Below are 144179 nucleotides of genomic sequence, written 5' to 3' on the forward strand. Positions count from 1 at the left end.
CTTGCACACAGGCTTCTTAGTGCTGCAGCAGCAGCCTTAATGTTTCATGACCCTTTCTGGGGTCTGCGCTGATAGCCACTGCTCATGCCCAATTCTGGAGTTTGTTTAGGCGGTGATCTGAATCCCCTCTCCTCCCATACCCCGAAACAGTTGTCTCTTGCCTCTTAGACAGTTCCAGACATTTTCCTGGACTCCCTCCTGGCTAGCTATGGCACACTAACCCCTTTCAGGCTGTGTTCAGGCAGCCAACCCCAGTCCTCTCCTTAGGATCTGAACTCCGAAGCCCAAGTCTCAGCTCCCAGCCCCCACCCGCCCCAGCAGGTGAGTAGACAAGTCTCTCAGGGTGGTGAGTGCTGATCGTCAGTGATCCTCTCTGTGGGAATCTCTCCGCTTTGTCTCTGCACCCCTTTTGCTGTGCTCTCTTCCTTGGCTCCAAAACTTCCCCTCCCCCCCACCATCTCCGCCAGTGAAGGGGTTTCTTAGTGTGTGGGAACTTTTCCTCCTTCACAGCTCCCTCCCAGAGGTGCAAGTCCCATCCTTATTCTTTTGTCTCTGTTTTTTCTTTTTTCTTTTCCCCTACCCATGTATGTGGGGCGTTTCTTTCCTTTTGGGAAGTCTGAGGTCTTTCAGTAGGTGTTCTGTAGGAGCTGTTCCTCATGTAGATGTATTTTTTATATATTTCTGGGGAAGAAGGTGATCTCCACGTCTTTCTCCTCCACCATCTTGAAGCTATTGCCCCCCAATCAGTCTTCTGATTGCAAAACCATCAATGGCTGAAGGGCCCCCAGCACTCACTGGAATCTGGGGCATTCCCTTTTCCAATATCCTTGCTGTTTGCAAAGGGCACACTGATCACAATCTTTCCTCCAACATCCCTTCTGTCCACACAAGGCATACTGCTATTATCTGGGTACACATGGGCCTTGTGGTCTACCATGGCCAAAATTTGCCCTGAAATTCCAGCATCCCCTTCAGTGGTCTCCGAGTGGTCAAAGCCACTGCCATCATTTGGGCCCTTTGTTTGTCTCTCTGGGTGTGCTCTGCCTTTTCAACCATATACATATTTTTGAAAAGTGAATAAGCCAATTGGAGTAAATCATTCATAGTGGCCTGAGGACCAGCAGTTGCTTTTTGAATTTTGCACCTGATATCTGGTACAAACTGGGCTATGAAATGCATAGCCAAAAGGGCCTGTCCCTCGGGGGAGGAGGAATCCACATTCATATACTTTATAAAAGCTTCCACTAATCTCCCTGGAAAAACTGCAGGATTTTCATCTGGTCCTTGTTGGACTTTTTTCATAATTGACAGGTTTCACTGTAAGCTTTTTCATACCCTCTATTAAAGAATTAATCATATGGTCCCACCTCTCCCTATCATAAAATTTATCACCCGATTCCATTGTGGATCTGCCTTGGGGACAGCATTGTTCCCCACTCAGTGTACTGCATGGTCCTCTTGGGCTTGGGCTGCCACTTGGTCAGCATGGGCTTTGACTGCCAGTATTATATGCTATTCTTTCTCAGGGGTGCAGCAGTGGGATAAGGTCTATAATTCTCCCAGGTGAGATCAAAATATCTCATCAACCAAGTAAACTCCTTATGAAAAGTTCAGGATTCTCAGAAAAACTTTCCAACTTATCCTCTACAAGACTTAGATCAGATATTGAAAAACCACATGAGCTCTTATTGTTCCTTGATTTCTATCAGAAATTTCTCTCAGAGGCAGAACCTTGGGGGCAGTTTTTTGGTAACTTACACTGTTGCAGGTACTAGCTAGGCCGAAAATGGGTCCCTTGGGAAACAGGGTACAAAGGAGCTCCTGAATATATTGGAGGTCCATTCTTACTCTTGGGTGCATTTTCCCCTGAGATAGTGGCCTCAACTGGAGCAAGCACTCCCGCCTCTGAGGTAGGCCTTGTTGGAGCAGCCATTTCCATGGATATAGCAGCTTGCACCAGAGCAACAGTTAGCTATCCAAAGGTTTTTTTGTTTTGTTTTGTTTTGTTTTTCCCCTGTGTGAAAATCCACTGTGCAATTTAATCAAGATTTGTACTTACAACTTCAGATGCTATTCTTCTCAAAGTAGTCTCTCAATGAGGTGTTAATGCCTGAGAAATTGCTGCAAAGGAATAGTACAAAAGGTGTCCCAAGTGGTGTTGACAATAAGTGGGAACTGGTCTGCCTGCAAATTGGAAACAGAGGGTCAGCACTTGTAAGGGTCAGAGAGAGGAGAAGACAGACATCAGGGCTCAGGAATTCCTCCATTGGGCACGTCTAGTAATTGCTGGAAAAGTACCTTAAGTCTTGGAATTTGATTCCCTTCAGTTTCCTTATGCATGATGTACTTCAAAATACCTGAAAAAAGGCCTTTTATCTAGGTTGGACACAATCATTTAAATTATTTTTTCCAGTATATATAATCCCCTAATTATGGATTATGGACATCTAGTTTTATCCAAAGATAGATTACAGTGTTTTTAGCTTCAGAAACTAGCTTAGAATACCTTCTTAATAACTCAATTAAGCTTTACAATAATATAACACAGCAACAAAGAGCTATTTGAAAAGTGAGTTTTAGACAGTAGATACAGACTTCAAGTAGCAAAACCAAAATTTAATCTCTAATAAAGCATATTTTTTCTCTAAAATAACCCTCAATTTTACCAAATATAGCCAAATTAAGATTGATTTGTCTGTAAAATAAGTCTGCTTAATTGATCACATAGGCTTGTAAAATTGGTCCAATAAAGCGGGTGTCTTGATTGCTAAAAATTGTAAAAAAAAATCTACCCCAAGTGAAAAACACATTTTTAACCATTTCCTTTCTTACTGTGAGAGCATCAGCCTTGCAGTCAAGGAAGTCTTTAAGCCATTAAATAAAAAATTGGGTTTTCCAGGGAGCCAGGAAAAGACAAGTATCTGTCTTGGGTTTCCCATAGCCCTGAATGATTAATTTACAGCTTTTGTTTATCTATGTTAATTTTTCTCATTTAGGAGCAGACTGTTGCCATGCCACAATAACATCAGGATGGCAAAATCTGAAAATTAGGGGTTAATTTTTCTTGTTGACAAATTTTACAACAAATATAATATAAACTTATTGACTTTTAGTCAACCCAGGTAGAATAAAGTATTATACTTAATGTTGATGACTCTACAGACATGTTTGTATTAATTAACAGATTTAAACAACAAACTTTAATTTTAATACCAGATATTAATTTAATATTAAATATTTCTCAGATCACATGAGCCTGAAGTCCATTTAGCTTAGTTTCTCTTATATTTAGAAATGTATTATTCTGTAAGCAGTTACTTTTTTAAAAAGCCAATTAAATTGAGCTCATTCACAAATTAGCCTCAGCAATACTACCCAAAACACAAAAGACATACATATATAAACAGAGATCTTGTTTCATTTTAAACCTTATTCATAAAACAGGTATTGCAATGCAAAACTTAACAGTTTATAAGTAACAGTTGGGATAGTTAACTTCACAGACTTGAGTTTTAACAAGATAGACATAGAATGTAGAAGAAAAGTCTCAGAATTAAGAAGAAAACCATAGATTACCAAATCCTGTCTGAAGCAACCCAAACAGTAAAATTTCTTCCTTTTTACATACCATTTCCCTTGTCACCCGCACCAGCAATAACATCTCTTCCATATCTCTAAACATCCATACCACCTTTCTATGGCAACCCATGTTGATTGCCACCATTCCTCCAGTTCCCTGTCTTTATACATCCATATTATCATTCCCCTGGACTGTATCTAGGTGTCTGATCAGAGTCTCAAAGTATTCGGGGTTTGTCAGCATGTCTAAGATGGTCAGTCAATGGCAGAGTGTCCTCCCTGACATTACTAGTCAACTGCTGGTTGACCATTTTTGTGCTACAAGTATGCTGGGAGATGTAGAAGAATATAAGGTAGAAAGCATTGAATGAGGTTATGGAGACACATTTAACAACATCAAACATCACAGGATTTTGAAATAGAAAAGAGTATATATAAAGGAGACTTGGAACACCTGGATTCTACTTTTCATTTTAACATGTTAGAATCTCATTTTACTCATTAGCAAAATAAGATTGGACCATATGATCTATTAGATTCCTTCTAGACTTATTGTTCAATGATTCTAGCTACAAAATAAAATAGCATTTTAAAAAATAAGACAATATAATTTTGATGTCTAGCCCGCCAAAAAAGAGCATAAAATGTGCCTGGGGAAGGCTATAAGATCTCTCTTCTACAGGCGAGACTCTCACTTTGATTTTAGTTTTTTTGTGTGTGTGTATGCATAAAAATAGGATCTATGGGGCTTCCCTGGTGGCGCAGTGGTTAAGAGTCTGCCTGCCGATGCAGAGGACACAACTTCGTGCCCCAGTCCGGGAAGATCTCACATGCTGCGGAGCGGCTGTGCCCGTGAGCCATGGCCGCTGAGCCTGCGCGTCCGGAGCCTGTGCTCTGCAACGGGAGAGGCCACAGCAGTGAGAGGCCTGTGTACCGCAAAAAAAAAAAAAAAAAAGAAAGAAAGAAAAAGAAAAAAGAAAAGATTGGAAAGGAAAGATCAGAAATAACTATATCAGCCATTTTCATTCAAAAACCAGAAACCAGTTTAAGTATATAAAGCAGAAAGAGATTTAATATCAGAAATTAGGTGATTATAAAACTTCTGAAATGACTAGAGGGGTGAAAGTTAAGGGAGACTGTCAGTGGCTTTTGGAGTCACCAACTTAGGTGTGATCTAGAAAATCCAGAAGTTGCTACTGCTATCTAGAAATCAGGAAGTGGAATTGCTGTCAATTGCCACAGGTGCCTTGCAGCAGCAAGGCAAGGAATTGGCAGGAGAAAAACACACATTTATTGAAGTTCACACATCCAATGTCACTGACAAAGAAAAGCATAATACCTCCTGCCTCCTTTCTGTATTCCAAAAATGCAAGAACATGGTTAGGGGATGCTGAGAATGCCAAAATAATAATAAGTTGGAGGAAGCAAAGGAGAAGGAGGAAAAGAGCATGAAAAAGGGAAGAAGAAGGAGTAGATAGGGAAAGAAGAAAACCTAGAAGTCCTAAACAAAGTAAGACAGAATCAAGAATCAATATCTAGAACATATATTCTGTCCTCAGAGGAAAATAAACTCTAATTTGTTTTTAATTTTTTCATTTTCTCTTAAATAAAGAGAGGAATTAAATTCAAATCTACTTCATTGGGCTGTTTTGAAGATGCAGAACAGATGAGTGTAATGCTGGTGTCAGGTGATGTAGCCTGTCTTCTCAAATTTAAAATAACTGTTTGTAAACACCATCCCATGGACACAGGGAGCCTTGGAATCTCTCAGTCCTGGTAATTCAGAAAGAAAAGGACTTTTAAATTTTCTTTTTAGTTTTTAACTCTTGTGTCTTAATAAGCTTTCACCCTAACAATCTGATTCATAGTCCATGTCATCTACAACTTATTGTCACATTTCTCCCATACTGTATCATGCCTGAGATAGAACCCATTTCCTTTGCCTTCATTTATTCCAATATCTATTTTGAATGAATATCTGTGAGATGGATGTGTTTTATATTTCCATCTGGCTCAGACCCTTTTTCATGTAACAGGTATAATCAGCCTATTTTCCCCTCCATTTTCTCAGACCCCTACACTCCTAGTCCCCTTCATGCTCTATGCAAAGGAATTTAGATCTCCTCTGCAAATTGGCATATCCAAATATTTATGATTTTTTTTTTCTGAAATAAGAACGCCAACTCCTCTGAGTCTCAACTTTTAGATCTAAGGAACTGGCAGAAGCTTTAAATTTTTGTATTTCCTTCCCTCCAGACTCTAAGTCCAAGCATGCAATAATGATATATATTCTTACTAGTATGAATTATGGCAACCTCAACTTATCTTATATGTCAAATACTGCTTCATTTTGTTTTGCATAATTTTATCCCTTTTTCTAATTTATAATTTTATCCCCTTTTTTAAAAAAAGTAAAGGATTTTTCATATAATAAATATATTACCACTATTATTAGTATTGTTGAAATAGCCCCAAGATATATCTCACCTGGGGTGATGCTTTAGAATTTTTAGGATATCTGGAAACATGAGTTATCTCTTCTGTTTACATTAGGAATTTTTCCTTCAGAGTTTTTTTCTAATATCCCATTTAAAGTTATAGCCAATCTTTGGGAGACCTACAAGATGGTAGAGCAGTAAGATGTAGAAATCACCATCCTCCCCACAAATAAATAAAAAATACATCTACATGTGGAACAATGCCTACAAAACACCTACTGAACACTGGCAGAAGACCTCAGACTTCCCAAAGGCAAGAAACTCCTCACATACCTGGTCATGTGGATAACAGGGTCTTGGTGCTCTGGCTGGGTGTCATGCCTGAGCCTCTGAGGTGGGAGAGCTGAGTTCAGGACATTGGACCACCAGATGCTTCATGGCCCCATGTAATATCAATTGGTGAGAGCTGTCCCAGACATCTCTGTCTCAACGCTAAGGCTCAGCTCCACTCAACGACCAGCAAGCACCAGTGCTGAACATCCCATGCCAAACTAGCAAGACAGGAACACAACCCTACTCATTCGCAGAGGGGCTGCCTAAAATCATACTAAGTTCACAGATACCCTGAAACACACAACTGGACAAGGTCCTGCCAACCAGAAAGAAAGATCCAGCCTCATCCACCAGAACACAGGCACCAGTCCCCTCCACCAGGAAGCTTACACAACACACTGAACCAACCTTACCCACTGGGAGCAGACACCAAAAAAATGTGAACTATGAACCTGCATCCTGTGAAAAGGAGACCCCAAACACAGTAAGTTAAGCAAAATGATAAAACAGACAAATACGGAGCAGATGAAAGAGCAAGGTAAAAACCCACCAGACCAAAAACATGAAGAGGAAATATGTAGTCTACCTGAAAAATAATTCAGAGTAATGACAGTAAAGATTAACCAAAGTCTTGGAAATAGAATGGAGAAAATACAATAAATGTTCAACAAAGACCCAGAAAAACCAAAGACCAAACACACAATGATGAACAAAACAATAAATGAAATTAAAAATTCTCTAGAAGGAATCAATACCAGAATAACTGAGGAAGAAGAACAAATAAATGACCTGGAAGATAAAATAATGGAAATAACTACTGCAGAGCAGAATAAAGAAAAGAATGAAAAGAATTGAGGACAGTTTCAGAGAACACTGGGACAACATGAAATGCAACAACATTCAAATTATATGGGTCCCAGAAGAAGAAGAGAAAAAGAAAGTTACTGAGAAAATATTTAAAGAGATTATAGATGAAAACGTCCCTAACATGGGAAAGGAAATAGTCAATCAAGTCCAGGTGGTGTAGAGAGTCCCATACAGGATAAGTCCAAGAAGAAACATGCCAAGACACATATTAATCAAACTATCAAAAATTAAAAACAAAGAAAAAATATTAAAAGCAGTAAGGGAAAAATAACATACAAGGGAATCCCTTAAGGTTAACAGAGATCTTTCAGCAGAAACACTGCAAGTCAGAAGGGAGTGGCAGGACATATTTAAAGTGATGAAAAGGAAAAGCCTACAAACAAGATTACTCCACCCAGCAAGGATCTCATTCAGATTTGATGGAGAAATTAAAATCTTAACAGAAAAGCAAAAGCAAAGAGAATTTACACCATAAAACCAGCTTTACAACAAATGGTAAAAGAAATTCTCTAGGCAGGAAATGAAAAAAAAGGAAAAGACCTACAAAAACAAATCTAAAACAATTAAGAAAATAGTAATAGGAACATACATACCTATAATAACCTTAAATATAAATGGATTAAATGCTCCAATAAAATACCATAGACTGGTTAAATGGATACAAAAGCCAGACCTGTATGTATGATGTCTGCGAGAGATACACATCAGACCTAGGAACACATACAGACTGAAAGTGATGGTATAGAAAAAGATATTCTGTACAAATGGATATCAAAAGAAAGCTGGAGTAGCATTCTCATATCATACAAAATAGACTTTAAAATAAAGAGTATTAGAAGAGAGAAAGAAGGACACTCTAATGATCAAGGAATCAATCAAAGAAGAAGATATAACAATTGTAAATATTTATGCACCCAACATAGGAGCACTACAATACATAAGGTAAGTGCTAACAGCCATACAAGGGGAAATGGACAGTAGTACAATAATACTAGGGGACTTTAACTCCCCACTTTCACCAATGGATGGATCAACCAAAATGAAAACAAATAAGGAAACACAACCTTTAAATGATACATTAAACAAGTTGGGCTTAATTGATATTTATAGGACAGTCCATCCCAAAATAACAGGATACACTTTCTTCTCAAGTGCTCATGGAACATTCTCCAGGATAGATAATATCTTGGTCCCAAATCAAGCCTTGGTAAATTTAAGAAAACTGAAATCATATCAAGTAACTTTTCTGACCACAATGCTATGAGACTAGATATCAATTACAGGGGAAAACAACTTTAAATATAGAAACCCATGGAGGCTAAACAATACAGTACTAATTAACCAAGAGATCACTAAACAAATCAAAGAGGAAATCAAAATATACCTAGTAACAAATTACAATGAAAACGTGATGACCCCAAACCTATGGGACAGAGCAAAAGCAGTTCTAAGAGTGTAGCTTATAGCAATACAATCCTACCTCAAGAAACAAGAAAAATCTCAAATAAACAAGCCAACCTTGCACCTAAAGCAATTTGAGAAAGAAGAACAAAAAGACCCCAAAGTTAGCAGAAGGAAAGAAATCATAAAGATCAGATCAGAAATAAATGAAAAATAAATGAAGGACACTATAGCAAAGATCAATAAAACTAAACGCTGGTTCTTTGAGAAGATAAACAAACTTGATAAAACACTAGCCAGACACATCAAGAAAAAAAGGGAGAAGACTCAAATCAACAGAATTAGAAATGAAAAAAGAGAAGTAACAGCTGACACTGCAGAAATACAAAGGATCATAAGAGATTACTACAAGCAAATATCTTTCAGTAAAATGGACAACCTGGAAGACATGGACAAATTTGTAGAAAAGCATAACCTTCTAAGACTGAAGCAGGAAGAAATAGAAAATATGAACAGAAAAATCACAAGCACTGAAATTGAAATTGTGATTAAAAATATTCCAACAAACAAAACCTCAGGACGAGATGCCTTCACAGGAAAATTCTATCAAACATTTAAAGAAGAGCTAACACCTATCCTACTCAAACTCTTCCAAATTGTAGCAGAGTGAGGAACACTCTCAAATACATTCTATGAGGGCACCATCCCCCTGTTACCAAAACGAGACAAAGAAGTCACAAAAAAAGAACACTACAGGCCAATGTCACTGATGAACATGGATGCAAAAACACTCAAAATAATACTACCAAACAGAATCCAGCAGCACATTAAAAGGATCATATAATATGATCAAGTGGGGTTTATCACAGGAATTCAAGGATTCTTCAATACACACAAATCAATCAATGTGATACACCATATTAAAAAACTGAAAGATAAAAACCATATTATAATCTCAATAGATGCAGAAAAAGCTTTTGAAAAACTTCAACACCCATTTATGATAAAAACTCTGCAGAAAGTAGGCATAGAGGGAACTTACCTCAACATAATAAAGGCCATATATGACAAACCCACAGCAAACATCATTCTCAAAGGTGGAAAACTGAAACCATTTCCACTAAGATCAGGAAAAAGACAAAGTTGCCCACTCTCACGAATATTATTCAACATAGCTCTGGAAGTTTTAGCCACAGCATCAGAGATGAGTAAGAAATATAAAAGAATACAAATTGGAAAAGAAGAAGTAAGGCTGTCACTGTTTGCAGATTACATGATACTATAGAAAGAGAATCCTAAAGATGCTACCAGAAAGCTACTAAGGGTAATCAATGGATCTGGTAAAGTAGCAGGATACAAAATTAATGCACTGAAATCTCCTGTACTCCTATACACTAATGATGAAAAATCTGAAAGAGAAATTAAGGAAACACTCCCATTTACCATTGCAACAAAAGGAATAAAATACCTCAGAATAAACGTACCAAAGGAGACAAAAGACCTGTATGCAGACAACTATGAAACTGATGAAATAAATTAAAGACGATAAAAACAGATTGAGTGATAAACCATGTTCTTGGATTGCAAGAATCAATATTGTGAAAATGTCTATACTACCCAAAGCGATCTACAGATTCAATGCAATCCCTATCAAATTACCACTGGCATTTTTCACAGAACTACAACAAAAATTTCACAAATTGTATGGAAACACAAAAGCTCCTGAATAGACAATGCAATCTTGGGAAAGAAAAATGGAGCTGGAGGAATCAAGCTCCATGACTTCAGACTATGCAACAAAGCTACAGTAATCAAGACAGTATGGTACTTTCACAAAAACAGAAATATAGATCAAGGTAACAGGATAGAAATCCCAGAGACAAACCCACACACATACGGTCACCTTATCTTTGATAAAGGAGGCAAGAATATACAACGGAGAAAAGAGAGACCCTTCAATAAGTGATGCTGGGAAAAGTGGATAGCTACATGTAAAATAATGTAATTAGAACACTTCTTAACACCATATACAAAAATAAAATCAAAATGAATTAAAGACCTAAATGTAAGGCCAGACACCATAAAACACTTAGAGGAAAACATAGGCCAAACACTCTATGACATAAATCACAGCAAGATCCTTTTTGACCCACCTCCTGAAGAAATGAAAATAAAACCAAAAATAAACAAATGGGACATAATGAAACTTCAAAGCTTTTACACAGCAATTAAACCATAAACAAAATGAAAAGACAAGCCTCAGAATGGGAGAAAATATTTGACAATGAAACAACTGACAAAGGATTAATCTCCAAAATTTACAAGCAGCTCATGCAGCTCAATATCAAAAAAACAGTGCGGTCCAAAAATGGGCAGAAGACCCAAATAGACATTTCTCCATGGAAGATAACCATTTGCCAACAAACACATGAAAGGATGCTGAACATCATTAATCATTAGAGAAATGCAAATCAAAACTACACTGAGGTATCATCTCACACCAGTCAGAATGGCCATCATCAAAAAGTCTACAAACAGTAAATGCTGGAGAGGGTGTGGAGAAAAGAGAACCCTCTTGCACTGTTGGTGAGAATGTAAACTGATACAGCCACTATAGAGAACAGTATGGAGGTTTCTTAAAAAACTAAAAATAAAACTATCATATGAGCCTGCAATCCCACTACTGGGCATATATCATGAGAAAACGATAATTCAAACAGAGTTATGTACCACAATGTTCATTGCTGCACTATTTACAATAGCCAGGACATGGGAGCAACCTAATTGTCCATAGACAGATGAATGGATAAAGAAGATGTGGCACATATATACAATGGAATGTTACTCAGCCATAAAAATAAACTAAATTGAGTTATTTGTAGTGAGGTGGATGGACCTAGAGTCTTTCATACAGAGTGAAGTAAGTCAGAAAGAGAAAAACAAATACTGTATTGTAACACATATACACGGAATCTAAAAAAAAAAATTCGTTCTGACGAACCTAGGGGCAAGACACGAATAAAGACGCAGACATAGAGATTGGAGTTGAAGACATAAGGAGTGGAAGGGTAAGCTGGGATGAAGTAAAAGAGTGGCATGGACATATATACCCTACCAAATGTAAAATAGATAGCTAGTGGGAAGCAGCTGCATAGCACAGGGAGATCAGCTCGGTGCTTTGTGACCACCTAGAGGGATGGGATAGGGAGCGTAGGAGGGAGACGCAAGAGGCAGGTGATATGAGGATATATGTATATGTATAGCTGAGTCACTTTGTTATACAGCAACAAACACAACAATATAAAAAAATTATACTCCACTAAAGATGTTTAAGAAAATAAAGTTATAGCCAATCTTTATCCCTCACTTTAACCATTACATTATTCTCTCTGTGTAATATGAATACATTTCCTATACTGTTTTTCTACATATCTATTGTTTTGTTTATTGACTGCTTCCAATAATAAATAAAAAGTCTTCTCAAAGATGGGAATTTGTCTAACTTCTTAACAGATGTAACCTCAGCAGCAAAGTAGTGCCTGACACTTAGTAAAAGCTTCCCAGATTATTGTGGGATGAATGAATTAATGAATGAATGAGGAAGCAAAAGTTGTGGGCATGGGAGTGAATCGTTAGGAACAAGCATCTCTTCCCTAGATGTTTAACAATTTTCCTCATTGCTAATGACAGCTTTTGTATAACCCCACCCTCACTGATGCATGACTTGAGTGCCTATGGACAGTTAGGACCCTGAAGAATATATTGGGAAAAGAGGTCCCACCCCAGAGATAAAAAACATTTTTATAAATGGTTTTCTTGATTGCTACTGCTGGGAGGGGAAAATTTTCTCCTCTACCGTTCTTGAGTTCTTGTGACTGGACCAATAATAAAATTGACATGAGACAGATTAACAGGGGAAAAAAAAAAATAAATTTTAATTCGTGCACATAGAGGTCTCATAGAAATGGGACCTAAGAAGTAGCCAAAGCAGGCAGGTTTTATACATTTTATACAAAAAGTAATAAATTTGTGAGGAAATGACAGGACAAAGAAAGTTAGGTTTGGGGTACCAAGTTAGTGAAGAATCTAAACAGAGCTTAGGCTTAAGGTAGTAAATTTAAAAGCTAACAGGGTTTATCTATACAGGCCTCTTGCCCCAAATCCCCTATCTTTGCAGATAAAGGTGTCTTTCTACCTTCAGATGCAGGGAATGCACCTTTCACAGGAGAGATTTATCTCCTGCTTTCAGAAAGACAAAAAGGAGTGTCAGAGTGTTCCTCTTGTGTTGGCCATTTCTTGAGTAACTCTGATTCAAAATAATTAATATGCCATTGAGGTATACTTTAGGGTGGCCTACCCTGGGCCTCAACACTCTGCTGTAATCTTATGAGTATGAAACAAGTTTGATCCTACCACTGACAGGTCTAAAAGTCATGAAAGTCATAACCCATATGGCACAAGACATCAACCTTCTAGTCTTTGGTAAGTAAAGATGCATAAACAAGACTTCTCCTCCCCTCACCAAACACACAAAAGCTGTAGATACAACTACTTCCTATGGTCCAAGGAAAAAGTAGGTGAGTTCCTGTTCTTGTGTATAATGTTATACAAGAGAGCCAAAGAGTCTCATGTTTGAGAGTGCTTCAAGGTCTATTTTTACAAATTAGGTCACCTTTCTAACTCTAGAATACTGTTAGTCAAATTCCCACATATGTGGAGTGTGGCTGACCAAATAAATGGACCCTCAAAATATCTACATTCTATTCTCTGGAACCTGCAATATGTTACCTTATATGGCAAAAGGCACTTTGCAGATATAATTAAGGTTATAGACCTTCAGATAAAGAGATGATCTTGGGTCATTCTGGTGGGTGCAACGTGATCATAGGGGTCCTTTACCAAAGTTGGAGTGAGAGAGAATGAACATGGCCAAAAAGGAAACTGAAAAGATACGGCAGAAAGGGGAGTCAGAGAGATTCAATGCATGTGGAGGACTTGGCCCACCACCATTGCTCAATTTCAGGGTGGAGGAGGTCAAGAGCCAGGGAATATGGCTGGTATCTAGAAGCTAAGAATGACTACTGGCCGACAGATAGCAAGGAATAGGGAACCCCAGTCCTTCATCAGTAGGGAACTGAATTCTGCCAACAACCTGAATGACCCTGGAAGTGAATTTCCTGCCAGAATCTTCAGATAAAACCCCAGCTGACTAAAACCTAGACCTCTGCTTTGTGATTAATCAGAGAAAAGAAACTAGCTGAGCCTACTAACACTTCTGACATATGGAACTATGACACAATAAATTTTTGTTACAGACTGCTAAGTTTGTGGTAACTTGTTATGGCATCAGTAGAAGACTAATACTTGGAACAAACACTCATATAACCCTGTTTTTTAAAATGTGATAGAAGATACTCTGATCCAAATGACCCTCATTAATGTTCAAGCTGGTGCTGAAATGCTACCATTAGTCATTAAAAGTCATGCTTGAAATAGGATGTTATCAGGGTGGAGTAACAGACAAATCCATTAATGTCTAGGAAGGCCAACTAAAGATTTAAGTTAACTCAGATTAACTTCAGTAATTTAGCAGGAGCCTGAAGAAAGGGAATGCAGGACAGGTAAGTTTTTTTTTGTTTTTTTGTTTTTTTTCTCAAATTTTATCATCTTTTTAAAATTTAAATCTCTGAATAATTATCTGTCTCCCACAGACTTGGGATGGTCCTGGAATGCAGGCAGGGAGCTCCTTGCAGGACAGGCAGTCTGGTCAGCCTCTCCCTGGGGCTGGGGGTGGAGACAGGGTATGTACAGTGCAGCTGTCCAGCAGAGAGCCCCCCAATTTTCCCAGGAGGTCGACATTTTTAAAGAAAATACAGCATAGGGCTTCTCCAATGATTGCAGAACTAATGAAGGCAGAATGGAATAGCATGAAGCAGTGGGAAGAAAAGGCAAAAAGGGAATGGAGGCATAGTGAAGGAAAAGGCATACAAGTAAAGAGGAAACATTATCTCTGCATCAAAATCCTGTAAAGAGTTGGTTGTGTTAATATGTATTGCAGATTCAAAAGTAAAAGACAATAAACTTAGCCAAAGCTAAATTAAGTAGCCTGTATACACAAAAGAGGAATTTGTTTACACTCCCAGCATTATGCATAATTTAATATTAAAATTATAAAGGTTCAGTCATGTGACTTTTTACAGCACATACCATAGCTTTGCACATTGGCATCATGGCAGTCAGTGAGGTATATCTGAGGTGGGATTATTCCTAATAGAATGCAGACCAATTTATTAAAAATTAAACATGCACACCATTGTAAAGCAATTATACTCTAATAAAGATGTTAAAAAAAGTTAAACATGATTTGGTTATATTAATAGTCTAACTATGGCAAAACCAACTGGAAAAACTCAGTGGATTAGTATTCATTGAACACACTTGGGTTATACTTACAGTAGTTTCCTCTAAACAGATTCCCTGTCTGTTCAAAACATGCTGCAAAACTCAAAAATATGAAAACAACTAAAACAAAACTGATGAAAAATAGAGGAACTTGTTATTCATACATTTTAAAGAATGATACTAAAAAACAAAGAGGAAGAAGACACACTGAAGCCTAATTTGAAGGTCCTTAGATTATAAACAAACCTACAGTGATAATAAAAATAATAGTAATGATACTAACAATATATTGAACAATTATTGTTTACTTCATATTCATGTTACCAGGTGATTCAAGATTTTTTAATATCCCAAATTCTGTGAGTTAGGCATTATTATCCAAATTGTACAGTTAAGAAGAGTGATAAAAATAAAAATTAATTGTTTGCTCATAATTACAATTCAGTAGCTGGCAGGGCAGTCATTTAAAAACAAAATTTTCAGTGATAAAAGACATCCATGCTTAGTCAAAGCCTTGATAATATCTATTTTCAAAAACAACCTCAAAAGTTTATCATATCTTCACCTACACTATTATTAAAATAATTTGGCAATTAATGAGCAAAACTGGAAACCCTGCACTGTTTCATGTGGGTTTCTTATATTACTACTAACACTTCAGTGGATTTACTGAATATATATATATATATATAATATATATATTATATAATATATATGATAGGGACTGCTATTTACCCAATAGACTGGATTTACTGAATATATATATATTATATAATATAATATATATAACATATTATATATATATGACATATGATAGGGACTGATATTTACCCAATTTCTATGGGTTTTTATAAACATCTTTATTGGAGTATAATTGCTTTACAATGTTGTGTTAGTTTCCGCTGTATAACAAAGTGAATCAGCTATATGTATACATATATTGCCATATATCCTCCCTCTTGCATTTCCCTCCCTCCCTCCCTATTCCACCTCTCTAGGTGGTCACAAAGCACAAAGCTGATCTCCCTGTGCTGTGCAGCTGCTTCCAACTAGATATTTACTTTACCTTTGGTAGTGTATATATATCAATGCTACTTTCTCACTTCATCCCACTTATCCTTCCCCCTCCCTGTGTCCTCAAGTCCATTCTCTACATCTGTGTCTATATTCTTGTCTTGCACCTAGACTCATCAGAACTATTTTTGTTTGTTTGACTTCCATATATATATATGTTAACATATGGTATTTGTTTTTTCTCTTTCTCACATACTGCACTCTGCATGACACTCTCTAGGTCCATGCACCTCATTACAAATAACTCAATTTCGTTTCTTTTTGGCTGAGTAATATTCCATTGTATATATGTGCCATATCTTCTTTGTCCATTCCTCTGTTGATGGACACTTAGGTTGCTTCCGTGTCCTGGCTATTGTAAATAGTGCTTCAATGAATATTGTGGTACATGACTCTGTTTGAATTATGGTTTTCTCAGGGTATATGCCCAGTAGTGGGATTGCTGGGTCGTTGGTAGTTCTATTTTTAGTTTCTTAAGAAACCTCCATACTGTTCTCCATAGTGGCTGTATCAATTTACATTCCCACCAACAGTGCAAGAGGGTTCCCATTCCTCCATGACCTCTCCAGCATTTATTGTTTGTAGATTTTTTGATGATGGCCATTCTGACCGGTGTGAGGTGATACCTAATTGTGGTTTTGATTTGCATTCCTCTAATGATTAATGATGCTGAGCATCTTTTCATGGGTTTCTTGGCAATTGGTATATCTTCTCTGGAGAAATGTCTATTTAGGTCTTCTGCCCATTTTTGATTGGGTTGTTTGTTTATTTGATATTGAGCTGCATGTGCTGCTTGTATATTTTGGATCTTAATTCTTTGTCAGTTGCTTCATTTGCAAAAATTTTCTCCCATTCTGTGGGTTGTCTTTTCATCTTGATTATGGTTTCCTTTGCTGTGCAAAAGCTTTTGTTTCTTTAAGTCCCATTAGTTTATTTTTGGTTTTTTTCCCCATTTCTCTAGGAGGTGGGTAAAAAATGGATCTTCCTCTGATTTATGTCATAGAGTGTTCTGTCTATGTTTTCCTCTAAGAGTTTTATAGTGTCTGGCCTCACATTTAGGTGTCTAATCCATTTTGAGTTTATTTTTGTGTATGGTGTTATGGAGTGTTCTAATTTAATTCTTCTACATGTAGCTGTCCAGTTTTCCCAGCACCATTTATTGAAGTGGTTGTCTTTTCTCCGTTGTATATTCTTGCCTCCTTTATCAAAGATAAGGCGACTGTATGGACATGGGTTTATCTCTGAGCTTTCTATCCTGTTACATTGATCAATATTTCTGTTTTTGTTCCAGTACCATACTCTCTTGAATACTGTAGATTTCAAGTATAGTCCAAAGTCCAAAAGCCTGATTCCTCCAGCTCCATTTTTCTTTCTCAATATTGCTTTGGCAATTCGGGGTCCTTTGTGTTTCCATACAAACTGTAAAATATTTTGTTCTAGTTCTGTGAAAAATGCCATTGGTAGCTTGATAGGGATTGGACTGAATCTGTAGATTGTTTGGGTAATATAGTCATTTTCACAATATTGATTCTTCCAATCCAAGAACATGGTATATCTCTCCATCTGTTTTTATCATCTTTAATTATTTTCATCAGTGTCTTATAGTTTTCTGAATAAAGGTCTTTTGTCTCCTTAGGTAAATTTATTCCTTTCTATTTTATTTTTTTGTTCCAATGTAAATGGTAGTGGTTCTTAATTTCTCTTTCAGATTTTTCATCATTAGTGTATAGGAATGCAAGAGATTTCTGTGTATTAATTTTGTATTCTGTTACTTTTCCAAATTCATTGATTACCCCTAGTTGTTTTCTAGTAGCATCTTTAGGATTCTCTATGTATAGTATCGTGTCATCTGCAAACAGTGACAGTTCTTCTTCTCCAATTCAGATTCCTTTTATTTCTTTTTCTTCTCTGATTGGTGTTGCTAAAAAATTCACACCTATGTTGAATAATAGTGGTGAGAGTGGTCATGCTTGCCTCATTCCTGACTTTAGGAAATGGTTTCAATTTTTCACCATTGACAATGATGTTTGCTATGGGTCTGTCATATATGGCCTTTATTATGTTGAGGTAGGGTCACTCTATGCCTACTTTCTCAAGGGCTTTTATCATAAATGGGTGTTGAATTTTGTCAAAAGATTTTTCTGCACCTATTGAGATTATCACATAGTTTTTATCCTTCAATTTATTTATTTTTTTGCTGTACATGGGCCTCACACTGTTGTGGCCTCTCCCATTACAGAGCACAGGCTCCAGACATGCAGGCCCAGAGGCCATGGCTCACAGGCCCAGCCGCTCCGTGACATGTGGGATCTTCCCGGACCGGGGCAAGACACGAACCCATGTCCCCTGCATCAGCAGGAGGACTCTCAACAACCGCGCCACCAGGGAAGCCCTATCTTTCAATTTTTTTACATGGTGTATAACATTTTTTGATTGGCGTATATTGAAGGATCCTTGTATTACTGGGATACACCTCACGTGATCATGGTGTATGATCCTTTTAATGTGGTGCTGGATTTTGTTTGCTAGTACTTTGTTAAATATTGTTGCATGTATGTTTATCAGTGGTATTGGCCTGTAGTTTTCTTTTTCGGTTATATCTTTGTCTATTTTTGATATCAGGATGATGGTGGCCTAGTAGAATGAGTTTGGCAGTGTTCCACCCTCTGTTATATTTTGGAAGAGATTGAGAAGGGTAGGTGTTAGCTCTTCTCTAAATGTTTGATAGAATTCACCTGTGAAGCCACCTGGTCCTAGGGTTTGATTTGTTGAAAGGTTTTTAATGACAGTTTCAATTTCAGTGCTTGTGGTTTGTCTGTTTATATTTTCTATTTCTTCCTGGTTCAGTCTCAGAAGGTTGTGCTTTTCTAAGAAATTGTCCATTTCTTCCAGGTTGTCCATTTTATTGGCATATAGTTGCTTGTGGTAATCTCTCATGATCCTTTGCGTTTCTGCAGTGTCAGTTGTTACTTCTTTTTCATTTGTAATTCTGTTGATTTGAGTCTCCATTTTTTATTGATGAGTCTGGCTAATGGTTTATCAATTTTATCTTCTCAAGGAAACAACTTTTAGTTTTATAAATCTTTGATATATTTTCCTTCATTTCTCTTTGATTTATTTCTGATCTGATTGTTATGATTTCTTTCCTTTTCCTAAATTTGGGTGTTTTTTTTTTTTGTTGTTGTTCTTCTTTCACTAATTGCTCTAGGTGTAAGTTTAGGTTGTTTATTTGTGGTTTCTCTTGTTTCTTGAGGTGGGATTTTATTGCTATCTACTTCCCTCTTAGAACTGCTTTTGCTGCAACCCATAGATTTTGGGTCATCTTGTTTTCATTGTCATTTATTTCCAGGTGTTTTTAAAATTTTCTTCTTTGACTTCCACAGTGATCTCCAGTTTATTTAGTAGTGTATTGTTTATCCTTCATTCGTTTGTATTTATTTTTTACATTTTTTCCCCTGTAATTCATATCTAATCTCATAGCATTGTGGTTGGAAAAGATAGCTGATTTGATTTCATTTTCTTAAATTTATCAAGGCTTGATTTGTGATATACATTTTATTTTATATTTTGCAATTGTAGATAGATATGATCTATTCTGGAGAATGTTCTATGAGCACTTGAGAAGAAAGTGTATTCTGTTGTTTTTGGATGGAATATCCTATAAATATAAATTAAGTCCATCTTGCTTAATGTGTCATTTAAAGCTTGTGTTTCCTTATTTATTTTCATTTTGGTTGATCTGTCCATTGGCGAAAGGGAGGTGTTAAAGTCCCTGCTTGTCCCTGATTGTGTTACCGTTGATTTCCCTTTTTATGGCTGTTAGCATTTGCTTTATGCATTAAGGTACTCCTATGTTGGATGCATAAATATTTAGAATTATTATATCTTCTTCTTGGAGTGAAGCCTTGATCATTATGTAGTGTCCTTTTTGTCTCTTGTAATGGTCTTTATTTTAAAGTCTATTTTGTCTGATATGAGAATTGCTACTCCAGCTTTCTTTTGGTTTCCATTTGCATTGTATATTTTTTCCATCCCCACATTTTCAGTCTGTATGTGTCCCTAGCTCTGAAGTGAGTCTCTTGTAAACATCATACATATGCGTCTTGTTTTTGTATCCATTCAGCCAGTGTATGGCTTTTGGTTGGAACATTTAATCCATTTACATTTAAGGTAATCATAGATATGTATGTTTCTATTACCATTTTCTTAGTTTTGGGGGGTTTGTTTTATAGGCCTTTTCCTTCTCTTGTTAAATGGTAAATGTCTTTGCTAAATGTTTCTTGTACTTTCTCCATTGTATTTTCAAGATTTTGGATCTTTACTATCATTACTCTGAATTCTTTTTCAGGTAGACTGCCTAGTTCCTCTTCATTTGTTTTGTCTAGTGGGTTTTTACCTTACTTCTTCATCTGCTACATATTTCTGTCTTCTCATTTTGTTTAATTTACTGTGTTTGGGGTCTCCTTTTCGCAGGCTGCAGATTTGTAGTTCCCGTTGCTTTTTGGTCTGTGCCCAGTGGGTAAAGTGGATTCAGTGTGTTGCATGTGCATAGACTTCCTGGTAGAGGGGACTGGTGCCTGTGTTCTGGTGGATGGGGTTGGAACTTGTGTTTCTGGTGAACAGGTCCGCATCTGGTGCTGTGCTTTGGTGTGTCTGTGAACTTAGTATGACTTTAGACTTCCTCTCTGCTAATGGGTGGGGTTTTGTTCCTGTCTTGTTAGTTGTTTGGCATGGCACATACAACACTGGAGCTTGCAGGCCGTTGGGTGGTGCTGGGTCTTAGTGTTGAGATGGAGATCTCTGGGAGACCTCTTGCCAAGTGGTATTTTATGGGGCTGGGAGGTCTCTGGTGGCCCAATGTCCTGAACTTGGCTTTCCTACCTCAGAGGCTCAGACCTGACACCGAACAGAGCACCAATACCCTGCCAACCACACAGCTCAGAAGAAATGGGAGAAAAATAAAGGAAAAAAAAGTAAAAAATAAAAATAAAATAAATATATAAATAAATAAATGAATAAATTAATTAAAGATAAAACAATAATAAAAGAAAAGAAGAGAGCAACCAAACGTATAAACAAATCCACCAACAATAACAAGCACTAAAAACTAAACTAATATAAACATAAAAATCAGAAATAAATCAGTCACAGTAAGCACACCCCAAGTCTCCAGTTGCTCCCAAAGTCCACTGCCTCAATTTTGGTAACACTTGTTGTCTATCCAGGTATTCCACCAATGCAGAGTTTATCAAGTTGATTGTGGGGATTTAATTTGCTGCTCCTGAGGCTGCACTGAGAAATTTCCTTTTCTCTTCTTTGTTCACCCAGCTCCTGGGGTTCAGCTTTGGTTTTGGCCCCACTCCTGTGCATAGGTAGCCCTCAGGTGTCTTTTCCATGACCAGATGGTGTGGTTAAAGCAGCCTCTGATTAGACCTGTCTTCCTCACTCAGCCTGGGGAGTTGAAGAGTACAGAAGCCATATTTGGAATGTGGGGTGAGCCTGCAGTGGCAGAGGCCACTGTGATGTTGCAAGAGCCTGAGGTGTGCTCTGTGCTCTCCCAGGGACATTGTCCCTGGATCTTGGGACCTTGGCAGTGGCGTGCTGCACAGGCACCTGGGTGTGGGGCGGTAGTGATCTGTCCTTGCACATAGGATTTTTGGTGGCAGTGGCAGAAGCATTAAAGTTTCATGCCCATCTCTGGGGTCAGGACTGATAGCAGTGATTCACATCCATCTCTGGAGCTCACTTAAGCGGTGCTCTGCCTTCTGTCAGCTCATGAGGAAGGAATCCCCTCTCCTCACATACCCCAAAACAATGATCTCTTGCCTCTTCAGCAGGTACAGACTTTTTCCCGGACTCCTTCCCGGCTAGCTCTGGTGCACTAGCCCCCTTCAGGCTGTCTTCATGCAGCCAACTCCAGTCCTCTCCCTGAGATCTGAACTCTGAAGCCCAAGACTCAGCTCTCAACTCCCTCCCACCCCAGCAGGTAAGCAGACAAGTGTTTCAGGTCAGTGAGTTTTGGTTGGCATCAATCCTCTGTGAGAGAATCTCTCCACATTGCCTTCTGCACCCTTGCTGCTGCACTCTCCTCCATGGCTCCAGACCTTCCTCCCAACTCAACCCCTGTCTCTGCCATTGAAGGGGCTTCCTAGTGTGTGGAAACATTTTCTCCTTCACAGCTCCCTCCCAGATGTTCAGATCCCATCCTTGTTCTTTTCTCTCTGTTTTTTCTTTTTTTCTTTTGCCCTACCCAGGTACATGGGGATTTTCTTGCCTTTTGGGAAGTCTGAGGTCTTCTGCTAGCATTCAGTAGGTGTTCTGTAGGAGTTGTTTCACATGTAGCTATATTTTTGATGTGTTTGTGGGCAGGAAGGTGATCACATCTCACACTTCCACCATCTTGAAAGTCTCTTTTTCTATTGATTTTTAATAGTAGTTCTTTATATATAATGAATATTAATGTCTTCACATTGTAGATGTTATAAATATGTTTTTATATTTGAAATTTAATTTTGTTTGTGGTATTTTTGATGAATACATTATTTGATTAAAGAAATGTATAGCAACTTATTTAAACATGTCTTCTTTCTTATATATTAAAAGTCCACTTTATAAAGTTAAAAAATTATATTTTGTAGATTTTGTTTAAACAATGTTAAATTTATAAATTGTTATATGGAAATTTTGCATGTTTTATGTTTTTATCTTACTTTCAAAAATATATTTTAAAAATTTATACTTATTATAATTTTGTGGTTTTCTTTACATATAAGTCTAGCACATTTATTTTTAGTATTTTGTGTTTTATATTGTCACTGTGATAGTCTTTTTCCATTAGGTTTTCCAAGTAGTTATTGATAGCATATAGAACAGCTATTTGGTTTTATAGGGATTTGGTAATAGGCCATGTCATGATAACATTATTTTTTTTTTAGTTTTTATTACTTTCTTGGCATTTTAAGTAGATAATCATACCATTAGAGCTTGTTATAATTACATTTTTTTAACAGTTCATACATCTCCTTTATTTTATCCTATGTCACTGGCTAGAACTTCTCAAAAATTATGTGTGGTGATAAATGATATAATTGTACTAGCCTTTCATTTAGTAAAACTATTCCAACTATGCACAATTAAATATAATTTGAGAGGAAAAACATGAAAGAAATAATGCTGACTTTGTTTAACTGTTCATTAGAGAGTATCAAGAAAATCATATGGTTTTCCCCCTTGTCCTAACGTGACAGAACATATGGATAGAGGCTTAAGGGTATATCATCCTTTGATTAATGACATCAATTCTATTAGTTGTTGAGTATTATATATATATATATATATTAGTTTTTAAAGTAATATACATATATGTCCCTTGGTAAGATTAATCTATAGATCTATTTATGGTACCATCTTCAAGTTTCAGCATTATAATTATGCTAGATTCATAAAAGAAGCTTAGAAGCCTTACATATTTTTTTCACATCTTTATTGGAGTATAATTGCTTTATGGTGTTGTGTTAGTTTCTGCTGTACAATGAAGTGAATCAGCTATATGTGTATATATATATATATATATATATATATATATATATACATATACATATCTCCTCCTTCCCACCCTCCTTATCCCACCCCTCTAGATCATCACAACACACCAAGTTGATTTTCCTGTGCTACGTAGCAGCTTTCCACTAGCCATCCATTTTACCTTTGGTAGTGTATATATGTCAGTGCTATTCTCTCCCTTCATCCCAGCTTCCACTTCCTCCCTGTTTCCTCAAGTCTGTTCTGAGTCTGTATTCCTGCCCTGCCACATTTAAATAAACTTGCCAGTAAAAGAATATTATTTTAGCATCTTCATTGGAAATAATACTTGGAGAAGATTTTAAAAGGTATCTCATGTTATTGGTTTGTTCAAAATTATTCTGTCATATCAAATCACTTTTCTGAAATTATATTATTTTTTAAATTTTGTTATTTATTTATTTATTTTGACTGCATTGGGTCTTTGTTGCTGTGTGTGGGCTTCCTCTTGTTGAGAAAGCTGGGGCTACTCTTCATTGTGGTGTGTGGGCTTCTCATTGCAGTGGCTTATCTTGTCACAGAGCACGAGCTCTAAGCACACAGGCTTCAATAGTTGTGGTGTGTGGGCTCAGTAGTTGTGGTTTGCAGGCTCTAGAACACAGGCTCAATAGCTGTGGTGCACAGGCTTAGGAATATCCAACGACATGTAGGATATTCCCAGACCAAAGATTGAACCCATGTCCCTTGCACTGGCAGGCAGATTTTCAACCACTGCGCCACTAAGGAAGTCCTTATTTATTTATTTAGTTTTTATTGGAGTACAGTTGTTTTATAGTATTGTGTTAATTTATACTGTACAGCAAAGTGAATCTGATATACGTATACATATATACCCTCTTTTTTAGATTTCCTTTTCATTTATGTCATCACAGAGCATGAGTAGAGTTCCCTGTGCTATACAGTAGGTTCTTATTATTTATCTATTTTATACATAGTATCAATACTGTATATATGTCAATACCAATCTCCCAATTCATCTCACCACCACCCCCTTTCCCCCTTGGTATCCATACGTTTGCTGTCTACATCTGGGTCCTGTTTCTGCCTTGTAAATACCATCCTCTATACCATTTTTTTCAGATCCCACATATATGCATTAATATACGATATTTGTTTTACTCTTTCTGACTTACTTCAGTCTGCATGGCAATCTCTAGGTCTAGCCACACCACTACAAATGACCCAATTTCGCTCCTTTTTATGACTGAGTAATATTCCATTGTACCATATCTTCTTTATCCATTCCTCTGCTGATGAACATTTAGGTTGCTTCCATATCCTGGCTGCTGTAAGTAGTGCTGCAATGAACACTGGGGTGCATATGTCTTTTTGAATTATGGTTTTCTTTGAGTATATGTCCAGTAGTGGGATTGCTGGATCAAATGGTAGTTCTATTTTTAGTTTTTTAATGAATCTCCATACTGTTCTTCATAATGGATATATCAATTTACATTCCCACCAACAATGCATGAAGGTTTTGTTTATTCCACACCCTCTCCAGCATTTACTGTTTGTAGATTTTTTGATGATGGCCATTCTGACTGGTGTGATGTGATACCTCATTGTTGTTTTGATTTGTATTTCTCTAATAATTAATGATAATGAGCACCTTTTAATGTGTTTGTTGGTCATCTGTATGTCTTCTTTGGAGAAATGCCTATTTAGGTCTTCTGACCACTTTTGGATTGGGTTGTTTGGTTTTTTTTTGATATTGAGCTGCATTAGCTGTTTGTATATTTTGGAGATTAATCCCTTGTCAGTTGCTTCCTTTGCAAATACTTTCTCCCATTCTGAGGGTTGTATTTTAATCTCATTTATGGTTTCCTTTTCTGTATAAAAGCTTTTAAATTTCATTAGGTCCCATTGTTTATTTTTGTTTTTCTTCTCATTACTCTAGGAAGTGGGTCAAAAAAGATCTTGCTGTAATTGATGTCAAAGCAAGTCCTGCCCATGTTTTCCTCTAAGAGTTTTATAGAATCTGGCCTTACATTTAGGTCTTTAATCCATTTTGAGTTTATTTTTTTGTATCGTGTTAGGAAGTGTTCTAATTACTTTCTTTTACATGTAGCTGTCCAGTTTTCCCAGCACCACTTATTGAAGAGGCTATATTTGCTCCATTTTATATTCTGGCCTCCTTTTTCATAGATTATGTGACCATAGGTGTTGTCTCAAAGATTAAGCCATGCATGTCTAAGTATGCACCCCAGTACAGTGAATCTGTAAATGGCTCATTAATTCAGTTATGGTTCCTTTGGTTGCTTACTCCTCTCCTACTTGGATAACTGTGGTAATTCTAGAGCTAATACATGTGGATGGGTGCTGACCCCTTTTTCAGGGGTGATGCTTGCATTTATCAGATGAAAACCAACCTTGTAAGCCTCCCTCCAGCCCCAGCCAGGGGGTGGGTGCTGGTAGCTTTGGTGACTCTAGATAACCTTGGGCCAATCATCTGCCCCCCATTGAGGTGACAACCCATTTGATCATCTGCCCTATCAACTTTTGATGGTAGTCTCAGTGCCTACTGTGGTGACCACGTGTGAGGAGAATCAGGGTTCAATTCCAAAGAGGGAGCCTTAGAAATGGTTACCACATCCAAGGAAGGCAGTAGGCACACATATTACCCACTCTCAACCTGGCTAGGTACTGATGAAAAATAACAATACAGGACTCTGTCAAGACCCTGTAATTGAAATGAGTATATTATTTTTAAATGCCTATTTTCTTAATTTTTTAAATGAGAAATCATTTTTTAGACTTTATGTCTGCAAATTAAATTTTAATCTGGGCTGCAGAAATTTCCACTTATTTCCTAAAATAACTAGGAAATATCAGGAGACAAATTTTTGAGTTGGCCCAGTAAGGGGTGCTTTTTCTAATCAGTTCTCATCTGCCTTAAATCTCAGATATCCCTCAAAGTTTCTGTGAGGCAGATGGTACACTTTCATTGTTCCTGGCATTCTTACATGTTTTCTCTTATACTGATGTCACCTGGTCATCGCAATGGGGATTTGGTAAAGTACATAAATTGCTAACTTAATTAACTTACCTACAAATGCTCTTGGAACATTTTAAAGACTGTAGACCTTGGTTAAAAACAAATATATGTTAAAATGTAATGAACACAAAAAATGCTCAGTTAAGCTAAATGAGCCCTAAATTACTAAAAATATATAATTCTCCCTTGACAAAAATTATGAGTGACCCCTTTCCAAATCTGTCATTATGAATGTCAACAGAAAAGAAATGATTGTGAGGGGAAGCAGTTAGAGGGAATCTCTTGCCCTTTTCTGAAATGCCACATAAGTGAGATTTCTGTTCAGGCAATTGGTGGTGGTTACACAGAATCTGCAGAACTACCATTCTCAAAGACATTTTTGCTCAGCATTTCCAGACTGCAAGGAAATAGGAACTTTATTTCTCATTTAGAACTAGCTTAGACTGATTCTTCCAGTGAACTGACAGTGTCACCCCCCACCCCGGGTAAATTTCCCTGGCACTAGCAGTTTTCTTTTAATCACTTTACAAAATGACTAGAACTTTTCAGTTAGATTTTGAATTGCTTTGAGTAGTGACAAATTTGTTACACTACTTCTGACAATAAATCTATTTATGTATGTTATGGTACCTATCAACTTCAGTGTCTAGATGATCAGCCAGAAATATTAAAATAGAAAATAAGTTAGAAAGTGGGAATTATTCTATTGGAGACTTGCTTGTATAGGTCTACATAGTTATACCAAGTTTTTAGAATCCTAGTTCACTTGATTTCAGAATCTTGCATGCATACTATGTCCTATAAAAATGATTTAATAAACACTTATAAATTGAGGTCACTGCAGTTATCCTTATAGAAAGCAATTTACTTTCCCTAAAGATATTCCAGGTATTACAGAAACAAAATAACAACACCTTTCCCATTTAGGGTGCTAAATTTGGTAATACAAATAACAAAATTTGTTTAAGCTATTCAGTCAGCCCTGTATTTGGAAGAGCTAAGAAGACAGGAAAATAAGATTGAGGTAATATCTGCTAAACAGTGGTGATTCACATCTCCAAAATATTTAATAAGATGTATTTCAAATCTAAAGTTAATTTTCCTATGGGAAGTTGAATATTCTCTTTTACCTGGTTTCTCTATGTTCAAGTCCTCTTGGATGTTGCATTATATACTCTTCCAGAGCTCATGTGAGTGCTCTTTAATGTGGTGAGTTTTTCTTTCTAATTTCTACTCTGGACACAAACAAGATCAATAATAAAAGAAACATGTCTGCATCCACCATTTACAAATTGCTTTATCCTTTCTATTGATTCATATAATCGAACCATTAAACATTTGGAAAGGATGAATAGACATTTTTATAGTTTAAATTCCCTGCAGCCAAGACTAAGCATGTATGTTTTTATTTTTCTTCCACTATTAAGATATAATTGACATACAGCATTTTATCAGCTTCAGATGTACAGTAAATGATTGGACTTACATCATGAAATGATTACCACAATGTTTAGTGAATATCTATCATCTTACAGAGATTAAAAATTAAAGAAATAGAAAAAAACAAATTTTCCTTTTGATGAAAGTCTTAGAATTTACCCTTTTAACAACTTTCTTATATAACATATAGCAGTGCTAATTATATTAATCATGTATATTGTCCCTAGTACATATTTATCTTATAACTGGAAATTTGTACCTTTTGACTACCTTCATCCAATTCCACCTCCTCTCCCTCTGCCCCTGGTAATATTATCTCTTTCTCTATGTGTTCGTTTTTGTAACTGAAAATTTGTACCTCTTAATATCTCCCCTTCTCCCTCCACGCCCCCTCCCATCTGACAACTTCCTGTTTGTTCTCTGTATGTATGGATCTACTCCTGTTTAGTTATGTTTACTCATTTGTTGTTGTTTTAATTACACATATAAGTAGAATCATACAGTTTTTGTCTTTCTCTGCCTAACTAACTCATTTCACTTATCATAGTACCCTCTAGGGCAATTTGTGCTGTCACAAATAACAAGATTTCATTCTTTTATATGATTGAGTAATATTCCATTGTGTGTGTGTATGTATATGTATATACATACACACACACACACACCACATCTTCATTATCCACTCATCTACTGATGAGCTCTTAGGTTGCTTCCATATATTGGCTATTGTAAATAATGTTACAATGAATATGGGTGTCCATATATCTTTTCAAATTAGTGTTTTTGTTTTCTTTGGATAAATACACTGGTGTGGAATTGCTGGATCATATGGTAGTTCTATTTTAAATTTTTTGAGGAACATTCATAATGTTTTTAATAGTGGCTGCACAAATTTACATTCCCACCAAGAGTGCACAAGTGTTCCCTTTTCCCCACACTTGTTATTTGTTGTCTTCCAATAATAGCTACTCTACAGGTATGAGGTGATATCTCATTGTGGTTTAGATTTGCATTTCCCTGATGCTTAATGATTTTGACCATTTTTTCATGTGTCTGATGGCCATCTGAATGTCTTCTTTGGAAAACTGTCCATATTTTAATCAGGTTGTTTGTATTTTTTGATGTTGAGTTATATGAATTCTTTGTATATTTTGGATATTGACCAGCTTATTGGACATATTATTTGCAAATATTATCTCCCATTCAGTAGGAAGCTTTTAGTTTTGTTGATAGTTTTCTTCTTTGCTGTGCAAAAGGTTTTTGTTTTGATATAATCTCATTTGTTTATTGATTGATTGATTGACTGATTCCTTTGCCTGAGGAAACATATCAAAAAAATTATTGTTAAGACCAAGGTCAAAGAGCATACTACCTATGTTTCCTTCTACAAATTTTATAATTTGAGGTCTTACATGTAAGTCTTTAGTGCATCTGGGTTTATTTTTGTATATTGTGTGAGAAAGTTGTCCAGTTTGATTCTTTTGCATGTACCAGTTCAGTTTTCCCAACATGATTATTGAAGAGGCAGTCTTTTGTCCATTGGACATTCTTGCATCCTTTGTTGTGGATTAATTTCTCATATGTGTGTGAGTTTATTTCTGGGCTCTCTATTCTGTTCTATTGATCTATATGACTGTTTTGATGTCAGTACCACACCATTTTGATTATTATAGTTTTGTAGTATAGTTTGAAATTAGGCAATGTGATACCTCCAGCTTTGCTCTTCTTTCATAATATTTTTTTGATTGTTTGGAGTATTTTGCATTTCCATACAAATTTTAGAATTATTAGTTCTTATGAAAAAACACCATTGATATTTTGATAAGGATTGCATTGAACCTATAGATGTTTTGAGTAGTATGGTTGTTTTAACAATATTAATCATTCTAATTGATGAGCATGGTGTATATTTCCATCTGTTTGTCACCTTTTCAATTTCTTTAATCTTATAGCTTTCCAAGTATAATTCTTTACCTCCTTAGTTAGATTTAACCCTAGGTATTTTAGTCCTTTTGATGTGATTGTAAATGGGACTGTTTTATTAATCTGTATTTCTGATAGTTTATTGTTAGTGCATTGAAATGTAACAGATTTCTGTACATTAATTTTATATCCTACAATTTTACCAAATTCATTGATGAGTTCTCATAGTTTTTTGGTTGTGTCATTAAGATTTTCTATGTGTAGTATCATGTTATCTGCAAACAATCATAGTTTTAATTCTTCCTTTCTAACTTGGATTCCTCTTATTTATTTTTCTTGTCTGATTGCTGTGGCTGGGACTTCCTATATTGTGTTGAATAAAAATGGCAAGTGGACATCCTCGTCTTGTTGCTGATCTTAGGGAAAATGTTTTCAGATTTTTACCCTTGAATATGATGTTAGCTGTGGGCTTGTCATAAGTGGATTTTATTATATTGAGATATGTTCCTTTTGTACCCATGTTGCTGAGAGTTTTTATCATGAATGGATGTTGAATTTTGTCAAAACCTTTTTTCTGCATTTATTGAGATGATCATATGCATTTTATTCTTCAAATTTTAAGGTGATGAATCACATTGATTGATTTGTGGATATCAAAACATCCTTGCATCCCTGGGATAACTCCCACTTGATCATGGTGTATGACCCTTTTACTATATTATCAAATTAGTATTGTATTGAGAATTTTTACATCTATGTTCATCAGTGATATTTGCCTGTAACTTTCGTTTTTTTGTTTGATATCTATCTCTGATTTTGGTATGAGAATAATGCTTACCTCATAGAATGAGTTGGGAAACATTCCTTTCTCTGCAATTTTTTGGAATGGTTTGGGAAGGATAGATATTCACTTTTCTTTGGCTGTTTGGTAGAATTCACCTGTAAAACCATTTTAATTTTAAATAGACATTTAAATTTACATGCTAATTGCCATGAAATGCCACTAATGTTTATACACTTTGTATTATATCCCTAAAACATAGTTGTATAATTAGAATGTAACCAAAGCCCATATAATTATAATCTACCTATATAATATTCAAGTATATGATCAATCAAATATATTTTAAATGAAAATTGTTTCATCATAGTCGAAAATTATTTAGTATTTTGAATTAGGATATTAGCACCTGAAATTATGCTAAGAAACAACTGTGCATACTTATTTTGTGATATTACATTGAATTAAATGACAAGGAAATTATGATGGGAGAAGGGCCCAGGAACTTAGGTTTTATAATAATTACTATGGTATGACTTTGTAACAGATTTATGATTCCAGTTGTATTTAACTGGGATAATTTTATTTTTAGTTTATTCAAGGGATATGTATATTATTTATGATTTTGCTGACTATGAAATGGCTCCAGGGTTTAGTAGTGAGATATGGAAACTTTGATCTCAAAACTTTTAGTTCCAGCATACTGTGCTTATGCCTAGAAGTTTGGAATAGGCTGAGTTTCATGAATTTAGAGAATTAAGTCACCTGCGACAAAATTTCATTTGTTGTAAGCCACATGTTCATAAGTAATCAGTGACCTTTCTGTTAAGCTTTGCAAGGACTTCATAATTGACTTATTCTACAGATGCTGTCTCCCTTTGGTGGCATACAGCCTAAAACAAGCCAAAAAGAGTTAACTAATCTATCAGCTGTGTTGGTCTACCGACCACTGTTGTCTATTCACTGTTGGGCATTTGGTCCCTGGCTTAATCATTAGTCTATTGTTTTTATTATATTAATGTATATTAGGTAATATTTATTAAGTATCTATATCAGTTGCTTTACATTATATGCATAAGATCATTTAATCATATCAAAAATTTTTGAAGTAGTGATTATAATTTCCATTTTATGCATTGAGTAAATTGAAATTGAAAGAGTCCACAAAACATTCCCAAAGCCAAAGAGCTACAAAATAGTAAAATGAGTGTTCAAACTCAAAGCCATCTGACTTTGACTAAGCAGTGGTTTAATTCACTCCCTCTAAATATTTCTTTGAATATTAAATAAACTGAGAAAATATCCCAGATTTAGGGATATGATTTTTATGCATTAGATTTACTTCTCCCACTCACTCTGAAAAAGGAACAAGAAAAGAAAAAAACAATTTACTAGTATTTTCTTTTATCAAATATTTGAATATAACATACCATATTCAAAAGGGATTTTTTCACATTGCTCCCAGGTTCTATATTCTAGATGAACACTGTTAGGACACTTATTAGCACTGTAAATTTTTAATTACATATGTATATTTCAAATATGCAATTTAAAATTTAAATATATGTTATATACAAAAGACACACAGATACACACACACATATATAGTGTTAATTTTATGGCATTTTGTACTTTTAAGAAGCTATGATACCATTCAATGTGATAAATATACCATAATACCAACTTACTAAGAGATACCTTAGTAACTTATGGATTAATATAAGCTTAGAAAATATATAAGCAGTAAACACAATGAGCAATGTACATAGTAAGAATAAGAACTGAGCTTCATGAGAAATGTAAATAAAGCTTTACTTTCTACAAAAAATATTGTTTGTTATTTTACTCTATTTCCTCTTATGTCCCTCTCAGCATCACCATCAAAACAACAGCAACGAAAACCAGTATGATCAGTATGATATCATCTTAAAGTTTTTGTTTTGTTTTGTTTTGCTTTTGAAGAACAAATATTCCATAAGTAACATCATAATGCAGATTTAGAAATTTACTCCCTTTTGAAAAGAAATCAATTAGTGCCAGTCATTTTGTTTATTTATTCATTTAACATATAATTTTAAATTCTTTTTTTTTGTTGTTGCAAGAGCTACTTTAAGTTCGGAGATATTAATAATAATACTAAAATGTGTTTGAATCATTGTGTTTATATTCTAGTTGGCAGTAAGATGAGTAAAATAAGCAAATAAGGTAGATAATTTCAGAGGAATACATACTATAAAGGAAATATACCCGTATTTTTCAGTTTTTTCTCATACAGATTTACTTGTACCAATATGTTAAATCAAAAATTTTAAAAATATATCAGCGTGCAAAATCTCAAAATGCCTAGTAGAATAATTCTCAATGTATCATAAAGAGCTGAGTTCCTTTTTCTTGCAGCAGAGATAAAAAATATGTCTTGGAGAATTTATTGTTTAAACCCTCAAGTAGCTTTTACACAGCAATCAAAATATATACCCAAGCCCTTCTCTGTTTCCATTCTCAGCCAATTTATACATTTAACTTCAATTTTCCTATTATGTTTTTAAATGTGTCAGATTAGCATACTACATCACATCATTATCAATTATTCATGATTCCCCCAGAGAGACACAATTTGTGAAAAAAAGAATCCTCGGTATTTGTAAGATTTGAATCTGACACTATAATTTACAAAATAAATGTAAGCTTATGCTATAAGTATTGAATTTGTTACATTGTTAATAAATGCACAAAAATAATATAGGTCTGGTGTTAAGAGGTATCATTTTTACATTGCATGCCATCATTCTATGTTAAAGAAAATATGTTGGTATAACAAAGAAAACTCAAGAATCAAAAACAGGAAGAAAGGAAGGGAGCATTTCCCAGGTTGATTCCATAAAAATAAATCACTGTTGTTAACTTTACACCCTAATAGTACACTTACTCAAAGTGACAAACATCTGACAGTCACTTTAACACATCTTGAAGTTACTGTCAAGTTGTATAACTTAGAACAAATTCCAGGTGGAGGATTCTGAGGCTCATGACTGGTGGGCAATGAATGACTATATTTTCAGTAAGTCTTTCAAACCTATGGAGATCCTATCTGACATGAGAGTGTAAATAATAGATCACTGTGGCAAATGTGATTCATTTGGGAAAAAAATCCACATTATTTACAATATCTTTGAGGGGAAATCTCTTCCCTGGGTCTCTATTATATATGGTTTAGAAAATGTTAATAGTTACCATATTAATTTATGTATAACCTCAGAAGGAAATAATTTTGAGATGTAATTTCTAGATTTATTTTGTAATATAAGATTTTTATTTTTTTATCTACTGCATTTTATTCTAAAAATCGAGAATTTTCTGTCTGAATTTTTATGACTTTTAATCTGTAACCCACCTGATATGAATAGCCATTCAAGTTTGTATAGAATATTAACAGTTTAAAAATAACTCTGATTAAAAGAAAAAAGATGCAATCCTCTACCATCAGTGAGCTCACAGACTAATAGAATAAATTTTTTAATTATGTAAAATTATTTTACAAGACACTATATATTTGCCACAAAAAATACATATAGTTACTAGTTAGGAGTAAGAGTACTGAGATCAGATTGCCTGAAACATACCACCACGACTCATGAGATAATGTGAAAGTGTCTAGCAATATAGGTTGTTTAAATGGTGCACTATATATATATATTTATATATAAATATATATTTTTAAAAATAAATAATGGACAGATATGGTCCAAATATGATCAAAAGCAGTTAAGTATAGAACAAAGCAGCTCAATTAAGTCCAAGTAAGATTGATCTAAACAAAACCAGGGGGAGAAAAGGGGAAGATGGCAGAAGAGATCATCTTCCTCCCCACAGATACACCAGAAATACATCTACACATGGAACAACTCCTACAGAACACCTGCTGAATGCTGGCAGAAGACCTCAGAACTCCCAAAAGGCAAGAAACTCCCCACATACCAGGGTAGGGCAGAACTCCCAAAAGGCAAGAAACTCCCCACATACCAGGGTAGGGCAAAAGAAAAAACAGAGACAAAAGGATAGGGATGGGACCTGCACCAGTGGAAGGGAGCTGTGAAGGAGGAAAGGTTTCCACACACTAGGAAGCCCCTTCGCAGGTGGAGACAGCGGGTGGCGGAGGTGGGGAGCTTCGGAGCTGCGGAGGAGAGCACAGCAATCGGGGTGCGGAGAGCAAAGTGGGGAGATTCCCGCACAGAGGATTGGTGCCGACCAGCACTCACAGCCCGAGAGGCTTATCTGGTCACCCACCGGGGTGGGCGGGGCTGCAAGCTGAAGCTCGGGCTTTGGTTGGAGCGCAGGGAGAGGACTGGGGTTGGTGGCGTGAACACAGTCTGAAGGGGTTAGTGCACCACGACTACCTGGGAGGGAGTCCGGGAAAAGGTCTGGAGCTGCCGAAAAGGCAAGAGACTTTTTCTTCCCTTTTGTTTCCTGGTGCGCGAGGAGAGGGGATTAAGAGCACTGCTTAAAGGAGCTCGAGACTGGCACGAGCTGCAGCTAAAAGCACAGACCACAGAGACGGGCAGGAGATGCTAAGGCTGCTGCTGCCACCACCATCCACACCTCCCTTCTGGGGAGCCTGTGCAGCCCGCCACTGCCAGGTTCCCAGGATCCAGGGAAAGCTTCCCCGGGAGAACGCATGGCGCACCTCAGGCTGGTGCAATGTCACACCGGCCTCTGCCTCTGCAGGCCCACGCTGCACTCCGTGCCCCTCCCTCTCCCCTGCCTGAGTGAGCCAGAGCCCACGAATCAGCGGCTCTTTTAACCCCATCCTGTCTCAGTGAAAAACAGACGCCCTCTGAGGACCTACACGCAGAGGCGGGGCCAAATCCAAAGCTGAGCCCCGGGAGCTGTGAGAACAAAGAAGAGAAAGGGAAATCTCTCCCAGCACCCTTAGAAGCAGCAGATTAAAGTTCCACAATCAACTTGATGTACCCTGCATCTGTGGAATACATGAATAGACAACAAATCATCCCAAATTGAGGAGATGGACTTTGAGAGCAAGATTTATGATTTTTTCCCCTTTTCCTATTTTTGTGAGTGTGTATGTGTATGCTTCTGTGTGACATTTTGTCTGTATAGCTTTGCTTCCACCATTTGTCCTAGGGCTCTATCAGTCCATTTTTGTGTTTTATTTTTTTTCTTCATAATTAATTTTAATTATAATAACTTTATTTTATTTTACTTTATCTTCTTTCTTTCTTTCTTTCCTTCCCTCCCTCATTTAGACAACAAATCATCCCAAATTGAGGAGGTGGACTTTAAGAGCAAGATTTATGTTTTTTTCCCCTTTTCCTCTTTTTGTGAGTGTGTATGTGTATGCTTCTGTATGAGATTTTGCTTGTATAGCTTTGCTTCCACCATTTGTCCTAAGGTTCTGTCAGTTTTTTTTTTTCTTTAATTTTTTTTTCTTAATAATTATTTTTTAATTTAACTTTATTATATTTTACTTTACCTTCTTTCTTTCTTTCTTTTTTCCATCCTTCCCTCCTTCCTTCCTTCCTCTCAATGTCCCTCCCATGCTCCCTCCTTCCCTCCTTCCCTCTTTTCTTTCTTTCCTTGATTGTTTGTTTCTTTCTTTCCTTCTTTCTTCCTTTCATATTTTTCTTCATCCTTTCTTTCTTCCTTACTTCCTTCATTTCTTTCTTTCTTTCTTTCCTGCTACTTCTCTTAATTCTTTCTCTCTAATTTTCTCCCTTTTATTCTGAGCTGGGTGGATGAAATGCTCTTGGTGCTGCAGCCAGGAGTCAGGGTTGTGCCTCTGAGGTGGGAGAGACAACGTCATGACACTGGTCAACAAGAGACCTCCCAGCTCCACGTAATATCAAATGGCGAAAATCTCCCAAAGATCTCCATCTCAACAACAGCACCCAGCTTCACTCAAGGACCAACAAGCTATAGTGCTGGAAACCCTAGGCCAAACAACTAGCAAAACAGGAACACAACCCCACCCATTAGCAGAGAGGCTGCCTAAAATCATAATAAGTCCACAGACACCCCAAAACACAAGCAGATGTGGAACTGCCCACCAGAAAGACAAGATTCAGCCTAATCCACCAGAACACAGGCACTACTCTCCTCCACCAGGAAGCCTACACAACTTACTGAACCAACCTTAGCCACTCGGGACAGACACCAAAAACAATGGGAACTGCGAACCTGCAGCCTGGAAAAAGGTGACCCCATACATAGTAAGATAAGCACAATGAGAAGAGAGAAAAATACACCGCAGATGAAGGAGCAATATAAAAACACACCAGATCTAACAAATGAAAAGAAAATAGGCAGTCTACCTGAAAAAGAATTCAGAATAATGATAGTAAAGATGATCCAAAATCTTGGAAATAGAATAGACAAAATGCAAGAAACATTTAACAAGGACCGAGAAGAACTAAAGATGAAACAAGCAATGATGAACAACACAATAAATGAAATTAAAAATACTCTAGATGGGATCAATAGCAGAATAACTGAGGCAGAAGAACGGATAAGTGACCTGGAAGATAAAATAGTGGAAATAACTACTGCAGAGAAGAATAAAGAAAAAAGAATGCAAGGAACTGAGGACAGTCTCAGAGACAACTGGAACAATATTAAATGCACCAACATTTGAATTAAAGGGTTTCCAGAAGAAGAAGAGAAAAAGAAAGGGACTGATAAAATATTTGCAGAGAGTATAGTTGAAAACTTCCCTAATATGGGAAAGGAAAAAGTTAATCAAGTCCAGGAAGCACAGAGAGTCCCATACAGGATAAATCCAAGGAGAAATACACCAAGACACATATTAATCAAACAGTCAAAAATTAAATACAAAAAAAAATATTAAAAGCAGCAAAGGAAAAACAACAAATAACACACAAGGGAATCCCCACAAGGTTAACACCTGATCTTTCAGCAGAAACTTTGCAAGCCAGAAGGGACTGGCAGGACATATTTAAAGTGATGAAGGAGAAAAACCTGCAACCAAGATTACTCTACCCAGCAAGGATCTCATTCAGATTTGATGAAGAAATTAAAACCTTTACAGACAAGCAAAAACTTAGAGAGTTTAGCACCACCAAACCAGCTTTACAACAAATGCTAAAGGAACTTCTATAGGCAAGAAACACAAGAGAAGGAAAAGACCTACAATAATGAACCCAAAACAATTTAGAAAATGGGAATAGGAACATACATATCGATAATTACCTTAAATGTAAATGGACTAAATGCTCCCAGCAAAAGACACAGATTGGCAGAATGGATACAAAAACAAGACCCATATATATGCTGTCTGCAAGACACCCACTTCAGACCTAGAGACACATACAGACTGAAAGTAAGGGGATGGAAAATGATATTCCATGAAAATTGAAGCCAAAACAAAGTTGGAGTAGCAATTCTCATATCACATAAAATAGACTTTAAAATAAAGACTATTAGAAGAGACAAAGCAGTACACTACATAATGATCAAGGGATCGATCCAAGAAGAAGATATAACAATCATAAATATCTGTGCACCCAACATAGGAGCACCTCAATACATAAGGCAAATACAAACAGCCATAAATGGGGAAATCGACAGTAACACATTCATAGTAGAGAATTTTAACACCCCACTTTCACCAGTGGACAGATCATCCAAAATGAAAATAAATAAGGAAACACAAGCTTTAAATGATACACTTAAAAAGATGGACTTAATTGATATTTATAGGACACTCCATCCAAAAACAACAGAATACACATTTTTCTCAAATGCTCATGGAACACTCTCCAGGAGAGATCATATCTTGGGTTACAAATCAAGCCTTGGCAAATTTAAGAAAATTAAAATTGTATCAAGTGTCTTTTCAGACCACAGGCTATGAGACAAGATATCAATTACAGGAAAAGATTTGTAAAAAATACAAACACATGGTGGCTAAACAATACACTACTTAATAACGAAGTGATCACTGAAGAAATCAAAGAGGAAAGCAAACAATACCTAGAAACAAATGACAATGGAGACACGACCACCCAAAACCTATGGGATGCAGCAAAAGCAGTTCTAAGAGGGAAGATTATAGCAATACAAGCCCACCCTAAGAAACAGGAATCATCACGAATAAACAACCTAACCTTGCAACTAAAGCAATTAGAGAAAGAAGAACAAAAAAATCCCCAAAGTTAGCAGAAGGAAAGAAATCAGAAAAATCGGATCAGAAATAAATAAAAAGAAATGAAGGAAACGATAGCAAAGATCAATAAAACTAAAAGGTGGTTCTTAGAGAAGATAAACAAAATAGATAAACCATTAGCCAGACTCATCAAGAAAAAAGGGAGAAGACTCAAATCAATACAATTAGAAATGGAAAGGAGAAGTAACAACTGACACTGCAGAAACATAGAAGATCATGAGAGATTAATACAAGTAACTCTATGTCAATAAAATGGACAACCTGGAAGAAATGGACAAATTCTTAGAAATGCACAACCTGCCAAGACTGAATCAGGAAGAATTAGAAAATACGAACAGACCAATCACAAGCACTGAAATTGAAATTGTATTTAAAAATCTTCCAACAAATAAAACCCCAGGACCAGATGGCTTCACAGGTGTATTCTATCAAACATAGAATTTGAAGAGCTAACATCTATCTTTCTCAAACGCTTCCAAAATATAGCAGAGGGAGGAACACTCCCAAAGTCATTCTACAAGGCCACCATCACCTTGATACCAAAACCAGACAAGGATGTCACAAAGAAAGAAAACTACAGGCCAATATCACTGATGAACATAGATGCAAAAATCCTCAACAAAATACTAGCAAACAGAATCCAACAGCACATTAGAAGGATCATACACCATGATCAAGTGGAGTTTATTCCAGGAATGCAAGGATTCTTCAATATATGCAAATCAATCAATGTGATAAACCATATTAACAAATTGAAGGAGAAAAACCATATGATGGTCTCAATACATGCAGAGAAACCTTTTGACAAAATCCAACACCCATTTATGATAAAAACCCTGCAGAAAATAGACATAGAGGGAACTTTCCTCAATATAATAAAGGCCATATATGACAAACCCACAGCCAACGTCATCCACAATGGTGAAAAACTGAAAGCATTTCCACTAAGATCAGGAACAAGACAAGGTTGCCCACTCTTGCCACTCTTATTCAACATAGTTTTGGAAGTTTTAGCCACAGAAATCAGAGAAGAAAAGGAAATAATAGGAATACAAATAGGAAAAGAAGAAGTAAAGCTGTCACTGTTTGCAGATGACATGATACTATACATAGAGAATCCTAAAGATGCAACCAGAAAACTACAAGAGTTAATCAATGAATTTGGTAAAGTTGTAGGATACAAAATTAATGCACAGAAATCTCTGGCATTCCTATACACTAATGATGAAAAATGTGAAAGTGAATTCAAGAAAACACTCCCATTTACCATTGCAACAATAAGAATAAAATATCTAGGAGTAAACCTGCGCAAGGAGACAACAGACCTGTATGCTGAAAATTATAAGACACTGATGAAAGAGATAATAGATGATACAAATAAATGGAGAGATATACCATGTTCTTGGATTGGAAGAATCAACATTGTGAAAATGACTCTACTACCCAAAACAATCTACAGATTCAGTGCAATTCCTATCAAACTAGCACTGGCATATTTCACAAAACTAGAACAAAAAATTTCACAATTTGTATGGAAACACAAAAGACCCCGAATAGCCAGGGCAATCTTGAGAAAGAAAAATAGAGCTGGAGGAATCAGGCTCCCTGACTTCAGACTATACTACAAAGCTACAGCAATCAAGACAGTATGGTACTGGCACAAAAACAGAAAGATAGATCAATGGAACAGGATAGAAAGCCCAGAGATAATCTCACGTACATATGGTCGCCTTATCTTTGATAAAGGTGGAAGGAATGTACAGTTGAGAAAGGACAGCCTCTTCAATAAGTGGTGCTGGGAAAACTGGACAGGTACATGTAAAAGTATGAGTTTAGATTACTCCCTAATACCATACACAAAAATAAGCTTAAAATGGATTAAAGACCTAAAGGTAATGCCAGAAACCATCAAACTCTTAGAGGAAAACATAGGCAGAACACTCTACAACATAAATCACAGCAAGATACTTTTGACCCACCTCCTAGATAAATGGAAATAAAAACAAAAAGAAACCAATGGGACCTAATGAAACTTCAAGACTTTGGCACAGCAAAGTAAACCATAATCAAGACCAAAAGACAACCCTCAAAATGGGAGAAAATGTTTGCAAATGAAGCAACTGACAAAGGATTAATCTCCAAAATTTACAAGCAGCTCATGCAGCTCAATAACAAAAAAACAAGCAACCCAGTCCAAAAATGGTCAGAAAAACTAAATAGACATTTCTCCAAAGAAGATATACAGACTGCCAACAAACACATGAAAGAATGCTCAGCATCATTAATCATTAGCGAAATGCAAATCAAAACTACAATGAGATATCATCTCACACCAGTCAGAATGGCCATCATCAAAAAGTCTAGAAACAATAAATGCTGGAGAGCGTGTCGAGCAAAGGGAACACTCCTGCACTGCTGGTGGGAATGTGAATTGGTACAGACACAATGGAGAACAGTATGGAGGTTCCATAAAAATCTACAAATAAAACTATCATTTGACCCAGCAATCCCACTACTGGGCATATACCCTGAGAAAACCATAATTCAAAAAGAGTCATGTACCAAAATGTTCATTGCAGCTCTATTTACAATAGCCCAGAGATGGAAACAACCTAAGTGCCCATCATCAGATGAATGGATAAAAAAGATGTGGCACATATATACAATGGAATATTACTCAGCCATAAAATGAAACGAAATTGAGCTATTTGTAATGAGGTGGATAGACCTAGAGTCTGTCCTACAGAGTGAAGTAAGTCAGAAAGAGAAAGACAAATACCATATGCTAACACATATATATGGAATTTAAGGGAAAAAAAAGTCATGAAGAACCTAAGGGTAAGAGGAATAAAGACACAGACCTACTAGAGAACGGACCTGAGGATATGAGGAGGGGGAAGGGTGAGCTGTGACAAAGCGAGAGAGAGGCATGGACATATATATACTACCAAATGTAAGGTAGATAGCTAGTGGGAAGCATTTGCATAGCACAGGGAGATCAGCTCGGTTCTTTGTGACCGTCTGGAGGGGTGGGAAAGGGAGGGTTGGAGGGAGGGAGACGCAAGAGGGAAGAGATATGGGAACATATGTATATGTATAACTGATTCACTTTGTTATAAAGCAGAAACTAACACACCATTGTAAAGCAAGTATACCCCAGTAAAGATGTTAAAAAAAGAAAGAAAGAAAGAAAACCACATGTAAGCACATAATAATCAAATTCCTGAAAACCAAAGAAAGAGGTTTTAGAGGTGCCAGAGGAAAAATACAGTACAATAAGATGAGCAATAATGAAAATGAGTGTTGACTTTTCGTTAAAGGCAATGTTAAGCAGAATACAGTGGAATGGCATCTTTAAAGGTCTTTTTTTTTTTAAGAAACTAAGTCTAGAATTTTATATTCAGTGAAACCTTCTTTAAAAACAAGTGAAACATAAAAAAAAATTGTGGACAAGTGAAAGCTTAGAGATTTTATCACTAGCAGATCTTCTCTGCAGAAATATTAGAGAAGTTCTTCAAGCTGAAGGAAAAGATACCTGGTGGAAATTTAAGTCTATAGGAAGGAAGGAAATATATCAGAAATATAATATGGGCAAATTTAAAAAACTATTTTTTTCTCAGTTCTTATCTTTAAGTCTTAATGTATATAAATTATACCATAAAAATTGATGTTTTAAAAATATATTTGAAGCAACAGTAATAAACATGTATTACAGGGCTCATGAAATAGATGTAAAATATTTAGCACACTAGCACAAAAATTGGGAGAAAACAAATGTAAATGATTTACATTATATTTGAAGTGGTAAATATTAATTCCAGGATAAGAGCAATAGCTTAAGGATGCATATTGTAATCAGTAGAGCAACTGCTTATAACATTTAAAAAAGTACATATATAAATCAGGTCTTTCTTTTCTGAGTCAAAGCATATGAAGATCAAAATCAAACCTTAGTTTCAAGGTATTTCTGAGAAAGTAGTACTGAAAAAAATTGCACTGAACACACTAACACTTAGCTTAAATAAACTCTTCAATAAGCTATATGTCAACTGCAAACAAAAATGGGGGAGGGCAAGAATGCACATGTTGCCTTTCCTGCAAGTCTCCATTTTTTGCTACTTGATAATATCTAGTGTGTCTAGAGACCTCTGTTTGCATGTAGGTCACCTAGATCTGCATCAGCAGTTGCAGTCATCTAATGGGTTTTATTTACTGGCCCATCAGTCAGCTTAGTGCACTTGAGAGATACTCTGGGAGTCCATGCCAAATCAATGTTCTATATGATCTGGTCTCTGAGTTTGCATGCTCACTGGAAGGCTTGGGCAGTAATAAACCCTTCTATTCTGTTAATTCACAGTTGTATCATCCAATTCTGATTGGTTATACTCAGTCACCTCATACATTAAATCACAGGTTTTGTAAGTCATCTGTAACTTTGGGGTTACAGCAGTGCACTTATCTCTTTTGGACAAGGAAGCCACTTGTTATCTCAGCACCAGCAAACAAGCTCTCACAAACAACTTACTGCTTATCAGTATATGGACTTACATGTTTACAATTTTTTAGTCTTTTGAGGTAAAATATGCTTTTCATCTCCTTGGAGACATGTTTATAAGCTATTTGGGAGAAGTGCATTTATAATCAAAAGAACATTTGGGTCAGGAAATTGTCCACAGTTTCAAGAACAGTGAAGATAGCAATTATGTTTAGTTTTATAGGGAAGGATGAGGCATATTTTACATAATTTTTTTCACACATCACAGAGGTATATCTAAAAGCCAATAAAACAAAAAATATAAAGGTAATACAAAAAAAAGCAGGATAGTAAACAAACCCAACCATATTTGATATTAAATATAAAAAGAATAAGCAAGTGAATTAACATGCAGAAAGTGTCAGAGTGGATAAAATATTAAGTCCTAACTCTATGATGTTTGTAAGAAAAGTATTTTAAATATTAAGTAAATGTATGTGGAATTATATGGAAATTAAATACAACAGGAAAATATGCTATGCAAACTCAAATCATAAGAAAGTTGGAATTCCTTTCAGAAAAAGTATAGTTTAAGGCAGGAAGACATATTTCAAAACTATAAAAGGGCCAAGGACAATTACTCTAGAAGACATAACCATTCAAAATATGTAAGAACTAATAACCAGAGTGCCAAAATGTAAAAATTGACAGAAATAAAAAGTAATAGAATGAATTGATGATTAGCATTAGGTACTTGAACATTCCTCACTAATTCATAGATATCATAGCCAAAAGCATCAAAAATGATGTAGACAATTGTAACATTTTCAATTACTATTGTATTTCATCCACTCAATTTATTGAGCCTATGTTGACCCTGACAATTACAATGACTGAACTGTAATGATGAATAAGATTCAAATTCTTTTTGAGAAGCCCTAATTTTCAATCACAAGATACAGGTGGAAACAGATAAATTACAATTAAATGTGCTGCTGTGTATTTTAATAATTTAAGCATATTTTAATATGTGCTTGTGCATAAGTGTGAATGGTTAATTGTAGATCATTTCATTCTCATTAAGGAAATTAGAGTAGTATGCGTTTTTCCAGTCAAAAACAAGAACTTGTGCAAAGGAATGGAGTTGCAAAGGGATCTATAATATCTTGGAAATGTCGTACAAGAAGATGTCCCCAAATGAGACTGTAATTGTAGATTGAGCATAGTTTGAAGGTACATATATACCTAGATAAGTTATTATTTTAAACTATTGGCCTAAAAATTCAGCAGAAAGATACATCATCAGCATTTTTAGGATGATAAGTCTGGCCACATTAGAGGTCAGTACTGAATCAACTTAGGTTTGAGGTAAAGAGACAAATGAGGAGACCATAACTTCAAATCTGGTGATGAAATAACATATTCGTCTGTTTCCATAGGCTGCAAGAAATGTCACAAATAATTTGTAACCAATAAAGTACTAAAATTTACAAATTGTTTAGAAGAGATTCAAGGAAGTCCTTATAATAAAAATCCTCAATTCACTTACATTATATGTTTTCTTAAGGGAGATCAAATGGATATTATTAAAGATAACAAAATAAAAATTACACGCGAACCTTTGTACATCCACGTGACTCTGGAGCACACACAAATGTTGCCTAATATTTGTGTACCAGTTCTGACCATCGATAGTATCAACATACACCCATATGTCCAAGCCAGTAAGCTGAGCATTATTCTGTCACTATCCACACAAATCAAACTTGCAAATGTTAATTCATTAATATCTCATATCTCAAATAGTGCCTCTTTTTAAAATTTTTCACTGTTATTGCTTTTATTAGTTTCATCATTATTTCTCGTATGAATACTATAATATCCTTACCATGATACTAATTTAATAGTTCTCATAACATTATGAATAAAATTAATTTCCTCAATACCTCTTTAATTTTGTTTCAAGTAACTCTCCAAACATTCCTTTTCTCAAACATAAAATGTAAATTTAGTGTTCCAAATTTAATATAATTTTTCATGCTACCTTACTTTCTATTGATGCTTTATCCTCTCCTTGAGATGTTGATTGAATTTCACTGATGTTTACCTGGAAAGTTCAGGAATTCTCAAATATGGCTTTTTTCTTACACACAAGATACCCAATAAAGTTATACACACTAAAGGAAATATTAAATAGGAAATCAAACCACCATAGTATTGTAAAATGAGTGGCAGTAACTTCTAAAGCAAGAAATACTGGTGAAACTAAGTTGGATCATTAATTTAGGCTCAAGACCCAAGCAGATTTTCTTCTAATCTGAAAGTCCCAGGCTTACCACTAACTGACCACCTGTGGGTGACAGCACTATATTGCACAAAAAAAGAAAAATGAAAGAGAAAGAGACAGGATGGGGGGAGGGAGGGGAAGACAGTGAGAATGCTAGGTTCTGTATGCTCATCCTACACTCCTGAAAAATTCTGTCCAGTAAGTGAATGTCTTAGAAGAGATGAATCCACTTAGCATCTCTTTCTTGAGGTGAACTATATAGGGGTGGAGGGGTAGTTAGAACATTAGTGAGGAAAAAACATTTGAAGAAATATTGGCCAAAAATCTCTAAATTCAATGAAAAATGTAAGTCCATAGATACAAGAAGCTCAACAAATCTCAAGCACAAGAAACGTGAAGAAAATCTCATCAAAGAATATCATAATTTAATCACTTAAAACCAGGGATAAAGAGAAATATTTTAATAGCAGCCAGAGAAAAGATACACTGCATACTTTTCAACAAACACAAGATGTACACAGATTTGGTTAGAAACAGTTCAAGCAAGAAGACACTGGAGCAACAATTATTAAACCACTGAAATAAATAAATGCTAGCCTAGAATTCTACACCCATATCTTTCAGAAACAATGGCAAAATAAAAATATGTTCTGAAAGAATTCACTATCAGCAGACTAGCACTACAAGAAATGTTAAAGAAACTCCTTCAGGAAGAACCTAAATGATACTAAATGGAGCTACAGATCTATCCAAAGAAATGAAGAGCACAAATATGGCAAAGACGTGGTTTCACATATATAATTCTATTCTTATTATTGAAATATTTCAAAAAGATGACCATTTAAACAAAATAATATCAATGTTTTGGTGTATGTTACAAGAGTATAAAGGTTAAGAAGGAAGAAATGGAAATATACTGTAAGTTTCTTAAATATACATGAAGTGATATGATATCACTGAAATTTAGTTTAAAATATATACTGTAAACCAATATCAATCACAATAATAACAAAAAGTATATTATAACTGGTAAGCCAAAAATATTATAAAGTAGAGGTGTAAAAGGTACTCACTCCAAAATAAGGCAGACAAAAACCATGTATATAACATATGTTTCCAGTTACATAACACTTTAGGAAATGCAAAGTAATGTGTACTAACAGGAAGCAGAGCCTGGAGAGGGGAAAATGGGAAAGGCACGTACAGTGAGATTACAAAGGGATTTGAGGGAATGATATGGGGGGAGATATTGATTTTTTGATGGTTTCTCTGGTATATAAATATGTCAAAACTTATCAAATTATACACTTTGTACAGTTTATTTCATGTTAATTCTTCAATAATGCTAGAAGTACATTTTAAAAAATAATAAATATTCCAATAAAAACTGTGGACCAGGACAGCTGTACAGACAAGAAAACTATTTTTTTAAACATCTTTATTGGAGTATAATTGCTTTACAGTGGTGTGTTAGTTTCTGCTTTATAACAAAGTGAATCAGTTATACGTATACTTATGTTCCCATATCTCTTCCCTCTTACATCTCCCTCCCTACCACCCTCCCTATCCCACCCCTCTAGATGTTCACAAACCACCTAGCTGATCTCCCTGTGCTATGCGGCTACTTCCCACTAGCTATCTATTTTACATTTGGTAGTGTATATATGTCCATGACACTCCCTCACATTGTCACAGTTGATGGCATAAAGGAAAATGTAGAAAATAAATATCAGTTTAGGGTGACTAGTATTGGTTAATAAAGAAAGGAATAAAATAAAGGAAAAGATGTGGTTATACTGTCCAATAAGGTAACTGCTTGCCATGTGTGGTTATTGAGCACTTGAAATGCAGCCTGCCTAAATTTAGCTGTGCTACAGTTGTAAAACATACAATGGATCTCCACCCCCCAAAACTTTTTAAAATAATAAAATAAATTATTAATAGTTTTATATTGATTAAGCATTAACATAGAATTGTGGATGTATTGAGTTAAATCAGGTGTATGAAAATTAACTTCATGTCCTTTTTACATTTTTTAGTATGGCTAATGGAACATTTAAAATTATAATATTATATGTGTGGCTAATATTTTATTTATAAAGGACAGTGTTATTATGGGGGAAGTATCTATAAACAGCTAGATCAATTATCTAAGTAAAATATAGTCCAGCAAAGTTCACCAAAACTAACAATATCTAAGCTACTCATAGACTCATTTGGGACCATACAGGGTAATACTTTAGCATTACTGCATTTTCTTTAAAGCATAATTTATTAAATGAAACAGGATAACTTAATTAGTAGTTTCTTTCTCTGTTACTACTATCAGATGCTGATTCTGTCTAGTTTTCAGATACTCCATCTGAAAATAAATAGTATGATGAAAACTAACTAGATTGAATTGCTGTTTATTGGAGGCATAAAAAATAAGAAATTTGCCCTATTTCATGTTTACAAGTAGATATGAAAATTAAACCCTGCTGTCCCCACTCATATGTTGATTATTTGGTTAAGCCCAAATATTTTAGATACTCTTATCATATCTGTATTCCTGACATAATATTACCCAACACTCCAGTCTCACTACTTATCATGACCATTTAAATCAGCAGCAGCTAGCCACACAGGAGACCCAAGCTACTTGATAGCCATGCTAGCAACTAACCTCAGAGCTCTTCCTGAGCAAAACCTACTTGTTCTTCTAAATCTGTTCTTGACTGCAAACTTGAACTTTATTTTCACGTTTCACTGAAATAGCTGAGGAGAATTTTGTCTCTTGGTCACAGATAGGAAATTCTTTACCCTCATCAGGAACCCAGTCTCTCAGATGGATAATGTGAATTTAGGTACATGCAACAGGAAAGAACTCCAACTGCCAAGAGTTGAACTTCACCTTACCTAAAGCATATCTGTGAACAGACTTCAACTGCAAGTTATGGATTCAGGATACTGTAAAGTGCCAAAAATAACTGATTATACTCTTTTGCTATATGAATATTTATAGAGTTGATTGACAAACTTATAAAATTAATCTTAATGTTCCTTAAGGTTGTCACTCAGCAGTTTGCTTCAGTGGAAGATGTGACATTCATTCTGAGTTATTAGTAGCCTGAAGAGTTTTGATTAGTCAGCCATATGTTTTACATTCCTAAAAATATTTGGAAACAGATCCCCATTTTCTTATGTGAACATTTAAGGAGACTTTGCTTTAAATTGCTCTGTGATTAAATTGCTACTATTAGAATGGAAAAGGTTATGTAGCAGTAACAATCAACAGAAATATTTCAGTAGTTTAACACAATAAGTGGTCATCAATCATGCTAGAAGTCCACACAAGTCAAAAAGTTATTTCACATTAGCTTTTTGTATGACATCATCTCTACTAAAAAACAAAGAAACAAAAATGAACAAATAAAAACCACTACAGATTTGAGCACATCTGAGCTTTATCAGATGTGGGAAAGAGAGATGAAGGAGAATTACGTTTTTGCAAAAATCCCAATTCTCTAGCATCTGCAATGGGGTAGTTGGTGATGATTTTAAATAAAGACCAATCTTAAAGATTTAGCTTCCCTAAATTAAATGATAAACATACTAGAAGGAAACATAAGTGAATATTTTTTATAGTTTTTTGAAGAACAAAAGTTATTAAGTTTGAAATAGAGATATGAAAGTATAAACTATAAATGACAGATTAACAGATTTGAACTTCAAAAAGTTCAAAGACATTTTGACAGAGACACATAAAATCAAGAGGAAAGACAAAATGAAACCTGGAGGAACATATTATCAAAAAATGTGACAAAGATATAATATTGTCAGTAAATAAAAACTTTTGCAAATTAATAAAATAAATTACATATAATTTACTAATATATAAAACATATAAATACCTTATATGAAAATTGTTCAACCTCATAATAATAAGAAATTAAGATCAAATAATTAAAACAATAAGATGTTTGAAATATCAAAGTGATAAATATTAAAGAAGGATAATATGTAATACCATGAATAATATATGAAAACAATCATGTTTACTCTCTATTAATTGAAAAATATATTAGAAAACTCTTTTTTCAAGCCAGTTTGGTTCTACATGCCATAAGCTTTAAATATGCATTACCCTCTGACCCAGAAATTTCACTTCCATATTTACCAGATAAATGTTTTACTTAATATAAGATAAAAATTCTGAAATCAAATTAGATGTCCAATAGAAGGAATTGGTTAAATTACTACCTGATACAAAGTATACGAACAGCTCATACAGCTCAACATAAAAAAGAAAAAAAGAAAAAAAAAAACACAATAAAAAAATGGGCAGAAGGGCTTCCCTGGTGGCACAGTGGTTGAGAGGCCGCCTGCCGATTCAGGGGACATGGGTTCGTGTCCCGGTCCGGGAAGATCCTACATGACACGGAGCAGCTGGGCCCGTAAGCCATAGCCGCTGAGACTGTGCGTCTGGAGCCTGTGCTCCACGATGGGAGAGGCCACAACAGTGAGCGGCCCACGTACAACAACAACAACAACAAAAATGGGCAGAAGATCTAAATAGATATTTCTCCAGTGAAGACATACAGGTAACCAAATGGCAGATGAAAAGTTGCTCAACATCAGTAATTATTAGAGAAATGCAAAGCAAAACTACAGTGAGATATCACCCCACACTGGTCTGAATAGCCGTCATCAAAAAGTCTACAAATAATAAATGCTGTAGAGAGTGTGGAGAAAAAGGAACCCTCCAACACTGTTGGTGGGAATGAAAATTAGTATAGTCACTATGGAGAACAGTATAGAAGTTCCTTTAAAAACTAAAAATAGAGCTATCATATGATTCTGCAATCCTACTCTGGGCATATATCCAGAGAAAACCATAACTCAAATAGATACATGCGCTCCCATGTTCACAGAAGCACTATTTACAATAGCCAAAACATGGAAGCAACTTAAGTGTCCATCGACAGATGAATGGATAAAGAAGATGTGGTGTATATACACAATGGAATATTACTCAGCCATAAAAAGAATGAAATAATGCCATCTGTAGCAACATTGATGGAACTGGACATTATCATATTAAGTGAAGTAAGTCAGACAATGACAAATATCATGTGATATTACTTATATGTGGAATCTAAAAATATGATACAAATGAACTTATTTACAAAACAGAAAGAGACTCACAGACATAGAAAACAAAAGGGTAAGGGAGGAGAGATAAATTAGGAGTTTGGGATTTAAATATACAAACTCATGTACATAAAATAGATGATCAACAAGGACCTACTGTATAGCACAGAGACCTATACTCAATATCTTGTAACTACATATAATGGAAGAGAATGTAAAACAAGAATAAATATATTTATATATATGTACATATAACTGAATCACTTTGTTGTACACCTGAAACTAACACAACATTGTAAATCAAGCATATGTCAATAAATTAAATTAATACCTGAACATCTATGAAATATCATCCTGCTATTTAATAATATGAAGAATATTGACATGTAAAAAGTTCACAATATATAGTTAAGTGAAATAAACATAAGCTTAAAAGCAGTTTTAATAAACAGTTTGTAAATTGTTTTACCACATCAGCCTTTTTTTAAATAAAACTGTATGTGTATATTTAATAAAATGCAAGATCCTACATGAAATTCTCATGTATAAATACAATATAATACTCTGTCAGTCAAGATCCACCAGGAAATAGATGACACCTCCTATTTGAATAAAGCAAATGAATTTAATGTAAAAATATGTGAAATATAGCTGAGGCAGGTGGAATAATACAGGAAACCAGGGATGGCATCACCTGAGTGGTCACCACGCACTGTCCTGGTGGGATGTAAAGAGAGGAATGGTAGTCAGCCTCTGAAATAACACTTGATAATCCTTACCCCCGGTATTCACACCCTATGTAATTAATCCCTTTCCCCATGAATGTGGGCTATACTTTGTGGCTCACTTGAATGAATGAATACAGAAGTGAGGGATTATCATACCAAAGATTAGGTTTGAAGAGACTGTGGCTTTCATTTTGGTTCTCTCTTGCTCACTCTCACTCTTTCTCTCTTATCACGTGATCTGGAGGAAGCAAACTGCCATGTTCTAATCAGCCCATGGAGAGGCCCACATGTCATGCTGAGGAACTGATAACCTCAGTTCAAAAGCTGACAAGGATCTGAAGGATAACAACAGCCACAGGAGAGAACTTGGTAGAGGATTCAAGTCTTGATGACTGAAACACTGGCCAACAGATTGGCTTCAACCTCATGAAAGACTCTGAGCCGGCGGCACCCATGCAAAACAATCCTGGATTCCTGATTCACATAAATTGTGAGTTAATAAGTGCTTATTGTTTTCAGATGCTAACTTGAGTAATTCATTATGCAGAAATATTAGCAAAGAAATAACCTGATCCCTTAAAGAAATAGAGTTATGTAGAGCAGAGCACCTTGAGAGGAGCAGTGACCAACTATTGTGGGATACAGTCAAGTCCACACAGCGAAGAAATCAGAGTAAACAACTTCTTCACTTCACTTTCCTCCCTCCAGCTGATCTCCTAGCTTTAGACAGCAGGATGCAGAACAATAGAGGGAATTTGGTGGGCAAATGCAAGATGCAGGACATAATGATACACTGTATATATTATTACATATTATATACTATAGATAAAAATCTGGAAGGATATAATACACATGTATTTGTGTATTATATTTATCTCTGGATAGTGAGATTATGGTTATATATATATATTTTTTTTTGCTGTTTCTTAGTTTATAATAAGAAATACAATAAGATTAAATTAATTAAATGAGAGATATTAAATGACACTGCAAAAATTATATACTTATCCTGACTAATTATGTTGATATATAATATTATGATTTAAGTTTTCCTTTATAACAAGCTAGTTGCTTTACTTTCTTGAAGTCTTCATTACAGTGTTTCTAATTGCAGTTTTCTCTAATCTTACTTGACTGTTGCATTTTTCATCTTTAAAAGAACATTGGACTATAATTTTGCTTTTATTGCTGTCGTCATAAGGTTTTAGGATTACTGCTGCAGTTGGGAGACATTTCATTCTTCCCTCCATTTAGGATCAGATTTGTTTGTGTATATTTTCTATTTCTTCCCTGTTCAGTCTTGGAAGGTTGTACCTTTTGAAGAATTTGTCCGTTTTTCCACATTGTCCATTTTATTTTTCTATATTTGCTTGTAGTAATCTAATGATTTTTTGTATTTCTGTGGTGTCTTTTGTAACTTCTTTTTTATTTCTGATTTTATTGATTTGAGTCCTTTCCCTTTTTTTCTTTATGAGTCTGGCTAAAAGTTTATCAATTTTCTTTATCTTCTCAAGGAACCAGCTTTTAGTTTCATTGATCTTTGCTATTGTTTTCTGTGTTTCTATTCATTTATTTCTGCTCTGATCTTTATGATCTCTTTCCTTCTATAACTTTGGGTTTTGTTTGTTCTTTCTCTACTTGCATTAGGTGTAAAGATATGTTGTTTATTTGAGTTTTTCTTGTTTCTTGAGGTAAGATTGTATTGCTCTAAACTTCCTTCTTAGAACTGCTTTTGCTCCATCCCATAGGTTCTGTTTTTTTGTTTGTCTGTTTGTTTTTTTTAAATATCTTTATTGGAGTATAATTGCTTTACAATGGTGTGTTAGTTTCTGCTTTATAACAAAGTGAATCAGTTATACATATGTTCCCATATGTCTTCCCTCTTGCGTCTCCCTCCCTCCGACTCTCCCTATCCCACCCCTCCAGGCTGTCACAAAGCACCGAGCTAATATCCTGTGTCTTGCAGCTGCTTTCCCCTATCTATCTACCTTACTATGTTTGTTAGTGTGTATATGTCCATGACTCTCTCTCACCCTGTCAAAGCTCACCATTCCCCCTCCCCATATCCTCAAGTCCGTTCTCCAGTAGGTCTGCGTCTTTATTCCTGTCTTACCCCTTGGTTCTTCATGACATTTTTTTCCCTTAAATTCCATATATATGTGTTAGCATACGGTATTTGTCTTTTTCTTTCTGACTTACTTCACTCTGAATGACAGACTCTAGGTCTATCCATCTCATTACAAATAACTCAATTTCATTTCTTTTTAAGGCTGAGTAATATTCCATTGTATATATGTGCCACATCTTCTTTATCCATTCATCCGATGATGGGCGCTTAGGTTGTTTCCACCTCCGGGCTATTGTAAATAGAGCTGCAATGAACATTTTGGTACATGACTCTTTTTGAATTTTGGTTTTCTCAGGGTATATGCCCAGTAGTGGGATTGCTGGGTCATATGGTAATTCTATTTGTAGTTTTTTAAGAAACCTCCATACTGTTGTCCATAGTGGCTGAACCAATTCACATTCCCACCAGCAGTGCAAGAGTGTTCCCTTTTCTTCACACCCTCTCCAGCATTTATTGTTAGTAGATTTTTTGATGATGGCCATTCTGACTGGTGTGAGATGATATCTCATTGTAGTTTTTTTTTTTTTTATTGTAGTTTTGATTTGCATTTCTCTAATGATTAATGATGTTGATCATTCTTTCATGTGTTTGTTGGCATTCTGTATATCTTCCTTGGAGAAATGTCTATTTAGGTCTTCTGCCCATTTTTGGATTGGGTTGTTTATTTTTTTGTTATTGAGCTGCATGAGCTGCTTGTAAATTTTGGAGATTAATCCTTTGTCAGTTGCTTCATGTGCAAATATTTTCTCCCATTCTGAGGGTTGTCTTTTGGTCTTGATTATGGTTTCCTTTGCTGTGCAAAAGCTTTGAAGTTTCATTAGGTCCCATTTGTTTATTTTTGTTTTTATTTCCATTACTCTAGGAGGTGGGTCAGAAAGGATCTTGCTGTGATTTATGTCATAGAGTGTTCTGCCTGTTTTCCTCTAAGAGTTAGATGGTTTCTGGCCTTACCTTTAGGTCTTTAATCCATTTTGAGCTTATTTTTGTGTATGGTGTTAGGGAGTGATCTAATCTCATACTTTTACATGTACCTGTCCAGTTTTCCCAGCACCATTTATTGAAGAGGCTGTCCTTTCTCCACTGAACATTCCTGCCACCTTTATCAAAGATAAGGTGTCCATATATGCGTGGGTTTATCTCTGGGCTTTCTATCCTGTTCCATTGATCTATCTTTCTGTTTTTGTGCCAGTACCATACTGTCTTGATTACTGTAGCTTTGTAGTATAGTCTGAAGTCAGGGAGCCTGATTCCTCCAGCTCCTTTTTTCGTTCTCAAGATTGCTTTGGCTATTCGGGGTCTTTTGTGTTTCCAAAGAAATTGCAAAATTCTTTGTTCTATTTCTGTGAACAATGCCAGTGGTAGTTTAATAGGGATTGCATTGAATCTGTAGATTGCTTTGCGTAGTAGAGTCATTTTCACAATGTTGATTCTTCCCATCCAAGAACATGGTATATCTCTCCATCTATTTGTATCATCTTTAATTTCTTTCATCAGTGTCTTATAATTTTCTGCATACAGGTCTTTCGTCTCCTTAGGCAGGTTTATCCCTAGATATTTTATTCCTTTTGTTGCAATGGTAAATGGGAGTGTTTTCTTGATTTCACTTTCAGATTTTTCATCATTAGTATATAGAAATGCCAGAGATTTCTGTGCATTAATTTTGTATCCTGCTATTTTACCAAATTCATTGATTAGCTCTAGTAGTTTTCTGGTAGCATCTTTAAGATTCTCTATGTATAGTATCATGTCAACTGCAAACAGTGACAGCTTTACTTCTTCTTTTCGGATTTGGATTCCTTTTATTTCCTTTTCTTCTCTGATTGCTGTGGCTAAAACTTCCAAAACTATGTTGAATAAGAGTGGTGAGAGTGGGCAACCTTGTCTTGTTCCTGATCTTAGTGGAAATGCTTTCAGTTTTTCACCATTGAGGATGATGTTTGCTGTGGGCTTCTCATATATGGCCTTTATTATGTTGAGGAAAGTTCCCTCTATGCCTACTTTCTGCAGGGTTTTTATCATAAATTGATGTTGAATTTTGTCAAAAGCTTTCTCTGCATCTATTGAGATGATCATATGGTTTTTCTCCTTCAATTTGTTAATATGGTTTATCACATTGACAGATTTGCATATATTGAAGAATCCTTGCATTCCTGGAATAAACCCCACTTGATCATGGTGTATGATCCTTTTACTGTGCTGTTGGATTCTGTTTGCTAGTATTTTGTTGAGGATTTTTGCATCTATGTTCATCAGTGATATTGGCCTGTAGTTTTCTTTCTTTGTGACATCCTTGTCTGGTTTTGGTATCAAGGTGATGGTGGCCTCATAGAAGGAATTGGGGAGTGTTCCTCCCTCTGCTATATTTTGGACGAGTTCGAGAAGGATAGGTGTTAGCTCTTCTCTAAACATTTGATAGAATTCACCTGTGAAGCCATCTGGTCCTGGGCTTTTGTTTGTTGGAAGATTTTTAATCACAGTTTCAATTTCAGTGCTTGTGATTGGTCTGTTCATATTTTCTATTTCTTCCTGATTCAGTCTTGGCAGGTTGTGCATTTCTAAGAATTTGTCCATTTCTTCCAGATTGTCCATTTTATTGGCATAGAGTTGCTTGTAGTAATCTCTCATGATTTTTTTATTTCTGCAGTGTCAGTTGTTACTTCTCCTTTCTCATTTCTAATTCTATTGATTTGAGTCTTCTCCCTTTTTTTCTTGATGAGTCTGGCTAGTGGTTTATCTATTTTGTTTATCTTCTCAAAGAACCAGCTTTTAGTTTTATTGATCTTTGCTATCGTTTCCTTCATTTCTTTTTCATTTATTTCTGATCTGATTTTTATGCTTTCTTTCCTTCTGCTAGCTTTGGGGTTTTTTTGTTCTTCTTTCTCTAATTGCTTGAGGTGCAAGGTTAGGTTGTTTATTCGAGATGTTTCCTGCTTCTTAAGGTGGGCTTGTATTGCTATAAACTTCCCCCTTAGAACTGCTTTTGCTGCATCCCATAGGTTTTGGGTCATTGTGTCTCCATTGTCATTTGTTTCTAGGTATTTTTTTATTTCCTCTTTGATTTCTTCAGTGATCACTTCATTATTAAGTAGTGTATTGTTTAGCCTCCATGTGTTTGTATATTTTACAGATCTTTTCCTGTAATTGATATCTAGTCTCATGGCGTTGTGGTCAGAAAAGATACTTGATACAATTTCAGTTTTCTTAAATTTACCAAGGCTTGATTTGTGACCCAAGATATGACCTATCCTGGAGAATGTTCCATGAACACTTGAGAAAAATGTGTATTCTGTTGTTTTTGGATGGAGTGTCCTATAAATATCAATTAAGTCCATCTTGTTTAATGTATCATTTAAAGCTTGTGTTTCCTTATTTATTTTCATTTTTGATGATCTGTCCACTGGTGAAAGTGGGGTGTTAAAGTCTCCTACTATGAATGTGTTGCTGTCGATCTCCCCTTTTATGGCTGTTAGTATTTGCCTTATGTATTGAGCTGCTCCTATGTTGGGTGCATAAATATATACAATTGTTATATCTTCTTCTTGAAACGATCCCTTGATCATTATGTAGTGTCCTTCTTTGTCTCCTTTAATAGACCTTATTTTAATGTCTATTTTTTCTGATATGAGAATTGCTACTCCAGCTTTCTTTTGGTTTCCATTTGCATGGAATATCTTTTTCCATCCCCTTACTTTCAGTCTGTATGTGTCTCTAGGTCTGAAGTGGGTCTCTTGTAGACAGCATATATAAGGGTCTTGTTTTTGTATCCATTCAGCCAATCAGTGTCTTTTGTTGGGAGCATTTAGTCCATTTACATTTAAGGTAATTATCAATATGTATGTTCCTATTCCCATTTTCTGTATTGTTTTGGGTTTGTTATTATAGGTCTTTTCCTTCTCTTGTGTTTCTTGTCTAGAGAAGATCCTTTAGCATTTGTTGTAAAGCTGGTTTGGTGGTGCTGAACTCTCTCAGCTTTTGCTTGTCTGTAAAGGTTTTAATTTCTCCATCAAATCTGAATGAGATCCTTGCTGGGTAGAGTAGTCTTGGTTGCAGGTTTTTCTCCTTCTTCACTTTCAGTATGTCCTGCCACTCCCTTCTGGCTTGTAGGGTTTCTGCTGAGAGATCAGCTGTTAACCTTATGGGGATTTCCTTGTGTGTTATTTGTTGTTTTTCCCTTGCTGCTTTTAATATGCTTTCTTTGTATTTAATTTTTGACAGTTTGATTAATATGTGTCTTGGTGTATTTCTCCTTGTATTTATCCTGTATGGGACTCTCTGTGCTTCCTGGACTTGATTAACTATTTCCTTTCCCATATTAGGGAAGTTTTCAACTTTAATCTCTTCAAATATTTTCTCAGTCCCTTTCTTTTTCTCTTCTTCTTCTGGAACCCCTATAATTTGAATGTTGGTGCATTTAATGTTGTCCCAGAGGTCTCTGAGACTGTCCTCAGTTCTTTTCATTCTTTTTTCTTTATTGTGCTCTGCAGTAGTTATTTCCACTACTTTATCTTCCACGTCACTTATCCGTTCTTCTGCCTCAGTTATTCTGCTATTGATCCTATCTAGAGTACTTTTAATTTCATTTATTGCATTGTTCATCATTGCTTGTTTCATCTTTATTTCTTCTAGGTCCTTGTTAACTGTTTCTTGCATTTTGTCCATTCTACTTCCAAGGTTTCGGATCATCCTTACTATCATTATTCTGAATTCTTTTTCAGGTAGATTGCCTATTTCCTCTTCATTTGTTAGGTGTGGTGGGTTTTTATCTTGCTCCTTCATCTGCTGTGTGTTTTTCTGTCTTCTCATTTTGCTTATCTTACTGTGTTTGGGGTCTCCTTTTTGCAGGCTGCACTTTCGTAGTTCCCGTTGGTTTTGATGTCTGTCTCCAGTGGCTAAGGTTGTTTCAGTGGGTTGTGTAGGCTTCCTGGTGGAGGGGACTAGTGCCTGTGTTGTGCTGGATGAGGCTGGATCTTGTCTCTCTAGTGGGCAGGTTCACGTCTGGTGGTGTGTTTTGGGGTGTCTGTGGCCTTATTATGGTTTTAGGCAGCCTGTCTGGTAATGGATGGGATTGTGTTTCTGTTTTGCTAGTTGTTTGGCATAAGTTGTCCAGCACTGTGGCTTGCTGGTCGTTGAGTGAAGTTGGGTGCTGGTGTTAAGATGGAGGTCTCTGGGAGATTTCCACCGTTTAATATTATGTGGAGCTGGGAGGTCTCTTGTTGACCAGTGTCCTGAAGTTGGCTCTCCTACCTCAGAGGCAGAGCCCTGACTCCTGGCTGGAGCACCAAGAGCCTTTCATCCACACAGCTCAGAATAAAAGGGAGAAAATGTAGAGAGAATTGGTAGAAGTATGAGTAAAGAAAGAAGGAAAGGAGGAAAGGAAGGAAGGAAGAAAGAAGCAAAGAAGGAAAGAAAGGAGGGAGGGAGGGAGGATGGAAGGAAGGAAGGAATGAGGGAAAGAAGGAAAAAAGACAGAAAGAAAGAAGATACAGTAAAAATAAAATAAAGTATAATATAGTTATTGAATTAAAAAATATTTAGAAAAAAAAAGGGACAGGTAGAACCTTAGGACAGATGTTGGAAGCAAAGCTATACAGAGAAAATCTTACACAGAAGCATACACATACACCTTCACAAAAAGAGGTAAAGGGGGAAAAATCGTAAATCTTGCTCTCAGAGACCACCTCCTCAATTTGGGTTGATTCGTTGTCTAAAGGAGGGAAGGAAGGAAGGAAAGAAAGAAAGAATGAAGGTAAAGTATAATAAAGTTATTACAATTAAAATTAATTATTAAGAAAAAAATTAAAAAAAAAAAAAAACAACCATGGACGGATAGAGCCCTAGGACAAATGGTGGAAGAGTATACAGACGAGATCTCACACAGAAGCATACACGTACACATTCACAAAAAGAGGAAAAGGCAAAAAAATCATAGATCTTGCTCCTAATTTCCACCTCTTCAATTTGGGATCATTCCTTGTCTATTCAGGTATTCCACAGATGCAGGGTATATCAAGTTGATTGTGGAGCTTTAATCCGCTGCTTCTGAGGCTGCTGGGAAGGATTTCCCTTTCTCTTCTTTGTTCTCACAGCTCACAGGAGCTCAGTTTTGGATTTGGCCCTGCCTCTGCCTGTAGGTCGCTGGAGGGCGTCTGTTTTTTGCTCAGACAGGACGGGGTTAAAGGCGCCGCTGATTCGGGGGCTCCGGCTCACTCAGGCCGGGGGTGGGGGGGGGAAGGAGGGGCACTGTGTGTGGAGCGGGCCTGCGGCATCAGAGGCAGCGTGACGTTGCGGCAGAGGCCGGCGTGACGTTGCACCAGCCTGAGGCCCGCCGTGCGTTGTCCCGGGGAAGTTGTCCCTGGATCCCGGGAACCTGGCAGTGGCGGGCTGCACAGGCTCCGCTGAAGAGGGGCGCGGAGAGTGACTTATGCTCGCACACAGGCCCTTTGGTGGCGGCAGCAGAAGCATTAGCATCTCCCACCCGTCTTTGGGGTTTGTGCTTTTAGCTGCGGCTCGCGCCCTTCTCTGGGGTTCGCGCTCTTAGCCGCGGCTCGCGCCCATCTCTGGAGTTCCTTTAAGCAGCGCTCTTAAACCCCTCTCCTCGCGCACCAGGAAACAGGGAAGAAAAAGTCTCTTGCCTCTTCGGCAGGTGCAGGCTTTTCCCCGAACTCCCTCCCGGCTAGTCGTGGTGCACTAACCCCTTCAGGCTATGTTCAAGCCGCCAACCCCAGTCCTCTCCCTGCGCTCCGTCCAAAACCGAAACCCGAGCCTCAGCTCGCAGCCCCGCTCGCCCTGGCGGGCGAGCAGACAAGCCTCTCGGGCTGGTGAGTGCCGGTCGGCACCGATCCTCTGTGCGGGAATCTCCCCGCTTTGACCTCCTCACCCGTCGCTGTGCACCACTCCGTGGTCCCGAAGCTCCCCCCTCCGCCTCCCGCAGTCTCCACCCGTGGAGGGGCTTCCTAGTGTGTGGAAACTTTTCCTCCTTCACAGCTCCCTCCCATTGGTGCAGGTGCCGTCCTTATCATTTTGTCTCTGTTTTTTCTTTTTTTCTTTTGCCCTACCCATGTACGTGGGGAGTTTCTTGCCTTTTGGGAGGTCTGAGGTATTCTGGCAGCCTTCAGTAGGTGTTCTGTAGGAGTTGTTCCACGTGTAGAAGTATTTCTGGTGTATCCGTGGGGAGGAATGCGATCTCTGCATCTTACTCCTCCGCCATCTTCCCCCAGTCTCCCCTAATCGCTTTTCTATTTGAGAGAGATCTTGGAGAGAAAAGGGAACATGAACTCTAACTAATCCTTGCGCTCCTGCCACCTCCCTCAGAGGCCATCCCATAGGTTTTGGATCATCATGTTTTTGTTGTTATTTGTCTCCAGGTATTTTTTTTTATTTCCTGTTTGAGTTCTTCAGTGATCCATTGATTATTTAGTAACATATTGTTTAGCCTCCATTTTTTTTTTTTTTTTTTTTTGTAACAGTCTTTTTTTCCTTTAATTGATTTCTAATCTCATAGCATTGTGGTCAGAAAAGATGCTTGGGACTTCCCTGACAGTTCAGGATTCCACCTGCCTCATGGCCAAAAGGCCAAAGCCTGAAATGGAGGCAATGTTGTAACAAATTTAATAACAACTTTAAAAATGGTCCATATTAAAAAAAAATCCAAAAAAAAAAGAAAAGGTGCTTGATATGATTTCAATTTTCTTAAATTTACTGAGGCTTGATTTGTGACACAAGATGTGATCTATCACTGAGAACGTTCTGCTTGCATTTGGGAAGAAAGTGTGTTCTGCTCTTTCAGATGGAATATTCTATAAATATCAATTAAGACTATGTGATGTAATGTGTCATTTAAGGTTTTTTTCTTTTTTCTTTTCTGTTTGGGTGATCTGTCCATTGCTGTAAGTGGGGTGTTAAAGTCTCCTACTATTACTGTGTTACTATCAATTTCCACTTTCATGGTTGTTAGCATTTGCCTTATGTATTGAAGTGCTCCTATTTTGGGTACATAAACTTTTATAATTGTCATATCTTCTTCTTGGATTGATCCCTTGATCATTATGTATTGTTCTTCCTTATCTCTTGTAGCAGACTTTATTTTAAAGTCTATTTCATCTGATATGAGTATTTCTACTCCAGCTTTCTTTTGATTTCCATTTTCATGGAAGATATTTTTACATCTCCTCACTTTCAGTTTGTATGTTTCCCTAAGTCTGAAGTGGGTCTGCTGTAGACAACATATATACAGTTCTTGTTTTTGCATCCATTCAGTCAGTCAGTGTATTTGGGCAGAACATTTAATCCATTTACATTTAAGGTAATTATTCATATGTATGTTCCTATTGCAATCTTTATTGTTTTGGTTTGTTTTTGTAGGTCATTTTCTTCTCTTTTGTTTCCCTCCTACAGAAGTTCCTTTAATATTTGTTGTAAAGCTGGTTTGGTGGTGCTGAATTCTCTTAGCTTTTGATTGTCTGAAAAGCTTTTGATTTCTCCATTGAATCTGAATGAGAGCATGCTGGGTAGAGTGTTCTTGCTTGTAGGCTTTTCCCTTTCACCACTTTAAATATATTCTGTCACTCCCTTCTGGTCTGCAGAGTTTCTGCCGAAAAATCAGCTGATAACCTTATGAACATTTCCTTGTATGCTATTGTTGCTTTTCCCTTGCTTCTTTTAATACTTTTTCTTTGTATTTAATTTTTGTTAGTTCGATTAATATGTGTCTTGATGTGTTTCTTCTTCAGTTTATTCTGAGTTGGACTCTCTGTGCTTCCTGGACTTGGGTGACTATTTCCTTTCCTATGTTAGGGAAGTATTTGACTATAATTTCTTTGAATATTTTCTCAGACCCTCCTCTTTCTCTTATTCTTTTGGGACCCCTATAATTCAAATGTTGGTGTGTTTAATGTTGTCTCAAAAGTCTCTGAGACGCTCCTCATTTCTTTTCATTCTTTTTTCTTTATTATGATCAGTGACAGTGATCTCCATAATTCTATCTTCCAGCTCACTTTTCCGTTCTTCTGCCTCAGTTATTATGCTATTGATTCCTTCTAGTTTATTTTTCATGTCAGTTACTATATTGTTTATCACAGTTTTTGTTTGTTCTTCAGTTCTTCTAATTCCTTGTTGTTGTTTTTTTTTTCTTGGTCCATGCCTCCATTCTTTTTTGTGAGAACTTGGATCATCTTTACTATCATTACTCTGAATTATTTTTCAGGTAAATTGCCAATCTCCTCTTCATTTAGTTGATCTTGTAGGTTTTTACATTGCTCCTTCATCTGCAACATATTTCTGTCATCTCATTTTATATAACTTAATGTGTTTGTGGTCTCCTTTCCATAGGCTGCAGGGTTAGTTCCTCTTGCTTCTGGTGTCTGCCCCATGAGGGGTGAGGTTGATTCACATGCTTGTTTAGGCTTCCTGGTGGTAGGGACTGGTGCCTGAAATCTGGTTGGTGGAAGCTCGTCCCTCTGATGGGCAGGGCCATGTCAAACTTTGTGTTTGGGAGTGTCTGTTAGGTTAATATGACTTTAGGCAGCCTGTCTGCTGATGGGTGGTGCTGTGTTCTGCTCTTGTTGGTTGTTTGGCTTGTGGCATTCCAGCACTGGAGCTTGCAGGCTGTTGGGTGAAGCTGGGTTTTGGTGCAGAGATGGGGACTTCCAGGAGAGTTCATGCCTATTAATATTCCCTGAGGCCAGGAATTCTCTTGTGTTCCAGCACCTAGGACTCAGCACTCCCACCATAGGGGGATAATGCCCAACCCGGGCTGGGGAACCAAGACTCCACAAGCTCTGCAGCATGGCCAAAAAAAGGAAAGAATAGAAAACAAACACACAAAAGTCAAGACAAAGAATAAAAACAGAAACAAATAAAAACAAAAACAGAAAAAATACAAAGAAAACAGGAAAACAACCAACCAAATAGAAAATCCCCCAAACCATAACAAACAATAACAAAACTAACAAAAACAAAAAACAAACAAAAAATAGCAAAGAATACAAAAAAAAAAAAAAGAAAAGAAAAACGATGGCAATAAAAAGATACAGGAAAAAAGTGAACAAAACATAAGAAAATTAAAAAACTACAAATACAAAACAAAAAATACAATAAAATAGCAAAGTAAAAAATATGTTTTAAAATTTTAAAAATTAAAAATAAAATAAAATAAATCAACTGTGACAACAAAACAAAGCAAATTCCCTGGGACATCTGTTATTAGTGTCCTTGTCCCCACAGTGAGTCACGCCAGTGCCCACATCCCTAGAAGGTCCTCCAAGACCTTTAGCTAGGTCTCTGGACCCACTGTTGGCACAGTGGGGCAGATCAGAGTCTTACCTGGTCCAAATCCTATGTGTATTTGCCTCCCAAGTCCACAGCTGCTAAAGCTAGACCCATCTCAGTTGTAGGAGCACTCATTGTCCTTTCAGATGTTCTGCAGATGCTGGGTTTACCAATCTGATCATGGGGATTTAATTCATGGCTTGTGCAGCTGCATGGAGAGGTTTCAGTTCTTCTTTCTTAGTAGCACAGCCCCTGGAACTCAGCTTCCTGGGGCTCAGGTTTTGTTCTGGGCCCACCTCTGCATGTGGGCTACCATCAGGCTCTACTACTTGCCCAGGCAAGAGGGCGGGGGGAAGGCTGCCATTGAGTGGGCACAATTTCTCACTTAGTTGGGGGGGCAAGAGTTGGTGACTGACTGGGGTGCACGTGCTCTCTCAGGTAGGAGAGGGATAACGTGGCAATGACTGGGGCTCATGGACTCACTCTGATGTGATGCTCTTCTAGTGCCTTGGCTGCAGGGGCTGGCAGAAGGCAGCAACAATCTGAGGTGCGTGCACTCACTCAGGCATGAGGGAGACAAAGTGGCAATGACTGGAGTGTGCACACTCACTCTGATGGGAGTCCCTCTCAGTGCCTGTGGAGACAGGGGCTTGTGTGTGGGGAGAGAGGCGTGATGGTGGCCCCACCCCTTGCACACCACTCAACAATGTTACCTCAATTCCAAGGCAGATCATGCTTCCTCCAGAAGCATTCCCGGCTGCGGAGCTCCTCACTCCTGTCCCCTCAGGCTGTCTCCGTGCAGCAGAGCTCCTCACTCCCATCCCTTCAGGAGGTTTCCACATGTTCAATAGCCACCCTCTCCCCAGGTCCACTCTCCTAAACCCACATTTCAGCACTCAGCCCCCACCAGCGCTGGTGGTCACACATCTCAGTCTCGGGCACACAGTGTTGTGGCATAGACAGTCTGTGCAAATCTTGCTTTGTCCTGCCTGCCACAGACTGGCCACTGAACTTTCCTCTGATAGCTCCCAAAGCTCCCCTCAATTTCAGCAGATCTTGCTGCCAGTGAGGGGGCCTTCTTGGTGCTGTAACTTCTCCTTTCCTTCAGCTCAGCCCCAGGGGTGTGGGTCCCATCCCATCTCCTCTTTTCTTTTTCTTCCTTTTCTCTCTTTCATCCTAACTGGTTATGTATTTGTTTTTCTTTTTTTCTTGTTCTTTTAGGTGTCTGAGGTCCTCTGCTAGTGTTCAGCAGGTGCTCTGTGTGAACTGTTCCACTTGTAGGAGTATTCTTTATGTACATGTGGGGAGAGATGAACCCCAGGTCCTCCTATTCTGCCTTCTTGACCACAATCCCACCAGTATTTTTTCTTTATTGGATTCTATTTCAAGCTTGCTTGGATATATCTATGCACTTATTTATTTATTTCTAAGAAACTGTGTGTATGTGGAATTCTTTCCAAGTTTTTTTTTTTATGTTTAAAAATATCTTAATTATATTCTTATATTTGGATAGTTGCTTGAATGGGTATGAATTTCCAGGTTCAGTTTATTTTCTTTCAAAACTTTACAGACAGTCCATCATACCTTAAAATTAATGTTATAAGAAGAAATCTACTGTCAATCCAATTTCTATTATTTAATTGATTTATAATGTTTATTTTCTGGAATCTTAATAAATTTTTTTCATTATTATTTTTAGTCTTCACCAGAGCATAGGAATATATTTATTTCTTTTCAAAATGTATTCTATCTTGGTTTTCTCTGAGTCGCTTTGCATGGAAAAAGTAGTTTTTTGTGCAATTCACATTATAGCTTTATGGAATTATTACTCCCTACCCATATATTTTTTAAAATTTCCAACTACTAGCAAGTACTGATTATTATGAATCTTTATTTTCTTTTTGCTTTTGTATCATAATTTCTATCTTTCTAACCTTTTAGTAAGGTCAGAGAAGAGTTATGTTCTGGATTACTGAATTCTCAGTCATATTTTCTTTGTTATTCTGCTATTCAATTACTATTATTATTTGTGATTTTGGTAAACCTTTTAATTGTGATAATTCTTTCTAATTATATGACTTCTATTTTAGATCAGCACTTTCCCTTATATTTATGGGAATAACATTCCCTTATATTTATGGGAATAACATTCCCTTAAATCTCTCTGAGGATACTAACTTGAATTTTTTAAAGCTTTCATTTCTTTTTTTAACATGAGCTCTATTTTTCTACTAATTTTTTTCCTGAGATTCTTTCCTCTCACTATATTATATTCACATATGTTTCTGATAATTTTGTTTTCTTTTGTGTGTATATATTCATATTTATATATACACATCAATGTAAATGCTTGTTTTTCAATTAATGTCGGAATCTAGGGATATTTGATAGACAAAGATAGATAGATAGATAGATGAAACTTGTTTGAATAGGTAACTAACATGTAATTACTGACCAGTAATGAGGGTCTGTTTCTCCTTCAGGTCTCTTCTGTTTCTCTCTTCAGACCATATGGCTCTGTGGATATACAGACAGGTTGTACCAACAGGGTGGCTTTCTTTTAGAATAAATTCATTGAGATAACCAAAGCAAAATTGGATCCTCTTACAGTTGTCTTATTAAGCAAAGTTCTTACATAGAGACAGTACTTTAGTGTACATTTTATGTTTTTCAGTGTAATTAGGTGAAACTGCTTTTCCCTCACTGCATCTCTCCTTCTCTATCCTGTGGACTTAAAAATTATTCACAACCTAAAAGTTGAGAGTTATATTATATTCAGTGGGAAATTTTAGGACTTCAAGCTCAGGAGGCAGCACCTCAGGTAACCCTGAGAAAATTTCTCTGAAGAAGCGAGGGGGTGCCAGGTTATATAGAAGTTTCACAACAAAGGGCAGGTAGCTGGGAACATCAAAAGATTATTGTTAAAGAAAAGCACATAACCCAAGTTAAGTAATTTAACACTTTTCTATGTATGGAAAGATGAAAGAGTCTGGGCTCACTGAAATCATTCCTTTGATATGCAGCTCAGCTATCTGGGGCCAGTACCCTGTGTTTTCACATGCAGAGTTTCCTCAGGGGTCACCTTGAGTGGTGGCTGCAGTCTGATGGTTGCTAGATGGCAGGTATTCTTTCCTTCCTGAGTTCCCTCAGGGCTCACCAGCTCACACTGGAGGGCTGAAAGCACTGATGACTGTGACATCCTTTGTTTACTGATATGGCGGGAAACTGATATCGCAGGAAATATTCCATTTCTCAATCCCAATGTGTGTTTCTCAAGAGCCTAACACTCTAGTCTTTTCCATTTCCCATCTAATGCACATTCTAAGATGCCCTGAAGGTAAAATGCATCCAGTCATTTACTATACAGCAGGGTTTACTAAGCTCTTCCTGAAGCAAATACCTCAGAAGTTTTGTTGTATACACTGAGCCTGTGCTGGCCCATATCTAGCGCCTTCCCTTACTTCCAGCTCTTGCTGACAGTGACGTTGGATTTTTTTCCAGTTTTTATTTGAGTTGACCTCTGATACTCACTTCTGTGTCAGCCTGCTCCTACACAAGCACTATGATGCTGGTTCTTTGCCTTTTTTTTCAGGTCAACCCCATAATAACTACTGTAAAACACACACACACAAATCTTGAAATATTTTCTATGGATATCTCTCCCCTATTTTCTAGTACATCTATTTCATTTCAAAGTGATTTAGTGAATCAAAGGCAGCAAATGCAACCACTGCATTACCACCTTGGACTGGAAGCCTGCCCATTGCCTTATAGGTAAAATTACAAATGTTGAAAACTTATGTTTACCATATGTGTTTACAATGTAATTACTAAAAAAAAGGACCACATATATATATTATTAAAGTTTCTCCTTGAGGCTCTCTATTTTTTTCTGTCCCCTATTTAGTACTTCAAACATCCCAACTAAAGGAAACCTTGAAATTACTTCAGAATATTATTTCCTAAGGGATAAGATTTAGTAGAGTATCAAAATCTTGGTAGTTAAATTATTTTGCTTAATTTTGCTAGACCTGATTTTCATGTTAATTCTGTCACCCATGAGGTTTATGACCTTGTAGAAATAGCTTCTCTTCCTCCAGGAGTACCTATTTGCAAGGGTTATTAGGAATAATAAATTAGGTAATGCCTTGAAACACTTTGGTGTAGTGCTTGGTGAATAGTAATGGTTCTATATACTATGTTAACTTATTGTAATCTTATAAGAAAAGCATCTGAATTAGAACAATTAAATCATTCCCAAACCTGGACTTTTAAATGTGGAAAAGTAACATTTACACTTTAGCAAATAATTTTCAGAAACCACACAGCACTTTTAAGATACCCGGTGGCATATTAAAATGGTAACAGCACATTAGGTATAACACTAGGCTAAAGATGGCTTGAGCAGAATTGTTCTATTTATAAATAGGTATATCTTCAGGTCTACAATATCTAGGTATTTTCCTCATAATCTGATCATGACTTCATGATTTTATTATAGTTTAAGAGTGTCCTAGATATGATCCTGACCCATGTAATATACCTATTCTTTTAACTTGGCAGGTTTTTTTCTACTTTTCATCTGTCGAGTTATATTTTATAATACTGACCCACTTATCTCCCTGGCTACTGCTTCTACACAGTTCTATCTGCACTGCACTAGGCTCAACAATGCTAATGCTACTGTGTTTCTGATTATAGTTACAAACTGCCTGGTAGTATTTAAATTGGAATTACTCAATAATTCTGTTTCTTTGCACAGCTCTTATTCAAAGCCAGAAACCTATTATCAGATTGCCCAAAAAGCATTTTAAAATTAAATAATATGTGCTTTATTTTCATACAAAATCACTTCATAATGAAAGTTTGAATAGAATAGTGAAGAAAACTACAATCTATTTACAGATTTTAATATAACTATTTCATTTCCATGCAAACACATCACTAAAATATTTGTCCTATATATAGTGGCATTAAAAAATTTGAATTATACCTAGAAAAGTTTCAGTGTTAGTTATAAGGCTGTCTTCCAAACACATTAGTTCTTCTTTGAAGTACATATTCGAAGTTTTCAGTATAGAAAATGAAGTTACAGTAAAAAAAAAAAAAAAAAAACAGAGAGAGTAAAAAAGAAGGAAGAAAACAGAAATGGCTATTTTTCTCCAGTTTGCTGTATTAGGTAGAGATATACATGAATCAGTTTAAACAAAATGCCGTCTCTCTTATATTCAGCTATATCTGCACAGTGTTAGAAAATGTATGCTATCCCTAGGTAAACTACTGTGTTATATTATTTCTTAAACTTTTCTATAAGCTGAGCTTGAGGTAGCAATTGGTATTCTACTTAAACAAAAATGGTTTATTTTTCTTTCATTTAAAAGGCATTTCATTGAAATTACATATTGACACTCAAACTAATATTTTACATTCTAAAACAGTGACTTGAGGGCTGTAAACAATTTCAAAAACATTGCTTTGTTTAATCTTGTTGACATTTGTGGAAATTGTTCTTGATACATTTTCTAGAAATTAAGATGAATCTTTTAATGCTGAAAATATTTTTTTAGTAATGTTCACATCTACTTGTAGTTAAAGATCCCTGTTATGGGTTATTGGTAAACACAACTCACAGGTTTTCATTAGCACCTGCCACTTCCTCCCTCAGCCTTAGTCCATCGTTCAGCCAATCCACAAAAAAATCTATCTTTGAAACTGGCCTGAATAAAACTTTCATTTCATTTCTCCCAGTGGGATATATAAATAATAAAATCAATGTGAAGTCTTCCATGAACTGACCCAGGTTTATCTCTCAATATTTTATAAGAGCAGATCTCACTCATTTGTTTTTGATCAAGCACTATTAAACTCTTTTTGGAATTCTAAATACATACAAATACCTAACTCGTGCTATTTCTTATGCCTCTAATGCCCTTCATGTGCACCTCCTTCTTGCTACTGTTGCTTGGACAGGAAAGCTAAGAGCACATGTTACTTTCCAAAAGGACTCCCTGACATGACTCCTCTAGACTCTATCAAATACCCCAGCTATGTATCCATAGTGTTGCTGGTATTTTTTTACATCTATATCCTCCATGGACTCTAAATCATTTTAAAAGAGGGATATGCCATAGTTATTATTTTATTTCTAAGCAATACTACAATTCTTGATGTGCATTAATGACCTAATGTAAATGCGTTAAATTGTTAACTGAAGTTCCTTTTAATTACACTACTGTATTGACAGCCAGAGTAAGCACTGTCTCTAACATTTGTAAATTAGACCTGATCCAGTAAGAAATGAAAACAAAAGTCCTACCCCAATCAAGAGAGCTAGGCTTTTGAAAATTCTTCTACTACAAGAAAAAAAAGTAAGGAAACCTTATAAGAAATTATAGTAAGAGACACAGATATCCCCAGCAAATATATGAAAGCCTTAGAAAAAATGTTTTATATGTTCTTAAATATTACACAATTATAATCCTTTAAATGTGTAATAATGGTATTCTATATTTGGCATCTATGTTGGTTTAATTAAATTTGAGTTTTCTGGTTCCAAAGTTAGAGTTTAAAAAATAATCTATTCCCTTTAGTTCAGTGCACCTTTACAGAGAGACTTAGATTCACAGAGTATGACAAAAACAAAGGCATATTTTATAATACCTCCTTCTTTTCTACCAAACCACAAAGGAGAATAAATGAAGGGAAGCTCAAGGCAAAGTGTTACAAGTTCTAGTCCCTACTGGTAGATGGGTGAATGCTGGTAAAGAAGGGAAAAGGACATAACTCAGAGGACAATAGGTTATCAGAATGCTGGCCAGGTGCAGTGGTTCAGAAGACAGACAAAACTTCCTTCAAGTCCATTCTAGCAAAGTGGGAAAAGAGCATTTCCTGTGGCCTCTGGATGTATCTGGGAGAAAAAGTCTCATCCACACCTTACACTGCCACTGGAACAAACTGGGTATGATTCTTAATGGAAGTGTACAGGTAAGTGGAAGGCAGAGCCTAATCAAATGAACCAGGGGAGAAGGTGTGTGACCAGGGTATGATTTGGGAACAGAGACTGCCAGAAAACAGGGCTCTCCAGTCATAATAATCACCCAACTAGCCTCCAACCTCACAATTCCCAGTTAAACATAGATATCATGCCCAATTCAGAAAAGTTATAATCCAGAAAGCTAAATCAGTCATTTCATTTCATTGCCTACAGGCTTCAACAAATTCAGGAGCTAGTCAACAAAGAAAAAATATCTTTACATTATATATATTTTGGGGTCTGTAAGCCAGTAAAAGGGACTCTTCAGTAAGAGTCACTCTTTCCTTCTTAAAAGCTTTATAAGTTCTGTATTAGGGTTCTCCAGAAAAAAAAAAAATCAATGTTATAGATATATGATAAATAGACAGAGAGATAGAAGAGGAGATTTATTATAGAGGTTGGCTCATGGGGCTACAGAGGTCAAAAATTATCACAATCAGCTATCTGCAAGCTGCAGACTCAGGAAAGCTGGTGGTATAATTCGGAGTCTGCAGGCCTAAGAACTAGGGAGTCACTGGTGTTAAGTCTGAGGACAGAGGACCAGTGGCTCTACTGTTCAAGGGCTGGAGAAGATGGACTTCCCAGCTCAAAGAGGGGGCAGGGGTGGGGGAAGGAGGATGGGGAGAGAAAGAGAGAGGGTGAAAGAGAGAGAGAGAGAGAATTTGCCCCTCCACTGCCATTTTGCTCTGTTCCTGCCCTGGAGGGTTTGGATGATGCCTGCCAATTTAGTGAAGGGGAATCTTCTTTACTCAGTTACTGATTCAAATGTTAATCTCTTTTAGAGGCATCCTCACAGATGCATTCAGCAATAATGTTTTATCAGCTACTTGCACATCCCTTAACCTAGTCAAGTCAACACATAAAATTAACCATCACAGGTTTTTTATACCTTGTTACTCAAACTCACATCTTACAGGTTCAACAAAGAAAATGTTTGTGTTGTTTTATTTAGTATAGTAAGCATTTTGGTTACGGGCCTGTTATGTTTAATACCTCTCTGAGTTTACAATACAGAGATTTAGATCTCCAATTTTCAGAATTAGACATAATAATAATATGGATAGAAAAGACCATAGATAACCTTTATGTAAATGATCTGACATAGCTCAGTGTATGTTTTTCAATCTTTGCTCATTATCAATGGCCCCACTGTATTTGTAAGGAAACCCGGTGCCAAAGCCCTTGTATTTCAGCTCCTTTCCTTCCAGGTACAGCAGTACTGTTTTAGGGTCTAGGTTTATTTATTCCTCATTTTATTTTATTTCTCCTCAATCTCCACTCGAAAATCTCTATTCCTCCTCACTATTTCTTCCCTTATTTTTTCTAATTTCATTTCTAAGCCTCTGTTCCTAATAACTGCTAATAAGAGTGACTTGAAGTTGAAGTATACTGCACCTCAAATTGAACAAAAAATGTTCACAAGTAAATATGAGTACATTAGATTTTTTATAAAAGAGGGTTTTAACTAGTATAGAATTATAAAAAACAAATGTCTATATTCTAATGCATTTTTGAATGCATATGCTACAAAGTGCAAAAGGTCTTCGAAAACTGTTGATCATGTCTTTTCTCCATTGTATGTTCTTGCCTCTTTTGTCATAAATTAGGTGACCATAAGCATGGGTTTATCCCTGGGCTTTCTATCCTGTACCATTGATCTATATTTCTGTTTCTGTGCCAGTACCACACTGTCTTGATTACTGTAGCTTTGTAGTATAGTTTGAAGTCAGGGAGCCTGATTCCTCCAGCTCCGTTTTTCTTTCTCAAGATTGCTTTGGCTATTTGGGGTCTTTCGTGTTTCCATGCAAATTGTAAAGTTTTTTGTTCTAATTCTGTGAAGAATAGCATTGGTAGTTTCATAGGGATTGCACTGAATCTGTAGATTGCTTTGGGTAGTGTAGTCATTTTCAGAATATTGATTTTTCTAATCCTAGAACATGATATATTTCTCCAAATGTTCATGTCATGTTTGATTTTTTCATCAGTGTTTTATAGTTTTCTGAGTACAAATCTTTTGCCTCCTTAGGTAGGTTTACTCCAAGGTATTTTATTCTTTCTGTTGCAATAGTAAATGTGATAGTTTCCTTAATTTCTCTTTCTGATTTTTCATTGTTAGTGTATAGGAGCATCAGAGATTTCTGTGCATTAATTTTGTATCCTGTAACCTTAACAAATTCATTGATTATTTCTAGTAGTTTTCTGGTGACATCTTTAGGCTTTTCTATGTATAGTATCATGTCAGCTGCACTCAATGACAGTTTTAGTTCTTCTTTCCCAATTTGGATTCCTTTTATTTCTTTTTCTTCTCTGATTGCCACAGCCAGGACTTCCAAATCTATGTTGAATTAGAGTGACAAGAGTGGACATCTTTGTCTTCTTCCTGATCTTAGTGGAAATTCTTTCAATTTTTCACCACTGACAATGATGTTTGCTATGTGTTTGCCATATATGGCATTTATTATGTTGAGGTAGGTTCCCTCTCTGCCCACTTTCTGGGGAGCTTTTATCATAAATGGGTGTTGAATTTTGTCAAAACTTTTCTGCATCTATTGAAATGATCATATGGGTTTTATTCCTTAATTTGTTAATATGATATATCAGATTGATTGATTTGTGGATATCGAAACATCCTTGCATTCCTGGGATAAATTCCACTTGGTCATGTTGTATGACCCTTTTAATATGTTGTTGGATTCTGTTTGCTAATATTTTATTCAGGATTTTTGCATCTATTTTCATCAGTAATATTGGTCTATAAATTTCTTTTTTTGTGATATCTTTTTCTGGTTTTGGTACCAGCGTGATGGTGGCTTTGTAGAGTGAATTTGGTAGTGTTCCTCCCACTGCAATTTTTTGGAAGAGTTTGAGGATTGGTGTTAACTCTTCTCTAAATGTTCATTAGAGTTCACCTGTGAAACCATCTGGTCCTGGACTTTTGTTTGTCAGAATATTTTTTTTTTTTTTTTTTTTTTTTTTTTTTTTGGTGGTACGCGGGCCTCTCACTGTTGTGGCCTCTCCTGTTGCGGAGCACAGGCTCCAGACGCGCAGGCCCAGTGGCCACGGGTCACGGGCCCAGCCGCTCCGCGGCATGTGGGATCCTCCCAGACCGGGGCACGAACCCGCATCCCCTGCATCGGCAGGCGGACTCTCAACCACTGTGCCACCAGGGAAGCCCCATGTCAGAATATTTTTAATTACAGTTGCAATTGCATTACTTGTGATAGGTCTGTTTATATTTTCTAATTCTTCTGGGTTCAGTCTTGGAAAATTGTATCTTTCCAATAATTTGTCCATTTCTTCATGGTTGTCCATTTTATTGGCATATATTTATTTGTAGTAGTCTCTTTTAATTCTTTGTGTTTCTGCATTGTCAGTTGTGATTTCCCCTTTTTCATTTATAATTTTATTGATTTGCATCCACTCCCTTCTTTGCTTGATGAGTCTGGCTAAGGGTTTATGAATTTTGCTTATCTTCTCAAAGAACCAACTTTTAGTTTTATTCATCTTTGCATTTTTTTCTTCATTTCTATTTTATTTATTTCTGCCCTGATCTTTATGATATTTTTTTTCCTTCTACTGACTTTGGATTTTCTATGTTCTTCTTTCTCTAATTACTTTAGGTGTAGGGTTAGATTGTTTATTTGAGACTTTTCTTGTTTTTTGAGGTGAGATTGAATTGCTATAAACTTCCTTCTTAGAACTGGGTCATCATGTTTTTGTTGTCATTTGTTTCTTTGTATTTTTTAATTTCTTCTTTGATTTCTTCAGTGAGCTCTTGGTTATTTAGTAGTGTACTGTTTAGCCTCCATGTGTTTGTATTTTTACAGTTTTTTTTTTCTTGTAATTGATTTCCAATCTCATAACATTGTGGTGCGAAAAGATTCTTGATACCATTTCAATTATCTTTAATTTACTGAGGCTTGATTTGTGACCCAAGATGTGATCTATCTTGGAGAATGTCCCATGCGCACTTGAGAAGAAAGTGTATTCTGTCACTTTCAGGTGCAATTTTCTATAAATATCAATTAAATCTATCTGGTCTATTGTGCCATTAAAGCTTGTGTTTCCTTATTTATTTTGTGTTTGGATGATCTGTCCATTTGTGTAAGTGGGATGCTAAAGTCCCTTACGATTATTGTGTTACTGTCAATTTCCCCTTTCATGGTTGTTAGCATTTGCCTTATGTACTGAGGTGTTCTTATGTTGGGTGCATAAATATTTATAATTTTTATACCTTCTTCATGGATTGATCATATGATCATTATGTATTGTCCTTACTTATCTCTTGTAACAGTCTTTATTTTAAAATTCATTTCATCTGATATGAGTATTGCTACTCCAGTTTCTTTTGATTACCATTTGCATGGAATACCTTTTTCCATCCCTTCACTTTCAGTCTGTATGTGTCCCTAGGTCTGAAGTGGGTCTCTTATTGACAGTATATATATGGGTCTTGTTTTTTATCCATTCATCCAGTCTATGTCTTTTGGTTGGAGCATTTAATCCATTTACATTCATAGTTATTATCAATATGTATGTTCCTATTACCATTTTCTTAATTGTTTGGGGTTTGTTTTTGTGGGTCTTTTTCTTCTTTTTTGTTTCCCACCTAGAGAAGTCCCGTTAGCATTTGTTCATGATTTTTAATCACAGTCTCAATTTCAGTGGTTGTGATTGGTCTGTTTATATTACCTATTTCTTCCTAGTTAAATCTCAGAAGGTGGCGCTTTTCTAAGAATTTGTCTATTTCTTCCAGGCTGTGCATTTTATTGGCATAGAGTTGCTTGTAGTAATCTCTCATGATCATTTGTATTTCTGCAGTGTCAGTTGTTACTTCTCCTTTTTCATTTCCAATTCTATTGATTTGAGTCTTCTCCCTTTTTATCTTGATGAGTCTGGGTAATGGTTTATCAATTTTGTTTATCTTCTCAAAGAACCTGCTTTTAGTTTTATTGATCTTTGCTATTGCTTCCTTCATTTCTTTTTCATTTATTGCTGATATCATCTTTATGATTTCTTTCCTTCTGCTAACTTTGGGGATTTTGTTCTTTTTCTCTAATTGCTTTAGGTGTAAGGTTAGGTTGTTTATTTGAGATGTTTCTTGTTTCTTGCGGTAGGATTCTATTGCTATAAACTTCCCTCTTAGAAGTGCTTTTGCTACATCCCATAGGTTTTGTGTCATTGTGTTTTCATTGGCATATGTTTCTAGGTATTTTTTTTATTTCCCCTTTGATATCCTCAGTGATATCCTGGTTATTAAGTAGTGTATTGTTTACCCTCCATGTGTTTGTATTTTTTACAGTTTTTTCCTGTAATTGATATCTAGTCTCATAGTGTTGTGGTTGGAAAAGATACTTGATAGCATTTCAATTTTCTTAAATACACCAAGGCTTGTTTTGTGACCCAAGATATAATCTTTCTTGCAGAATGTTCCATGAGTACTTGAGAAGAAGTTGTATTCTGTTGTTTTTGGATGGAATGTCCTATAAATATCAATTAACTCCATCTTGTCTAATGCGTTATTTAAAGCTTGTGTTTCCTTTTTTATTTTCATTTTTGATGACCGATCCATTGGTGAAAGTGGATTGTTAAAGTACCCTGCTCTGACTGTGTTACTGTCATTTTCCTCTTTTATGGCTGTTAGCATTCTTCTTATGTATTGAGGTGCTCTTATTGGGTGTACACATATTTATAATTGCTATATCTTCTTGTGTTGATCCCTTGTTCATTATGTAGTGTCTTTCTTTGTCTCTTGTAATAGTCTTTATTTTAACGTCTATTTTGTCTGATATGAGAATTGCTACTCCAGCTTTCTTCTGATTTCCATTTGAATGGAATACCTTTTATATTCTCTCCCTTTCAGTCTGTATGTGTCTCCAGGTCTGAAGTGGTCTCTTGTAGACAGCATATATATGGGTCTTGTTTTTGTATCCATTCAGTCAGTCTATGTCTTTTTGTTGGAAAATTTAAGACATTTACATTTAAGGTTGTTATGGGTAGGTATGTTCCTATTACCATTTTCTTAATTTGTGGGGGTTTGTTATTGTACATCTTTTCCTTCTCTTGTGTTTCCTGCATAGAGAAGTTCCTTTAGCATTTGTTGTAAAGCTGGTTTGCTTGTGCTGAATTCTCTTAGCTTTTTCTTGTCTGTAAAGGTTTTATTTTCTCTGTCAATTCTGAATGTGTTCCTTACTGGGTAGAGTAATTTTGGTTGTAGGTTTTTCCCTTTCATCACTTTAAATATTACCTGCCACTCCTTCTGGCTTGCAGAGTTTCTGCTGAAGGATCAGTTGTTAACCTTATGGGGATTCCCTTCTATGTTATTTGTTGTTTTTCTCTTGCAGCTTTTAATATTTTTTCTTTGTATTTAATTTTTGATAGCTTGATTAATATGTGTCTTGGCATGTTCCTCCTTGGATTTTTCCTGTATGGGACTGTCTGCACTTCCTAGACTTGATTATCTATTTCCAATCCCATTTTAGGGAAGTTTTCAACTATAATCCATTCAAATATTTTCTCAGTCCCTTTCTTTTTCTCTTCATCTTCTGGGCCCTGTATAATTAGAATGTTGGTGCATTTATTGTTTCCCAGAAGTCTCTGAGACTGTCCTCAATTCTTTTCATTCTTTTTTCATTATTTGGCTCTGTGGTAATTATTTCCACTATTTTATCTTCTATGTCATTTATCCGTTCTTCTTCCTAAGTTATCTGTTATTGATTCCTTTTAGAGAATTTTATTTTATTTATTGTGTTGTTCATTAAGTTTTGTTTGCTTTTAGTTCTTCTAGGTCATTGTTAAATGTTCCTTGTCTTTTCCCCATTCTATTTCCAAGATTTTGGATCATCTTTACTATCATTACTCTGAATTCTTTTTCAGGTAGACTGCCTATTTCCTCTTCATTTGTTTGGTCTGGTGGGTTTTTACCTTGCTCCTTCATCTGCTGTGTATTTCTCTGTCTTGTCATTTTGCTTAACTTACTGTGTTTGGAGTCTCCTTTTCACAGCCTGCATGTTCATAGTTCCTGTTGTTTTTGGTGTCTTCCCCCAGTGGGTAAGGTTGGTTCCATGTGTTGTGTAGGCTTCCTGGTGGAGGGGACACTAATGCCTGCATTCTGGTAGATGTGGCTGGATCTTGTCTTTCTGGTGGCTAGGACTGCATCTGGTGATGTGTTTTGGGGGTATCTGTGATCTTATTATGATTTTAGGCCACCTCACTGATAATGGTTAGGGGTGTCTTCTTGTCTTGCTGGTTGTTTGGCCTTCAGTGTCCAACATTGTAACTTGCTGGTCATTGAGTGGTGCTGGGTCTTAGCATTGAGACGGAGATCTCTGGGAGAACTTTTGCCATTTGATATTATGTGGAGCTTGGAGGTCTCTGGTGAACCAATGCCCTGAACTTGGCTCTCCCACCTCTGAGTCACAGGTCTGACACCCAATCTGAGAGCCAAGACCCTGTCAGCCACACAGCTCAGAAGTAAAGGGAGAAAAAAAAGAAAGAAAGAAAGGAAAAAATAAAATTAAATAAAAATTATTAAAATAAAAATAATTATTAAAAAGTAATTAACAAAAGAAAATAAAGAAAGAAAGAAGAGAGCAACCAAATCAAAAAAGAAATCCACCAATGATAACAAGCCCTAAAATCTGTAGTAAAAAAAAAAAAAAAATTACTAAATAAAAAACAAAAAAAGGAAAGACAGAACGCTAGGACAATTGGTAAAAGAAAATCTATACAGACAAAATCACACAAAGAAACATACATATACATGCTCACAAAAAGAGATAAAGGAAAACAGTATATATATCATTGCTCCCAAAGTTCACAGCCTCAATTTTGGGATGATTGTTGTCTAATCAGGTATTCCACAGATGCAGGGTACATCCAGTTGATTGTGAAGATTTAATCCACTGCTCCAAGGGTGCTGGTATATATTTCCTTTTCTCTTCTCTTTTCGTGCAGCTCCTGCTGTTCAGCTTTGGTTTTGGCCCCACCTCTGCATGTAAGTCAACTGAGGGCCTCTGTTCTTGTCTCAGACAGGATGGGGTTAAAGTAGCAGCTGATTAGGGGGCTCTGGCTCACTCAGTCCAGGGGGAGGGAGGGGTATTGCATGCGGAGTGAGCCTGCAGCAGCAGAGGCCAGTGTGATGTTGCAGCACCCTGAGGCATGCTGTGTGTTCTGCCGGGGAATTTGTGCATGGATCATGGGACCCTGACAGTGATGGGCTGCACAGGTTCCTGGGAGGGGAGGTGTGGGTAGTGACCTGTGCTTGCACACAGGCTTCTTGGTAGTTGCAGCAGCAAACTTAGTGTTTCATGCCCGTCTCTGGGGTCCACGCTGATAGCCACAGCTTGCGCCCATCTCTGGAACTCCTTTAGGTGGTGCTCTGAATCCCCTCTCTTTGTGCACACTGAAACAATTGTTCTTGCATCTTAGGCAGGTCCAAACTTTCTCCTGGCCTACCTCCTAGCTAGCTGTGGTTCACTAGCCTCCTTCAGGCTGTGTTCACACAGCCAGCCACAGTCCTCTCCTTGGGATCTGACCTCCAAAAATGCCAGAGCCTCTGGTCCCAGCCCCAACCCATCCCGGCCTGCAGGTGAGCAGACAAGACTCTCAGGCTGGTGAGTGCTGGTAGGCACCAATCCTCTGTGCAGAAATCTCTTTGCTTTGCCCTCTGCACTCATGTTGCTGCACTCTCCTCTATGGCTGCGAAACTTCCCCCCAGCACCTCCCAATCCCACCAGTGAATGGGTTACCTGTGTTTGGAAACTTTTCCTCCTTCATAGCTCTGTCCCAGAGGTTCAGGTCCCATCCCTATTCTTTTGTCACTGTTTCTTCTTTTTTCCTTTGCCTTACCCAGGTATGTGGTGTGTTTCTTGCCTTTTTGGAAGTCTGAGGTCTTCGGCCAGTGTTCAGTAGGTTTCTGTAGGAGTTGTTCCACATGTAGATGTATTTCTGATATATTTGTGGGGGGGAAGGTGATCTCCATGTCTTATCTTCTGCCATCTTGAAGGTCTCTCTGAGTTAACATTTTTAAATTTTACCAATCTCTATGGTAAAATGCTATCCCATAATTACTTTGATTTGTATTTTACTAATTATTATTGCAAAATTAATTGAATTATTCAATTATTAAAACAATTATTGAATAATTGAATCCTTTCCTAATCCATGAATCCTTTTAGCTTTTTCGCCTGATTCACTGTCTTTTATTTCTGTACAATTTAAGGCCATTTTTTAATATTACAGATACAAATTTATCAGATTTAAATATTTTTCCAGTGATCACTCTTCTAATGTTTTTTGCTAATAGTGTGTTTTGCCATACCAAAAATTCAATTTTTTTATGAAAATGTGCCTTCTCCTTTCTGTTACAGCCTTACATTTCCTATTCTGTTTTGCTTCAAAAGGTTTCCTTGGTTCTTAACTCTTATATCCTATTTTCAAAGGAGCTTATTGAGAAGTAAGTTCTCTCTCTTTTCTCTATTTAAGAGGCTCTACAGTAAAAGAACAAGGCAATAGTGCTCTGATTTCTCAATTACTGTTCGAATATTTATAGATATTCTCAATGGGCTAAGAACTGTGGCAGATACAAAGGCAAATAAGATAAAAACCAAAGCTGCAGAGAACTTATAGTCATGAAGGTATAAAGGAAAATATAAAATAAGACTAGAAGTGACATGTGGCACAGGAAAGACATAGGAAAATCACTGCCCTCTGGAAGGAGTCTCTCCCTCTTTTGTGTTTCAGTGACCTGTTCAATTGTGGCAGGAACCATCAATCGTAATTTATTGTGAAACATTCCCTCGGTTGTGAAAAAGTCACTTTATAATCTAAAGCTGGTATTAAAAATCCATTGCATTATATTTTTATTCTATTGAATATCATTAAGCCTATGTGTTTATTATACAGTGATCTTTCTCTCATACACACACACACCATGGCCATTCCTAAGATATAGATTTCCTTAAAGTTTTTAGCATTAATATCTTAATGAGTCCAAAGATGACTATTTTATATTGAATAGATATATATGTTAAAAATGCACACAGAAATTACAGCCAAGAAAATTTAGTAAGCAATGCAGGTATACACTTAAGATAATTAAGATCTATTCTTTGTTTTGCAATTATCACATACCAACTTCTCTCTATATATTTTATTAATGCCTATATTTTATTTTATTAATCCTCTATATTTTATTAATTCCTCAGAGGAATGATCTGAGAGGTTTTGCCATCACCATTTAACATTATACAACTGAGGTAGAGAGTAACTCATACATGGGCAATAAGACATATAAGTAGTAACCAGGCCTGGGGTTCTGACCCAAGCCATTTAACTTTGTGCCATGTGTTTTTAACCACATCAATGTACATTCGGTTATAAGCTGTCCAAACCACGGGGTATGCAGTAGAGTACTCCAGACTTGTATATTTCATACTCTATTCTATTCTCCTTTTAGGAAATAACTGAATCAAATTAAAAATATATATTATATCACAGTTGCATATGTCTTATAGCTTACAAACTATTCTTATCTTCCACTTAATTTTCAAAGTAACACTAGAAAACATACACTTATTTATGCTCTCTTAATCCAAAGAAATGAGACCGATTATTTAGCCTTTTCAACGGTGTGTTTTTGCAGTCTAAAATCAGAATAATATCTACTTCACAAGGTATAATACAAAATACTGATTACAGATAGGTCTCAGCAAATTTTTAGTCTCTCCTATTTTTGTTGCTCATTCTTATTTGTACCATATTATATGTAATATGTACATCTCTCTCTTTTCAGAGAGCCTTAATTTTTTTCTAATATGATTTTTTCATAGTGGCTAACAGCAATTACTACTTGTAAACAATGAATATCTATAGTGAAAATAGGTTGAATCTAGAAAAATTACTTACACTATTTAAATTCTTTATTTGCAAACATTTTGTTCACCAGATAAGCAATTAAGGGTATAATATTTGTACTTACCCCTCCTGGAATATGCTCCATTGAGGTAGAAAGAATGAACAGCTGTTTACTGCCAGAAATTTCACTATTAAAAATTCCATTCTCACTTAAAAGGGATTAAGTTTTCTAAGTTCAATGATGAATACATGTACTAACTCTGTGAAGGTAAACTAAGATTAGTTTTTACTGTTAAAATTTCAACATGAATTTGATTATATTTTTCTTACAGTACTTATGGTACAAGGACTTTGAACAAATATTAACAAATGTAGTAATTTCTCAGGATAACCAAGGCCAGACTCTAAGATTACAACATGATTTCTTCTCAGGGGAAAAGTGTGGAGATGCCATGAAATAGAAGGGTGCTGATAAGAAAAGTGGAAGACATATACACACACCCTCCTCAAATCTATGCCAACTGCCCAAGTGTGCTTACAGCCTGATGTTGTAGTTTTCAGTGGTTGGTGCTCTCTTATACTGTTTTCTAGATTATTTTATATTTAATAGATAACCATCAATAATTTAATTTGATGGTGACCTTCATCAGCTTCAATAGTTATGAGCTATTTATTCATTCAGGACACGTTTATTTAGCAGTTTTTATATAACAATTATTGAGGGCCTAGAAATGAGTCAAAATTGTCATTGCTCTCAATTTACTCAGAGCTACTGGAAAAGAAGCACTGTGTTTTTGCCTTTTGTCCATAGTGGTGACAATGGCACAATAGGAATATTCCAGAAACCAACTCAGGAAGGAACAATGAAGTATTTTGGAATAGCAGATAGATTCTAACAATTTGTGATGTATATTTAGTGTACTGAGTGGCTAGAATTCATAGGGAAACTCCTGAAATAAAATTGTCGACAATTAAGACCAAGTGCATGCTATCTTCTGCATTTTTGGAAAGAAAATAATTAGAGATAGATTAGACCATAGAAAAGCAAAGATTTCAAAGAAATTTCTTCTTGAATATGTTCATCTACCAGTGAAGGAGCTGCTACTGTGGTCAGAAGCCACGTAAAATATACTAGTTTACAATTATGTGTAATTGACAAAAAATTTAATTTTGGTTGAAAGATGTGCTTATTTTCACAATTCCAGAATCCTTATTGCCATGGAGTTGTGATTGAAGAAAACAGCTCATAAATGACATTTTGTTGAAAGTTTTCTAAAGGGATTTTAATCCCCAGTGAATTTTTCTGCCAGATGTTATGCATATTTATTTTGAACAGATGTTCTGTGATCTGCTATTCTCAAATGTCAGTTTCTCTGGGCATCCTTCCCTAAAATTACTTTTTCTCTGGCCTGGGCCTCCCAGCTAGGAAGTGGTAGAGACGGGGTTCAAACCTATTTTTGGAAGGACTCTGAAGTCTTTTCACTGGAGCCTACCGAATTTTCCAAATAATATCAATCTCTTTCCTTGCTCTTGGTAAAACTGATTCTAAGTTCTTTCTGTCCTCTTTAATGTTGGGTAATGTATTATTTCCAGGATTATTGTAAGGATCAAGTGAGGAGGAGCATGTTTATATTTATGTACATATATACACACACATGCACAAATTTATATAATACCATAAAATAGTACTCAACACATATTAAATTTTCTAATATCTTCTGGGTTATCTGGCAGTATTTCTTGAAGTGATGGCTCCTTCTAAGAATATTGGAAGGAATTGAGGAGCAGACTAAATTGTTCATTACCATTTTTCTTATGGAGAGAGTAACATCTCCCCAAGACACATTGAGAGTTCCATAGATAAGAACTGATTCTATCTCAATGATGATCTGTTTCTGAGGACTTCTCCAGAATTAACAGAATTTTTTGAGTTGTAACTGGATGAGGGTAGTTTGCATTTGTATAATCGTATTATGAAAAACATTTCTTAAAAAGAAAACTATTAGAAATGATTTGTGTCACCCATATCACACATCCTTTCACACTAGTCAGAATTTGTGAGAACTTTCTGTATTCCTTATACTTCTCCAAAAACTTTCATTATTAACTTTGTATTTAGTTACTCTCAAATAGTATGCAGTCTTTGAGAATCAAGTTTTGAAAAGAATGACTCAGTGGGTTGACCAACTGGGTTAATTGTTAAACAAATTATTTTATAAATTAGTTCCTGAAGCTTTTCCAAAACTGATAATAGGAAATAATATTGGTGAAATACCAGTTAAGAAAGAGAAATTTTCATTTGGAATGGCATATTCATGTAAGAAAGAAGGTGAGCTATATGTCATTATATTCATATTGCTAAATTGTATGATTCTCACTAGATATGATTAAAATTTATTATATTTATGGTAAATATTCAAAATTATTTGTAACTTAATCCCAAGTCATATTTATATATAATTCAAAGAATTTATATACAATTCAAAGTTTTACTCATCCAGTGTCAAAAGATTAAACAAATCTGTCACTATTATTAAATAGTACATTACATTTAATTAAAATCACTTAATTCAGTAGTATCTTAATTCAATCAGTGTGAGATGAAGATAGTTCTATAATTAGGAAATGTACTATTTTATACTCCAAATTAATATTGAGGCAAACGTGCCAGTTTATTTCAGTCTCATGTAGAGGTAATTTAATTTCTAATAAAATTCCAACTTGATTTGCTGAAAACAGTTTATCTTCAATGCAGAAAGGTTAAGTGTTGGTACCAAGGGTTTACATGTGTGGATTGTGAAATCTCAAGAGGTGATTAAACTATTCTTTGTACTCAGAGTCTTCATATGGTGAATAAAAGCCCTCTACTTGTTAGCTATGGGTTAACTCCAGAAAGTATAGTTTGTCTCTACAGATGATAATGTTATGAGCAAGGTCTTTGGGGTCAAATATTAACTCTGCCCTGACCTTCAGACAATTCAGAGACCTCAGTCTCCTAATTTATAAAATGGGGGTAATAATAAGGCCTACTATATACAATTGCTGTGAGATCATTCATGTAAGGCACTTAGAATAAAACATAAGAATGATCAACAAATGTCTGAAATTGTTATGATTGAATTTATCTTAGGGTTCATTCAAGTTTCTAGTTCCTATATATGCATGCTGCTAATAAATGTTACCTGAAAATAAAAAGGTGTGTGTGTGTAGTTGTAACAAGTGTGAGAAACTCAATTCTGTGTGTCCAATGAACACAAAGGGCCTTAGAATATTCCAATTCTTGAGAATATTTCTTCAGTTTTTTTTTTCCTAATCCAGTGCCAAGATAGCTTACTACCTTAGGAAATACAAATTATGTCTTAAATTTGCATAGAATGAGTTAGCACCAGCAGAAGAGATGTTTATCCTGAAGACTCTATCGTCCAAGTCCATAGTACTGAGCAGTATTGAAATCTCTAGCAGTTGCTCTGATTTTAAGACCTACATAGCCACAAGTATTTCCAGAGTCATTTTATAGATGCTAAACCCCCCACCAAATGGAAGAAATTAACTACTTTACGAACATGAGCACATAGCCCCCAGACCTACTGGAGCCTGTGGATTGCTAATGTTAACCCCTGTGACGCTGCCATGTTAACTCTCCATCAACCCATCAGAGAATTGTGCATGAGCTGTTCACATACCCTGGGACTCCCCACCCTCAACTGACCTTTAAAAATGCTTTGCTGAATGCCCTAAGAGATTTTTGAGTATTAGCTATCCAGGACTCCTTGCACTCCAGTGCATCTCAAAATAAACAGTGCACTTTCCTTCACCACAACCCAGGGTCAGTAGTTTGGCTTTACAGCATGTAGGCAAGTGGACCGAAGTTTTGGTTTGATAACAGTATGAGAAAGATAAACCCTACTTTTTCTCATTTCAATAATGTCAACATTTCACCATTGAAAATTAATTGCTTTGGATAAAAATGATTTCTACTCTTAAAATATAGTGGATGATTCCATGTACAGTAGTATGGTATGTCACATCCCATGAACTTGTCTTTTTTTTTTTTTTTTAAACATCTTTATTGGGGTATAATTGCTTTACAATGGTGTGTTAGTTTCTGCTTTATAACAAACTGAATCAGCTATACATATACATATGTTCCCATATGTCTTCCCTCTTGCGTCTCCCTCCCTCCCACTCTCCCCATCCCACCCCTCCAGGCTGTCACAAAGCACCGAGCTAATATCCCTGTGCCTTGCGGCTGCTTCCCCCTAGCTATCTACCTTACTACGTTTGTTAGTGTGTATATGTCCATGACTCTCTCTCGCCCTGTCAAAACTCACCCTTCCCCCTCCCCATATCCTCAAGTCCGTTCTCCAGTAGGTCTGCGTCTTTATTCCTGTCTTACCCCTAGGTTCTTCATGACATTTTTTTCCCTTAAATTCCATATATATGTGTTAGCATACGGTATTTGTCTTTTTCTTTCTGACTTACTTCACTCTGTATGACAGACTCTAGGTCTATCCATCTCATTACAAATAGCTCAATTTCATTTCTTTTTATGGCTGAGTAATATTCCATTGTGTATATGTGCCACATCTTCTTTATCCATTCATCCGATGATGGGTGCTTAGGTTGTTTCCATCTCTGGGTTATTGTAAATAGAGCTGCAATGAACATTTTGGTACATGACTCTTTTTGAATTTTGGTTTTCTCAGGGTATATGCCCAGTAGTGGGATTGCTGGGTCATATGGTAATTCTATTTGTAGTTTTTTAAGGAACCTCCATACTGTCATGAACTTGTCTTTAAGTAGTGGTTTTACAACTTTTTTTTTAACAGCAGCAGCAGCTGTAGTAGAATCACTCTCCTCTTTCCCCACCTCACTCCTCAGAAGATTATAAGTGTACCCTTTCTATACATAGCAGATGAAAGTTGAACAGCTCTGTTTGAGTCAGGATGGAAAGCCTGAAGTATCTTACTATTGCTTTCACTCTCATTATTCACAGTAGCCCTTAAAGTAATATGTGGGACCTTGGGCTGTGGAAGCATTGTTTACAAATCTCTCCTTTAATGTTGATGATTCTATTATTTAGTTTTATGAGAGTGACTTTAGGTACAGATGAGGCAGAGTGTGAGGGCCTGGCCAAATGAGAGAAGTTCACTGGCAGAGTAGAAAAGTGAGTGGTTCAGAAAAGGGTATGAAAGAATATCAGGACTTTCTGTCTTAGTGATGTTTCTTTTATTTATTTATTTATTTTTAACATCTTTATTGGAGTATAATTGATTTAAATTGGTGTGTTAGTTTCTGCTGTATAACAAAGTGAATCAGCTATACATACACATATATATCCCCATATTTCCTCCCTTTTGCATCTCCATCCCGCCCCTCTAGATGAACACAAAGCACCAAGCTGATCACCCTGTGCTATGTGGCTGCTTTCCACTAGCTATATATTTTATATCTGGTAGTGTATATATGTCCATACCACTGTCTCACTTTGTCCCTGCTTATGCTTCCCCCTCCCCGTATCTTCAACTCTATTCTATACGTCTGTATCCTTATTCCTGTCCTGCCCCTAGGTTCTTCAGAACCTTTTTTTTTTTTAGATTCCCTATATATGTGTTAGCATACGTTATTTGTTTTTCTCTTTCTGTCTTACTTCACTGTGTATGACAGTCTCTAGGTCCATACACCTCACTGCAAATAACTCAATTTTGTTTCTTTTTATGGCTGAGTAATATTCCATTGTATATATGTGTCATCTCTTCTTTAACCATTCATCTGTCAATGGATACTTAGGTTGCTTCCATGTCCTGGATATTGCAAATAGAGCTGCAATGAATATTGTGGTACATGACAATTTTTGAATTATGGTTTTCTCAGGGTATATGTCCAGTAGTGAGATTGCTGGGTCATATGGTAGTTCTATTTTTAGTTTTTTAAGGAACCTCCATACTGTTCTCCATAGTGGCTGTATCAGTTTACATTCCCACCAACAGTGAAAGAGGGTTCCCTTTTTCCACATGCTGTCCAGCATTTATTGTTATTAAATTTTCTGATGATGGCCATTCTGACCTGTGTGAGGTGATACCTCATTGTAGTTTTAATTTGCATTTTTCTAATGATTAGTGATGTTGAGCATCCTTTCATGTGTTTGTTGGCAATCTGTATATCTTCTTTGGAGAAATATCTATTTAGGTCATTTGCCAAAATTTGGATTGAGTTGTTTTGTTAATGAAAAGTAAGGTGTGATCCTAACATTTATAGCCACATAATGAATGCTTGAAACATGCCTTTTGTTTAGTCTCAGCATCTACTTTTATTGCATTGTTTTCTTTGTTTTTGAAGTTTCACATGATGACAATACATACAAAAATTATGTCTAAGTATTTTATAATACTTCTATTAAAATTCTGTCATTTATGTTCAATATTCCTTATATGAATATTCTGAATCGAATTCCTCTTAAAAGTGCCAGGAAAAAGGCTTTTTTTGTTGTTGTTTGTTTTAGTTCATTTGTTTTGCTTAAGGAATAGGCATATTTCCTACAAATAGACAATGAAAAGTATGAGAAATCTCTGTTCAATTTTTGCACTTGCTGCCAAGAGACCCTGAATTAAATATGTGATTCCATACATTTAGCCTAGGGTTTCTAGCACAATAGATCCTCTCTGACTTTTTTTATTCTCTTTACAAATCTTCGTAACCCAGATATGTTTTCACTGCATTCCTGTTCTTCATTATCTTATTTTAATATTTTTACTGCTATAGGTCTTTTTTATAAGCAGTCTCTGGAAGTAGGAAGCCTATAAATAATTGATAAATAAAGGGCTGCATAAAGCTTTGTTATAAAGAGTACCTCATACTCTTTATCAGCTGTTGTTCCCAGCACATCAGGGCAGTGCTACTTTGCTTAAAGTAATATTCAGGGTGTCTCTATGATATTTATTCCATTCATGTGCTCAGTTTAATAATTTTACTTAAATCCAATTATACACAAACATCTGTGGATATGGTCATGATTCACATGTGCCAAGACATTATTCTTTGTATCAGGACAAGATTTTTGAGGTAAGCCTTTTAGAGTACATATGATGAAGAAACTTAAAACCACCTATTCATCTGCTTTTAGTTCATAATGACAGAAAGTAACCCTATGTGTTGGAGATGTTTGTGAAGTAACATTTTAAACTTACTTACATTGTGTAAAGTAGGTCTAGATTTTGACCCTGGAAGAATTTAAAGGGAAAAATAAAGAGAGTAAAAATAAACATAGAAAGCAAATTTTGAGCTACTTTACTTCAGTAAGAGTGATTGAGCTACTGACTAACCTGAGCTTTTCCGGCTAAAAGTGGAGTAAATATGACAGACAATCTCAGCTCTTAGTGCACAGGAACCTTATAAATCAACTGTGAAAATAGCACAGCCTTATATTTTAGGGTCTCGAGTAAAATGAGTTTTACCTGGTAAAGATCTGATAATAGGCCCAAAGAAAAGCCTTGCAGGTAAGGTCTTAAAATATATGAAAGTTGTACTGCTCTGTTATTTTACTCTCTCCTTTTCTGAAAATTTAACTGGAATCTTTGCAAGCGAACTAAAGTCCATGTTTACATGAGTTCAAATGAACATTTTTGATGAGGATAAATTGTCAAAATATTCTTGAGAACCAGTGTCTTAGTATCTGAATGGCAAGAAGAATTTCTTGAAGCCCTGCCTTGTTTTTACACTCGTGTTTAAATAACTATATGTATGATTTTTGCTTAGTGTTGAACCCAATATTTTAGGCCCACTTTAATTTTGCCATAAGAACCCTCAGTTCAACGTGTCATTGAAGTGGAATTCTAGTGCAATGTCAAACCAGAGATATTTACTGCTTCATGGTAGATTCAGTGAGAAGGCTCAAATACATTCACATGATGGGGCTGACATTATCAAAGAGAAAGAAATTAAAGGTTAAATGTAGATATATAAGGCATATTTTATAATAATAATTATTACTCATTATAACTATATTATCATCCATATTTCCATCTTACTTTTAAACCCCAGTGAGTTCCCATATTACAAATTTCTTTTTTTTTCATATTACATATTTCAATTCTAGCCTTCATATGCTTCATCCAAGCTCTAAATTACCTTTCATGTGCAGAATTCAGTCTTTCAAACAAGTGTGAAATTGTTGATTTCAAGCTATTGTAGGCTAATGTTGCCTGCTGGCAGTGCTATGAAGGTGAGGTGTTCTCATCACCTGCCAAGTTGCCATGGTCCAAATGTTGCAGAACTGTAGAAGCCACATTTAGGATTTTATAATTTGTTTTGCTCTTTGACAAATTCATTTTCTAAATATTGGATCTGTTACTCAACTTTCATAGATTTGATTTTTGCTGCTTATTTTCTGAAATAAATTATATAGCAAATAGAAGGACATTGATATTTAAATGTTTTAAACATTACTTGACATTAATTGTAGGAGAATAAAGTGAAAAGTAAAAGGGTCAATCTTTGAGAAGAGAGGTAGCATACATATAAAAAAAGTGGAAAACAGTTGATCATTCAAAGATATAGATGAATATGGGGAAGTGCCATTAACATTGAGTAACAGAGACAAGATATGGTTTGTGAGAATTAAGAAGTTGGTAAATGATTGGAATAAGTGATGCAGGGATTTTATTAAACAAATAAAATTACTTAGTCATTAGCACTAGTTGAAGGTGACTATTGTGCATTTAGATATAACCACTTGACGAAGCTGTGGCAACTTATATTTATAGTACACTGAAATTTGAAGGCAGGAACAGAGAAAGTGAATGAAAATTGATGTCTTATCCTTGGAAAAATCAAGAATCAGCAATGTACATAAGGTTTAAAAAATCAGAGAATATTAGGGTTCCAGCTAAATTATCACTAGATTAACTGATTTTCTTCTTCTTTAAAAAAAAAAATTGACAAATTGTTTTACCTAGGGATATCAGATAAGAACTTGAGAAAATTCTGATTGAGCCCTAGTTTTGTCCAATATTAAACTGTTTTGTGAAATCATGATATTGAATATAGTTTGATATTGGTATAATAATAAAAGATAATAATAAAACAGTATAAATAACCCAAAAAATAACATTCTAAACAATAACATAATACGTGATTGGCTACATCAAAGACAGTAGAGAATAGAAAAAATATTCGGTAAATGGTGTTGGAACAATTAGGTTTGTTGTTTTAATTGTTTACCAATGTTATGCATGTATATATTTAACAATTCAAATAGTTCTTTAAGAATTTTTAAATGGAAATGAATTATCTTCTGCCTGTTCCTCATCATGATCCATTTCCTAAGTGGTTAACATTTTAAAATATCGATGCTCTTTTTGTTTTGTATTTAACTTCAATTTCTAAATTAAATTCTATTTAGTTAGTTATATTGGAGTATAATTGCTTTATAATGTTGTGTTAGTTTCTGCTGTACAACGAAGTGAATCAGCTATATGTATACATATATCCCCTCCCTCTTGGACCTCCCTCCCACTCCTCATCCCACCCATGTAGGTAACCACAGAGCACAGAGCTGAGCTCCCTGTGCTATACAGCAGGTTCCCACTAGCTAACTATTTTACACATGATAGTGCATATATGTCAATCCTAATCTCCCAATTCGTCCCACCCTCCCCTTCACCCGTGTCCACACATCCATTCCCTATTTCTTAGTCTCTATCCCTGCCCTGAAAATAGGTTCATCTGTACCATTTGTCTAGATTCCACATATATGCATAAACATACGATATTTGTTTTTCTCTTTCTGACTTACTTCACTCTGTATGACAGATTCTGGGCTATCCACATCTCTACAAATGACCCAATTTCGTTCCTTTTTATGACTGAGTAATATTCAATTGTATATATGTACCACATCTTCTAAATCCATTTGTCTGTGGGTAGACATTTAGGCTGCTTTCATGTCCTGGTTATTGTAAACAGTGCTGCAATGAACATTGGGATACGTGTCTTTTTGAATTATGATTTTCTCAGGGTATATACCCAGTAGTACAATTGCTGGGTCATATGGTAGTTCTATTTTTAGTTTTTTAAGGAACCTCCATACTGTTCTCCATAATGGCTGTATCAATTTACATTCCCACCAACAGTGCAAGAGGTTTTCATTTTCTCCACACCCTCTTTAGCATTTATTTTTTGTAGAATTTTTGATGATAGCCATTCTGACCTGTGTGATGTGATACCTCAATGTAGTTTGATTTGCATTTTTGTAATAAATAGTGATGTTGAGCATCTTTTCATGTGCCTCTTGGCCATCTGTATGTCTTCATTGGAGAAATGTCTATTCATGTCTTCTGCCTATTTTGGGGTTGTGCTGTTATTTTTTTTTTTTTTTTTTTTTGATTTTGAGCAGCACGTGCTATATGTATATTTTGGAGATTAATCCTTTGTCAGTTGCTTTGTTTAAAAAAAATTTCTCCCATTCTGATGGTTGTCTTTTCAAATTGTTTATGGTTTCCTTTGCTGTGCTGTAGCTTATAAGTTTAGTTAGTTCCCATTTGTTTATTTTTGTTTTTATTTTCATTACTCTAGGAGGTGGGTCAAAAAAGATCTTGCTCTGATTTATGTCAAATGGTGCTTATCCTATGTTTCCTTCTAAGAGTTTTATATTGTCCAGTCTTACATTTAGGTCTTTAATCCAGTTGGATTTTATGTTTGTGTATGGTGTTAGGGAGTGTTCTAATTTCATCCTTTTACATGTAGCTGTCTAGTTTTCCCAGGACCAGTTATTGAAGAGGCTGTCTTTTCTCCATTGTATATTCTTGACTCCTTTGTCATAGATTAGGTGACCATAGGTGTGTGGGTTTTTCTCTGGGCTTTCTATCCTGTACCATTGATCTATATTTCTGTTTTTGTGCCAGTACCATACTGTCTTGATTACTGTATCTTTGTAGTATAGTGTGAAGTCAGGCCTTATTCTTCCAGGTTCATTTTTCTTTTTCAAGGTTGCTCTGGCTATTTGGGGTATTTTCTGTTTCCATACAAATTGTAATTTTTCTGTTCTAGTCTTTGAAAAATGCCATTGGTAATTTGATAGGGATTACACTGAATCTGTAGATTTCTTTGGGTAGTATAGTAATTTTCACAATATTGATTCTTCCAATCCAAGAACATAGTATATCTCTCCATCTGTTGGTATCATCTTTAATTTCCTTCATCAGTATCTTATAGTTTTCTGAGTACAGGTCTTTTGTTTCCTTAGGTAGGTTTATTCCTAGGTATTTTATTCTTTTTGCTGCAGTGGTAAATGGGATTGCTTCCTTGATTTCTATTTCTGATATTTCATTGTTAGTGTATAGGAATGTAAAAGATTTCTGTGCATTAATTTTGTATCCTGCTACTTTACCAAATTCATTGATTAGCTCCAGTAGTTTTCTGGTGGCATCCTTAGGATTATCTACGTGTAGTATCATGTCATCTGCAAACAGTGACAGTTTTACATCTCCTTTTCCAATTTGGATTCCTTTTATTTCTTTTTATTCTCTGATTGCCATGGCTAGCACTTCTAAAACTGTGTTGAATAAGAGTGGTGAGAGTGGACATCCTTGTCTTGTTCCTGATCTTAGTGGAAATGTTTTCAGTTTTTCACAATTGAGAATGATGTTTGCTGTGGGTTTGTCATATATGGCCTTTGTTATGTTGAGGTAGTTTCCCTCTATGACCATTCTCTGGAGAGTTTTTAAATAAATGGTGTTGAATTTTGGCAAAAGATTTTTCTGCATCTATTGCTATGATCATATGGTTTTTATTCTTTAATTTTTTAATATGGTTTATCACTTTGACTGATTTGTGTATATTGGGGAATCCTTACATCCTTGAGATAAATCCCACTTGATCATATTGTATGATCCTTTTAATGTATTGGTGTATTCTTCTTGCTAATATTTTGGTGAGTATTTCTGCCTCTATGGTCATCAGTGATATTGGTCTGTAATTTTCCTTTTGTTGTGATATCTTTGTCTCCTTTTCATATGAAGGTGATGACGGCCTTATAGAACGAGTTTGGAAGTGTTCCTCCCTCTGCAATTTGTTGGAAGAGTTTCAGAAGGATAGGTGTTAGCTTTTCTCTAAATATTTGATAGAATTCACCTGTGAAGCCATCTGGTCCTGGACATTTTTTCTTGAAGACTTTTAATTACAGTTTCATTTTCATTACTTATGATTAGTCTGTTTATATTTTCTATTTCTTCCTGGTTCAGTCTTGGTAAGTTGTACTTTCCTAAGAATTTGTCCATTTCTTCCAAGTTGTTCATTTTATTGGCATATAGTTGCTTGTAGTAGTCTCTTAGGATCCTTGGTATTTCAGTTGTAATGTCTCCTTTTTTATTTCTAATTTTATTGATTTGAATCCTCTCCATTGTTTTCGTGATGAGTCTGGCTAAAGGTTTATCAATTTTGTTTATCTTCTCAAAGAACCAACTTATAGTTGCATTGATCTTTGCTCTGTTTTTCTTTACTTCTATTTCATTTATTTCTACTCTGATCTTTATGATTTCTCTTCTTCTACTATATTTTGTTTTGTTTTTCTTTCTCTAGCTGCTTTAGGTGTAAGGTTAGATTGTTTATTTAAGATTTTTCTTGTTTCTTGAGGTAGGATTTTATTGCTGTAAACTTCCCTCTTAGAACTACCTTTGCTGCATCACATGGGTTTTGGGTCATCATGTTTTCACTGTCATTTGTTTCTAAGTATTTTATCATTTCCTCTTTGATTTCTTCAGTGATCTCTTGGTTATTTAGCAGTGTACTCTTTAGCCTCCATGTGTTTGTGTTTTTCTGCAGTTCTTTTTTTCCTGTATTTGATTTCTAATCTCATAGTGTTGTGGTCAGAAAAGATGCTTGATATGATTTCAATTATCCTCAATTTACTGAGGCTTGACTTGTGACCCAATATGTGATCTATCCCAGAGAATTTTCTGTTTGCACTGGAGAAGAAAGTGTATTTTTCCACTTTCAGTTGTAATATGCTATAAATATCAATTAAGTCTATCTGGTCTATTGTATCATTTAAAGCTTGTGTTTCATTATTAATATTCTATTTGGATGATCTGTCCATTGCTGTAAGTAGGGTGTTAAAGTCCCCCTCTATCACTGTGTTACTGTCAATTTCCCATTTTATGGCTGTTAGCATTTGCCTTATGTATTTTTTTAACATCTTTATTGGAGTAAAATTGCTTTACAATGGTGTGTTAGTTTCTGCTGTATAACAAAGTGAATCAGCTATACATATACATATATCCTCATATAGCCTCCCTCTTGCACCTTCCTCCCACCCTACCTATCCCACCCCTCTAGGTGGTCAAAATGGACCAAGCTGATCTCCCTGTGCTATGTGGCTGCTTCCCCCAACTATCTATTCTACATTTGGTAGTGTATATATGTCAATGTCACTCTCTTACTTCCTCCCAGCTCGCCTTTCCCCCTCCCTGTGTCCTCAAGTCCATTCTCTATGTCTGTGTCTTTATTCCTGACCTGCCCCTATGTTCTTCAGAACCTTTTGTTTTAAAGCTTCCATATGTATGTGTTAGCATACTGTATTTGTTTTTCTCTTTCTGACTTACATCACTCTGTATGACATACTCTAGGTCCATCCACCTCACTACAAATAACTCAATTTTGTTTCTTTTTATTTGCCTTATGTATTGAGGTGCTATGTTGGATGTATAAGTATTTATAATTGTCATAGCTTCTTGGGTTGATCCCTTGATCATTATGTAGTGACCTTTCTTGTCTCTTATAACAGTCTTTATTTTAAAATCTATTTTACTTGATGTGAGTATTGCTACTCCAGCTTTCCTTTGATTTCCATTCACGTGCAATGTCTTTTTCCATCCCATCACTTTTAGTCTATATGTGTCCCTAGGTCCTAAATGGGTCTCTTGTAAATATATGTATCTTGTTTTTGTATGCATTCAGCCAGTCTGTGTCTTTTGTTTGGCACATTTAATCATTTTACGTTCAAGGTAATTATCGATATGTATGTTTCTATTACCATTTTCTTAATTGTTTTGGGTTTGTTTTTGTGGGTCTTTTTCTTCTCTTGTGTTTTCTACCTATAGAAATTCCTTTAACATTTCTTGCATAGCTGGTTCAGTGGTGCCGAATTCTCTTAGGTTTTGCTAGTCTGTAAATTTTTTGATTTCTCAGTCAAACCTGAATGAGATTCTGTCTGGGTAGAGTAATCTTGGTTTTAGGTTTTTCCCTTTTATCACTTTAAATATATCCTGCCCCTCCCTTCTGACCTGCAGAGTTTCTGCTGAAAAATCAGCTGACAACTTTATAGCTATTCGCTTTTATGCTATTTTTTGTTTTTTCTCATTCTGCTTTTAATATTTTTCCTTTGTGTTTAATTTTTGTTAGTTTGATTAATATGTGTCATGCCATGTTTCTCCTTGGGTTTAACCTGTATTTGACTCTTGGCTTTCTGGACTTGGGTGGCTATTTCACTTTTCTGCTTCAGTTATTCTACTCTTAAGTCCTTCTGGTGTATTTTTCATTTCAGTTATTGAGTTGTTCATCACTGTTTGTTTGTTCTTTAGTTTTTCTATGTCCTTGTTAAACATTTCTTGCATTTTCTCAGTTGGTGCCTCCATTGTATTTCCAAGATTTAGGTTCATCTTTACTATCATTACTCAAAATTCTTTTTCAGGTAGATTACCTATTTCCTCTTCAGTTATTTGGTCTTGTAGGTTTTTACCTTTCTCCTTCATGTGTAACATTTTTTTGTTGTTGTTTTCTCAGTTTTTTGATGGTTTGGGCTGTGTTCCTGTCTCACTGATTTAGCCTGAGGCATCCAGCACTGGAGTTTGCAGACAGTTGGGTATAGCTGCATCTTGGTGCTGAGATGAGGACCTCCAGGAGAGCTCACATAAATTAATATTCCCTGGAGTCTATGGTTCTCTGTTAATCCATTGGTCTGGACTCGGTGCTCCCACCACAGGAGCTCAGGGCAGACAGCTGGCCTGGGAACCAAGACCCCGCAAGCCATGTGGCATGGCCAAAAAGAAAAAGAAAAAAAAAAAAAAGCAACAAACTAAAAGGAGCATAACAATAACAAAGAATAAAAATAAAATAAAATTAGAAAAATAAAAAATATATTAGAAAAGATAAGAATAAAATTGAAACAACAACAATAAAGCAGAACAGAACCACAAATAGCAAAATAAAAAAAAAAAATCCCAAAAAACTGAAAGAAAAATAAAGGCTGGAAAAGGCCTTGGCAGCAGTGGTGGGGGGGATGGAGCTCAGGTCTGGAAAAGGCCTTTGTTTGGGGGTGCTTAGGCTCAGTACCCACACTGCCAACAAAGGCCTTTTGGTGGGTGGTGCTTAGACTCAGGATCCTACAGCTGGAAAAGGCCTTGGCAGTGGGGAGAATGTTGGGCTTAGGTTTAGGACCTGCACTGCCAGAAAAGGCCCTGGGGGGAGGGGCTTACACTTAAGACCCATGTGGGCAGAAAAGACCTTGCCTGTGTGTGGGTTCTTAGGCTCAGGACCCGTGTGGTAAGAAAAGTCCCTTGTTGTGGGGGATGTGGGGTGTGGGAGTGCTTAGGCTCAGGGTCCAAGCAGCTGGAAAAGGCCCAAGCGGGCTTAGGCTCAGGAACCGTGTGGCTTGAGGGGGCCTCAGAGGGTGGAGGTTCAGGCCTGGGATCCAAGCAGGCTCACTGGGACCCAACCAGGTGGGGGAGACACTGGCGATATTCACCTCTGATCTCCTGATCCTCTTAAGGTCTGTCCTCATCCCTGCTGATCCCCTTACCATGAGTGGGCCCCTCCAAGTGTGGGAACCCCTCCACTCCTCCAGCTGCCCTTCAGGGGTGCTGGTCCCATCGCACCTCCACTAAATTAAATTCTTTATTTTCCTCAATTTTTTCAGGTTTGCATTTTGTCTGTCAGCTGCTTCTTACAGTCCATAAGAATAAGCTTTCATATGTCATCCCACCCCTAAACACAAACAAACTTCCCCCACCTCTTCCCCTATCCTCTCAACATCTTTGTGTCATAATGAGTTCTTACATGATCATGATTATGTAAATACTATTCAGAACAGAATCATGGTCATATTTTCTTTCTTTTACAACTGATGATTTTACCTGCAGTTAATAACTGATATTATTTTCATTTGTTTGGTTTTTTAATGAACTATCATCACTTAATTTCTAAACTCTCTTCTTATAGTACAAGATCATTTCAATATATTCAAACCTATTAGATACTCTACTAACGTCCTCCAAATTTTCTTTTGACCTAGATTGCTTTTGTCCTAGGCCTGCTGAGAACATTGCATGCCTCATTAGCATTTGTGCAATATATTCATTTTTCTGTTTAATTTTCTACTTCATACCTCCCACAGCATTCTTATTCTTAGTTTACTTCTGTTTCTGATGGAGTGTCTAGTAATTTACGTATAAAAGGTGTATTGAAAGTGAATTTCTTGAGGTTTTGCACAACAAAAATATTTTTATTTTGTCCACATACTTGACTACTAACTTGGATTGATAAAGAATTCTTATTTAGATATCACTGTCTCTCAGATTTTTTTTTTTTTTTTTTTTTTTTGCGGTACGTGGGCCTCTCACTGCTGCGGCCTCTTGCACCATGGAACACAGGATTCAGATGAGCAGTCCCAGCGGCCATGGCTCACAGGCCCAGCCGCTCCATGGCACGTGGGATCCTCCCGGACTGGGACACAAATCCGCGCCCCCTGCATTGGCAGGCAGACTCCCAACCACTGCGCCACCAGGGAAGCCCTGTCTCTCAGATTTTAAAGGTGTTTCTTGCTTGTCTTCTTGATCCCAGTATTACTTTTCAGAAGTCATGTGAAATTCTAATTCCTAACCCATCCTTTGCATGTGCTCTCACTCAGGTAGCTTTTGGAGTTTCTCTCTTATTTAAAGTGTTATGAAGGTTCATGAAGTCCCTTGTCATAATCTTTTTAAAATTTTTTCATCCACAGTGTTCGCAATGGTGAATTTTTGTTTTTTGTTTTTTATATTTTGTTTGTTTTTGGCCACATTGTGCAGGATGTAGGATTTTAGTTCCCAAACCAGGGATCAAACCCATGCCCCCACAGTGGAAGCATGGAGTCTTAAACACTGGACCACCAGGGAAGATCCAGCAGTGGTGAATTTTTAATTTGGACAGTCATATCTTTCAGATATGAGAAAATGTTCTTGAGCTAATGGTATTAGTGTTTTTAGTCTTTCCATAATAAAGTTCCACTGACTGGATGGCTTAAGCAATAGAATGTATGTTCTCACAATTCTGGGGGTCAGAAGTCCAAGATTAAGATGTCAGCAGGGTTGGTTTCCTCTAAGGCCACTCTCCTTTGTTTGTGGATGACCATATTCTTCCAGTGTCTTTACATGGTCCTTCTTCTGTGTCTTAATCTCTTTTTTTTTCATTGAAGAATAGTTCACCTACAATATTATATTAGTTTCAGGTGTATAGCATTGTGATTCAATATTTTTATAGATTGCACACTATACAAAGTTATTATAAAATATTGACTATATTCTCTGTGCTGTACATTACATCCCTGTGACTAATTTAGTTTATAACTGGTAGTTTGTACCTCTTAATCCACTTTACCTATTTCACCACCCTACGCCTCTCTCCTTGGGCAACCATGAGTTGGCCTACTGTATCCACAAGTCTGTTTCTGTTTTATTATATTTGTTCATTTGTTTTGTTTTGTTTTCATATATAATTGAAAACATAGAGTACTTGTCTTTTTCTGTCTAACTTATTTCACTAATCATGATACCCTTCAGGTCTATTCATGTCTACACAATGGAAAAATTTCCTCATATTTTATGGCTGAATAATATATATATATATATATATATATATATATATATATATATATGTCACATCACATTTTCTTTACCATTCTTTTGTTGATGGGCATTTAGTTTGCTTCCATATATTGGCTATTGACATTAGGGTGAATGTGTCTTTTCAAATCAGTGTTTTCTTTTCTGCAAATAAAAAAACAGAAGTGGAATTGCTAGATCATATGAAAGTTCTATTTTAAAGTTTTTGATGAACCTCAATACTGCTTTTATAGTGACTGTAACAACTTACATTCCCACTAACAGTGTACTAGAGTTCCATTTTCTCCACATTCTCACAAACACTGATTTTTTGTCTTTTTGACAATAATCATTCTGACAGCTCATTGTGGTTTTGATTTGCATTCCCTGTTGATTAGTGATATTGAGCATCTTTCCAAGGGCCTGTGGGCCATCTGTGCATCTTCTTTTCTGTTGCATTCTTATACACTAACAATGAACTATTAGAAAGAAAAATCAAGAAAACAATTCCATTTACAATTCAATGAAAAAGAATAAATACCTAAGAATAAATTTACCAAAGAGGTGAAATACCTATGTTTTGAAAACTATAAGACATTGGTGAAAGAAATTGAAGATGATACATATAAAGGAAAAGATATTTTCTGTTCATAGATTGGGATAATTTAATATTGTTAAAATTTCCATACTTCCCCAAGCAATCTACAGATTGAATGCAATCCTTGTCAATATACTCATGGCATATTTCATAGAACTAGAACAAATAATCCTAAAATTTGTATGAAACTATAAAAGACTCAAACAGCCAAAGCAATCTTGACAAAAAGGGGCAAAGCTCAAGATATCATGCTCCATGACTTCAAACTGTACTACAAAGTTATAATAATTAGAAAAGTATGGTACTGGCACAAAAACACACACATAGATCAATGGAACAGGATAGAGAGGCCAGAAATAAACCTACCCACCTATGGTCAATTAAGCTACAACAAAAGAGGCAAGAATATATAATGGGGAAAAGAGAGTCTCTTCAATAACTGTTGTTGGAAAAACTGAACTGCTAGCTGCACGTGAAAGAATGAAACTAGGCCCTTTTCTCATACTATATACAAAAATAAACTCAAAAATGGATTAGAGACTTAAATGTAAGACTTGAAAACATAAAGCTCCAGGAAGAAAACATATGTAGTACACTCTTTGACATTTGTCTTAGAATATGTCTCCTCAGGCAAGGCAAACAAAGGCAAAAATAAACAAATGGGATGAAATCAAACTAAAAGCTTTTGCATAGGGAAGGAAACCATCAATAAAAGATAAAAGCAGCCTATTGAATAAAATAAGGTATTTGCAAGCTCTATGCCTGATAAAATGTTAATTTCCAAAATATATAAAGAACTTATATATATCAGTATTGAAAAAACAATCTGATTAAAAACTGTGTGGGGAACCTAAATAAATATTTTTCCAAAGAATACATAATCTTCTCTTCTTAAAAAGACATTAATCATTTTGGATTAGGGCCCACATATACAACCTCATTTTACCTTAAATACCTCTTTAAAGGCTCTTTCTCCAAATACATCACATTCTGAGGTACTAGGGGTTAGGACTTCAACATATAAATTGTGAGGGTGTGGGGGACAGCCACTATACTATTTTTTTGACATTTTATTTTTCTGGTTTTGTTTTCTTTCTTTCTTTCTTTAAAACTTCTGTTACTTAAAAGATGTAACCTCTAGACTGATTTTCTAAAAGCTTTTTTCACTATTACAATCTTTTAGTTATACTTACTAGGACATTTTCTTAGCTTTGTCTTCCCTCCATTACATTTCTACCATTATGTTTTCAATTTCCACAGCTTACTCACTCTTTTATTTTAATATGTACTACTTTATCTTTTATTGATGTTAATAATGGATTTTAATAATTTTTTAGCATCATATATTTGTCTTTAAATTTCCTCTTTGATTTTATCTCCTCTTTAAATCTAGAGGTGTTCCATTTAATCCTCATGATTACTGACTATGGGCTCATGTTTAAGAGTGAATTACTGAATAGCTTTTTGTGACAGGAGATTGTTGAGAATGATGTTCCCTGTAGTATTAACTGGTTCAAATGAGAGAAGTTTTACTTTCAGTATTTTTAAATCTTGGTCTCCTCAGCTGGTCACATTCATCAGAGGAAAGTTTTCCCATTTCCTGTCTGGAGAGTTTAAAACAGTATGCCAAAATTTGGGGACCTATAGGGTAGAAGTGGGCTAGGGTCTTGTCACTTGATATATAGAAAATCCCATAACCTTGATCATGGTTATTTTTATGTGTCATGTTGACTGGGCCATGTGGTGCCTAGGTATTTGCTTAAACCTTATTCTGAATGTGTCTTTGAGCATGCTTCTGGATGTGATTAACATTGCCCTCTTCAATGTGGGTTGGATTCATCCAATCAGTTGAGGGCTTCCACAAAAAGTGGAGAATTGTACTCTTTTTCTCCCTCCTTTCCTTGTTTTCTCCCTCTTTCCCTTTCCCTGACTGTCTTTCAGCTGTGACACTGGTCTTCTCCTGAGCTTCCAGATTCAGGCTGAAACTATAACATCAGCTCTCCTGGGTTTCCAGCTTGCTGACTGCAGTCTCGAGACTTCTAAGGCTCCATAATTGAATGAGACAGTCCCTTATAATAAAACTCATATGTACATATGTATACATCCTGTTGGTTCTGTTTCTCTGGAGAACCCAAAAAATACAATCCCATGTTTTCATGAGAGTAGTATTTATCACCACTTCTGCTACATGAACCCCAGGATAGATTCCCTCTGATTCACTCTTGCCAAAGAGAAAATGTTGTGGTAGGGAAACAAGCAGTTATCCAAGTTGTATGGAAATTTAATTATTACCTAATATAGAGCTTTAAACATTTTATCCTAGTTTATGTATCTCTGCCCTGGCCACTGCTTGGTAATATGTCCTGATACCATTCTAAAATTTTTGAGGGGGGTTTAAGAGTAAAGTGAGATTTACATCAAAAGATCCCCAATTGCACATCTGGGTTTCAGCCTTTCAGACTTGCTAATTTAATTAACAAATTTGATCTGCTTTCTAGATTCCAAAAATTTTTTTTCCTTCCCTTTCCTGTTGAAAGATTTATATTTTTATCCCTTTGTTTTCACTTTGGAAGGGTGTCAGAAGGATATAAGGATCTGTATTCAATCCAACATCCATCTTTAACTGAGCTGCAATTAGTTCTATTTTTTTTTTTGAAAAGAATCATCATCTCATACAATATAACAAAATAAATTTTAGGCAAATTCTAGAGTTAAAATTCGCAAATAAAGCCATATTGAGTAAAATAGGAATGTTCACTATATCTCTGGATTTGGAAACACTTTAATACCTAAAAATCATTATATAATTAAGAAAATTATCATATAAATGTAAGACTTCCATGTGAAAATACTCAAAAATAAAAATCAAACAAATTATAAAAATTCACAAAATGTTATTTATTTATTTTTACATCTTTATTGGAGTATAATTGCTTTACAATGGTGTGTTAGTTTCTGTTTTATAACAAAGTGAATCAGTTATACATATAAATATGTTCCCATATCTCTTCCCTCTTGTGTCTCCCTCCCTCTCACCCTCCCTATGCCACCCCTCTGGGTGGTCACAAACCACCGAGCTGATCTCCCTGTGCTATGTGACTGCTTCCCACTAGCTATCGATTTTACATTTGGTAGTATAAATATGTCCATATCACTCTCTCACTTTGTAACAGCTTACACTTCCACCTCTCTATATCCTCAAGTCCATTCTATAGTAGGTCTGTGTCTTTATTCCTGTCTTACCCCTAGGTTCTTCATGACATTTTTTTCCCTTAAATTCCATATATATGTGTTAGCATACAGTATTTGTTTCTCTCTTTCTAACTTACTTCAGTCTGTATGACAGACTCTAGGTCCATCCACCTCACTACAAATAGCTCAATTTCGCTTCTTTTTATGGCTGAATAATATTCCATTGTATATATGTGCCATATCTTCTTTATCCATTCATCTGTTGATGGACACTTAGGTTGTTTCCATCTCTGGGCTATTGTAAATAGAGCTGCAATGAACATTTTGGTACATGACTCTTTTTGAATTATGATTTTCTCACGGTATATGCACAGTAGTGGGATTGCTGGGTCATATGGTAGTTCTATTTGTAGTTTTTTAAGGAACCTCTGTACTGTTCTCCATAATGGCTGTAACAATTCACATTCCCATCAGCAAGGCAAGAGTGTTCCCTTTTCTCCACACCCTCTCCAGCATTTATTGTTTCTAGATTTTTTGATGATGGCCATTCTGACTGGTGTGAGATGATATCTCATTGTAGTTTTGATTTGCATTTCTCTAATGATTAATGATATTGAGCATTCCTTCATGTATTTGTTGGCAGTCTGTATATCTTCCTTGGAGAAATATCTATTTAGGTCTTCTGACCATTTTTGGATTGGGTTGTTTGTTTTTTTGTTAATGAGCTGCATGAGCTGCTTATAAATTTTGGAGATAAATCCTTTGTCCATTGCTTCATTTGCAAATATTTTCGCCCATTCTGAGGGTTGTCTTTTTGTCCTCCTTATGGTTTCTTTTTTGTGCAAAAGCTTTTAAGTTTCATTAGGTCCCATTTGTTTGTTTTTATTTCAGTTTTTCTAGGAGGTGGGTCAAAAAGGATCTTGCTGTAATTTATGTCATAGAGTGTTCTGCCTGTGTCTTCCTCTAAGAGTTTGAGAGTTTCTGGCTTTACATTTAGGTCTTTAATCCATTTTGAGCTTATTTATGTGTATGGTGTTAGGAAGTGTTCTAATATCATATTTCACATGTACCTGTCCAGTTTTCCCAGCACCACTTATTGAAGAGGCTGTCCTTTCTCCACTGTACATTCCTGCCTCCTATATCAAAGATAAGGTGACCATATTTGCATGGGTTTAGCTCTGGGCTTTCTATCCTGTTCGACTGATCTATATTTCTGTTTTTGTGCCAGTACCATAATGTCTTGATTACTGTAGCTTTGTATTATAGTCTGAAGTCAGGGAGCCTGATTCCTACAGCTCTGTTTTTCTTTCTCAAGATTGCCCTGGCTATTCGGGGTCTTTTGTTTCCATAGAAATTGTGATTTTTTTTGTTCTACTTCTGTGAAAAATGCCAGTGGTAGTTTGACAGGGATTGCATTGAATCTGTACATTGCTTTGGGTAGTAGAGTCATTTTCACAGTGTTAATTCTTCCAATCCAAGAACATGGTATATCTCTCCATCTATTTGTAACATCTTTCATCAGTATCTTATTGTTTTCTGCATACAGGTCTTTTGTCCCTTAAGTAGGTTTATTCCTGAATATTTGATTCTTTTTGTTTTAATGATAACTGGGAGTGTTTTCTTGATTTCACTTTCAGATTTTTCATCACTAGTGTATAGGAATGCTAGAGATTCCTGTGCATTAATTTTGTATCCTGCTACTTTACCAAATTCATTGATTAGCTCTAGTAGTTTTCTGGTAGCATCTTTAATATTCTCTATGTATAGTATCATGTCATCTGCAAACAGTGACAGCTTTACTTCCTTTCCAATTTGGATTCTTTTTAATTCCTTTTCTTCTCTGATTGCTGTGGCTAAAACTTCCAAAACTATGTTGAATAAGAGTTGTGAGAGTGGGCAACCTTGTCTTGTTCCTGATCTTAGTGAAAATGCTTTCAGTTTTTCACCATTGAGGATGATGTTGACTGTGGGTTTGTCATATATAGCCTTTAATATGTTGAGGAAAGTTCCCTCTATGCCTACTTTCTCCAGGGTTTTTATTGTAAATCAGTGTTGAATTTTGTCAAAAGCTTTCTCTGCATCTATTGAGATGATCATATGGTTTTTCTTCAATTTTTTAATATGGTGCATCACGTTGATTGCTTTGCGTATATTGAAGCATCTTTACATTCCTGGAATAAACCTCACTTGATCATGTTGCGTGATCCTTTTAATGTGTTGGATTCTGTTTGTTAGTATTTTGTTGAGGATTTTTGCATCTATATTCATCAGTGATATTGGCCTGTAGTTTTCTTTCTTTGTGACATCCTTGTCTGCTTTTGGTATCAGGGTGATGGTGGCCTCATAGATTGATTTTAAGAGTGTTCCTTCCTCTGCTATATTTGGGAAGAGTTTTAGAAGGATAGGTGTTAGCTTTTCTCTAATTTTTTGATAGAATTCGCCTGTGAAGCCATCTGGTCCTGGGCTTTGGTTTTCTTGAAGATTTTTAATCACAGTTTCAATTTCAGTGCTTGTGAGTGGTCTGTTCATGTTTTCTATTTCTTCCTGCTTCAGTCTTGGCAGGTTCTGCATTTCTAAGAATGAGTCCATTTCTTCCAGGTTGTCCATTTTATTGGCATAGAGTTGCTTGTAGTAATCTCTCATGATCTTTTGTATTTCTGCAGTGTCAGTTGTTACTTCTCCTTTTTCATTTCTAATTCTATTGATTTGAGTCTTCTCTCTTTTTTCTTTATGAGTCTGGCTAATGATTTATCACTTTTGTTTATCTTCTCAAAGAACCAGCTTTTAATTTTATTGATCTTTGATATTGTTTCCTTCATTTCTTTTTCATTTATTTCTGATCTGATTTTTATGATTTGTTTCCTTCTGCTAACTTTGGATGGTTTTGTTCTTCTTTTTCTAATTGCTTTAGGTGCAAGGTTAGGTTGTTTATTCGAGATATTTTCTGTTTCTTAAGGTAGGATTGTATTGCTATAAACTTCCCACTTAGAACTGCTTTTGCTGCATCCCATAGGTTTTGGGTCATCCTGTCTCCATTGTCATTTGTTTCTAGGTATCTTTTTATTTCCTCTTTGATTTCTTCAGTGATCACTTCGTTATTAAGTAGTATATTGTTTAGGCTCCATGTGTTTGTATTTTTTACAGATCTTTTCCTTTAATTGATATCTAGTCTCATAGTGTTGTTGTTGGAAAAGATACTTCATACAATTTCAATTTTCTTAAATTTACCACGTCTTGATTTGTGACCCAATATATGATCTATCCTGGAGAATGTTCCCTGAGCACTTGAGGAAAAAGTGCATTCCTTGTTTTTGGATGGAATGTCCTATAAATATCAATTAAGTCCATCTTGTTTAATGTATCATTTAAAGCTTGTGTTTCCTTATTTATTTTCATTTTGGGTGATGTGTCCATTGGTGAAAGTGGGGTCTTAAAGTCCCCTACTCTGAATGTGTTACTGTTGATTTCCCCTTATATGGCTGTTAGCATTTGCTTTATGTATTGAGGTGCTCCTATGTTGGGTGCATAAATATTTACAATTGTTATATCTTCTTCTTGGATCTATCCCTTGATCATTATGTAGTGTCCTTCTATGTCTCTTCTAATAGTCTTTATATTAAATTCTCTTTTGTCTGATATGAGAATTGTTACTCCAGCTTTCTTTTGGTTTCCATTTGCATGGAATATCTTTTTCCATCCCCTTACTTTGTGTCTCTATGTGTCTCTAGGTCTGAAGGGGGTCTCTTGTAGACAACATATATATGTGCCTTCTTTTTGTATCCATTCAGCCAATCTGTGTCTCTGGATGGGAGCATTTAGTCCACTTACATTTAAGGTAAATTTCGATATGTATGTTCCTATTCCCGTTTTCTTAATTGTTTTCAGTTCGTTATTGTAGGTCTTTTCTTTCTCTTGTGTTTCTTGCCTATAGAAGTTCCTTTAGCATTTGTTGTAAAGCTGGTTTGGTGGTGCTGAACTCTCTCAGCTTTTGCTTGTCTGTAAAGGTTTTAATTTCTCCATCAAATCTGAATGAGATCCTTGCTGGGTAGAGTAATCTTGGTTTCAGCGTTTTCTCCTTCATCACTTTAAATATGTCCTGCCAGTCCCTTCTGGCTTGCAGAGTTTCTGCTGAAAGATAAGGTGTTAACTTTATGGGGATTCCCTTGTGTGTTATTTGTTGTTTTTCCCCTGCTGCTTTAAATATGTTTCCTTTGTATTTAATTTTTGACAGTTTGATTAATATGTGTCTTGACATATTTTTCCTTGGATTTATCCTGTATGGGACTCTCTGTGCTTCCTGGACTTGATTAACTATTTACTTTCCTATATTAGGGAAGCTTTCAACTATAATCTCCTCAAATATTTTATCAGTCCCTTTCTTTTTCTCTTCTTCTTCTGGAACCCCTATAATTCGAATGTTGGTGCGTTTAATGTTGTTCCAGATATCTCTGAGACTGTCCTCAGTTCCTTGCATTCTTTTTTCTTTATTCTGCTCTGCAGTAGTTATTTACACTATTTTATCTTCCAGGTCACTTATCTGTTCTTCTGCCTCAGTTATTCTGCTATTGATCCCATCTAGAGTACTTTTAATTTCATTTATTGTGTTGTTCTTCGTTGCTTGTTTCGTCTTTAGTTCTTTTTGGTCCTTGTTAAGTGTTGCTTGCATTTTGTCTATTCTATTTGCAAGATTTTTGATCATCGTTACTGTCATTATTCTGAATTCTTTTTCAGGTAGACTGCCTATTTCCCCTTCATTTGTTAGGTGTTTTGGGTTTTAATTTTGCTCCTTCCTCTGCTGTGTGTTTTTCTGTCTGCTCATTTTGCTTATCTTACTGTGTTTGGGGTCTCCTTTTTGCAGGCTGCAGGTTCGTAGTTTCCGTATTTTTTGGTGTCTCTCCCCAGTGGCTAAAGTTGGTTCAGTGGGTTGTGTACACTTCCTGGTGGAGGGGACTAGTGCCTGTGTTCTGGTGGATGAACCTGAATCTTGTCTTTCTGGTGGACAGGTTCACATCTGGTGGTGTATTTTTGGGTGTCTGTGTACTTATGATTTTAGGCAGCCTGTCTGCTAATGGGTGGTGTTGTGTTCCTGTCTTACTAGTTGTTTGGCATAGGGTGTCCAGCACTGTACCTTGCTGTTCGTTTAGTGAAGCTGGGTGCTGGTGTTGAGATGGAGATCTCTGGGAGATTTTTGCCATTTGATATTATGTGGAGCTGGGAGGTCTCTTGTGGACCAGTGTCCTGAAGTTGGCTCTCCCACCTCAGAGACACAGCACTGACTCTTGGTTGTCGCACCAAGAGCCTTTTATCCATCCGGCTCAGAATAAAAGGGAGAAAAAGTAGAAAGAAAGAAAGAAAGAAAGAAAGACAAGAGGGAGAGAGGGAGGGAGGGATGGAGGAAGGAAGGAAGGAAGGAAGGAGTGAAGGAAGGAAAGAAGGAAAGAAAGAAAGAAGATAAAATAAAATAAAGATAAAATAAAATAATTAAAATAATAATTATTAAGAAAAAAATTATTTTAAAGAAAAAAAAATGGACGGATAGAACCCTAGGACAATGGTGGAAGCAAAGCTATACAAACTAAATGTCACACAGAAGCATACACATACACACTCACAAAAAGAGGAAAATAGGAAAAAATAACAAATCTTGCTCTCAAAGTCCATCTCCTCAATTTGGGGTGATTCTTTGTCTATTCATGTATTCCACAGATGCAGGTTACATCAAGTTGATTGTGGAACTTTAATCTGCCACTTCTAAGGCTGCTGGGAGAGATTTCCCTTTCTCTCCCAACTCCCAGGGCTCAGCTTTGGATTTGGCCCCGTCTCTGCGGGTATGTCGCCGGAAGGCTTCTGTTCTTCGCTCAGACAGGACAGAGTTAAAGGAGCAGCTGCTTCAAAGACTCTGGATCACTCAGGCTGGGGAGAGGGAGGGGTACGGTGTACGGGGTGAACCTGCGGCAGCAGAGGCCACCATAACATTGCACTAGCCTGGGGCACGGCATGCATTCTTCTGGGGAAGCTGTCCCTGGATCCCGGGACGCTGGCGGTGGCGGGCTGCACAGGTTTCACGTAAGGGAAGTGTGGAGAGTGACCTGTGCTCACACACAGGATTCTTGTTGGCGGCAGCAGCAGCCTTAGCATCTCATGCCCGTCTCTGGGATCCGAGCAGTTAGCCGTGGCTCACACCCATCTCTGGAGCTCCTTTAAGCAGTGCTCTTAATCCCCTCTCCTCATGCACCAGGAAAAAAAGAGGGGAGAAACAGTCTCTTGCCTCTTTGGCAGGTCCAGACATTTTCCCGGACTCCCTCCCGGCTAACCGTGCACTAACCGCCTGCAGGCTGTGTTCACGCCACCAACCCCAGTCCTCTCCCTGCACTCCCGACCGAAGCCTGATCCTCAGCTCCCATCCCTGCCCACCCCGGCGGGTGAGCAGACAAGCCTCTCGGGCTGGTGAGTGCTGGTCAGCACCAATCTTCTGTGTGGGAATCTTTCCGCTTTGCCCTCTGCACCCCTGTTACTGTGCTCTCCTCCATGGCTCTGAAGCTTTCCCCCTCCTCCACCTGCAGTCTCCACCCGTGAAGGGGTTTCCCACTGTGTGGAAACATTTCCTCCGTCACAGCTCCCACCCAGTGGTGCAGGTCCCTTCCCTATCATTTTGTCTCTGTTTATTCTTTTTTCTTTTGCCCTACCCAGGTACATGGGGAGTTTATTGCCTTTTGGGAGGTCTGGGGTCTTATGCCAGCATTCAGTAGGTGTTCTGTAGGAGTTGTTCCACGTGTAGATGTATTTCTGGTGTATCTGTGGGGAGGAAGGTGATCTTCACGTCTTACTCTTCCGCCATTTTCCTGTCCAGCCAAAATGTTATGATAATATGGGCTTATACAAATTATAAATATTAAATTTAATTGGAAAAATGAGTAAAGCATAAGATCAGGCTACTGACAGAAGTAGAATTATAACTGATTATATCCTAATAAATATAAATACGTATTTATAATAAGATATAATTTCAAACCAAATTTAAATTAAGCATTACAAGTTAAAAACAAAAATATATTTTTGAGCCTGTTAAATTATCAGAGGCTTTATAAATTTAAATATTGAATGATATTGATGATAGAATACGGCAGAGCGTCATATATTATTAGTGAGAAACTAAACTTTTATTCATTTTTTTTAGAAAGCAATCTGGAAATATGTATCAAAATCTTTTAGAACATTAATTTTTACAAAGCACAGTCTTAGAAATTTCTTTCTAAAGAAAATTCTAAAGCAGTAAGATAGATTTTATTTAAGATATTTTTAATAACACAAAAGTAAACAACTCATATATCTGATTGAGCAGAAATAAACTTCAGATTATTAAGCAGTCATTAAAAATATTCCATTTTAGAAGCACCTTTTGTTCTCATGATGGTTAAGTCCAGGCTGGGAGTAAAAGATTCATAAAACAATCATAAAAATGGTGCAAAACAAGCACCAAGATACATGCTGGGAGGGACAAACAGAAAGGTTTTATGAGGGGTGAGAGGAGAGGAAACATAATCAGAAACTATTTTAGTAATAACTTAAAGGCATTGGGGATCATGGGATCAATAATGTGTAGAGATGGGCTCATAAACAGAAAAACATGGATGTTCTGAAATAATAGGGAAGTTCCAGTGGACTGGAGGTAATGACGTAAAAGAACAGATGGCATGAAGGAGTGGGAGGAGAATAGAACTGAATGGAGCAAGTTTCAGAGTTCAAATCAAGGAGCTGGAAAACTAAGGCATTAAATGATATGCTATTTATCAAACAACTATAGTGGCTCTGAGAGCTAACAGAGTGAGTGCAAATCATTAACAGCAAGAGTGTGAGAATGATCCTGAAAACCAGTCATGTTTATAGGGATGAGAGTGAAGAAAGTCAGCTAGTGTATAATTCTCAATCTAAATATGTTTCCTGCAAGCCACTATTGGTTTTGTGCAGGAGTGATACTGTGTTTAAGGTGGCAATGAATTTATTATCCAGATGTTTTTTCTGTGCTTAATGATTTTTATGTCATGTTGAAGGATCAAAGTATATATCAGTTTTGCTATTTATTTAAATAACGATTAGAAATTCAGATGTAGGAATTTACTCACGTTTTCTTCTGCGTGGAAAATTTTTGTTTCCCTTTGTTGATTTATTATTATTTTTTTTTTGGTATGTCTAGAAGAGATGAAATACTCTGTGACACTAGAGTAGAAAAAAACTGGAACTTTCTTTTTAGTTCAGTTATTACAACTTGGATTGATATTGGAAAAATAGGCAGAGTCTAGGCATTTAACCTTATGTCTTCAAATCTCTAAGATCTCCAATGGTGAGCTGTGCTATTATGTTCTTTCACAATTAAACAATACATTTTGTCAATTAAACTATGACATATTGACAATTTTATATGAATTTCTAATTCAGTAATGTTAAAATACTAAAATGTGTACCTTTGACTTGATGAAAAATGCTAATTAAATATATTGTTGAATAGATTTACAGGGAAGATGCAATTTTGAAGTAAATATGTGTACATTGATAATCCTTGAAGCAGAATGGAATGGAGATCATGCTATATTCCCTTTATGGGTGGTATCTTGAATCTTTTAAAAAGTGATATGAGTTTTCCTGATTTTAAGTAATATTTTAAACTAAAGTCATATGTTTTAAAGCCAATTATAAGTTTATCTCCATTTTTAACTTTGGTGCATATAAAGAAAAGTTCAAAGCTCTATCTTCAATTTTCTTTTGATATCTTGACTATTTGTAAAGGAGAATTATTTTGCAGTTTCATAAAAGATTATTTTATTTTATTATTATTTTTTTTAAACATCTTTATTGGGGTATAATTGCTTTACAATGGTGTGTTAGTTTCTGCTTTGTAACAAAGTGAATCAGCTATACATATACATATGTTCCCATATGTCTTCCCTCTTGCGTCTCCCTCCCTCCCACTCTCCCCATCCCACCCTTCCAGGCTGTCACAAAGCACCGAGCTAATATCCCTGTGCCTTGCGGCTGCTTCCCCCCAGCTATCTACCTTACTACGTTTGTTAGTGTGTGTATGTCCATGACTCTCTCTCGCCCTGTCAAAACTCATCCCTCCCCCTCCCCATACCCTCAAGTCCGTTCTCCAGTAGGTCTGCGTCTTTATTCCTATCTTACCCCTAGGTTCTTCATGACACATAAAAGATTATTTTAAAACTGATATGCAAGCTTTTATTTGGATATTGTTTTGGGAATGCCCTTAAACTAAAACTTTCCTTGTTCACTTACTATCAAGTCAGTTAACAATCATAATGTACTGTTAAATGAAAAGGGTAAAGAACTTGTGACCATATAAGAATTACAGAAATATAAGCTTTCATCTATTTAAAAATATCATGTCACATTACCCTGACTGGTTTCTATTCCTCAAAAATATTCAAGCTCATTTTCCATCACAACTTTTCCTCTATATTGAAGGACTACATCTTGATTGATTCTTTTATGTAAGTTCCTGGATATATTATTGGAATTCTATGATTATTCTCTTAATTATCAAGTTCATTATTATGGTACATGTATTCACAATCATATTTTATTTATTATCTTCCTCTCTATAAAGTAAAAACCTATACTTGTTTTGTTGTCAGAATAATTGTCAAATTTACCTATATCCCTAAGGTAAAATTTACTCTAAAGTTATCCATCTATTCATTCACATCCTGATTGTGCAAATATTGGCTGAGCAACAATGATGGTGAGGCATTGGAGATACAAATAAGATCACACACACACACACATAAACCCTACACCAAGGTACTCTGAGTCTAGAGAAGATAACCTTAAAGACTATCATATTTAACAAAACATTTTTAAAAATGGAAGTATGGGTAAGACACAGTGGCTGCACAAAGGAGGAAATGATCACCTTAGCATATAAAAATCAAAGAGTCCTTTGTAGAGTGGGTAATGATTAATCTAAGGCTTCAAAGATGAATATAAATTCTCCAAAAAGGTAATTGGTTTCTGGTAGAAATAAAGGGCAGAGCATTCCAGGTAGAGTCAAAACTTGTGCAGATATATGGAAGTGCAGGGTGTGGAATGATTAAGTACTCCAAATATTACAAAATTCTGAAATATATTTTTTGAGAAAGGGAATGAGTATTGATGATGCTAGAAGGAAGGAAATCATACAGTAAGGGTCACATGTGCCTTTTAACTAGTTTGGAGTTATTCTGTAGATGATAAATGATCATTGAAAATTATTATGTATATTTGCAATTTAGTGTATAGTAAGAATTAGAAAGGACAATTTAGGATAGTACCATTAATAGGTTATTTTATAATTTTTGATTATGGCAATTCTGACTGGTGTGAGGTAATATCTCGTAGTTTTGATTTGCATTTCTCTAATAATTAGTGATGTTGAGCATATTTTTCATGTGCTTCTTGGTCATCTGTATGTTTTTTTAAAAGAAATATTTATTTAAGTCCTCTGCCAATTTTTTTTATTGTTTTGGTTGTTTGTTTTTTTCATATTGATATGCATGAGCTGTTTATAAATTTTGGAAATTAATCCCCTGTCAGTTGCATCATTTGCAAATATTTTCTCCCACTCTGTGGGTTGTCTTTTCATTTTGTTTATGGTTTCCTTTGCTGTGCAAAAGCTTTTGAGTTTAATTAGGTTCTATTTATTTATTTTTTGTTTTTATTTCCATTACTCTAGGAAATGGATCAAAAAAGTTATTGCTGCCACTATGGAGATTCCTTTAAAAATTAAATATAGAGCTACCATATCATCCAGCAATCCAGAGAAAACCATGGTTCAAAAGGATACATGCACCCCAATGTTCATTGCACTGCCATTTACAATAGCCAAGACATAGAAGCAACCTAAATGTCCATCTACAGATGAATGGATAAAGAAGATGTGGTACATATATACAATGGAATATTACTCAGCCATTAAAATGAATGAAATTTGCAGTAACTTGGATGGACCCAAAGATTATCATACTAAGAGAAGTAAGTCAAAGAAAGACAGATATCATATGATATGACTTATATGCAGAATTTTTAAAAAAATCATACAAAAGAACATATTTACAAAACAGAAACAGACTCACAGACTTAGAAATTGCACTTATGGTTACAAGAGAGTAAGGGGTGTGGAGAGGGATAGATTGGGAGCTTGAGATTGATAGATACACACTTCTATAGACAAAATAGATAACCAACAAGAACCTACTGTGCAGCACAGGAAACCTTGCTCAATAATCTGTAATAACATAAATGGGAAAATAATTTGAAAAAGAATAGATACATGTATATGTATAACTGAATCACTTTGTTGTACACTTGAAACTAACACAACATTGTTAATCAACTATACTACAATATAAAATAAAAAAATTTTAAAGAGGTTATTTCAGTAAAACCAGGCAAGAGCAAATGAGGTTCTCACCTACAAAAAAATATATATCCAACTTGAAAGTGAAGAAGTAACACTGTCACTATTTGGAGATGACACGATACATTATATAGAAAACCCTAAAGTCTCCACCAAAAATCTGTTAGATGTAATTTTAAAATTCAGTCAAATTGTGGTATACAAGATTAATAAATAGAAATCTGTTACATTTCTTTACACTATGACGAACTATCAGAAAGTTTTAAAATCCCATTTAAAATCACATCAAATACAACAAAATATCTAGGAATAAACTTAACCAAAGAGGTGAAAGACCTATACTCTGAAAACTATAAAACTTTATTGAAGAAAACTGAAGATGATACAAAGAAATAGAAAGATATCCTGTGCTCTTAGATTGGAAGAATTAATATTTTTGAAATTCCATACTACCCAAAGCAATCTACAACTTTAATTTAATCCTTATCAAAATGTCCATGACCTTTTCCATAGAACTAGAACAAATAATATTAAAATTTATATGGAACCACAAAAGACCCTGAATTGCCAATGAAATCTTGAGAAAAAAGAACCAAAGTGGAGGCATCACCCTCCCAGACTTCAGACTATACTACAAATCTACAGTAATCAAAGCAGCATGTACTGGCACTAAGACAGACACATAGATCAATGGAAAAGAACAGAAGGCCCAGAAATAAATCCAGGTACCTATGGGCAATTAGTGTATGTCAATTCAGTGAAAATTAAATTCATTTGATTTTTTTGGGTTACGTTGCATATTACTGCTCAATTAGTCTTCTAATTCACAAGGAAACAAAGCAAAACAAGGGGAAAAAATAAGGAGAAAGCCATCAGACAAAAATGCCTTCAAGTTCCTTTCTCTGCTCACCACTTTTTCTACATTCTTAAATATTCTTTTCCTCTTCTTTCTTATCTTTGTGTAGGTGTTGTTCCTCCTTGGATCTAGGGTAAAGTATGATGCTGTTGTTTTGCATCTTTCCTACCTCCACTAATGGATCTCTTCCCTAGTTCACATCTTTATGTTATCCCTCTTTATTTGTTCTTTTCTTCAGCATATAGACATGTTTAAGTCATTCCCAACTCATATTCTTCTAAACCGCATTTCTTGCATTTCTCTATATATTTCCTTTCTGTTTGTTTTAAGGTCAAGCTCTCAGAAGAGAAATCTAGACCTCTGTCCACACCAAATTCACCCCCATGAATTCTTAAGTTATCTGTGACCTCCTGGGGTCATCTTGTATATTCCTGTTTCAAAGCTTCCCAAGACCACATGCACATTCAGTAATTCACTAGAAAGATTCACAGGGCTAAACATGTACTCACTGCTGACTTTACTACCATGACAGAGTAAGGATCTGCAGATGGATCAGTATGGAGAAAAGAAACAGGTGGAGCCTGAAGGAATCCATGTATAGTCTTCCTGTGTTCTCCTCTTCCCAGAAGAGGTTACTAGAGTATACTCTCCCTCCAGCAGTGACAGAGCAGCCACATGTGTGTAGCATTCTTGCCCGGGGAAGTCCATTTGAGACTTGGGGTTTAGGAGTTTTATTGAGGACTGACCATGTAGGCATTCTCTGCATAGCAACTAGGAAAATTCTAGAGTCCCAATAGGAAAGCAGATGTTCATCATCAACACACTGTTTGTACAGTCTAGGCAGAGAGAAACCACCTAACTTACCAACTCAGCAAATGGCATCATCATTCTTCCAGTTTTTATAGCAAGAAGCCTTGTTAGACATCCTAGACTGATCCATTTCCCACATCCAACACAAGATGATCTGAATCATATAGATTCTACCTCCTTAATTGCAATATCATTTTCCTTTTCTTTACTGTTACAGCTTTCATTTGTGTTCTATGTTCTTCCATATCACTACTTGTTACCTAATTACTTTAGTAGTACTCTAAATGTTCTGCCTGACTCCAGACCAGATCCCTGAAAATTCGTTCTTCATACCAGCTACCTTTCTGAATCTCATATTTCATATAGGTGAAATGGGAATGCTAATAGTCCTGTCCTCAGAAAACTCTTGTGAAGAGTAATTGAGATAGTAAATATAAAATGCTTAGCACAGAGTAAATATAAATAAACATAAGTATTAATTATTAATGTTGTTGTTAACATCATATTTTTAAAAATTAAAGTTTTAAAAAAGACTAATTGATCTTGTTACATCACTGAATATTACCAATGGCTCAAGAAGATCATCAGGTGATAGTCATAACTCCTTACTTTGACACCTAAAAGAGATGCACTCTTAGTTTCAGTCACAGCCATTTGGGAAGTTCCAAGTAGTCAATTTTCTCATTCTTAAGCCTTGCTACATGCTGGTCCTTTCATCTGAAATTCTCTTACCTTATTCACTTTCTTTTCTGACCCCTTTTTATCTCAATAACTTTTTCTCATGCAAAAAGATTAAACTTAAAACATTATCTCTCTGGGAAGGTTTTTCTTCTCTCCGAGGCTAGGTTATGTACCTTTACCACCACAGCTTATGACTATCTCTACATACATATATCACACACTATTGTAATTATCTACTTAAAATTGTCTATTTTCATAATTAAACCTGAGGATTTTGAAGACAGGAACTCTGTCTGATTCATCATTGTGTCTTCCCCTCAGTTCAGGTTCTGGTATGAAAAAAACGTTTGACAAATGTTTTCTGAACCAGTAAAATCAAAGGAGTGGGACATAACCATAGAAACAGCTTCAAAGTTTAACAGAAGATTCAGTGATTCACATTAGAAGAAACTAAAGTACAGATAAAATATATCTTAACTTTTCTATATAGCTGAATCATCTATTTAGCTTTTTAGAAAATTTAAATAAGCTAGACTAATTTAAATGGAGATACATTTCTGGAGCAAGATTTTTCTTAATAGCCTAGAATGGTCTGATTTTTCTATTTCCTTCCCAAAGTCTTAAACCCTGCTTTAGTACTCACATCAGCATGGGCACAAAATATCTTACCTGTGCCAGCGGCAATGAAGATAGCATTTGCATCAATTCCTGTTCCAGAGCTGGTCTGGTACTCCACAGGTCTTTTTAGGTGAGAGCCGTAGCACCAAAAATGATTTTGTATGGGGGAAGAGAGATAATTTGGGGAAAGAGAGAGTGACTGAGTTAACCCTGGACTTTTCACCATTCTGTCATGGAAAGAAAGATGGGGGTTATACCTTTGTGTGAGGTATGTAGATACTTCTGAAGACTCCAGTAAGTATCATGGAATTTAAGAAATATCTGTCACGTCTGGCTTTCCATTGTGACATAAACAAGAAAGGAGTAGAGATGATCTTTGAATAAATTGTCTTATAGCCAACAAACTTTATTTTGTAGACCATAAAATAGATCAGATCAGTTAAAAACTGACTCGAAATCGCACAAGTAAGAGTAACATTTCCCACCAAGTTCAGTGATCCCAATGTCTGTGTTCTCTTTGCTGTACTGAACTCTAACACCCTTGGTGGACAGGTGTAGCAGAGGTATGGCGCACCTTTCAGGACTGGCCCTCATTCCCCCAACTGCAAGGAGTGTTTGTTGGTGATGGCTCAGAGCTATTTCTTTCTGTATTTGTACTCAGATAAAGGAAACTCCCTCGTCTTTATGGCCCCTGGGTGGGACCAGCCTACATCCACTGATTGGTCAAGGATTTATATACAAAGACTTTGCCCCGTGTTTTAATTTGTGACACTGAATGAATGAACATCTCAGCTCAGAGCTCCCAGTGCAATTGGCTGAAGCTTTTGTTGCAAACATAGCACTACAATTTGTAGTAGAATTTCTTCTGCATAATAATGTTTTCCTTACTTCCTTATAGCTGCTGTTCCCTTGAGTGTACTTTCACTGCACTGACCAAAAATAGGTTACTTTCTCTATGTAATATAACATCCCAGATATCTAAATTCTATGGAGAACACTTAAGGAAATTATGGAATGGAAGTTTCATGGTATGTATTGATAGTTGTTCATCTTTATCTAGGAGATTGGGTAATAAAGATGAATAAGTAATTGAACCAAAATGACTTGCACTTTAGAATATACAATGATGAAGAATCAACTTGATCTTTTGTGAATAAAATACAATATCACATGTAACAATCCCAAGGAAAGAAATATAGCAAAGCTGATTCATTTAAGTTGCTAATAACGAATACATTGCATTTTCTACTACATTTTTGTTTTATTGTTAAATCACTATTTTGATGACAGTTATTTAAAATCACAGTTACAACTGAATTTTTATTGTTTTCCCTCCCAGACACTCCATTAATCATCTTGTGTTTTCCTTGGTTTATTCTCTTATTCTTCCTAATGTATTCATGGAATTTTACATTAATCATGGATGTAAGAGACTTTTCAAACTCGAAGAGGTTGTGAAATTCATTTTCCCCAAACTCCTCACTTTGTGAATGAGAAAAGAGAGTTCTGCAAAGATTATGAATCCTGACGTAATCTGTCTCCTGCTTTCCTTCCTTCCCTTTTCCCATTATGATCCAACTATAGTGGCCGCTGGAACCTGTCAAGCACATTTCCTTCACTTGGAACGCTGAACTCACAGAAGCTGTAAATGGCCACTCAACTAAAGAGCCACTTGGCCATTTGCTATTTGAATCTAATTCCCAGTTCGGTGTTTTGTTTCCTACAACTTCTTACTTAACAAGAATTTACTCAAATTTATGAAACACTGCTATGTACAAGGCATTTTGTTAGTCATTATGGGAAATTCAGATATTACAATATCATCTTTGCCATGTATATAGTCCTTTGTTCATTAAAATTCTTCATGCTTTTAAGCTCATTTGCATCTGTACTGCTTCACTTTTTCCTGATGTTTATTCTTGTTCCTTTTTTTTTTCCTGCTTTACTTCATTAATGAAAATGGTTATTTCATCTTTATATAACATATGCTGTCTTGCCTTTGTAAAAGTACCTTAAAGTCTTAAACCTCAGATACTCCATGCTAAACCATTAAGTGAGGAGCACTGAGTTTATTTTTCGATGACCATATCTTTACTGTTCTTATGGGAAGTCTATGTTTAAACTGACCATCTATAAGAGAAACAGGTGAATATAACAAAACTTCCATATGTTATAAAACTCAGAAGTTACAAGGCAGAAATTTAATCAATTCTCAGCCCAGGTTCGTAAATGACAAACATAAATGTTAAAATGGCAAAAAATATAGAGTTCAATTATCTCTCTAGCTCATTGTTCTCTCTCAACAAATTAAACCTATCAATGTAAAAATGCCAAATGCCCATTGAAGCATTTCCAAGTTAATAACACTTTGTATGAATCCATTTAGATTTTCCCCTCAATCCGGCACATTTAATATCATTTCAAACCCCATCAGTTTGATTATAAATGAAATGTAGTGGCATTTCCAGGGTGCAAACGCCACAAAATGGATCCAATTACCAAATTTGCAAACGGTGTTTTAGCATGAAATAACTTGAGTTTACCCATGATAATATTGCAAATGGACTTTAAATGAGGGAGGTATTTTTTGTGCATCTGAGACCACACATCTTTTCTTTAAATATTAAGATATTTGTTTTAGGTTTTCACAGCCAGGAAAGTGTCAAACAACCATGGATAAAAAGTAGTTCATTATGTTTTATATATACAAAAATTTGAGACTGCCAATATTTTACTTTGATCAGCATTTCCAACTTATATTCTGTGTAACACAGCTTCTACAATGTACTTGTAGATATTCTATGAGGGGGAAAAAAAGTTTATTTGGAGTAATAAGTTAGGGAAATGCTGCACACAATATTTCCCTCTTGGGTTATGTGAATTCCTATAGGCAGGAAACTCTTGCTGAGATTTCTCTTTCTAAGATAGTTTTTGACTAGTTCAGTCAAATTTATAAAAACAGAATAGAAAAGTGGTTGCTAGGAGCTTGGGAGTTGGGGAAATTGGCAGAGTTTGGTATAAAGGACTTTCAGTTATAAGATGAACAAGGTTTGAAAATCTAATGTATAACATGGTCTCTGTAGTTGATAATATTGTATTTTATAACTGAAATTTGCTAATAGAGTAGTATTTAAAGGCTTAAATGTTGTCACAGTAAATAAAGTAAATGTGTTAGTGTTAATTAACTTGATGGGAGAAATCCTTTCCCAATGTATACATATACCAAATCATTATGTAGTACATTTTATATAACTTCTAATTTTATTTGTCAATTATGCCTCAAGAAATATGGAAAAAATCAACATATTTTAATTCTTATGAATCAAATACAATCAAGAAAATAAAAGCCACCCTACCAATTTTAAATGTGAGGAGTATTTTACAAAGGAATTTTTGCATAAGTGAGAGAAAAGTTAATAAGTCTAATATGAGACAATGAGGCAACCCAGAAGTTAGCAATTCAGAAAACTACTACCACCTCTAGGTGGGTGGCATCATTAGAGCCAGGATCAGAGGTCACCAGACAAAATTCAGAAGTATGGGAGACCAGCCTAGAGAATTGAGACTATGGAGAACATGTCTCTCCTGTTAAAGCCTGCAACTAAAGGAAAGTTCCATTTGAGGCTGGAAATACCATGTTCACAGAGATAGAGGGCTAGAAATACCCTGGTCTCTCCCATCCTAACACTTTCCAACCCTTACCAGACATCCTATAGCCAGAAGCCTGTTGGCAAACGTGCTGAGAAATGAAGGCCCTTATGTTACAAAGTAAATTATGAGAAGGACAGGGGGTGAATCTGAAAGGAAACAGGCAAAGGACTAATATGTGGAGTCAGTGTTTTATGGAACCCAGCTGGAAAATACTGACAGGTTTTTTTTAAATCAACAGCAATATAATCAATTTTCCAATAAATGTTTAATGATTATAATACTACTTTTAAGTAAATTTCACGATTAAGGCACATCCAATTTTCTAATTTTTTGGACATATATTTATATGTATGTATATCAACCAGGGTTCTCCAGAGAAACAGATATAATTGGATATAACTTTGTACCAATATCTATATCTATAACTTTACTATATATCTCTCTTTCTCTATTATCTATCTACTAATCTATCTATCATTTACTTATCTATAGAGAGAAAAGAATAAGATTTATTATATGGAATTGGCTCATATGATTAGGAGGCTGAGAAAACCCACTATCTGCTGTCTGCATGCTGGAGATCCAGGAAAGCCTGTGAAGTAGATTCAAGTCCTGAGAGCTGGAGAGCCAGTGTTGTGGATTCCAGTCTGAATATGAAGGACTGAAACCCAAAAGTTCTGAAGACAGATGAACATCATGTTTGAGTTCAAATAGGCAGAAAGTGAATTCAACATTCCTCCACCTTTAAGTTCCATTCAGGCCTTCAACTATGTGGATAATGCCCACCCACATGGGAGAGGGTCATCTGCTTTACTCAGTTTACTAATTAAATGCCAATCTCTTCTGGAAACACACAGACACACCCAGAAATAATGTTTAATCAAATATCTGGGCATCCCATGGTCCAGTGAACCTAACATATAAAATTAGCCAACACAGTATCACATTAGTTAGAAAAGACTATAAGAGTGCTAATGGATACATATAAATTTAGGACAAAGGTTATCAGAATCAACCTAAAAGAATGGTGTTTATTTGCATGCCATTTTGGAAAACTTTCTGGCTGACCAAAAGAGGAAGTTTATCTCTTTGGATGACATTTTATGAAGCTCACTTACCTGTTAATAAAGAGTATACATATGGGCTTCCCTGGTGGCACAGTGGTTGAGAGTCTGCATGCCAATGCAGGGGACATTGGTTCGTACTCCGGTCTGGGAAGATCCCACGTGCCACGGAGCAGCTGGGCCCGTGGGCCATGGTCGCTGAGCCTGCATGTCCAGAGCCTGTGGTCTGCAACGGGAGAGGCCGCAACAGTGAGAGGCCCACGTATTGCAAAAAAAAATCTACATGTGGAACGACTATCACAGCACATATACTGAACACTAGCAGAAGACCTCAGACCTCCAGAAAATCTCCATGTAACTGAGTAGGGCAAAAGAAAGAAAAAAAAAAGAGAGAAAGGAATTGGGATGAGACCTGCACCCCTGGGAGGGAGCTGTGAAAGAGGAAAGGTTTCCACACATGGGGAAGTTTCCTCACTGTCAGGGAGCTTGGCCAAGGCAGAAGGGAGCTTCAGAGCCTCAGAGGAGAGTGTGGCAACAGGTTTGCAGAAGGCAAAGCAGAGAAGGACTTACACCGACAACCAGTGCTGACTGGTACACCCCAGCCTGGGATGCTTGTCCATTGGGGTCAGCGGGAGCTGGGTTCTGAGTCTCGGACTTTGGAGTTCAGACCCTGGGGAGAGAACTAGTATTGGCTGTGTGAAGACAGCCTGAGGGGGCTAGAGTATGGTGTGCCAAAACGCAGGGAGTCCAGGAAGAAACCTGGGCCTGCCAGAGAGGCAAGGCCCCATTGTTGGGGGTAGGAAGCAAGGAGAGGGGCTGGCCCATCATAGGAACTTCTTTCTCTGCACAATCTCAGGTGGCAGGGCAAGCTATACAAGCTACAGGGGAAAGAATGAGCTGCCACTGCCATCTTGGACTCCAGAGGAAGGTACAGTCTGCTGCTGTCACTGAAGGTCCTGTGAGTGGGTTCAGGGCACTGTCCCCAACTTCCCAGGAGTGTGTGGGCCCCACCAACACCAAGTGTCCATGACCCAAAACCAAATACTGCCCCTGCTTCCCTGGGAGTACATGCAGCAAGTGACTTCTTCCAAGGGACCTACAATTGGGAACCAACAGTTGCCCACACCTTCCGTTGAGCATGCACATGTACCTGCACACCCCCATCAATGGGATAACAGCCAACACACACTGAAGAAAGATGGCAAGCATCCAAACCAAAAACAACCTTCATGCCAAAAAAAATATATTAAAACCCACACAAGCTATGCAGGGATGCTCCCGCATATAAAGCCCTCCAAGACTACAGTAGATAATTGTTTCTCCTAAACTCAGAGTGTAAGAGAAATATAAGCAAAATGAAGAAACAGAGGAACTGCTCTCAGTTAAAAGACCAAGAGAATTCCCCTGAAGGAACAAACAATGCAACAGACTTCTTCAGTCTAATGGTCTAATAGTCCAATTTCAAAAAGGAGATACTGAAAATACTGAAAGAATTAAGAAAAGCTATTAATAGAAATGCAAATTACTTTAAAAAGGAACTAGAAACTATGAGGGGAAGCCAAGAAAAATTAGAAAATTCATTTGCTGAGAAAAAAGCTGAGCTGGAGGCAATGAATAGCTGAATGAATAATGCAGAAGAAAGAATAAGTGACCTTGAAGATAGAATAATGGAAATTACCCAATCAAAAGGAGCAGACAGAAAATCCCCACCCACCTAAAAAATGAAAGCAATATTAGAGACATATGGAATAATATAAAGCAGACCAATCTATGCACAATAGGGATTCCAGAAGTAGAAAAAAGGGAAAAGGGGACTGAAAACGTATTTGAAGAAATTATGGCTGAAAACTTCCCAAACCTAATGAAGGAAACAGATATCCAGATACAGGAAACACAGAGGGTCCCAAACAGGATGAACCCAAACAGACCTACACTAAGACATATAATAATAAGAGTGGCAGAAGTTAAGGATAAAGAGAGGATTCTAAAGGCAGGATTCCCTCTTTACAAGGGAATCTCTGTAAGGCTATCAGCTTATTTCTCTACAAAAATACTGCAGACCAGAAGGGAGTGGCAAAGTATTTTCAAAGTCTTGAAAGAGAAAAATCTGCAGCCTAGAATACTCCACCCAGCAAGATTATTATTTAGAATAGGAAGAGAAATAAAGAATTTCCCAGACAAGGAAAAACTAAAGGAGTACAGCAATACTAAACCTATGCTAAAAGAAATATTGAAATGCCATCTCTAAATAGAAAAGAAGCCAAAAGTTATAGGAAGGAGGAAATCATAGTTGGAAACTAAATCACTTAAATTATCCAGTACACAGATCAAAAAACAAAACAAAACAAAACAAACTTATTTGTGAAAGCAATGATAAACACAAGGAATAGCAAAAGGATAAACATAAAGATGTGAAAAGGGATATCAAAATAATAAAATGTGGAGGAGAGTAAGAAAATACAGATTTTTTTTTTCTTTAGAATGTGTTTGAGCCTATATGACTATCAGTCTAAAGCAAGCAGATATAAGAAAGGGTTAACATACTTGAAAAACAGGGCAACCACCAATCAAAAACAAACAATAGATTCAGAGAAACCAAAAAGAAAAGAACACAAGCACAAAATAAGGGGAAACCACGAAAAGAAAGAAAAAAAGCAAAGAAAAGAATAAAGAAGAAATAAATCAACTGAAAAACAAGGTTTGAAATGGCAATAAATACATATGCATCAATAATTACCTGAATTGTCAACGGACTGGATGTTTCAATCAAAAGACATAGAGTGGCAGACTGGATAAAAAACAAGAGCCTACAATATGCTGCCCATAAGAGACCCATTTTATGGCAAAGGAAACACATATATTGAAAGTGACGGGATGAAAAAAAATAATATTTCAGGCAAACGGAAATGACAAGAAACAAGAGTTGCAATACTCATATCAAATAAAATAGGCTTTAAGGCTATAAAGAAAGATAAAGAAGGGCACTATATAATGATAAATGGATCAATACAAGAAAAGGATATTACAATCATCAACCTATATTCATTTAATATAGGAGCATCCAAATACATAAAACAAATACTAACAGACAAAAAGGGAGAAATTGATGGGAATACAATAATAGTAAGAGACTATAACACTCCACTCACATCAGTGAACAGATCTTCTAGACAGAGCATCAATCAGGCAACAAAGTTCCTAAATGATAAAATAGAAAAGTTAGACTTAATTGATATATTCAGGACATTACATCCAGAAAAAAAAAAAAAAAAAACAAAAAAAAAAAACCCAGGATACATATTCTTTTCAAGAGCACACAGAACATTCTCTAGGAATGACCACATACTTGGGCACAAAACTAACCTCAACAAATTTAAGAGTATAGAAATTATTTCAAGCATCTGCTCTGATCACAATGGTGTGAAACTAGATATCAACCACAGGAAAAGAAATGAGAAAAAAACAACTATGTGGAGGCTAAACATGCTTCTAAAAAACCAATGGATCAATGAGGAAGTCAAAAAGGAAATTAAAAGAGGGAGGGAATATGGGGTATATATATATATATATATATATATATATATATATATATATATATATCTGATTCACTTTATTATACAGTGAAATTAACACAACATTGTAAAGCAATTATACTATAATACAGATTTTAAAAATACCTTGAGACAAATGACAATGAAAATACAACCTTACAAAATCTATGGGATGCAGCAAAAGCAGTTCTTAGAGGGAAGTTCATAGTGATACAGGCCTTCATCAAAAACAAGGAATATCTCAAATCAACAACCTAATCTACCACCTAAAATAATTAACAAAGAAGAACAAACCAAGCTGAAAGTCAGCAGAAGGAAGAAAATAATAAATATCAGGGAGGAAATAAATAAAATAGATATTAAAAATTGAAAAAATCAATAAAACCAAAAACTGATTCTTTGAAAAGGTAAACAAAATAAATAAACTTTAGGGCAGTCTCACCAAGAAGACAAGACAGAGAAGCCAAATGAATATAAGATATAAAAAAGGAAAAATCTCAACTGATACTACAGGAAAGAGAGAAAAAAAAAAAAAAACTAACACAGTACTATGAACAATTATATGCCAACAAATTTGACAACCCAGAAGAAATAGACAACTTTCTAGAAATATACAGCCCACCAAAATTGAATCAAGAAGAAATAGATGATTTGAACAGACCAGTCAATAGAAGTGAAATAGAATTTGTAATAAAAAAAGAAAAACTCCTTACAAACAAAAGTTCAGGACCAGATGATATCTCAAATGAATTCTACCAAGCATACAAAGAATAATATACAGCAATTCTTTTCAAACTCTTCCAAAAGAGTGAAGAGGAGAGAACATTCCCAAAGAAATTCTAGGAAGCCACCCTGACCCTTATACTAAAACCAGACAAAGACAACACCAAAATAAAGAAAATTACAGGCCAGTATCTTTGATAAATACAGATGCAAAAATTCTCAAAAAAATTTTAACAAACAAAATCCAACAACACATAAAAAAAGATCATACACCATGACCAAGTGAGATTCATCCCAAGTTCACAAGGATGGTTCAACATTCATGAATCAATCAACATAATACACCATATTAAAAAAAGAAAAGTCAAAAATCAAATGGCCACCTCAATACATACAGAAAAAACATTTGACAAAATTCAACATCCATTCATGATAAAAACTCTTACAAAGTGGGAATACAGGAAACATATCTCAACATAATAAAAGCCATTTAGACAAACCCACAAACAAGATAATACTCAATGGTGAAAGGCTAAAAACCTTCCTGCTAAAATCTGGAACAAGACAAGGATACCCATTCTCACCACTTCTATTCAACATAATATTGGAAGTCCTAGCCACAGTAATCTGACAAGAAAAAGAAATAAAATTTATCCACATTGGAAAGGAAGAGGTAAAATTGTTATTATCTGCAGATGACATAATGTTATGTATAGAAAACCCTAAAGACTCCACACAAAAACTACTAGATCTAATAACTGAATTCAGCAAAATAGAAAGATACAAAAATTAACATTCAAAAATTGGTTCATTTCTTTACACTAACAATGAAATATCAGAAAGGAAATGTAAAATTAAATGTTTTTTAAAGAACCTGACCAAGGAGGTGAAAGACTTATATACTGAAATCTATAAAAGATTAATAAAGGAAATTAAAGAGGATTCAATGAAATGGAAAGATATCCCATGCTCTTGGATTGGAAGAATTAATATGCTTAAAATGGCAATACTACCCAAAGCAATCTACAGATTTAATGTGATCCTTATCAAAATACTCAAGACATTTTTCATGGAACTAGAACAAATAATCCAAAAATTTATATGGAACCATAAAAGATCAAGAATTGCAAAAGCAATCCTGAGGAAAAAACAAAAAAGCAAAAAAAAGGCAGGAAGCATAACTCTCCCAGACTTCAGACAATGCTACAAAGCTACATTAATCAAAACAATGTGGTATTGGTACAAAAACAGACCTATGGATCAATGGAACAGAATAGAGAGCCCAGAAATAAACACACACTCCTACGGTAAATTAATCTTCAACAAAGGAGGCAAGAATATACAATGGTGAAAAGACAGTTTTTTCAACAAGTTATGCTGGGAAAGTTGGTCAGTGGTGTGTAAATCAATGAAGTTAGAACACACCCTCACACCACACATAAAAATAAACTCAAAATGGCTTAAAGACTTAAACATAAGACATGACACCATAAAACTCCTAGAAGAGATCATAGGCAAAACATTCTCTGACATACATCATACTAATGTTTTCTTAGGTCCGTCTCCCTAGATAATAGAATTAAAAACAAAAATAAACAAATGGGACCTAACCAAACTTACAAGCTTTTGTACAGCCAAGGAAAACAGAAAACAAAAACAAGACAACATACATAATGGGAGAAAATATTTGCAAGTGATGCAACAGAAAAGGGATTAATCTCAAAAGTATACAAACAGCTCATACAACTTAAAAACAACAACTAAATGAAGAAGAAAATGTCAAATCTCCACTTTACTCCTGGCTAGGCAGACACAGTTTAAGAACAACTTGCAGATAAAGATCTCATTTGCAAAGCAAGTTCTTTGCATCTCAGTCTCAAAAGCTGTATGGGCCCACTTGGATTAGACATCACAGTTCATCACCTAGGGAAATGAAGATTTTGAAGTTAAACTGTGGGTAGTCCAACCAGTTAACTCAGGACAAGAACTCCACAGAGAAAATACCCTGAACACTGTGCTTGCTGACTATTTTTAACTCGTCTTTGGAAAACTTTATCAACACAACCCTCAACCTCTGAACTAAGTATTTTCTCTCCTTGGAAACAGAATGGATATATTTCTATCATCAGTGATAAATTAGCTGTGGAAGAAAAGGAGGAGGTAGCATGTAAACTACAGGGAATCCTGGCGGTACATGAAAATATTCATAGGATTAAAATTTATAAAAATCTTTATTAGCTGTTCAATGTAGCATTTCTGATGTCCTGTTATAATAAACCTATGTAAGTTTCAGAAAATATTGGGGGGTTGTTGTTGAAGGGTTGAGATTCATCTAGGATAGATAATAAAGTGAATACATTCAGTGTCTATAAAATATTACAGAGCATGGAATGAGAAAGTAAATAACATTAAGTAGCTCTGAATTAGTTACTTTATATACACTTCCTCAGAATGTTCCAAAAAACAATACTACAAAGGAATTGTGATTATTCCCACTTTATAGATGAAGAAATGGAGTTTAAGAAAGGTGATATAACTTGATCAGGTATGCAAGAAGTGACAAAACTGGACTTAAGTTCTTAGTAACTATTAATATTTAAATATTAGAAACACATTATTCTTTGAATCTTGAAGGAAAAATGGAATGAAATACAAGTGGCTTACATATCAATTTTATCTTAATATGAAAAAACATGGAAATTTTCTGTTCTTATCCCAAGTAAGGCTGTTAGCTTTTAATGACTGTATAATGCATAAAAGTAGTTATTAGAAATTAGGAGGTGATGGTCCATTTCCATCCCCCTGTGCCCTCATAATAACTACATAGTAGTTTACTAGATTATATCTACAAAATATATCATGGAATAAAAAATAGGATAATATCTCGGTAATTTATGAAGATGGTAGTAAAAATAAGATATTTTTCTCTTAATGGAAAAATTATAACTACACAACCCAACTCTTAAAAGCGGCTTGGAAACAATACTCAGATGGTTTGAATACGCTTTATGCTTCAGTGTATTATACTTCACTAAATAAAAAATATTTTATAACCATGAGGGAATCAAAACAAACACAAAACCATTATTAAAATATTGCTATATGAAGTTCACAAGATTTAGGAAATATAGATGGATAGATAGATATATTTACACACATACATACATATATATTTACATATATATGTAAATAAACTGATATTTGAAAACGGAAATTATTGAATGAGGATGGAACTCCTTTCACTATTGCTGGTGTGATGGAAAGCATAAGGGAGTAGAAGTATGAAAAGTAGGGCTCCAGGTGCTGCTCTGAGATATTCTTGATCTAGGACCTTGAGCAATAATTCACTTTTCCATGTTTCAGTTTACTAATCTAAAACCATGAATTTAAACTTTATGATCCTTACAGTTCGACTCAGATCTATAAATCCGTGAAATTTTTCCTGCTATTATGAATATTGTCCCTCTTTCCAAATCCTTATCAGCATTAGGAATAAGCTAATGTTCCAGCTGGCTGCCACAGGGGCTCAGGCAGTAAATGGAAAGAATCATAGAAGAGGATTAATTTTCAAGTCTGGATTTTCATCATGACATTCACTCTAGACACACTTATATGAATAAAATGAAGCTACAAAGTTCAAATATGACTTAGACAGTTGGATCACAGAGACTGACTATGTTTAAAAGTTTTTAGACATTTTAAAATGTCTTCTTTATTAAAAAAAACACAAAACAATAACTAAACTGAAAGTGGATTTTAGTTTAATTTAATTAGGTTTAATAGTAAAAGAGTTGATAAAATTGCCAAATGATGACATAAAAGAAGTAAATTTATCTTTTCACATATTCATCCCCACTCAGTTTAAAGCCATGGAGATCTCTCAAACAATTGATGTGACTAATTACTTATAATAGACAGTCCCCCAATTTTTGCTACTTTATATTTTGCTGGACCAATCATTGTGGTTAATAAGGACCTCAATTACTACTTTTATTCATTTATTCAGTGGCATAAACTGATGTTTAAACAGAAAAATTGAGCAGGCTATACAGTTAAGAATTTCCCACCAATATGGTGCCACGAAAAGTTGTTCCCCAAAATGCATTGCCCTTGAAATTCTGATCAATATAGAAATTATTTTTGTACTTAATATATTTTAAGAATATATTGGGTAAACATAGGGAAAATACAAGATTTGTACACATATCTGGGTATTTAAGTTTGAGGCAAAAATTTTTTTTAAATTTGTTTTCTTATATATTAGATTGGCAAGAATTTAAAAGCTTGAAAATAGAATCTGATGGTAATGAGGCAGGGAAATTGTCACTCTCAAATATTTTTGGTGTGAGTTCCAGATATTGCACCACTAATGAAGGGGGACTTAGAAATATTCAACAAAATGTCCTATTCATTTACTTTTTGACTCAGAAATCACATTTCTAGGACTCTACCCTGAAGATATTCCTCCATAAAAACAAAAATCTCTATATACAAAGTTTTCATTATGGCATTTGTTATAGCAAAATATTGGAAATAATCCAAATATCTATTAAAGGAGGCTAATTGAATAATCTATGGAATATTCACACAACTGATTTCCATGTGACTGAAAAGAAAACATCATAAACTGATTGTAAGTTATTTATAGTTAACAAATATTTAAAAATAGTTATAGTACTCTCTATACAGTATTCTGCCCCTAATGTAGGAAAGGACTCCTCTCTCTCTCCCCATCCATCCGTCTATCATCTATCTATATCTGTATCTATCTATTTTCCTTTTTGCTTATTTTTGCAAAGTTAAATGCAGTAGGGGTAACCCAGTAAGGATGTGTCAACCAGAAACTAATAAAAAATAGTCACCCTCCAGGGATGGTTGAAAAGAGAAGGAAAGAACAATTTATTGTTTAAAATAAAAACATAAAAAAGGTTGTTAGAAAGAAAACCCCCAAAACTGAAAAACATCAGAAACAAATTAACTTATTTATATAGCAAATTGATATTAGATACACATAGAGAAAAAATATTCAAGTAACAAGTAATAATCTGACTATATATTCATGGTAGGATATATTTTAAGACTAAAAAGATGTGAAAAAAAACTTGAACTTCTAATTAGTAGGTTTATTTTTCATAGAATTTGGTATTGGTAATTTTGAAACTATTTATTTTGTGATTATTGTAAAGATGAATAAAATAAGTAAATGCATTAGTACAAGGAGAACTGAGTTTTTTTCAGTTTAAAAGAAAAACTTGAAATCATATTGGAGTATGTAAGAGTAAAGCATTTTAATATACATAACTTCCTTTCAAATTGTTCTGAAAAAAAGAGGATACTAGTTCCAGTGAAAGGTACACAGGTTTTCATTGTACATTTCTTTCAATTTTCTATTTGATTTTTTTATAATAGAATGTTAGAAGAAATGAAAAGTAAGAAATGTCTAAATGTAACTTTCTTGATTTGGACATATTTTAACCAGGCCACAGAATGGCATAAACCTGGTGTCTTAAGTAAATTAGTTTTTTAAATGAAATATTTTGCAAATATTATTTGTGTTTTGTGAAAGGAAGACGGTGGATATATGTTTTAAGAGCTTATCACAGAAAGGTGCTCAGAAATTGTATATAATCATACCAAGATAGAATGGTAAAATAAGCCAAGCATTTATAGATATATCCAGGTAAATTCATATAATTTGAATAGTACATTTTCCCTTGCTCCTTCAATGATTTGGGAAGTATAAATTTTCCTGTATATCAGTGCCATATTTTATTTGTTAGTTTATTTTTAGGTTTCAGGAATCATGCATCTCATGCTAAGCCATATTTGCATAGATGTCAGTTGAAAATAATTTTCTGAATTATTTTTATAAATTGACTTTTATTGAATGCTCTTATATTAAATATAGAAACTAAATAAAACTTTTGGGGTGGTATGATCTAAATAAATAATGTCCACTAGAGATCACCAACTTAGAATACTGTTTTGTTATTCACAATATTGATCTGAATCAAACTATCACTAGGTGATTGCTATCATCACTGGGGATTTAATGTTACATGACTAAAACAACATTTGTGAAATTGGCAGTGTGATACTGTGCTTTTTTAAAATTGAAGTATAGTTGATTTACAATGTTGTGTTAGTTTCAGGTGTACAGCAAAGTGATATGTATATATATATATATATATATATATATATATATATATATGTATGTATACATATTCTTTTTCAGATTTTTTTCCATTATAGATTATTCCGATATATAGTTCCTAGAGATGATCATACCAAGTTAAATAAGTCAGATGTAGAAAGACAAATATCATTTATATATGTGGAATCTTAAAAAATTGATACAAATTAAAATATTTACAAAACAGAAATAAACTCACAGACATAGAAGACAAATTTATGGTTACCAACTGTGATATTGTGCTTTTGCTTTATGCTGTCTGTTGGAGACAACTCTCCATGGGTGGCTCACATTTCTGCATGATTTGCAAACAAATATTATCAACCCTTGAATAACACAAGTGTTGGGGCCCTAACCCCCTAGCAGTTGAATATCTGCATGTAACTTATAGTCAGACAACTTATAGTCTGCTCTCTGTATCTGTAATTCTACAACTGTGGATTCTCCCAAGTGTGGATCATGTAGTATTACGTTATTTATTGTTGAAAAACTCAGTGTATAAGTGGACCCTAGCAGTCCAAACCTGTGTTGTAATTAACTGTCCTTTGTTAACAAACTGTATTTTCAAGGATTTTGGTATACCTTGATAGAGAGAAATAGTGTCTCCTGCGGGAGCAAAAACAGGCATGCTTACTCTGCAGTAGGTTAAAGAGAACGTCTTCCTCCAGAGAAAAGGGGAACATTCTTTCTGCGCATTCAAATATACTCAGGTTCGGTCAGCTCAGAGCTCCTCTCCTGCACTAAAGCTACTGCATGGGCAGGAATTCATCTGACCTCATTCACACCATCCCTGTGGAACTCTGGGGCAAGGGGAAATTACACAAACATGCCATAAAATTAGAAATGCTTAACTTACTTTTAACATTACATAAAATAAATTTAATAGTGTTACATCTGGGCTGATATAAATGTGCTAGCAATATAGATCCATCTTAATATTGAAATAGATATACATTACGTATTATTTTTTTAAAGATTAGGCTAGAAAATTTATTCTAAAATGATTCCAGACTAGATAATGAAGATCAACCTGCATTTTGTCATCCATACACTTATCGTGCACAGTCAAAGTTGTATTATAAGTAGATGGAACCATGATTGACAGGTGTTTTCACAGGTCTCTAATACAAATTAAATAAATTCCTTTCTTTAGGTTTATAGTAAAACTCTCCACATTCATATATATCTGTAACCACACCCTCATCTCATTTATATAGCCTCTTATTCACATCAGATGTGTTTCTGAAATCCAACTCCATTCCTTGCCGCTGCCTTGATTTAGGCCTTCCTCTTCCTTTGGCTGGCTTTCCACCATCAACCTCTATGCAATTTGAACAATCTTCTATACCAGTTTCATAATTATCATCTAAAAATTGTATTATTAATAACACTTTTCTTTTTTAGATATGAATCGTTTCTAATATTTAAGTTTGACTGAGGTCAAGTCTTTCTTTCCAGTTTTTCTATGGCTACCAGACACTTTCTTAATATCTTATCTTACATGTGATTCATTCTGTGATAAATTTCTCAATCCTGTGCACAGAAGCAGTTGCCCCATCAGCATTGTTCCCCTTGTACTTTAGTCTTAGTCCATTCCATCCTTAATGCTGTAGAATTCCATGGGCATTTCCGAGTTGGTCTCCAGACTAAGGGTGGTGCCTGGATACCAGCATTTGGGTAATGGTGGTTTCATCTGGAAATGGAATGAGGTCATTTGTAGGTCAAAGGACACTCTGTTTCTTTTTTTAAAAAGTGAATGTAGTAGCATATTTTGCCAGTACCGGTGAAAATAATTTTTAATATCCAAAGCAACTCTTGTAAATCTTCTAAAGTAGGGGGTTTAACTCAATCCACAGGTTTCCTGGTAACCAAGAACGAGAAAAACATTGAACCCAGAGGACACCAATAAGAGATGTACCAAGAGCAGACCTGATGAGACTATTCTAAGACCACATCCTTGAATGTGCCTGCTGCTCATCTAGCCCCTAAAACATTCTGAAATTAATTTGTAGGAAAAATCTAACTTAGACAAAACTACAATTTAGGAAAGAATCAACACTTATGCAGTTTGTATTATGTTCCAAGTACTATTGTAAGTCTTGACTTATATTAACTCATTTAATTTTCACAATATAACTACAAAACAGTTACTACGAACAGATGAAGAAGCCACAGAGTAACCTTTCCAAGGTCACAAAAGAAGTGGCAGAGAAGAGATTTGAACTCAGATAATCTGGTTCCAAAGTCAACATCTTAGTCTTGAAACTATCCTGTTACAAGTTAGAATAAACACTGCTGAAAACAATGTTAGGGTAAGGGGGAAGAATCTTTAGAAAACTGAGCAAAATGAAAGAGAAAATAAAGCAAAGGTAATTGCATCATTTCCTTGGCAAATTTAGACTTAACATTTAGATATATATTATTCTTCTCAAAATATTCCATCACATATCTGAATAATGATTAATATAATCAGTCATCTATTGAGGGACAAATAGTTTGGGTACTTTCATACATACTCAATCAAATAAATTGCTGGGTGAATGGGTATAAACATTTAAAAGCTTAGACACATTAATAATCTTAACTTTAAAAATGAACGACTTTATACATTATAAAAAGTAAGCAAAAGTCTCTTTTCCCACACTTAATCAAGAATGGGCATCACTAACCTTCAGTCTTTGTCAATAGGATGTGTGAATAATTATTTCTAAGGTCATATACTAAGAATTAAGAGGTTTATATGATCATCTCGATCAATGCAGAGAAAGCTTACGACAAAATTCAACAGCCATTTATGACAAAAACCCTGCAGAAAGTAGGCATAGAGGGAACTTTCCTCAACATAATAAAGGCCATATATGACAAACCCACAGCCAACATCATCCTCAATGGTGAAAAAGTGAAAACATTTCCACTAAGACCAGGAATAAGACAAGGCTGCCCACTCTCACCACTATTATTCAACATAGTTTTGGAAGTTTTAGCCACAGCAATCAGAGCAGAAAAAGAAATAAAAGGAATCCAAATCAGAAAAGAAGTAAAGCTGTCACTGCAGATGACATGATACTATACATAGAGAATCCTAGAGATGCTACCAGAAAACTACTAGAGCTAATAACTGAAGTTGGTAAAGTAGCAGGATACAAAATTAATGCACAGAAATCTCTAGCATTCCTATACATTAATGATGAAAAATCTGAAACTGAAATTAAGAAAACATTCACATTTACCATTGCAATAAGAAGAATAAACTATCTAGGACTAAACTTAACTAAGGAGACAAAAGACTTGTATGCAGAAAATTATAAGACACTGATGAAAGAAATTAAAGATGCTACAAAAACATAGAGAGATATACCATGTTCTTGGATTGGAAGAATCAACATTGTGAAAATGACTACTACCCAAAGCAGTCTACAGATTCAATGCAATCCCTATCAAACTACCACTGGCATTTTTCACAGAACTGGAACAAAACAATTCACAATTTGTATGGAAGTGCAAAAGACCCTGAATAGCCAAAACAATCTTGAGAAAGAAAAGCGGAGCTGGAGGAATCTGGCTCCCTGACTTCAGACTATACTACAAAGCTACAGTAATCAAGACAGTATGGTACTGACACAAAACCAGAAATACAGATCAATGGAACAGGATAGAAAGCCCAGAGATAAACCCATGCACATATGGTCACCTTATATTTGATAAAGGAAGCAAGAATATACAGTGGAGAAAAGACAACCTTTTCAATAAGTGGTGCTGGGAAAACTGGACAGGTTCATGTTAAAGTATGAAATTAGAACACTCCCTAACACCATACACAAAAATAAACTCTAAATGGATAAAAGACCTAAATGTAAGGCCAGACACTATCAAACTCTTAGAGGAAAACATAGGCAGAACACTCTATGACATAAGTAACAGCAAGATCCATTTTGACCCACCTAGAGAAATGGAAATAAAAACAAAAAGAAACAAATGGGACCTAAAGAAATTTAAAAGCTTTTTCAAAGCAAAGGAAACCATTACCAAGACAAAAAGACAACCCTCAGAATGGGAGAAAATATTTGCAAATGAGGCAACTGACAAAGGATTATTCTCCAAAATATACAAACAGCTCATGCAGTTCAATATCAAAAAAAAAAAAAAAAAAAAGGAAACAACCCAAACCACAAATGCGCAGAAGACCTAAATAGACATTTCTCCAAAGAAGATATACAGATGGCCAATAAACACATGAAAGAATGCTCAACATCATTAATCATTAGAGAAATGCAAGTCAAAACTACAATGAGATATCATCTCACACTGGTCAGAATGTCCATCATCAAAAAATCTACAAACAATAAATGCTGGAGAGGGTGTGGAGGAAAGGAAACCCTCTTGCACGGTTGGTGGTAATATAAATTGATACAGCCACTATGGAGAACAGTATGGAGGTTCCTTAAGAAACTACAAATAGAGCTACCATATGGCCCAGCAATCCCACTACTGGGCATATACCCTGAGAAAACCATAATTCAAAAAGAGTCATGTACCAAAATGTTCATTGCAGCTCTATTTACAATAGCCAGGACAGGGAAACAACCTAAGTGTCCATCAACAGATGAATGCATAAAGAAGATGTGACACCTATATACAATGGAATATTACTCAGCCTAAAAAGCAACGAAACTGAGTTATTTGCAGTGAGGTGGATGGACCTAGAGTCTGTCATACAGAGTGAAGTAAGTCAGAAAGAGAAAAACAAATACCACATGCTAACACATATATATGGAATCTAAGAAAATAAAGAAAAACGTTCATGAAGCACTTAGGGGCAAGACGAGAATAACGACACCGACCTACTAGAGAATAGACTTGAGGATATGGGGAGGGGAAGGGTAAGCTGTGACAAAGTGAGAGAGTTGCATGGACATATATACACTATCAAACGTAAAATAGATAGCTAGTGGGAAGCAGCCGCATAGCACAGGGAGATCAGCTTGCTGCTTTGCGACCACCTAGAGTTGGGGGATAGGGAGGGTGGGAGGGAGGCAGATGCAAGAAGGAAGAGGTATGGGAACATATGTATATGTATAACTGATTCACTTTGCTAAAAAACAGAAACTAACACACCATTGTGAAGCAATTATACTACAATAAAGACGTTAAAAAAAAGAATTAAGAGGTTTATTAATTATGTATTCCTGTGTAACAAATAGTCCAAAAACTTTAGCGGCTTAGAACAACAGACATTTATTATCTCACAGTTTCTGTGGAAACAGATATAGCAAAACAGATGCAACTTAGCTGGGAGTGTCAAAGCCTCAGGCTCCAGTTCTCAGGCAGGCTGCCATCAAAATATTGGCAGAGGCTACAGTCATCTCAAAGCTCAACTGGGGGAGAGTCCCCTTCCAAGATTGCTCATGTTGTTGGTGTCAGGTCTTGTTTCTTTGTCACATAGGACTCTCCACTGGCTCCCTGAGAGTCCTCAAGACATGGCATCAGTCTAAGGTGTTGAAGCCAGAGAAAGGAAGATACAGTCCTTTATTATTTAATCATGAACATAACATCCATCATTTTAGCTTTTTCTGTTTGTTGGAAACTGTCACCAGATCCAGCCCACATTTAAGAGAAGGATAATATACGAGGATAAGGATCATTAGGAGCCACCTCCAGAACTGTGTACCTATGATGGATATAGAACAACTTTTTCTATGTACTTGACTTGGAGTATGTGTCCCATAAAAACTCTTTAAAATGTTTATATTTTCAAATTTATCTTTTATATTGTCTAAAGTTATTACTGTGCTCAGGCCTTCCTCATTCTTAGAGTAATTTCAAAAAATTAAACCCTAGGAAGGTTTCTTCTGCTATTTTTTATGGATTATTTTTGTATTTAAATATTTTACCCATTTGAGCAATTTGGAAGTTACAAAGAATGAGGTAGGGATTTTGCTTTATTTTATCCAAATAGTGAGCTACTTGTCTCAAAAATATGTATTAAATAATTCAGCTTCCCTTTCCCTTATTTGAAAGGCACAATGGCAGAAGTTTACCCCATTCTACTAAAAATAAATAGATTGCTCCTCAAATCCTTGTGATTTCTTGTTATTATAAAATAGGTATAACCTGTGAGAACAAAGCTTGTTCTGAAAAAAAATCTAACTCTTCATATCACTGAATCATTGTTCTAAATCATATATATATATATATATATATATATATATATATATAGTTTATGCCATCATGTATCATATGACTTAAACTCTTAAGGACTTAGTTATATGATCCATGTAGCTGTAAACTTTATATCTACTGAATGAAGCAGTATTTTGAAACCATCAGCAATCTCTTGATTTTGGCACTGTGAATATATACTCCGTCAAAATTAGAAATTAATATTTTCTTATGACAATTAAAATTATGTGTGTAGGTTCTTACTGCTACTCACTCAAGACCTATGACTTCTGAGGAGCTGATCTATCAGGTTTCCTTGGTAGCTATCTGTTGCCAGTTACATACTTAATAATTGAGAACATAATTCACTTCTTTCAGTTTCTCAAAATCCTCCTTTATACAACCTCCCTTTGAGCTGAAAACTTTCCATTCAGTAAAGTGGGTTAATTTTGTCTATAGGAACATGGTGGGCTAATGATGGCATAACAGGTCTCATAGTTTCTTGGAAAGTCTTGCATCTACTACCACCCTCTGAAGCAGCAGGGTACCCAATACCTATCGTATTGTTCTCAGCTTCTTATGAAAATCTAAAACTTAAAGAGTTCTGTTTCTTATTCAGTTAAACTAGTTGTCTGTATGATTCTTATTGTTGTTATAGTTACCTTGTTATATTTACCTTGCTTTCTGGCTATCAATTCTTATGTCATTTCATCTGACTATTACCTCCTTGAGATCATACTATATTTCATAAGTTTTGTATGCTCTTCAGGGCTTAACACAGTGTCTTGCACAAGATAGATAGTGAAAATATTTTTTGAATGAAGTAAATCATAATGCACTGGTTGGTGTATTTTTTCTGTGACTGAAAAAAAATTTTTATACTAAGCATACATGGCGTTTGGCTGATGCCATACATTTTCACTTAATTCATTGTCTATTTTAACTGAAAATATTTTCTCTTAGAATATAAGGGAGTTTAAACTTTTATTTGGAAAGAGACATAATTTCTTTGTAGCTGAAAACTTCAAAGGTTTGCTAGTGGTAGATTATCCTTGTCCGATATAATTATCCCATGTAGTTAGAGACTATACTATAAGACATTACCATACAAAAGTTCCTTGACTGTAAAGCTGTTTTCTTTCTTCACACATTTTCTCTCCCATGCAGTAAGGTTGTGATACACATAAAGTTAATACTTGGGAAATGACTACATTGTAGAGCTTCATTGGTGGTGACATTGGTCAATCACATGAAATTTATTAGAATTCTAGATGAACTCAATGTCATCAAATTCCAGTTAAATCTAACACTGACTTCCAAAACTGTGCCCTTCTCTCAAATTTCATGACCACATCCATAGTGCTGCATTATAATATTTTATCATATGGACAAGTGCAGAAATTATGCATGCAGTGCTCACTTGTTATAAAAATTTAGAAAATAAATCTAAATATAAATAAAAGGAGAAAATAAAATCAACTATAACTTGATCATTTAGAGATAACATTTGAGTGTTTCCATCTAGATGTGTTTATTTACATATAATATGAATCTGTCTTATAGATATGCGATTTTTCACTTAATGTGTCATGAACATTATTCTATGTCAACCATGTACCATGAACATTGTGTACTAAATATGCTTTTTAGAAATTAAATTCAGTGGTTTCATTAGAGTGGAGAGTAGCATATTTATTTTACCAAACCCTGATTTATGATAATTTAAACTCTTTCCAAATATTTGTTATTATAAAAATTCTCACAATAAAAATCCATGTACCTAGGTATTTACACACACACATTATTATAATATTCCTGATGTACAATATTGTGGTATTTCTTTCAATTACTATATGTGTTTATATTAAACCCCACTTTTCCTGATTCTACCATTTCAGTCTCCACATATCATCAGAGTAATCATTTCACAATGACATTTGTATGACATGCCTCAGTTTAATAATTTTCAGTGGGTCACCATTGACAGCTTGCATATATAAAAGATCAAAGCATCCTCCTAGCCTTTGTATTCTGCCTCTTCCCAATTAGGATCTCTTTATTTTTACCTATAAGCTTAGTTCTTCTCCAAATTCCCGGAGCAAATCCTTGTGATTTTATACTTAAAGGCATACATTCCTCAAAAAAATTCTATTAAAATTCAGAACCTTCTCCCAATGACAAAACAAAAAATGTAGATAACTCCACGATGAAGCAGAATTTGGGTCTCACTTAGTCATAAATTCAAACTGTCATTTCAAATAGACACGATTTGGCTGATGTGAGCATTTCACAAAATAAGTGGTAAGAAACAGTTTTGTAAAGACAGTAGTACACAGAGGAAACATTTAATATTATCTTTTAGATGTGAAAGCAGAAACTAAGGTTCAGGAGAATAAACTTACTTTTCATCCTGCTTAGCTACGCAGTCTCTTTCTATGGAAAGCAGTAAATATTTATTATAGGTTAAAAGCAATGAAAATAATGGACCTGTAGCTGGCAGCCATGCCAGGTAGTTCTTGGCACTGACAACATTTGTCACATAAGCAATGACTGTCAAATTTAAAGAGCAAACACATTTTCCAGGAAAAATCATTTAATATTCATTTGCTAAGCACAGGGTATATTCAATTTGTGGGTTAACACTTAAAAAATACAGACAAGAGGCAGAAAATATTGATTTTAGAAGAAGAAAAGGGGGAGGACATTTAAAAATCCATTTAAAATTAAAACTTTTCACAGAATCTCTAAAGTAGATCTAATAAATTCTGTGTCTCAGTATAAGAAACAGGCTTATTTCTGCTGTCTCAGATCATTTTTGACCCTTCTTTTAAGTCATGGCAGCTTAGCCAGTCTGGCAAAGACTAAAGGAGAAAGAAAACATTATTTATGGGCTTCTTATAGGATATGAATTGCTGTTATTTCTTCATAAAAATTCTACTTAAAAATATTTATATTACTGTATCTATGTAGCCCACCATACAAGGGGCTCAAAAATACCACCACTTCACACACACGTACACACCCACCAAAGTGAATTGGTATGAAACAGGGCCCATAATTTGTGAAAGAAATGATCTGGCCTCAGCTTGGATGCAATTAGGACTAAATCCCACTCATTATCACCTGGAAATAAGAAAGCAATGAGAAGAGATGAAATGAAAGTAATGAAAGTAATTAGAGAGAGAGAGACAGAGAGAGAGGGACAGAGAGAGAGAGAGAGAGAGAAAGAGAGAAAGAAGAAGGAGAGGGGAGAAAGAAAAAGAGAGAGAGACTCTCAAGCTACAAAAATAGAAGCCGTTGCCAGTCTAGTAATACCTGGATAAAGACAGTTAATAGACATTATCGTAGGAATTCATCAAACTAGACACATAATTAAGAATCTTTAAAAATGTACTAGAAACAAACAGAGATTAAGTGGAAATCAATTTTATAAAATTACACAAAATTCTATCCCTATAATGGACAGAACACTATGGTATAAACAGAATTTAGATCAAAACTAATATTTCTGAACACTAGCTTGAAGAAAACATTACATATATTATAATTTTTTTTAATTTATTTATTTTTGCGGTACGCGGGCCTCTCACTGTTGTGGCCTCTCCCGTCGCGGAGCACAGGATCCGGACGTGCAGGCTCAGTGGCCATGGCTTACGGGCCTAGCCACTCCGCGGCATGTAGGATCCCCCTGGATCGGGGCACGAACCCGTGTTCCCTGCATCGACAGGCGGACTCTCAACCACTGCACCACCAGGGAAGCCCATATTATACTTTTTAATTCTCAGAGATTAAATTTTATTTTCACTCAGTACTCACATTCAATTAAGCACAAAATCTTGTTGATTTTACCCCATAGCGTCACTAGAGTATTCCCTTTCATTCCATTCCTTCTACAATATTTCCAAGTCAGGGTTCTATCATCTCTCATTCAGAATATTAAAACATCTTCTTAGTGAAAATCCTTATCTCCTGTCTTGAGCAGTCCTACCACATTCTCTACATTGAAGTTAGAAAAATTCTTCCTAAAACTTTGCATGTTTTCATGAAATATTCCTCCTTAAAATTTGTTGGTAGCATCTTTTTACCTTAAGGATGAAAGACATCATCTATCCTACGGCATCCATGTTCTTTCACAACCCAGGCCTTGATTACCCTGTCAGCCTCATTCCTCACGCCCATCACAGATTCACTGCCCATATGCCACCTCTGCCAAGTCACCTGCAGTTCCCTCAAAACCGTCAGCTCTTTCTCCTCTGAATACTTGCTTATTCCATGCTTTCTGACAGCATTTATTTACCTCAACATTTTGCCTGGGTAGCTCCTGATTATCACTTTGGCTAACCTTAGGTTTCTTCTCCACTAGGAAGCCTTGCATAATGATTTCTAGTTCAGATTTGTTATTTCCTTTAGAGAGTCCCATAATATTATCATGTCCAATCTCTCATAATACTTAGTAAAAGTGTAACAGTGATTTCACTTGAGGTCATGGACATACTGAAAGATCAGTAATGAAGAAAGTACCAAACACTGAAAAATGTTTGAAAAGTAGTCACAAAGGGAATATGCCAGATAAAGGCAATATCTGCCTATATATTATAATTTGCCCTAAGCATTGCGGTGGTGACTAACATAATGGTGTAGGTGGGAAATTTTGAGGCTTTAGGACAAGTTAGTGGAATAAGAGTGAAGACAGCAAGAAACAGTAAACAATGTAAAATAAGAAGAATAAAGAAGTCATACAATTGTGAATTAAAGAATGAAGTATGAACTAGAAGAAAACTCCATCAGATCTGCTTTGGTGAAAAACAGTCTTGTTTTTTTCTTTGCAGGATTATGTAATCTACACAGTGGCCTTTCATGTACCACTCTTGGGAAAATAAGCTACTTTTTCACAATAAACATTTTAAGGA

Source organism: Phocoena sinus, chromosome 17 (assembly GCF_008692025.1).
Source record: "Phocoena sinus isolate mPhoSin1 chromosome 17, mPhoSin1.pri, whole genome shotgun sequence".
Classification (NCBI taxonomy): Eukaryota; Metazoa; Chordata; class Mammalia; order Artiodactyla; family Phocoenidae; genus Phocoena; species Phocoena sinus.